The sequence below is a fragment of the Cricetulus griseus genome (assembly GCF_003668045.3).
Source record: "Cricetulus griseus strain 17A/GY chromosome 1 unlocalized genomic scaffold, alternate assembly CriGri-PICRH-1.0 chr1_1, whole genome shotgun sequence".
NCBI classification, from domain to species: domain Eukaryota; kingdom Metazoa; phylum Chordata; class Mammalia; order Rodentia; family Cricetidae; genus Cricetulus; species Cricetulus griseus.
In genome coordinates, this window is record NW_023276807.1 from 75163695 (window position 1) to 75283760 (window position 120066).

Below are 120066 nucleotides of genomic sequence, written 5' to 3' on the forward strand. Positions count from 1 at the left end.
TAATGTGGGTCCCTGGGCACTCCAGGCCTACGCAAGAGCAGCAAGTACTCTTAACTGCTGAGCCATCTCTACAGCCCCATCAATTGATTTTTTAAAATGTTGTTAATAATGTGACATAAAACCAGTTGATTAATTAGCTTTTGAGGTGGTATAAAATAACAAATTTCTCAAGTAAAAAATATTTTGATTATATATTGAACTTCTAATACACATATTATTCTACTATTTTTTTTCCAAGACAGTGTTTCTCTATGTAACAGTCCTGGCTATCCTAGCACTCTCTCTGTAGACCAGGCTGGCCTCGAATTCATTGAGATCTGCTTGCCTCTACCTCCCAAGTGCTGTGATCAAAGGTATGTGCCACCCCCATCCCACCCCCGCTTATATTTACATTTTTATTACATTTATTTATTCTCTCTCTCTCTCTCTCTCTCTCTCTCTCTCTCTGTGTGTGTGTGTGTGTGTGTGTGTGTGTGTGTGTGTGTGTGTGTGTGTTTGGACAGGAGTGTGTGTCATGTAGAGAGCAGAAGACAATTTGTAGGAGTTTTATCTTTCTTTCTATCATGTGGGTCCCAGGGATGAACCAGGTCATCAGGTTTGACAGCAAGACCCTTTACACACTGAGTCATCTTGCCAATCCTGAGCTCAGGGATTACTGGCCTGTACCACCACACCCAATCTTATTTCAATACTTTGGTTTTTTTTAAGATTTATTTTTATTTTATGTGTATGGATTTTCTGACTGTGTCTGTGCACATGCATGCAGTGCCTTTGCAGACCAAAAGAGGGCATTGGGGACCTTGGAACTAGAGTTGCAGACCAAGGTGTGCTGTCTTGTGGGTGCTAGGAATGGAACCCTGGTCCTCTGCAAGAGCAGGCAGTACTCATAATAACTGAGACTCCATTACTGCATTGTCCCTCCACCCTCCAGTAGAGCAAGCGGTGAGTGTCGGGGCACCATCAGACACTTCCTGCCACCGAATCCTGCAGAGGGACCTGGAGGCAGTCCAAAGCAGCCAGCAGCTGCCGCCATTACTGTTTGCCCCTCCATCCTCAAGTAGAGCGAGCAAGAGTTGGGGAAGACCTAAAGGCAGAAAAAAACATCCAACATCAGCCGCCATTCCTGTCTTGCCCATACACCATCGGGTAAGAGGAGAGGATAGACCCTTGAACCCATACCCACCAGGAGAGGGAGAGACCCCCCACTTATACCCACTGGAAGAAGAGATGGGGAAATGACAGTATAAGAAAACATCCAACAACAGAAAGACTTACATGACACCACCAGAGTCTAGAGACTCTACACCACCAAGACCTGAACATCCCAACAGAGATGAAACAGAAGAGAATGACCTTAAAAACAACTTCATGAAATGACAGAGGCCCTCAAAGAGGATATGAGAAAATCCCGTAAAGAAATGGAAGAAAAAACAAACAAAAAATGCAAGAAATCAACAAATCTCTTAAAGAAAGCCAAGAATAAACAATCAAACAAATGGAGGAAACAATTCAAACAGTTCAAGACCTGAAAACTGAAATAGAAATAATAAAAAAAAAAACACAAACTGAGGGAATGCTGGAAATAGAAAAGCTGGGTAAGAGATCAGGAACTACAGATGCAAGCATAACCAACAGAATACAAGAGATGGAAGAGAGAATCTCAGGGGCTGAAGATAAACTCGAGGAAATAGATTCATCAACCAAAGAAAATCTTAAATCCAACAGATCCTTAACACAAAACATCCAGGAAATATGGAACACCATGAAAAGACCAAACCTAAGAATAATAGGGACAGAAGAAGGCGAAGAAGCCCAGCTCAAAGGTGCATAAAACATACTCAACAAAATCATAGAAGAAAACTTTCCCAACCTGAAGAAGGACATGCCTATGAAAGTGCAAGAAGCTTACTGAACACCAAATAGACTGGACCAAAAAATAAAGTTCCCTGGCCACATATTAATCAGAACACCAAACATACATAATAAAGAAAGAATATTAACAGCAGTGAAGGGAAAAGGACAAGTAGCATATAAAGGCAAACCTATCAGAATTGCACCCAACTTCTCCATGGAAACCCTGAAAGCCAGAAGGCCCTGGATAGATATTCTACAAACACTAAGAAACCGCCCCAGACTACTATAGCCAGCAAACTCTCAATCACTATAGATAGAGAACACAAGATATTCCATGACAAAACCAGATTTACACAATACATATCCACAAATCCTGCCCTACAGAAAGTTTTGGAAGGAAAACTCCAAAGCAAGGAAGTCACCTACACTCACAAAAACATAGGCAATACAAAATCTCACTTTATCAAAAGCCAAAAATAGAGGAAAAACTCACACACAATACCACCAACAAAAACAAATCCAAAATAAACAAGAATCAGCAATTAATGGTCATTAATATTCCTCAATATAAATGGTCTTAACTCATCTATAAGAAGACAGGCTAACAGAAGGGATAGGAAGACAGAATCCATTCTCCTGCTGCATAGAAGAAACACACCTCACCCTCAATGACAGACAGACATTACCTCAGAGTCAAGGGTTGGGAAAAGATTTTCCAATCAAATGGCTTTAAGAAGCAAGCTGGTGTAGCTATCCTACTATCTAACAAATTAGACTTCAAACTAACTTAATCAAAAGAGATGAAGAAGGTCATTTTATATTCATCAAGATGAAGTCTCAGTTCTGAACATCAATGCACACACATTTTTAAAGGAAATATTACTAAAACTCAAATCACACATTTAACACCCCACTCTCACCACTAGACAGGACCACCAGACAGAAACTTAACAAAGAAACAAAGGATCTAACAGAAGTTATGACTCAATTGGGATTAACAGACAACTATAGAAGTTCCATCCAAACACAACAGAACATACCTTCTTCTCAGCACCACATGGAACAGTCCCTAAAATCAACCACATATTTGGCAACATAGCAAACTCTACAAACACAAAAATATTGGAATAACCCCCTGTATCCTATCAGATCACCATGGTTTAAAGTTATAGTTCAACAACAACACAAATTGCAGAAACCCCACAAACTAATGGAAATTGAACAATGAGCAATTGCACCATTCCATGTCAAGGAAGAAATAAAAAAGAATTCAATGAGAATGAAGACACAACATACGCAAACTTATGGGACACTTTGAAATCAGTGCTAAGAGAAAAGTTCATAGCACTAAGTGCCCACATGAAGAAACTGAAGACTAGTCACACTAGAGAATTGACAGCAAACTGAAAGCTCTAGAACAAATAGAAGCAAACTCACCATGGAGGAGTAGACACCAAGAAATAATCAAACTGAGGACAGAAATCAATAAACTCTGAAAAAGAAAACAATATAAAGAATCAATGTAACAAAGAGTTGGTTTTTCGAGAAAGTCAACAAGATAGACAAACCTTTATACAAACTAAACAAAAGGCAGAGAGAGAACATGCAAATTAACAAAATCAGAAATGAAAGGGGGACATAACAACAAACGCTGAGGAAATCTATAGACTCTTTAGGTCATACTTCGAAAACCTTACTCCACAAACTTCAAAAATTTAAAGGAAATGGACAGATATCACTTACCAAAATTGAATTAGGAAGAGATACGCAACTTAAACAGACTTGTAACCCCTAATGAAATAAAAGCAGTCATCAAAAGTCTCCCAACCAAAGAAAGCCCAGGGCCAGATGGCTTCAGTGCAGAATTCTACCAGAAATTCAAAGAAGAGCTAATACCAATACTCCTCAAATTGTTCTACACAATAGAAGCAGAAGGTTCATTACCAAACTCTCTTTATGAGGCTACAATTACCTTGGTACCCAAGCCACACAAAGACACAACTAAGAAAGAAAACTACAGACCAATATCTCTCATGAACATTGATGCAAAAATTCTCAATAAAATACTGGCAAATCGAATCCAAGAACACATCAGAAAAATCACCACCATGATCAAGTAGGCTTCATCCCAGGGATTCAGGAATGGTTTAACATATGAAAATCTATCAATGTAATCCACCATATAAACAAACTGAAAAAGAAAAACCATATGATCATCTCACTAGATGCTGAAAAAGCCTTTGACAAAATCCAACACCCCTTCATGATAAAGGTCTTGGAGAGATCAGGAATAACAGGAACATACCTAAACATAATAAAGGCAGTATACAGTTAAACAAACAGCCAACATCAAACAAACCAAATGGAGAGAGATTCAGTGTGATTCCTCTAAAACCAGGAACAAGACAAGGCTGTCCACTCTCTCCATATCTCTTCAATATTGTACTTGAAGTTCAAGCTAGAGCAATAAGACAACAAAAGGAGATCAAGGGGATACAAATTGGAAAGGAAGAAGTCTAACTTTCACTATTTTCAGATGATATGATAGTTTACATAAGTGACCTGCAAAACTCTACCAGGGAACTCCTGCAGCTAATAAACACCTTCAGCAAAGTGGCAGGATACAAGATTAACTAAAAAAAAAAATCAGTAGCCCTACTATATACAGACGATAAATGGGCTGAGAAAGAAATCAGAGAAACATCATCCTTTACAATAGCCACAAACAACATAAAATATCTTGGGGTAATGCTAACCAAACAAGTGAAAGACCTGTATAGCAAGAACTTCGAGTCTTTAAAGAAAGAAATTAAAGAAGATGCCAGAAAATGGAAAGATTTCTCCTGCTCTTGGATAGGTAGGATCAACACAGTAAAAACGGTTATGTTGCCAAAAGCAATCTACAAATTCAATGCAATCCCCATCAAAATATCAGCACAATTCTTCACAGACCTTAAAAGAACAGTGCTCAACTTTATATGGAAAAACAAAAGAACCAGGATAGCCAAAACAACCCAGTACAATAAAGGAACTTCCAGAGGCATCACTATCCCTGACTTCAAGCTCTATTATAGAGCTATAGTCCTGAATACAGCTTGGTATTGGTACAAAAATAGACAGGTAGACCAATGGAATAGAGTTGAAAACCCTGATATTAACCCACACACCTATGAACACCTGATTTTTGACAAAGAAGCTAAAACTATACAATGGAAAAAAGAAAGCATCTTCAACAAATGGTGCTGGCATAACTGGATGCTGGCATGTAGAAGACTGCAGATAGATCCATGTCTATTGCCATGCACAAAACTTAAGTCCAAATGGATCAAAGACCTCAACAGAAATCCAGCCACACTGAACCTATTAGAAGAGAAAGTGGGAAGTACCATTGAACGAATTGGTATAGGAGACCACTGCCTGAACATAACACCATTAGCACAGACACTGAGATTGATAATTAATAAATGGGACCTCCTAAAACTGAGAAACTTCTGTAAGGCAAAGGACACAGTCAACAAGACAAAACAGCAGCCCAAAGAATGGGAAAAGATCTTCACCAACCCCACATCTGACAGAGGGCTGATCTCCAAAATTTACAAAGAACTTAAGAAGCTAGTCTCGAAAACACCAAATAATCCAATTAAAAAGTGGGGTACAGAACTAAATAGAGAATTCTCAACAGAGAAATCTAAAATGGCTGATAGACATTTAAGAAAGTGCTCAATATCCTTAGCCATCAGGGAAATGCAAATCAAAACAATTCTGAGATACCATCTTACTCTTGTCAGAATGGCTAAAATAAAAAACACCAACGACAGTTTATGCTGGAGAGGATGTGGAGAAAGTAGAACACTCCTCCACTGCTGGTGGGAGTGCCAACTTGTTAGACCACTTTGGAAATCAGTATGGAGATTTTCAGGAAAATGGGAGTCTACCACAAGATCCAGCAATTCTACTCTTAGGCATATACCCAAAAGATGCACATTCATACAACAAGGACATCTGTTCAATGATGTTCATCACAGGATTATTTGTAATAGCCAGAATCTGGAAGCAGCCTAGATGCCCCTCAACTGAAGAATGGATAGAGAAAATGTGGTGCATTTACAAAATGCACTCAGAGGGGGTGGGGGGTGGGGGTGGGAGGGAAGGAATCTTGAAATTCTCAGGCAAATGGAAGACACTACAAGAAACTATCCTGAGTGAGGTAACCCAGTCACAAAAATGACAAACATGGGATGTACTCATTTATATATGGATTTTAGACATAGAACAGGAGATTGCCAGCCTACAATCCAAACCGCCAGAGAGGCTGGGAAACAAGGAGTACCCTAAGAGAGACATGCATGGTCCCTCTGGAGAAGGGGAATGGGACAGGATCCCCTGAGCATATTGGGGACAGGGGCGGGGTGGAGCTGGGAGAAAGAGAGGGGGAGAAGAAGAGGGGAAAGGAGGAAATGGGGGAGCAGGAAAGTTGAGTGGAGAGAAGAATAGAGGAGACCAGGATGAGAGATACATAACAGAGGAAGCCATTATAGGTTTGAGGAGAGATCTGGCTCTAGGGAGATTTTCAGAGATCTCCAAGGATGATACCAACTGGAAATCTAAGCAATATTGGAGAGGCTTCCTTCAATGCCATCCTAGAGCCTTCATCCAGTAGCTGGTGGAAGCAGAAGCAGACACCCACAGCTAAACACTGAGAAGAACTCCTGGAATCCAGTTGCAGAGAGGGAGGAGTTAAGAGCAAAGGGGTCAAGACCAGGCTGGTGAAACCCACAGAAACAGCTGACCTGAACAAGGGGGAACTCATGGACCCCAGACTGATGGCTAGGAAACCAGCACAGGACTGTTCCAGTCCCCCTGAACGTGGGTGTCGTGAGGAGGCCTCAGCAATCTATGGGGCCTCTGGTAGTAGATCAGTATTTATCCCTGGCATAAGAATGGATTTTGGGAGCCCATTCCACGTGGAGGGACTCTCTCAGCCTGGACACATGGAGGAGGGTCTAGTCCCTGCCATGGATGATATGACAGACTTTTGGGGATTCCCCATGGAGAGCCTCACCCTCCTTGGGGAGCAGAAGGGGTATTGGTTGGAGATTTGGTGGGGTGTGGGGGAGGAGGGGAGGGTGAGGGAGTTGGGATTAACATGTGAAGCAGGCTTGTTTCTAATTTTAATAAAAATAACTTAAAAAAATAACTGACACTACAACCTCTTTGTTTATTTCTTATGCTTTATTAATAAAAGAAATAAGGTAGTATTTTATGTTTTTATCTAATTAGGTTAAGACCTCTCAGAAGTGGCCAAATGGTGAGACCCCCATCTCAATTCAACCTCCCAAACAGAACAGAACAAAACCCATCATTAGAACCTAGGTTTAGGTTTTCAGAAGTTTTTGAAGCTAGCTCCCTCTTCTCTCATAAGTTGTTTAGAGCTCACTGTTGATAACTTTTTGAAGTGGTAAAACTCATTTTCCTGAAAAACTGGTCTGCTTCACACTTCCAAGTCAAAAAAATAGATACCAATGTCCCCAGATGACATCACAAAATAACTAACAAACACCGAACCAGCATCTCCTGACCCAGAGAGCCTTGCCTGTTCTCTCCCGCCACTCAAAACATAACTGCAGTTAGGGTTCTGCAGAGATGGCTCCGTGGTTAAGAGCACGCACTGCTCTTGCAGAGGACCTGAGTTTGGTTCCCATAACTTATGTCTGGCAGTTCACACTGCCTGTAACCGATCTCTGAGAGCAATTGCATCCACATGCACCCCACCACCTACCCCAGTGTTGTAGAATATTATTTTAAGGTGTGTTACTTTTGTTTATGCTTTGGAACATTTGTTTAATGATGCAAAGATGTTTGATTAAATAGAATTCACCTGCTGTGAGGAGGCTGCATCAGCAACTAGCTGACAGGAAGTTGTAGGGAGGAGCCTGTTGGAGAAGGGTTTATAAGGAGGACTGAGGAGAAGCATGAGGCCTCTTGAGAGGGAGAGAAGGTGAGCTACATGCTATTCAGCCCCTCTGAGGAACAGAGTTCCATCTTAGCCTTTGAATCTTGAGTTCTTTAAAGGGACAGGGATTTAGATAAGTTCCCTTTGCAGCTGTGAAAGAGTTGGTGCCTGAGGGAGTTGCAGCTGCTGATTCATTCGGCTGCTGTGGCTTAAAAGACAGCAACAATTTAAAAAGAGGACAACACTCCATCTCATGAGAGATGGCTCAGTGGTTAAGAGCACTGGCTGTTCTTCTAGAGGACTTAAGTTCCATTCCCAGCACCCACATGGCAGTTCACATTGTCTGTAACTCCAGTTTCAGGGGATCTGACACCCCCACACAGACATACATGCAGGCAAACACCAATGTACATGAAGAAAAAAAAAGAATTAAATATAACTATAGTCAAGGAATTCAGGACAATAACAGGTGTAATCTGAATTCATATATTCTATTCAAGTGTTGATTCGGTACCCTGCAAGTGTAGGGAAGTATAAGTATGTGATCTCTCTGAACGTCATTCTTTCTTCTGTAAAACAAGGGGGAATGGAGTGCTAGTTTTCACAAAGACATTGGTAAGTAAGTAGTATTGATTTTCATCAGCCTAGCTGCTGGTTACACTTTATTTATTCATTCATTTGAGACATGGTCTAGGCTGGCCTCAAACTCCCTATGTAGCCAAGGATGACTAAATTTCAGATCCACTTGCCTCTACTTGTGTGCTAGGTTTATACAGTGTTGGGGATAGGACCTAAGGCGTTGTGCGTGTTATGCAAGCATTCTACCTACTGAGCTGCATTGTCATCCCTTACTTCTTAAGTGTGTGTGTGTGTGTGTAGGCCAGAAATTGTTGTAAGGTGTCTCAGGGCTACCAAGTCCCAGGGATCCTCCTGTCTTCACTCCCATCCCTGGGATTAGAAGTGTACTCTGTGCACCTGCTCTTTTAATGTGTGTTCTGGGACTCAGATTTAGGTTTCATTCTTGAGCTGTGAATGCTGTACCAATTGAGCCCCATAGCTAGCCCTGACCCTATATTTTTAATACTTCCATGTTTGGTCACTATGATTAGTCTCCAGGTTTGTAGAGATCAATGTTCCAAATAGCTTTATCCAAAATATTTTGGCCTCTCTTGTTCCTGTCCATACAAACATACAGGACTGACACAGGTGTACACACACACACACACACACACACACACACACACACACACACACAGAGTGTCTGCTGTCCCCTTTTATATTCAAATCATGCACATAAATGCAAACAGCACAGAACCCACTAGCTGGAGTCCACACTCTTTTACAAAGAACCATCGTCTACAAATACACTCTTGGCTCACCAGTCACACTTGGAACCTACCAGCCATCTGACAGATCCCAAGCTACTCACATTGCTAGATCCATTCATGCAAAGCTGTTTACCGGCTCCTTTATGGGAAGGTACATTATTCTTGCTTTCTTTGGGGATTATTTTATCTCAGTTCTTTTTGTTTTTGTTGTTCTAGAGAGTTTATCATCTGTCCCTCTTTCTCCCTACCCAGCCCCCAAACCTCCCCCCTCCAGCTTCCATTGCGCATGTGTTATGAATCCCTCCCCCATTCTGGGTACCAGTTGGGCGCTTTCGGGAGCAGGCGGTTGAAGAGATGGAGCAGCTTCCTCTGGAGCTCCCGACCCCTTAGAAACGCTGCTGACCAGAGCTGCCTTCCTCCCTGCAGCTTCAGCAGGGATGGAGTGAAAGGGGACACCTCGACCTGCCCGCGGGGATCAGCAATGGAGTTAAAGCAATCTCTGTCTGTCCATCTGGAAGCCGAGAAGCCTCTGAGGCGCTATGGGGCGGTGGAGGAGACAGCATGGAAAGCGGAGGGACTGGGAAGTAAGTGTTCGGGCAGGGAACGGATGGGAACAGTTGGGGATCTGTGAGCTAGAATTGGTGGCCTCTAGTGTGCGAGAAACGTGGGTGGGCAGACAGGGGAAGCGCCCCCGCAGCCCGGCTTCCAATGTTGCACAGCAGCGGTGTTCTCCCTACAAACAAAAGATGGGACCCTCCAGGGCTGGGCTGCACCAGGAGGCTCCTCAGGAAATCACAAGGCAGCTAAGCCAGGAGGAGCCTGGGCCCGGACTAGGGAGTCCCAGATGCGGGAGCCAGGCGCTGCTCTTGCGAAGGACAGTCTTTCCTGCAGCCTAGGAAGGAGGGTACTAAGGCGTTGGGATGCTTGAGGGCGGCGCAGGAGCTAAGGGCCAGCTTCGGAAGCGCCCACGTACTGGAGATGGGGGAGTGTCTGCTTGCTCTTCCTGCCTTGAGGTTCAGGGCATACTGAAATCCCATCTTCTCCTGGGTCAGAGGGAGAGGCAAGAGAGCAAACAAGGGCAAGGTCAGCCCTGTACACACACCTGTACTCTTCTAGCCCTTGACTTGATGACTAGCAGGCGGTTTTGAAACAGTCCTCTGCACCCACGGATTCTCTATATGGTGTTTTGGTATTGACAGATATCGGTAAATAAATCCAAGACTTTTGCTTTCAATTTGTTGGACTTGATACTTAAAACTGCAAAATGTGGGGGCTGTTTGGAAAGTCTAGGATTACTGATTTTCCTGCAACTCTCAGGGCTTCCCAGTGTCCTCCACCCCACCTCCTGTTCTGGTATGGCTTGCTCAGCAGCCCTAGTGCATGTGGCCTGCCAGGCTGGAAAAAGCCCTCTTGTCTTCTGAGGGGCCCTGCAGCTCCCTGCTTTGACTCTGGCTCTCTGAGCTCAGGGCTCTTTCCCAGTACCAGTTCCTGAATTACAAGTACTTAAAGTATTGTAAATATGCTGCTTTCCCATCTTCACTTCTGAGAAATTTGCGTGTGTGTGTGTGTGTGTGTGTGTGTGTGTGTGTGTGTGTGTGTGTGTGTGTGTTGTTTTCTTCATACTTATTACTATGGACTCAACAGCTTGGCTATATTGTGTTTGGATTTCAAGTTCAAATGTCTTCATTCCTGCTATGATGAGTGTCCTAATCCTTCCAACCTTTTTCCTTCTTTCATTTTCTTTCTCCTTTTAAGACCTGGCTTCATTCTTCTGCTTCATCCTTTCTAACTCTTTGGCTTTATCATTTGAGGTAAACTCAAGGCTGAAGGTCTGTTTTACAAGCTCAAAATAATACCACCAATGGGTGACTTTTAGATTGTTATATTGCCATATCCTGAAAACTTCAGATACACCATCTGATTTAATCATTGTTACCACCTCTAGTGGCCTTGTGACATCCTTTGCATGGATGAGAAGATTGGGGCTTACTAGGTGATATAAACGGAAATGCTAAGACCAGTGTTCAGACCCAGGTTAGCTGAACTCCACACATTTTTTTTTAAATGAAAGTTTACTGCTTTCATAGTTTTAGGAACCTTCCTGTGTCTGTGTCAAAGATCGTCAGTGATTTTATAAGCAGACAGCGGCCCTGTTGGTCCTGAAGCCCCAGTTAAGTAGAAGCTGAGCACAATCGAGGAATCTCAGATTTGACTAGGGCTTTTTGGCTGACTGACAATGTAACAATGTGGCAAGGTGTGTTTCCTTCCTCACTCTACCTCTGTTCTTTGAAAGTGGGGATAATGTCATGCACCATATGGCTTTATTGTGAATATTAAACACGATGGTTCTTAGGTGATTACTCAGGACACAGCTGTGTATTGAAACATACATTCATTATTTCCAAACATCTGTGGAGCAGACACCTTTCATCTTTCCATGAAACCTCATCAAGTGAAACTGGGTTAAAACTGCAATACCGGGAAGACCTCTGTGAGTTCTAGGCCAGCCAGCGCTACAAAGTAAGACCCTGTCTCAGAACAAAAAAACAAAGCAAACTGAAAATATCGAGCAAGTTCCCTAATAGCATGTCCCCACCCTGACGGTCTCATGTAGCCCAGATTGGCCTCAAACTCTCTGTAGCCAAGGATCACCTTGAATTCCCCGCCTCTCCTCCCAAGTGTTGGCATTCAGGTGTGTGCCAGTATGCCCAGCTCCTTCCTAGCACTTCTCTTATAGCTTTTCATGTCTTGCTTTTTACTGGGGAAAACCAAATTCAAGCAAGGGAAAGGTAAGATAAGAATTCAGTTTCTGACATGTAAGTACCTGGCAATTTTATATCTCTTAGTCCTGGCTGTAGACTCCCTAATCAATGGCAGACCAGTTTCTTGTGTGCTTGGGCCCAGATCCCCAAACCTATCTACCCCTTAGCTCTTTAAGCCATTCACTTTTGAAATCTTCTCCAAGCAGGACTCCAGAGGCCCACTCTGGGAACTTGAATCTAGCATGTTGGGGTATTTTGGTTCCTGTCTACAATAAGGAATTTGGAGATTTTTGTTTGTGTGTAAACTTCTTCTCAACTCCCAAGTGATCTACAGAACCACCCTATAGGTGCTTCATAGCCGTCTTTTCCTCCAGCTCTAGCAGATCTGTCACTGTCTTCTGAACTATCCAAACACCCACATGTGCACACACACAAGTAAAATGAAAACTTAAAAATGGGAATAGCCTCCCAGGGAGCCTCTGGTGGTGGATTAGCATTCTTCCCTGGTGCAAGAAGGGACTTTGAGAGCCCATCCCACTTGAAGGGTTACACTCTGGCCCTGGACACATGGGGAAGGGCCCAGGACCAGCATAGGAAGACTTGGTGGACTTGGCAGAGCCCCCGTTGAGGGCCCTACCCTGCCTGGGGAGTGGTGGGTGGATGGGGTGGGGGTGGGGGGTTGGGGAGGAGGGTTGGGGGTGAGGGGAGGGAGAGGGAGAAGGGACTTGAAATAAGCTTGTTCCCTAACTAGAACTAATAAAATAAAATAAATTATAAAAAAATGGGAATAACCAAAGTAATGGATGCTCGGGGCCCTTAGGGGACAGAATGAGGTAATTTAACACACAGCCTGGTCTGTTGCAAGCTCCAGGTCAATGCTAAATGGTTGTCATAGCAGGAGCCAGTAGAAAAGAGCGATTACTGAAAAGTTGCAAAGAGTGGATGGTGGCTGTGTCTGTGCTGCCTACTTAACAAAGTGTACAGAGAGACACTTTTTAGTGCCTCACTCTGTGCCCTTTTTCAGTTCTAGGGATAGAATTAGGGGACCCAGAAACTGATATTGGGGTTCAAGCTTCAAGCTGAAGATCAGAGAAGCAAAGCAGCCAACCCAGTAGATCTTACCTCTATATCAGGCGGAAAGGGCTGATCCTGTCTCCACAGGCTCTCACCAAGCTTCAGACAGTGTGGCTCTCCTCAGCGTGGCTGGGGAATCCTGAGACTGACTACTGAAGACCCTGCTTCTATCTTTTATATCTCCCTAGTGCTGGGATTAAAGACATGAGCTCTGTTACTCTTTTAGACTGATACAATCCCCTCTATCCCTGGGTGGCCTTGAACTCAGAGAGATCCGTCTTCCTTTGTCTCCTGCGTCCTGGGATTAACGGTGTGTGCCTGGCTTCTATGGTTAACTAGTATGGCTGCTTTGCTATTTTGATCTCCAGTGTCTTTAATAAATCATAATACATCAGCACACTAGGGAATCATGAATGCTAGAAACTGTCTAGTATTTTCTCACTTAAAACAGATTCTAAGAAATTGCTTCTATTAACCCTTTTCCTTCTCAACCTTACCAGATAGCTCAGGCTATCCTCAAAGTTGAGCTCCTTCTGTCTCTATCTCCCATCTACCTTTGACAGCATTTTTCCATAAGCAGTGAGGTTTTTTTTTTTTTAATAACTCAGTTGGAAAATGTATAGTGACATTTCACTGTGGTGAGATCTATAAAAATATGGCTTTCAACTGACTGTAATTAATTAAGGGAGACATGAAGACATGGTGCCTTTGAGAAAGCTTGGGGCTCTTGAAGAGCACAGTGGTCTGTTGTCAGGGCCACATCTTAGCAGATCTTAATGTGCCTTAAAAGATGATCAAGGACTTGGGGGAGAGGATGGAGGGAGGATGGTTCTCTCTCTCTCTCTCTCTCTCTCTCTCTCTCTCTCTCTCTCTCTCTCTGTGTGTGTGTGTGTGTGTGTGTGTGTGTGTGTGTGTGTGTGTGTGTGTGTGAGGCGGGTGTGTGCCAAGGGTATCAGGGTAGAAGAGGCTGCAATAAAGCAGCTATCCCAGGCAGCTACCTTCCCAGAAGCCCCTGGAAGATGACTGTTATTTACAAGTCCACGGATGTGAAGTGGATCATTAACTGACCAGTATCTCTGTTAATAAACATTACAGAGCTTGAAGCAATGTGACTTGCTGCCTATCTGTGTAACATACTGTTGGGGAAAGGTTTTTGCACCATTTCCCTTGGTTTGACTCATTTCCCCTGACTTTCTAAATAGGGAACATAATTGCATTATTTCTCTTTTTTTTAGCATTATTTTACTTCTTACAAAAATAATAAGTTCACATTTTGTTGTTGTTTAGAGACAGGATCCCATGTATCCCAGACTAGCTTCCATTCACCATATAGCCAAGGATATCTTTGCCTCCACCATGGAAATGCTGGAGTGACAGGAACATGCCACACTCCTGGAGGTGTTCCAGGAGAGGGGCACCAGCACTGACCAAGGCAAAGGCCCTCCCATGTGCACAGTTTATTTAGGGGACATCAGGGTATCAGATAATATCTAAACAGCGTTCTGGTCATGATAAACGTTTCCTTGGAATTCTCAGGGAGGAATACTGCTCATCTGGTCATCAGGAAATGACTGGCCGAAGAATGTAACATTTGGCATGCAAATAGCAAGGGATCCAAGCTCTGGATGCAAAGAATTGGCCTATTCAAGGAAGAGAGACAGATGACTAAGGCAGTTGGGACCCAGTGAGTCAGGGCAAGGTGGTTCTTAGTCAGAAAGGAGGCAGGCCAGATATGACCTGTGGCTATGATTTTAAGAAAAGTCTGAAGCTGACTCCCGTGGTAAGATATGTTGCTGGGTCACACTTTTCCATATATTAATATACTTATTTATTTTACGTGTGGGGAGGGCATGTGGAGGTTGAGGGACAGGTGTCCATTCCCTCCTTCCACTGTGGTGGAAGTCCTGGGGTGGTCAGTCTTGGTAGAAAGCTCCTTCACCCACTGCAGGGCCATTTTCAGCAAGGAACAAACACAGGGTGGCTTTTGTTCTAAAAAGGCCACACTAGCTATTGGGGGAGAGTAGGACCACAGAGGGGCAAGCTGTGGTTCACATAGTAGCGCTTGAACAGCACTGAAGCACCCCTTCTTCCTTCCTGATGGCATCCATTTTGAGCAAATGGGGAATGTCCTTGTGTGTGAAGGGTTGACAAGGGACAGAGACAGCATGGCTGGTCTCTGGAGGCTGCCAACTGAGTGAAAAAGTCGATGTGCTTGTCTTGGTACCCTCAGCTAATAGGCAGCAAGATTGAGTTGTGGAAACTATAAAAGCAGAGACTGGAATTATGAAGATGCTGATATTAAAGAATTTGTTTTCTTTTTTCTGGCTGGCCTCGAACTCTTGGTGATCATCCTGCCTCAGTGTCGTGACTGTCAAAATCACAGGCATGAGCCGTCACCCTTGCATCTGATAGGGTGACGTTTTATGCTTTCTTTCTATGTGTTAAATGAAGGTGGAAATGTCAAGAGTGTTTATTCTTGGTATTTCCCCTAACCCCGAAACAGTTTCTCTGTGTAGCTCTGGCTGCCCTGAAACTCTCTCTGTTGACCGGGCTGGCCTTGAAGTCAGAGATCCAACTGCCTCTGCCTCTGCCTCTGCCTCTGCCTCCAGAGTTCTGGGTTAAAGGTGTGCACCACCATGCCTGACCCTGGATACCTGGATGGTTATTCAATGCTTGTTAATAATACAGTCACTGAGAGTCAGCTGTGAACTCAAGTTCATTCACTTCTCATGGCAATTCTGTGTTCAACATAAGCAGAGTTGTAATTCCCACTTTATGCTTGGGGAAACTGAGGTATAGGGAGATTAAAGAAGTTGCTGAAGATCCTTTTTTAAAATTTATTTAAGACTATGTAGCTCTGGCTGTCCTGGAACTCGCTCTGTAGACCAGGCTGGCCCTGAACTCACAGAGATCTGCCTGCCTCTGCCTCCCAAGTGCTGGGATCAAGGGTGTGTGTCACTGTGTTTAGCCAGCAGAAAGTCTTAAAGTCAGTAATTGGCAGAGTTTAATCTGACTCTAGGCCTCTCCAACTCCAAGTGTCTCTTTCCAGAGAGGTCTGGTATTCCTAGCCCAGGGAAGAGGCAGCAGAGATTGGAAGTAAAGCAAGGCATGGCTTGGAGCCTCAAAAAGCATACAGATATGGGCATGGGGGATGCAGTTACAAAGAGCAGTGTCAGTGGAATGAGACTAGCAGGAGTTAGAGATTTGCTCTCACAAAGGGACTTCAGGCTGACAGCAAATAAGAACGTTTGCATTAGGCATGTGAACTAAGCAGTTTCTAGAAATGGAGAGAGGTGAGGAGGGTACTTCAGGTTAACTGCCAGTTTGAAGAGAGGGCATCTCAGGTAAGCCACCTGCTCAAGGCAAGGAGGAAGTGATTTCAAAGGCCGGAGTCCATACACTGGCTTTGGGTTTTGATTTGATTTTTATCCCTGGCTTCTTTCCCCTGGCTTAATGAACTATGCTTCCATTGGCTTATGTGCTATTCCATTGCTCCCTTAGGCCAATTATGTGTTTCCTCCATACACATGTGATTTGGAAGCCAGCACAGGCAGATGCTCTTCTGGAGTAGCCTTTCAGAACACTGTTTATGAGCGCGTCTGAAGAGGCTAATGCATGGCTCATTCCTTCACCATTCGCTTGCTGCACAGGTTGAATGCCTACTGTGTGCTAACTTCAGAGACACAGAGTAGAGAAGGCCCAGGCTCCCCCGTAGAAGAATTCCCTGTCTGTGTTTCCCTTTTCACTCAGCTGCTTCCTAGCAACTGGAATCTTAGGCAATGTACCTTAAACTTCATTTTCCTACTCTGTAAAGTAGGAATAGTCAGTCCCCTGAGGATTAGACAGGGCACTGTCAGTAAGCATGGTGTTTGACATATCCATTTCTGATGTTACTGAAGTCACAGTATCAGGTTCAGTCAGCTTAGTTTATTAAGAAGCATCAGAGGTAGGAGGAATGCTCAGTGGATCAAGCCTGAAGACCTGAGTTTGGTCCCTAGAATTCACAAGAGAACCGGCTCCTATAGGCTGTTCTCTGACCCCTGCATGTGTCCCACAATACTCACTTTTTTGGTTACAAGGGTGTGTGTGTGCCAAGAAGAAGAGATGACTCAGTCAGGAAAATGCTTGCTGTCAACCATGAGGGCCTGAGTTCAATCCCCAGAACACACATAAAAATGACGCCTTTTTGGCATGCACTTTTATTCTCAGTGCTGGGGAGTGGACCCAGGAAGCTCTCTGAGACTCCATGGGCAGCTAGCTTAGCCTACTTGGTAAGCCACAGGCCAGTGAATACCCTGTCTCCAAAGACAAGGTGCACAGTGCTTAGGGGACTGCTGGCACACATACACACACCCACAGGCTTGCTCACACACACATGCACACACCCACAGGCTTGCTCACACACACATGCACACACCCACAGGCTTGCTCACACACACATGCACACACCCACAGGCTTGCTCACACACACATGCACACACCCACAGGCTTGCTCACACACACATGCACACACCCACAGGCTTGCTCACACACACATGCACACACCCACAGGCTTGCTCACACACACATGCACACACCCACAGGCTTGCTCACACACACGTGCTCATATACACATGCTTGCTTACACACACATGTATACATTCACAGGCTTGCTCACACACACACACATACACACAACCACAGGCTTGCTCACACACACATGCACACACCCACAGGCTTTCTCTCTCTCTCTCTCTCTCTCTCTCTCTCTCTCTCTCTCTCTCTCTCTCTCTCTCTCTCTCAACACACACACACACACACACACCACAGGCTCTCTCTCTCTCTCTCTCTCTCTCTCTCTCTCTCTCTCTCTCTCTCTCTCACACATGCACACACCCACAGGCTTGCTCTCACACACACACACACACATCCACAGGCTTGTTTACACACACACCCACAACAGGCTTGTTTACACACACACACACACACACACACACACACACAGGCTTACTCACACACACACATGTACACATCCACAAGCTTGCTCACACACACACATCCACAGGCTTGCTCTCACATACATGCACACATCCAAAGGCTTGTTCACACACACAATGAACATATCCACAGGCTTGCTCACACACACACACACACACACACACACACACACACACACACACACACACACAGGCTTGCTCACACACACACTTCTACAGGCTTTCTCTCTAACACACACACCTACAGGCTTGCTCACACACACATGCACACATCCACAGGTTTGCTCACACACATACATTTATTTAAAAAAGGCCTGCTAGGTGGGTAGAGCTGATTGCCCATGCTCATCACATATCCAGCACCTAAACCCTTCTTATTCACTCAATAGTCACTGAATTGGGAGGTTGTCAATCCATGAGTGTTGGGTGCAAATGTGTTTTGTAAACCTTCAACATCATGAACCTGAAAGAAAGTTGGACTCTTGATTAGTCTGCGTTGGCTGTCCATATACTTGACATTTGTTTGTTCCTGAGTCTGTGCTTAGATCAACATTGTTTCTTTCTGCAAGAAGCAAGATTTTAAGATAACTTATATAGTATCTGGAATGGCACTGTTGTTGGGAACCAATAACCCTGATGACTATGGGTAGAGGCTGGGGTAGGCTCCCCACAGATACCAAGATCCCCAGTTCTCAGATACATCCACAGGTGGGGTACTGCTCATAGATATTTTTTAGAGTACACACACACACACACACACACACACACACACACACAAATCCAAAACCTCATTTAGCTTGCTGGTCCACTGCTTCTTGGCCTTTTGGCTAGCCTTTATTAAATATTGAAACATTTATACATCCTGAAGAGAAATCATAAAAGTCTGTCAACTAGAAATAGAAACACTAGTGCACAAAGACCCTGAGATTGTCACAAAGTAAAGACATGTAGAAGTTATGGCTTATCCACCATGAAATGCTATGCAGCTGGGCTAGGTGTCAGCAACTGGGGAGCCCGGTTCTCTAGGGATCAGTTCTACCTTAGTTATTTCCTAGAGGCTCGTGGGAGGGGCAACTAGGCTAGTTTATTCATCTCTGCTGAGATAGATCTTCTAATAAATGGAAGCATGATTCACGAGGTTAACTATGACCTGTGTCCCAGTTACTTTTCCTGTTGTTATGATAAAATACCTGACAAAGGCAACTTAAGGAAGGAAGGAATTACTTTGGCTGACAGTTTGAGGTACAATCCATCATGGTGAGGACATCAAGGCAGCAGGCACTTGAGGTGGAAGCTAGTCAAAGAGCTGTATCCAGGCAGAAAGCAGAGAGTGATGGATGCCACACTCACCATACTTTCTTCTTTTTATCAGTCCAGAGCTCCAGCTCTTGGGATGTTGCTGCCCATAGCTGAGACAGATCTTCCCACTTGGATTAACCTCATGTAGGTAATGCTTCACAGGCATGCCCAGGGGCTTGTTTCCTAGGTGACTCTATTCTAGGTCAAGTTGACAATATTAACCAGCACAACCGGTTTTCAAAGTTTGCTTCTCTCTCTCTCTCTCTCTCTCTCTCTCTCTCTCTCTCTCTCTCTCTCTCGTCTTTTGAGGCAGGGTCTCAGGCTAACTTGGAACTTTCTAGGTAGCTGAAGATGATCTTGAACACCTAATCCTGCCTCTACTTTGAAGTGCTGAGATTACAGTGTGCATTAACACACATGGTTTTTATGGTGCTGGAAACACCCCCCGATCTTAAAGTTTATAATGTATTGCCATTCAGTGCAGTCAGAGTGGGGCAAACATTAGCTATCTCATTCTAATACATTTGCCTTCGGTTCCTCCCCTCAAGTCTACAGGGCAGGAAAAGATTTCTTCTCTATTCTATTGCTAAGTTCATGACTAAGTCTCCAATAACAAACGATGATCAACAAGAGAAAAGGTTAAGAATTTACCCATACAGTTGAATGTCCCTTATGTGAAACATCTGTTACCAGAAGTGTTTTTAATTGCTGATTCTGGAATGTTTGCATAAATTTGCATATGCATAATGAGATGACCTGGTGATGGGGCCCAAGCCTAAACACTAAATTCATTTATCTTTCTTATATATCATATATACACACAGCCAGGTCATTTTATACAGTATTTATACAAGTACTTCTGTCTTGATTGTGACTTGTTACTCCACATTGGCTTTGAAATTTTCAGCTCCAATTGTGACCTTGGTGCTCAGCAGTAGAGTGCTGGCCTCAAATGCATAATGCCAACTTTTTGTAAGCTGGGCCTGTAATTTTAGCACTTTGAAGGCTGAGACAGGAGGATTAATGTAAGTTTGAGTGACACCATAGCCCCCTAAAATAAAATATTCCAGGTGTTTGAGCTTTTAAGACTTTTGAGGTTGTGTAACTTTTACGCTATCATGTGGAGGTCAGAGGTCAACCCCAGCTGTTGTTCCTCAAACACTGTCCACCTTGTTCTTGTGTGTGTGTGTGTGTGTGTGTGTGTGTGTGTGTGTGTGTGTGTGTGTGTGTGACAGGATCTCTCACTGACCTAGACTGGCTGACTAAGTAGCCAACCCCAGGGATTCTCCTGTCTCTGCCATTCAACACTAGTATTACATGCAGCTGGCGTTTTTTTCATGGGTCCTGGGGATCAAATAAGGCCCTTATGCTTATGCAGTAAGCGTTTTGTTGACAGCCTCTCCAGTTCCTTGTGTGACATCTTCCCTTTGGGTATAGGACAGGGCATCTACTTGCCAGTTGAAGATCTTCAGGGAATAATAGCATGAGGAGGTCTGAGTGACTTCCCTATTCTTGCTGTTTCCTTGAATGGCAAGGTGCCATATTTTGGAGTAACATGTGCTGAACCCCATCTTGGCCCCTTTCCAGGTCCTAAGCACACACTGGGCTCTCTTTCTCTCTCTACTTGGGATTTTTTTTATAGAAATAGACTTCATTCAACATGTGGTTTTTGTTGTTATGCCCAGTCCACAAGACCCCCAGAGCAAACTCACCGAATGCAAGTATAATATTTCTTTATTCAGTTCAAGCCTAGGCAGGGACCTCCTTCCACAGACTGACAAAGCATCAGTGGGAGAAGCTCCTGAGCTTCACAAGCAAGGGGTTTATAAAGACAAAAACCACAGGATACAGTGAGAGGTATAGGTTTAAAGCTGACTGGCTGGGATGTCTAGAGGAACTTGGGGAGTTTGGGGGGTTTCCATAGATTTATCTCTGGTGCCATGTGTGCTCTCTGGCACCACCCGTGCCCATAAAGGCTGTTTTTGCAACTCTGTTAATTGGCTAACCCGGGGTCAGGACCATTTGTGGTTATGTGTTCTTCCTTACTGCCTGCTTTTCCTGGAGCTAGCTGCAGGTTCCCATAGTCTGTTTCCAGTCCTCTTTTCTAAAATGGCCCTGGTTTGGTCTCTCATTCCCCCCTTCTTGAAGCACCGATGACAGGATCCAATCATGGGTCCTACCTGATAGGGGCTCAAGGGGGTGGTAACAGGTCCTAAGAGCCATGAGCCGACTGACGTTTCTAGGGCAACAACATTTGCATCTATTGCTATTTTGTCCCCTATGTAAGGGGGTGTAGGAGACAGTAAGCCATGCCTGTTAGGGCTGAGACAGCCTGGGCCACGACAAAAAGGGGGTTTCCTTTTGACTTAGCATTTCAACCAGGGAGCAAGGGACAATGTATTCTTTTCTGTAACTACTACTGGCTGACATTGGGGCATTGTTGTCAGGGGCCCGAGAAGGCTGAAATGCTAGTCAAAAGCAAAGAGGGAATTCAGGAAATGGGATATTTATCAGAAGCATCTGGTTCGCAGACTCTGTTGAAGAGACAGGGAGTGTTCACATCAGCCAATTGGCCCACATCAGCAGCAAGTTCAGGGCTCGCTGTCTTTAGGAGCAGGCTGTAGTCAGCAACTGATGCTTGGGTGTGTCTGCCAGAAGAGGAAACCTGTTGAGACAACTATAAACCAGGAACAGAAGTTAAAATTTATGTGCTTAATGGAAACTTTTAGGCCCATAGTTTTAGCAATTGGGAAGGGCAGGAGTCAGTCCCAAGACCAGGAGAGAGAAAATCCCATCCTCAGAAATGGACAGGTAGAGAAAACATAGGCAGTACTTATCTGGAGTCCTTTTGACCTGTGAGAAGTGGATCCATGTTTTATGACTTTTTGATCCTCTGAAGGCTATAGGAACTTTATTTATTAGTTTTACCAATCTGTACTGAAATCCGTACTGTAGAAAAAGCAGGTATTGGGTATGTGTAAAACACCAGGAACAGACTCATACCTTTGAGTCCTAGCAAAAGATACAGATTTGGGTTAGAAGTATGTACATATTTCTTCTGTCCAGAGATCCAGGTAAAGATTGGACAGAGATACCCTTGGCCTGATGAAAAGCCCTTTAAGTTTATACTTAGATGACAACCAAAATAAACCCAAAACCCTGAGCTTGTGACTGAACAGCAGGTAGTCACTGTTCTACCAGCTTATCATAACTCTATGAAATGTTAAGCTCTGAACTTTTATATTATGGAAGGGGAAAACACTCTGAAACCTTTTTTATATCTTTATTTATTTATCTTAAATCACTTTTATACCCTTAAAACTTGTATACTTTTACATCCTCAGACCCCCTTTTTAGGAGCCGTAGTAAGGCTTGATTTTTGAGCTACCAAGCTGGCTGTAGTCTTGAGGAAGGATCTGACTGCCTGATGCTGCCAAGGAGACAAAGCTATAGCTAGCCTAACCATCAATACTATCAAAGAAGGATAAATTCCAAGCAGCTTTTGAATCTATTAAAAATGAGAGGGACCAGTCCATACACAGTTAGCCATACCCAAGTCTCCATACTGTTAGAGGCAGAAGTATCAGGAGAACAGCATCAATCTTTGCCAGGCCTATAAGGTGAGAGATTTTTTTCCTCTATGGAAGGGGACATGGAAAAGACTGACCTTATTTTGTCTAGGCAAAAGTGGTGCAATCAATTCTCCAGTGTCCTGCTGCTTGTTCAAAGTCTGTTCCTGGTCTTGGCAGCAGGTGTTGCATTGGAGCATCTCACCCATTGGTCAGTGTTGCCATAATCCAGGTTCATACATTGTGGTGCACCATAATCTTCTTTGGAGACCTTGGGTCACTGTCAGGATCTTGGAGCCTCTGTCTGATATTATAAGCTTTTTAATCAACATTTTAAATGGCATATTCTGCAACTCTCTGAAGTATTAGAGGACTGCCTAAGTAAATCTGAATAGACAACTTTGTTTCTAGATAATTCTTGTTTTAAGCTTAACTTTTGAAAACATATACAGGGGACTAAGTAAGGTTTATCCTTATAATTAATTATATCAGTACTTAGCATGACTACAATTAAAAAACTTGATCATTTATAAGGATGGCTATTAACTTGTATTTCTTAACATTTTACAATAGGTTAGCAGCTTTTGTAAGAATAAGACTTGGACTTTACATTACAACTTCTATTAGGTTTAGCTTTAAAAATAATAATTTTGAGTTGAAGCACACATGAGTCCTGGCTGCTGCCCAGAGTCTGCTCAACAATAACTTAAAGTTATCTCTGGAACAGAATCAATTCCCAGGGATGAACCATGTCTTCTGTATTGCCACCTCCCAAAGTGCACAGGAAACAACAAAAGAATGAAAAGTACCCTGGGTACTTTGACAAATGACATATTACCTTTGTGTGTGTGTGTGTGTGTGTGTGTGTGTGTGTGTGTGTGTGTGTGTGTGTGTGTGTGTGTAAGTATGCCACAGCTCATTTGTGAAGGTCAGAGGACAATTTACAGAGATAGTTCTCTCCTTCGGCCATATGGGTTCCAGGCATTAAAATCAGGTTGTCAGGCTAGCCATCTCATAGGCCTGTGCCCAGCAATTTTATGTGAGCTCTGGAGAAAGAACTCAGGTCTCAATGCAAATATTTTACTAATCTGGGCCATCCTCCTGCTCATTTCTTTTATTTTTTTCAAATTGAAATTAGCATTTATTTGATGAGGTGGTGGTGTTGGAGCAAGAGGAAGAGGAGGAGGAGGAGGAAGAAGAGGTGGCCAGTCCCACTAATATTTTGATATATCAGATGCTCCTAAACATTGAGATGTCCTTTATCACCTCAGGGTTCCACCATGTACATTCTCTATGTTAACTCTCAGTTGCTTCAATTGCTGCTACCAGGCACAGAACAAAAATGGACAATGCTGAGGTACATCTGGCCCTGAGGAGCCATCTCTGGCTGCACATTAGAGTCCACAGAGTCACATTTACTACAATCAGCCCATTCCTCCACCTTCCTTTTATAGAGGACTAGAGTCCTGGAGCTCAGAGCGAAGATGACATCTCCAAGGTGGCGGGGCAGGCAACAGAAGTCAATCCAACCCACTTGTCTTATATATTTATTTTTAAAAAGGAAAGAAACAGAAAGCAAGGTTGGCATTGTAGCTTACTATGTTTGCCTAGCATACACAGGGCCCTGTGTTCAATCCTTAGTACTGTATAAACCAGGCATGATGGTGTGTAGTTCCTGTAATCCAAGCACTTGCTAGGCAGAGGCAGGAGGATCAGAATTCAAAGGCATCATCCATTACACATAAATTTGAGGCTAGCCTGAGCTATGTAAGACTAGGTCTTTAAAGGAAAAAAACAAGACAACTTGAAAAAAACAGTCCATTTCTTGACTTAATCATGGCGGTCAAACCTGAATCCTCTCAGTAAAACATCTGATCCAAATGTCCACCTGCTGTGGTTCCTGGGTGAAAGAAAGCAGATGTCCTAGACTAGACATCCCTAACTGATTACAAAAGACACTAATGCTTTCATTACTATTTGTAAACTTTCAAAACCTTGCCACAGACAGAGGGATGCAGAATTCATGTTTTGTGGGTCAACCCCTCCATTACTTTACTCCCTTTCTAAAGAAGGAGGAGGAGGAAGGATGGAGGAGGAAGGAAGAGGAAGAAGGAGAAGAAGAAGAAGAAGAAGAAGAAGAAGAAGAAGAAGAAGAAGAAGAAGAAGAAGAAGAAGAAGAAGAAGAAGAAGAAGAAAGGCTACAAAGCACATTCAGAAATGACTCAGTTGGCTACAGACAGATGCAGTTATTGTAGAAATGTACCTGTATTGAACAACCAGGGCAAAGTGTGTTTCAGGTGACACAGCTTGTTAGAGGCTCTGTGTTGCTGTGATGACCAGATTAAATTAAGTTTATTTTGTTCATGATTTGCAAGATTTTGGTCCACAGTAGACAGGCTCTGTGAAGAGCAGAGTTGTGTAGTTAAGTCAGAGCCGATCTCTTCAGGGTATACTGGGAAGCAGAGTCTCTGTATCCCCTTCAGGGGCATATACCCAGTGACATGACTTCCTCCCACTTAAGAGGTTCCCAGGCCCTTCCAAGTCAGTTTATAAGGCTAACCATCTCATAGGCCTATAGGCTGACTGGCCACCAAGCCTTTTCTGGTTCTCTCTCTCCCTCCCTCTCCCTCTCCATCTCCCTCCATCCATAGTCTTATGGATGTAGCCCAGGTTTTCTTGACCCTCTGATACTTCTGCGTCAGCTGGGACTACAGGCATGTACTACCATGCCTGGCTGTGTCTAGACCTTTGAAGGACACAAAAGCCTTTGGGGGACATTTGAGATTCAAACTATAGCATATTGTCAAAACAAAAACAAAACCTTCTTATATTATTATAAAAAGGTAATTTTCAGGAAAAGATAAAATCTTGTTACAAAGATAAAAAACAAACAGAAATTAGAAATTGTTATCTAGGCCTGAAGCTAAAGCTCAGTTGGGAGAGTGCTTTCCCAGCTTCATTCTACCCCATACCACATAAAGCTGCTGTGGTCTTGAACATCCATACTCTCTCCCAGATCTTGGGAAGTGTCGGCAGGAGGATCAGAAGCTCAAGGTCATACCATAAATTTTGAGGTCAGCCTGGGCTATATTGGAACCTGTAAATAAATAAACAATTATGTACTGCATTCATCTGAATCAAAGTGAGATCCAGGCAGGTGTGATAACAGGCTTAAAAGGGCCATGTAGTTGAGGGATATAGGGATGAATGTTCCCCGAGGGACTGATGCCCTATAAGAGAGGGCAGAATCTGCATGTGGACCAGAATAATTTGTATATTGTTACCTCCCTGCCATTTGTATTGCAGAGACGATGAAAGAGCATTGTCAGGTCACCTGCAGAGGTGACCTGTAGATGGTGTTTTCCACAGAAGCACAGCTCTAAGGAAGCACACACCTTCCCTGTATAATTTGCATGCACTTCTAAGGAGGTCGTGAGCATCACTTACATGATAGCTCTCAGGTGGGCTTCAACTAGCCACACAGCAGAGGGTGACCTTGAACTTCTGATCTTCCTGCTTCCACCTCCCAAGTTCTGGGATTTACAGGTGTGTGAGGCTGGGTCTTGAACCCAGAGCTAAGTAAGCCATATCTCCAAACCCACAAAATGATTTCCTATGAAATCTGGTCCAGTGAGTGTCAATGATCTACAGGGGCTGTAGAAAAGTAACTGAAAAATTTGGCCAATCATTTATCCAGGTATTCTCACTCAATGCCTAGGGCTCATGCTTTACTCACTTTGTAGAAACTTCAAATAGATGTGAACTTGGAGTTCAGCCAGTCTTGCTGTTACCAATTTAGCTGACCCACAAACTGAAATATCCACTACATATACATATTTTCAGCTCAGGGTCACAGTGTGTCACCTGTGTGTAACAATGACCAGCCTGCTTGGCTGGCAGATTGGATCATCATTTTAGGGAACAGCAGGGGTTGGCACACAGCAGGAATTCTACACATACCTGATGACTTCATGGAGATATTTGATTCCTAAGCAACCAAGGAAACCCATGTGCCAGTTCCTAAAGAGGCAGGGTTACTGGGCATTAACAAGTTTCTAAAAATGTCCTAGGAAGACATTACTTTGGCCTCTGGGGGTTGGAACCAGGCACCCAGATTTCAAGCATTTACTCAGCTGCTGTTTCTGTTATCTAAAAATACATCGAGGGCTGCTGAGAGCTGGCTTATGGGCCTAACCCTTCTGCTTGCCAACCTGGCACAAGGCATGCTGAAAATGCCACAGAGAAACCCATCAGAGGCAGAGCTTAAACAGAATTTCTCTGTAGTAATGTGCCTTTCTCTAAGGCAGTGTTTTGTAAATCCTATTCTGAGGAATCACAGCTGTTAATAGGTTTTCTAGGAAAAAGAGGTGGGAGTGTGGTCAATAAATTTGCAAATGGCTGTGTGAAAATGCAGGGAGTGGGGTTTCCTGGCTGTAGAATCTCTCGGTTCTGCTGCATTGGGCCTTACATGTGCTCGGCAAGTGTTCCATCCCTGAGCTGAAGCTACACCTGGTGCAGATTGGAACTCTTTGAGGGTGCATGGAACCCACCCGTGGGAGTGAGGCCGAGCTCCTGTCCTCCATTCTGCCATATCTACTGTTGACTTTGCATTAGTTGTATGGTTGAGCATGACCTTGAACTTGTAACCCTCTTGGTGTTTTGAGGGATAGTTTAAATTTTCCATGAGCCTGAACTTCTGGCCTTCCTGCTTTATTCCCGAGTGCTAGGATTATCAAATCCATGTCCATTTTTGTTATCAGTATTGAGGGCAGAATCCAAGGTTTTATGTATACATTCACCAATTGAGCTATCTATACCCAGCTCTGGGACCAATATTGGAAAAATAAAATAGAGAAGAATAGAAAATCCAAGGTTACATTTGAGGTACTAAAGAGCGTCTTTTATTTGCCTTATGTTTATATGGCATGTAGATACTGGGTCACTGTATATTTCTTTTTTTAAAAAAACATTTTATTGTGTGGGAGGGCACATGTGTGACACCACATAGGTGCGAAGGTCAGAGGACAACCTGTGGGGTTGTTAGACCCCCGGAAAACTCAGGTATCCGGGGTCTCAGCCCAGGACCGAGGTCACCCCAATCATCAGTCAGATTTGGGAGCTTGCTGCAAACTGCATGAGGCTTTATTGTTGCTTAACAAGCAAACCCCATGTTAGCTCGGGTCTTTCACCCACCCGCCATGGCGGATGGCTAGGAAAGAGAGCTCAAAACGTCTGCATAGAGATCTTGTAGGGCAGCGTAAGGGGAGTGTCTAGGGGTACGAATAGGCTCAGGATTGGTGTGGCTCCAGGCTTGGAGGGCTTGCCCTGTGTTGATTGGCCAACTGGTTGTTATGGCCCATAGGCCCTCCCAGGGTGGTTGCTATGTTCTGCGCTGTCATTGCTGTGAGCTTGTCCGTAAAGCACACCCAGAGCCGTAAAGCATACCACCGCCAGCTAACTTATGATCGGTTCCTTGTCACAAGGCAGGCGTCTGACCTTCTAGTGACTAAGGCAAGGTCATGGCAAGCACGTGTTACTGTCATGGCTGCCGAAATGGGGAGCTGGTCCCTTCAGGGTCACTTCTCCCTTTCTGCTACATTGGTCACTGGGTGTCTTTGGTCACTGACTGCAGGTGCCTCTACCCACTGAGCAATCTCACCTGCCCACACTGTATTTTTATTAATGTGGATCACAGTATACAAATTTATCTAAATAATTTTGCAAAGCCAAGGACCTTAAGGACCTTAAGGAGATATATATCTATATATCTAGATATCTATCTATATATAGATAGATATCTAGATATATAAATATATAGATATATAGACATATAGATATATATATGAAGCAGGTGGAAATTTCTCCAGAATAAAATAAAAGGCAAACAGCTAGGACTCAGAAGAGAGGCTGTGCTGAGATGAGGAAGTCAAAGCCTCATCACCAAGCTGCCTGTGTGCCACTGCAGATGTCCATGACACACTGCGTTCTCTATTCAGATGGGGTGGGGGGGTCAACAGTCACTCTCTGTGACTACAGTCTCATCTCCTGTGTGTGAAAGCCCCTAACATAAGCACTTCTAAAAGATCACTGAATCGTGCACATTCTTGCTGGGTCTTAGAGCTTCCTGTCAGCTGTTGAGCAGTAAGTAGTATCGCAGAACTTTCTTGGAGGAACATGAACAGATATCTGATCACCCCAGATTCACATCAAGGCACTGATGACAAACCAAAGAAAACATTTCACCCAAGACCAGCTTGGTGAATCAGTGGGCTTAAACTCAAGGGGTCGCATCTTTGGAAAACCTACCTCCCTACCTCTGCCTCGTGAACACTGCATCTCTGGAGCTCCCCCAGCCCACCCCCATTTCCGTTTACTACTTACAAAGCTTTGGGGAAGGGTTTGCTGAGCCTTGAAACTTTCTTCAGAGTTCTTTAAAATTGCTTGTGAATTTCATGAGTCTCTCCTTTCCCCTGTTGGTGGAAAAGCTTCAATATGGAGGAAATAGTTACTCAACAGCATTGGATCAACCCAGTCCCTTCCACCTAGTTCCCTCTTCCCCTTTCATGCTGTGTTCCAGGTGTGTGTGTGTGTGTGTGTGTGTGTGTGTGTGTGTGTGTGTGTGTGTGTAGGGAGGGGGAGGGTGGTGTGTGTGTGTGTGTGTGTGTGTGTGTGTAGGGAGGGTGTGTGTGTAGGGAGGGAGTTGAATTGAATTCTGTGCCATTACCATCTCCTGCTCCTCCCTCTCTATAGGCCCCTCCCCAGATAGCCATACTTGCATATTTATTATATACACATCACATAAATGGTTCTGAGTAAGAGAGAAAACACAAATGCTTGTCTGAGTCTATGATGATGGGTGCCAGTTCCATCCTTTTATTCTTCTTTGTGACTGAAGACTCCTTTGTGTCTGTATACTGTATTTGCTTTGTCCACTCACCTGTTGATAGGTATCCAAGCTATAACAGTACAGTAATAGACATAGCTGCCCCAATGCCTCTTTGGTGTCCTGACTCAGAGTTCTTCTGGTATGTACTTGGGAAGGGCACAGCTGGGTCATGTGTAGTTTTGGGAGGACTCTCCACACTGAATTCCACAGTGGCTGCCTTGGTTTATGTTTCTACCTGAAGTTGATAAAGGAGGGCAGGGTGACTTAATTCCTGGCCCTCAAGATGCCGCATTCCACAGGTGAGGTGTGTGTCCCAATGGAACAACAATGGAGACAATGGGGATGTCAAGACAAGAGCACACTAATCGCTGGCTATGGAGCAAGAGTCACAAGGAACCTCTATATAAGGATATTGCTTCCTCTGCTTAATAAAATAATAGCTTGATGTTACTTTGATAATAAAAGGTTAATGCTGGGCTGGAAAGATGGCTCCAAGGGTAAGAGTACTGGCTAGTCTTCCAAAGGTCCTGAGTTAATTCCCAGCAACCACAAAGTGGCTCACAACCACCTGTTATGAGATCTGGTGCCCTCTCCTTGTGTGCTGGCAGAACAGTGTATACATATTAAATAAATAAATCTTCAAAAAGGGTTAATGCCACAATGCTGTCAGTCAGACAACCAAGGAAAACATCTTCCAAAGAAACCCCTGCTTCCCTCCTCTCTCTTCTCTTTCTCCTCCTCCTTTTCTAAGTGAGATAACTGAATATAGTCTGTTTTCAGGGCACCTATCCCCATGTAGCTAGCAAGGGAAATTCCTTTCCTTCCAGAGTTTTCGTGAAGGAGGATCTAGGCAGAGCCAAGGGACAGCTGTATGCACTAAATAGATGCTCCTGTATAATATGGAGCTACAAGTGTACAGTGGAACTCTAATCCAACCTTACGCTCTTTTGATGGGGGAAGTCATCTGTACATATGTTTCTCTTATTGGTTGATGAATAAAACAGTTGACCAATAGGGAAGCAAGATAGGCAGGACTAGGAGGCAAGGAGGATTCTGGGAAGTGTAGTGAGAGAGGTTGCCATGTGATCCCAGGAGGAGAGGACACGTGAGTGTAGCGTTCTGGGTAAGATAAGACCTTGTAGAAATACATATATTAGTATTTATCGGTTAATACTTGAGACAGAGCTAGCCAATAAGAAGCCCTGGACACTGGCCAACAGCATTGTAACTAATAGAGTCTCTGTGCATTATTTGGCACTGACGCAGCATTGGGACCAGGTTGGTGAGAAGAGTTATCATAACTCTTTGTAATTCTTTAGCCCAAATATCTCTGCTAAGTGCTGGGGGAAAGAAGAAAACCAAAACACATAGGGCATAGTCTATCCAACCCCCACCCCCAACCGCACCCCAACCTGAGTTGTATGGTGAGCAAGCACATCACAAGCCTGGCAACTGCATAGACCAAGCATGCTGGGACCCATTGGAAAATGCAATTAAAGTCCTATTCTCAATGAGTTTGGCTTGCTTGCAAGCACGCTTCTACCTGAAGGCATCTCAGCTGCCTTCCACTCCAGATGCCTGGGCCCTCACCTACCTGCATGCTGGAGATGGAGCCCTGGGGCCTGAGCACACTAGGCAAACACTCTACCACCAAACTCCATCCCCAGCTTGCTCTTGGTTCTTAGAACAAGGAACCTTTTCCTTGGGGGCTGTTCTGCTTTGATTTCTTTCTTTCTCACCGAGTAAATTTCTTTGTGCTGTTAGGTCTCAAACTAACCCTCTTCCCAGTTTCAGTAGACCTCTCATCAAACAGTATCTTCTTTTGATTCACCTCCCCATCTTAGGAGAAGTTGTTATGTCAGTTGCTGTTTCATTCTGTGCAGGTGGGAATCACACCGGCTGTATTTGCCTAGTGTTTGTGTGTATTCAGCTAATACCCATTAAATACATGAAAAGGCAATGGCTGTATTAATGAAACAATACACTCTTAAAGAGAAAGGGGAGCTGAAGCTAGTGGTTCAGATTAAGACAGATAGATGCTGGCAGAGATGTTGGGAGCAGTGTGGGATGTTGTGTTGGGACTTTGAAGAGGAAGGGGGCCATGAATGGGAAAATTGGTAACTTTGAGGCACCAGATGATATCCTTAGTTTTGACAGATGCCACCTTCTGTACAGTGTTCATGTTAGTGGCAAAGGGAAGGCTCCCTCTATCACCACTACAGGTGCTTGGTGAGTCTGAGTAAAAACTCAGCCACCTGGTTCATGAAGAAGTCCTCCAGTGTAACATCCTTTCCCACCTTCCCTTAGAGTTCCCTTCTGAATGCTGGTACCACCTACAACTCTCTTTTCCCGTGTATGTGTTCATGTGTGTACAAATGCACTTATGTGTGTGCACGTGGGCTCAACCCTGGATGTGATTTCTCAGGAGTCAGCCACCCTGGTTTGTTTTTTGTTTGTTTGTTTGTTTGTTTGTTTGTTTGTTTTTCGTTTTTTGAGACAGTGACTCTCACTGGCCTAGAGCTTGCTCAGCAACCCCTAGGGATCACCTGCCTCCACCTTCCTAGCTCTGTGACTACAGGTACATGACACTGTGTCTGGCTTTTTAGATCCTAGGGATCGAACACAGGTCCTGATGCTTTACCATCTGAGCCATCTTCTCAGCCCTCTTTTTCTTTTGAAGTGAACAAGCAACTGAGTTTTGGGGTCCCTGCAAGCTTCTACTGCAGGCAGAGAAATGAAACTTGAGAGGCAAGGACAACTTAGTCTGGTTGGTTCAAACTTCATGAGTCTAATCCAGAGCAGTTTATATTTAAGCATATTTAAGCACAGTACAATTTGGAAAAAAGTTTCCTGGTGTAATACAATCCCAGGTTCAAATGGAGGCATAATTACATAGAAATTCAACTGAAAGTTCGTGTCATTTCTTCCAAGAAGCTGGGTTCTAGAGACAGGCTACCTGTACCAGCTTAAGGGCCTAGGGAAGGAGCTGGCCTGGCCTCTGTCATACAGATAGCACAGAGGGCATTTGGGCTTCTAGCCACCTCCAGCCCTGGTTATGGGAGCTTAGGGGAGTCTCTGGCCATATAGATAATGCAAAGGTCACCTAGACCCTGATTGTGGGAGCTTGATATGGCCTGGCCCTTTGGATAAGCAAACTATTTATTCATCACCTCCAATTCCCAGCCTTCTGGGTGGGCAAACAGGTTATACATCTTTCTCACTGAAAAAACAACCCTGCGAGCTTAACATTCCTGGTTTCTGTGGTGGTCCGTAGGCAAAAAGACCTTCGTGCTCCCACAAAAATACGAGAGGAAAAATATGGAAAGGTTTTTTTTCTCTTTGTATGCTGAGTTCTACTATTTCTTTTTGCTTGGGTTTGACCAAAACATAGTTTGTATTTTTCAAGAAAAATATCAAGGCCCCTCCCATCATTTATCACAATTTGAAAAGAGAAAAACGGGGGTCTGGGGGTGTGGCTCAGTGACAGGGTATTTCCCTCAAATGTGTAGGAGACTTGATTGTCAGCAGCACCTCATACATACACACACACACACACACACACACACACACACACACACACACACACACGATCTTGCTTATCCAGCTCTGAAAACTTGACTTCATATTAATTGAACAACGACAAACTGTTTTCCTAACATTTCAAGTGTCTTCAGTTCAGTCTAAAACATTTATGAAAGATCTACTCCAATGACAGTGAAAACTGGTTCAAATGTCTCTGCAATCAAAGGATTCTCTGTTTCATAGGAGAAGACCTTTGTGATTTCAAGCATTCTTAGGCTTGAAAATGTAGTTCCATTGGTGGAGTGCCTGCCTAGCACACACAAGGCCCTGGTTTTGAGTCACATAGCTGGGTGTAGTGGTGCACACCTGTAATCCCAGCATGTAGGAGGTGGAGGCATGAGGATCAAGAGTTCAAGGTCATCTTCAACTACAATAATAAGGCCAGCCTGGGCTATATGAGACTCTGCCAAAAGCAAAACAAAACCAAAAAGCTCCCCTCAAAGGACTGGAGAAATGGCTGGGTAAGTAAAAGCACTTGCTGTACAAGCCTGACAGTTTTGATTTTGGACTCCAGAACCCACTGAAAAACTGGATGCAGCAGTGCAAATGCCCATAATGTGCTCTGTGAATGTTCTCTCTCTCTCTCTCTCTCTCTCTCTCTCTCTCTCTCTCTCTCTCTCTCTCTCACACACACACACACACACACACACACACACACACACAAACACACACACTTTAAAAGAAAAAGAAAACAATCTGCTTTCAAAATTTAATTTCTGTTCAGGCAAATGCACGTGACTAATATTTGAACATACTCTGTAAAGTCAACTTATACAGAAACAAGACCACAGTACCCAACTCATTCTGCTGATTCCTAACCGATTTCCTCACTTCTGTTCCCTAACTTGTAATCACAGTAAGACGACCTACGGACTGTGATTAAATTTTAACTACTTAGGTACAGATCTATGAAGGCACACTCTCTTGTGACCTTCTCAAGCCATCCATTGGAAGCAACCAAGAGGAACAGTTACATCTCATTCCCTCTCTGTGTAACCCTGTCACAGGGTTAGTTTTTCTTCCCTGGTGCCTGCTCAAACTTCCTGTGCCTGGATCATTACTAATGGCTGGCAGTAAGCATTTATGACCATAAATAACTTTTCCAGAAGCCGGGGAGTTAAGAGAGTCCACTTGTTAAAATTTGCCTTAACAAACACAAGGACCTGAGTTCAATTCCCAGAACCCACCTGAGAAAGCCAGGCAAGTCATGGTGGTGCTCTCTTGTAATCCCAGAGCTGAGGAGACTGAAAGGAGGATCCTTGGAGCTTGTTAGCCAGCCAGTCTTCGTAGCCTACTTGATGGATTCTTGGTTCCATTGAGAGACCTTGTCTCAAAAAATCCAAATGGGTAGCACCTGAGGAATGATAGCTGGTGTTGGCCTATGGCCTCCATCTATAGGTTCTCATCAAAGCACACACACCTGCGCTGGGCACACACACAAATGCACACATGCGTGAACTTACACTCAAGCATCAAGATGAATACTCTCCAATATGAACAGGCTGACAGACTGAAGAAGAACAATGGAGAGTGACGCCAGAAAACTCCATGCATTGTCGCCTTTGAGCACAGCAGGTACAACTGGGCTCTAGTGGATATGGGAGGAAAGGTACTTGTGAGTCGGAAAGGAGGAAAAGAAACAGAGGAGACAACAGAAAAGGACATCTGAAAAAAAACAAAAAAAAAACACCCAATGATGGCCTCTGCTGGTGTCGTCAGCCATTTCTGGCTTGCCCTGAGACTCTACTGGTTTCAGCACGGGAAAGTGCTGTCTCCCAGAAGCCACCAGGGCAGCTCTGGTGACAAGCTCTGGTGAAAAGCACTCCAGCACTGACCTGTTTAGTGGAAAAGGGTCGAGATTTGTGATGGGTTGGGGATCAAACCCAGGCTTTGTGCATGCTGGGTAAGCCCTTTACCAGCTGAGCCATATCCTTAGCTCCATTCTAAAGGTCTTCACTGTCAAGGAATTTACCTTGCATACTGTGGCCTGACCTTCACTGTGTTCTCTGAAAGGACTATAGTTAATGGCTGACTATTCTTAACAGCAGTTTCTGGCTCATCAAGTTGACATCTTCCTTTCTAAACGTATCTACTGAATTAATTAATTGTCAGGACAATTTTATGAAATCATTTTGAAGTAACTATTCCTCAGTATAAAAATTTAAACCATCCCCAAAGGGCAAGAAGTAAAAGTTATTCCCTCCTTCGTGTTTCTGTCACCATACAAGTCTAGTATACAAACTCCTAAGTTCTTATTGGATAGTTATGTATGTGTTTATTATTTGAGACAGAATCCCACTGGCCATGTAGTTGAGGACGACCCTGATCCTCCTGCCTTTACCTTCTGAGTGTTGAAATTATTGGTGTTGCACCACCACCACATCCAATTCATTGAGTGTTGAGGATCAATTCCAGGGCTTTGTGTATGCTGGACAAGCCCTTTACCAATTGAGCTATAGCCCCAGGCCAGACATTTATTGGTTTGTGTATTTTAATTTTTAAAATTACATTTACCTATCTATTTATGTATATGCGTGTGAGCACAAGTGCCATGAAGCACATAAGGAGACCAAGGATAACTTACAAGAATGGGTTCTCTCCTTCCACCATGTGGATCACAGAGGTCTAACTCAGACTCGCTGGTACATGCCTTTATCCACTGAGCCATCTTGCTGGCCCTTCCTCCTCACGGATCCTTCATGTGGACTTGCTGAGTAAAGATTCTCAGTAAGCCTGTGAGTGACAAATAAATAAAAAGGAAAGGAAAGGACATGACTGCTTCTAGGTATGGTGAAGAAGAAAGTATTATAGATAAAAGTGAGAGTGTAGACAGAGACAGGGCCACTGGGAGAGTACAGAGTGAACATGACCCTGAGCCAGGTCATGCGAGGATGGGGAGGAGAAGGGAGAGGGGAAGGGAACTAGGGGCAGGAGCCAGGGGGGAAAAGTACAAAAGAACCAGGTAACCAAATGGTTGGATTCCATAGGAAAGGCAGCCCAGCCCCTGGGCTGAAGAAGTTTAGCATAGGGAGGCAGAATGTACCAGCCAGGAGGGCTTGTAACAGGTAGGGACTAAGGGATGCTGGGAAAACCTGGTTGGCCAGGTCTGTTTTGATAGTAAAATAGGCACCTGGACCTTTTTCCCTGGGTTTGAAACTTAACTGTCTGACACGTTGGAGACATGCATGTTTGACTTCATTCCATGAGGGCTCTCTCTCTCTCTCTCTCTCTCTCTCTCTCTCTCTCTTTGACTAGATTAAAACTTCTTGAGCAAAAAATGAAATGTAACTCCAGTGGCACAGTGGATGAGTCTGGGAATTGGGAAACCCTGGATGAAGGTGGTTTTCCCAGCTGGCCAAACCCCCAATGCTTTTCGGGCATTTGACTCTTGTCTCGTGGAGCTTACAAATAATTGACAAAGTCATTTTTTAATTAAAAAGTTTGTGTTCACCTGTGTTCATGTGTCCATGGATGCTCACATGGAGGTCAGAAGATAATTGGGGGTGGCAGGTCCTTGCTTTCCAGCCTATTTGAGGCTGGTGTCTTAGCTTTTGCCCTTGCACACAGCAGAGTCTGCTGTCCCTGCTGTTCCTTGGCAGATTCAATGGCAGGCAAGCAGGACCGAGGTGGAGGGACGAACATGCCAGACAGACAGAGCTTAAGTGAGGAGTTTTATTAGAAAGGAAGGGAGGGTGAAAGAGAGGAAAGAGGTAAAGAGACACAGAGACAGAGAGAGGACAGAAGAGGGAGACAGGAAAAGTCCTGTCTGCCCCGGGGGAATCACAGGAAAGAGAGACGCGGGTACGGGTGAGGATCTTTCTTTTAAAGGGGTCGTTTGCACCTGCGTGCAGACTACTCAATCATGGAACCCTGGGCTGACCAGGGTACTGCCTGAGTGCATTCTGCCAGGCGACAGGTGCGCAGGCCAGCATAATGCCTGAATCCTTACCCCTGCCTCCCATCTTGCCATAGGAGATCCAGGGTCACAATCACCATATTGGGTTTTAACATGATTCCTTGGGGCCTGAACTCAGGTCAGTAAGTTCTTTGTCAACTGAGCCATCTCCCGGTCCTGACAAAGTCATCTGCAATGCAAATATGACCCTCTTTCAACCTGTCTGCCTTCCCAAGCAGCAGCCCTCTGTCTCCCTTCCCAAGCCCAGCCTTTGATCCCACTATCGGACCTCTTCTTCCCAGGTGGCTGCACCTACAGGTGTAGGTTCAGATTGTTCCCATTTCTCTCACCAACCGTGTCCTGTTCATCTGTCAATAAGTAACTCAGGCATCTTGCCTTCTTTGGTAGCATTTCCGGACTCCTGTGACTTAAGTTGAAGTGCATTACATTCTTGGTGGCTTTACTAACATTGCGTCTAAGTTTCCTATCTGAATTTATTTACTCATTTATTTCTTTTTGAGTCAGGCTCTAGTTTTGAATTCACTAGCCTCAAACTCAATACCAGCTAACGATGACCTTTAATTTTTGATTCTCCTCCCTCTTCACCTGGTGCTGGATAGAACCCAGGGCTTCATGTATGCCACGTGAGCAGTCCCCAACATTTAACATGAAATGAGGCAGAGAGGGAGGGATAGAGAAACATGAGCACAAGCAAAAAGGACACAACGCATGCAGAAAAGCAGCAAGACAGTGGGTGTAAATCAACCATATCACTAACTGCATTAAATGTCAATGGGCCAAAGCTAGGCGTGGTGGTTCATTCCTGCAAGCCCAGTCCTTAGGTAGAAGCTGAAGAAATGGGAATTCAAGGCCAGCCTCAGTTACATAATCAGTGGAGGCCAGCTTAAGGTACAGGATATCCTGGCAGGAGAAAAGAAAAGTGGGCTTGGGATGTAGTTCAGTAGTAGAGAGCTTGCTTAGCATGCAAATTTCATATTTAAAGACACAGATAAAAAGAAGATGACAGAAGCCAGGCATTGGTGGCACACGCCTTTAATTCCAGCACTTGGGAGGCAGAGGCAGGCAGATCTCTGTGAGTTCGAGACCAGCCTGGTCTACAAGAGCTAGTTCTAGGATAGCCTCCAAAGCTACAGAGAAACCCTGTCTCAAAAAACCAAAAACAAAAAAAGAAGATGACGGGAAAAGATAGTTGCAGTGTAAATGTAAAACCATGGAGGTGCTGCACATCTGTTGGAGAAAAGATTGTAAGCGCCCTTAAAAAACAAAACACCAAAACCAAAGCAAAAAGCAAGCAAACAAACAAAACACCAATCCATGTTATTACAGCAAGGAGGGACACTTCATGGTGATGCAGAAGTCAAGGGGCAGGAGAGCCAGCACAGTGGTTAGGAGCATTTGTTGTTCAACCACAAGGACCTGATTTCAGATGCAGGTACCCATGTAACAAGCCTGGCCTAGCTGGTATGTGCTTGTAACCCTAGTGCTGTACGAGATGGAGATAAGAGGGTTACTGGCTTGTTGGCTGCCAGCCTAGTTGAAAACAAAAACAAAAACACCCCCCACCCTGCCCCAATAACTCCAAGTTCAGGAAGAGACTGTGCCTTAAAGGAACCAGGCAGAACATGACAAAGATACCGGACTCCCTCTTCTGGCCTCCATAAGGACTTGCACACATGTTATAAGATGACAATTACATCATTCATGCACTAACCACAAAAATAGAAAGGAACTCTAGGATGAGTTGTGTGTCTCCAGATACATTCCTTACAGAGTCCCCAGTGTTTTACCTAAGAACCCACTCTCCACTCTAATCTAAGGGGTCGTCATGTTTACCTTACAGAGTCCCCAGTGTTTTACCTAAGTACCCACTCTCCACTCTAATCTAAGGGGTCATCATGTTCAAGTGCAGCCTTAATGGAGAAAGGAAATGCCCCTGTAGTAAGGAATCAGTCCAAGAAAGGGCATGCTGTTAGTCTTGGGTGGAGGGGTAAAAGCTCATTTTAATCATCTGATCCTTTGGTGCTAGGAGTATTGTCCATTCTGACTTAGTTCCTTCCCATCCTTCTCTCTTTGTTGTTTTACTTAAAAATTTTTTTAATTATCTTTTTACATACTAATCCCAGTTCCCCCCTCTCCTCTCCTCCCACTTCCCCTACCTTCCCCTCACATACTCCCCACCCCCTGCTTTTGCTCCTCAGAGAGGGTAAGGTCTATCCCATAACCATGTTGAGGCAGAAGCAAGGCCCTCCCACCCTGAGCAAGATGTTTCTGCATAGGAAATGGGCTCTAAAAAGCCATTCATGCATTAGGGATAGATCTTGGTCCCACTGCCAACGGCACCACAAGCTGCCCAAGCCACCCACTGTCATCTGCATTCAGGGGTCTAGTTCAGTCATATGCAGGTTCCCCAACTGTCCAGAGTCAGTGAGCTCGCACTAGCTCGGGTCAGCTGTTTCTGTGGGTATCCCCAACCAGGTCTGGACCCCTTTGCTTTGACTGGACTCTGGGAGCTTAGCCCAGTGGTTAGCTGCAGATCTCTGCATCTGCTTCCATCAGTTGCTAGATAAGGTGCTATGATGACAATTATGGTAGTCCTCAATCTGATTACAGGGGAAGGCCAATTCAGGCACCCTCTCTACTATTGCTTAGAGTTTTATCTGGGGTCATCCTTGTGTATTCCTGGGCATTTCCCTAGGGCCAGGTTTCTTGATAATTACATAATGGCTCCCTCTATCAAGATAATTCTTTCCTTGCTTTCCCTCCCTGTCCTTCCCCCAACTCAACCATTCCTTTCCCTCATGTTCACTTCCCCACTCCCCTTCTTTCCTCTCCTCTCCTCTTCCATCCTCCCCCTCACTCTCATGCTCCCCATTTACTCAGGAGATCATGTCTATTTCCCCTTTTGGTGGATCCATGTATGTCTCTCTTAGGGTCCTCTTTGTTACATAGCATCTGGGGTTTTGGACTGTAGTCTGGTTATTCTTTGCTTTATGCCTAATATTCACTTATGAGTGAGTAAATACCATATTTGTCTTTCTGAATCTGGGTTACCTCACTCAGGATCTTTTTTTCTAGTTCCATCCATTTGCCTGAAAATTTTAAGATGTTATTTTTTTTAACTGTTGATTAGCACTCAATTGTGTAAATGTACCACATTTTCCTTATCCATTCTTTGGTTGAGGGGCATCTATATTGTTTCTAGGTTCTGGCTCTTATGAATAATGTTGCTATGAACATAGTTGAGCAAATGTCTTTGTGGTATGAGTGTGTATCCTTTAGGTATATGCCCAAAAGTAGTATTGCTAGGTTTTGAAGTAGTTTTATTCCTAATTTTCTGAGAAACCACCATACTGCTTTCCAAAATGGTTGTACAAGTTTGTGCTTCCACTAGCAATAGAGGAATGTTCCCCATACACCATATCCTTTCCAGCATAAGCTGTCATCAGTGTTTTGAATCTTAGCCATTCTGACAGTGTTGAGATGGTATCTCAGAGTTGTTTTGATTTCCCTGATGACTATGGATGTTGAGCAACTCCTTAAATGTCTTTCAGCCATTTGAGTTTCTTCTGTTGAGAATTCTCTATTTAGATCAGTACCCCATTTTTTTTTAGTTGGATTATTTGATATTTTGGTGTTTAGTTTCTTGAGTTCTTTGTATATTTTAGAGATCAGTTCTTTATCAGATGTGGGGTTGGTAAGATCTTTTACCATTCTGCAGGTTGCCATTTTGTCTTGTTGACCATGTCCTTTGCTTCACAGAAGCTTCTAAGTTTCAGGAGGTCCCATTTATTCATTGTTTCTCTCAGTGAAAGTGATCTCCTGTGTCAATGCCTTCAAAGCTACTTCCCACTTCCTCTTCTATGAGGTTCACTGTGTTTGGTTTTGTGCTGAGGTCTTTGATCTATTTGGACTTGAGTTTTGTGCATGGTGATAGATATGGATCTATCTGCATTCTTCTACATGTTGATCTTCAGTTATACCAACACCATTTGCTGAAGTTGCTTTCTTTTTTCTATTGTGTAATTTAGCTTCTTTGTTAAAAAAAAATGAGGTGTTCATAGGTGTGTGGGTTAATATCAGGGTCTTCGATTTGATTCCATTGGTTCACCTGTCTGTTTTTATGCCGATACCAAGCTGTTTTCATTACTATAGCTCTATAATAGAAGTTGAAGTCAGTGATGATAATACCTCCAGAAGTTCCTTTATTGTTTTGTAAGTTCCAGAATTGTTTTGGCTATCCTGGATTTTTTTGTTTTTCCATATGAAGGTTAGTATTGTTCTTTCAAGGTCTGTGAAGGATTTTGCTGGGGATTACATTGAATTTGTAGATTGATTTTGGTAAGATTACCATTTTTACCATGTTAATCCTAAATATCCAAGAGCGTGGAAGATCTTTTCATTTTCTGATACCCTCTTCAATTTTACTCTTCAAAGACTTAAAGTTCTTATCATACAGGTCTTTCACTTGTTTGGTTAGAATTACCCCAAGATATTTTATGTTGTTCATGACTATTGTGAAGAGTAATATTTCTCTGATTTCTTTCTCAGCCTATTTATCATCTGTACATGGGAAGGCTACTGATTTTTTTTTTTTTAGTTAATCTTGTATCCTGCCACATGAAGGTGTTTTATCAGTTGTAAGAATTCACTGGTAGAATTTTTGGGGTCACTTGTTTATACTATTATATCATCAGCAAATGGCAAAAAGTTTGACTTCTTCCTTTCCAATTTGCATCCCCTTGATCTTTTGTTGTCTTATTGCTTTAGCTAGAACTTGGAGTACTATATTAAATAGATATGGAGAGAGTGGACAGACATGCCTTGTTCCTGATTTTAATGGAATTGCTTTGAGTTTCTCTCCATTTAGTTTGGTGTTGGCTGTTGGCTTGCTGTATATTGACCTTATTATGTTCAGGTATGTTCCTTGTATCTCTAATTTCTCCAAGACCTATATTATGAATCAGTGATGAATTTTATCAAAGGCCTTTTCAGCATCTAATGAGATGATCATGTTGTTTTTTTCTTTCAGTTTGATTATATGGGTGGGTTACATTGATGGATTTTCATATGTTGAAATATGCATCTCTGGGAAGAAATCTACTTGGTCATGGTGGATGATTTTTCTGATGTGTTCTTGGATTTGGTTTGCCAGTATTTTATTGGGTATTTTTGTATCAATGTTCATGAGGGATATTGGTCTGTAATTCTCTATCTTAGTTGTGTCTTTGTGTGGTTTGGGTATCAGGGTAACTGTAGCCTTGTAGCAAGAGTTTGACAATGTCCCTTGTGTTTCTATTGTGTAGAACGATTTGAGGAATATTGGTATTCTTCTTTGAACATCTGGTAGAATTCTGTGCTGATATCAACTGGGCCTAAGCTTTTTTTGGTTAGGAGACTTTTGATGACTGTTTCTATTTCAATAGGGGTCATAGGTCTATTTAATTTGTTTATCTGGTCTTGATTTAATTTTGGTATGTTGTGCTTATCCAGAAAATTGTCCATTTCATTTGAATTTTCCAATATTGTGGAGCACAGGTTTTTGAAGTATGACTTGATGGTTCTCTAGATTTCCTCAGTGTCTGTTGTTATGTCGCCCTTTTCACTTCTTATTTTGTTAATTTGGATATTCTCTCTCTGCCTTTTGGTTAGTATGGATAAAGTCTTGTCTATCTTGTTGATTTTCTTGAAGAACCAAGTCTTTGTCTCATTGATTCTTTGTATTGTTTTCTTTGCTTCCATTTTATTGATTTCAGCCCTCAATTTATTTCTAGCTGTCTACTCCTGCTGGGTGAGTTTGCTTCTTTTGTTCTAAATCTTTCAGTAGTTGTGTTAATCCTCTAGTGTAGGATTTCTCAACTTTCTTCATGTAGGCATTTAGTGCTATGAACTTTCCCCTTGGCACTGCTTTCATTGTGTCCCATAACTTTGGGTATACTGTGTTGTCATTTTCATGGAAGTTTAGGAAGTCTAATTTCTTTGTTTATTTCTTCCTTCACCTAGTGGTGATTCAGTTGAGCATTGTTCAATTTCCAGGAGTTTGTGGGATTTCTGCAATTAGTGTTGTTGAATTCTAACTTTAAGCCATAGTGATCTGATAAGATACATGGGTTTATTCCAATTTTTTGTATCTGTTGAGGTTTGCTTTGTTACTGAGTATGTGGTCAGTATTAGAGAAGGTACCATGGGGTACTGAGAAGAAGGTATATTCTTTCATATGTGGGTGGAATAGTCTATAGATGTCTGTTAGGCCCATTTGAGTCATAACATCTGCTAGTTCCTTTATTTTATGTTGTTTCTGTCTGGGAGACCTGTCCAGTGGAGTTTTGAAGTCCCCCACTATTAGTGTGTGGGGCTTGATGTGTGATTTAAGCTTTAGTAATGTTTCTTTTACAAATGTGGTACCCTTGTATTTGGGACACAGATGTTCAGAATTGAGACTTTATCTTGATTGATTTTTCCTGAGATGAATATGAAATGTCCTTCTTCATCTCTTTCGACTAATTTTAGTTTGAATTCTATTTTGTTAGATATTAGGATAGCAACACCAGCTTGTTTCTTAGGTCCATTTGATTGGAAAATCTTTTCCCAATCCTTTACTCTGAGGTATTATCTGTCTTTAAAGTTGAGGTATGTTTCTTGTATGTAGCAGAAGAGTGGATTCTGTCTTTGTATCCATTCTGTTAGCCTGTGTCTTTTTATAGGTGAATTCAGTCCATTAATATTAAGGGATAATAATGACCAGTGGTTGCTAGTTCCTGTTATTTTTGTTGTTGATGATGATGGTGGTATTGTGTGCACATTCCATTATTTGGGATTTACTATTGTGGGATTATCTTTTGCCTGTGTTTTGTGGGTGTAGTTAACTTCCTTGAGTTGGAGTTTTCCTTCTAGTACTTTCTTTAAGGCTGGATTTGTGGATAGGTATTGTTTAAACCTGGTTTTGTCATGGAATATCGTTTTCCATCTATGGTGATTGGGCTGGCATCCATGGTCTCTTAGTACATAATGCCTTTCCAGGACCTTCTGCCTTTCATTGTTTCCACCAAGAAGTTGGGTGTAATTTGATAGGTCTATCTTTATACATTATTTGGCCTTTTCCCTTTGCAGCTCTTAATATTCTTTATTTATTCTGTATGTTTAGTGTTTTGGTTATTATGTGGCAAGGGAACTTTTTTTTTGGTCCAATCTATTTGGTGTTCTGTAAGCTTCGTAAGTTTTCTTGCACGATTTTGTTGAATATATTTCTGTGTCTTTGAGCTGGGCTTCTCCTTTTTCCATCCCTATTATTCCTAGGTTTTCATGGCGTTCCAGATTTCCTGGATATTTTGTGTTAAGAATTTGTTGGATTTAACATTTTCTTTGACCAATGAATCATATCTTCAATGCCTGAAATTCTGTCTTCCATCTCGTGTATTCTGTTGTTTATATTTACATCTGTAGTTCTGATCATTGACCCAGATTTTCCATTTCCAGAATTCCCTCAGTTAGTGTTTTTTTTTTTTTTTATTGCCTCTATTTCAGTGTTCAAGTCTTGAACCATTTCCTTCACCTGTTTTATTGCTTTTTCTGGGCTGTCTATAAAGAATTTGTTGATCTCTTCCAATTTTTTGTTTGTCTTTTCCTCCATTTCTTTAAGGGAATTTTTTAAATTCTTTAATTACTACTCATATTTACATATCCATCCCCCCATTCCCTCCACCTCCCATCCTCCCATGTTCCCCACCAACCTCACCAACCCATCCCCCAACTCCTCCCCAGGGATAGTGAGGCCCTCCACAAGGGACCTTCAAAGTCTGTCATATCATTTGGGGAAGGGCCTAGGTCCTCCTTGCTGTATCTGAACTGTAATAGTATCCCTCCATAGGGAATGGGCTCCCAAAGTTCATTTGTGCTCTAGGGCTAAAGACTGGCTCCACTGTCAGAGGTCTTTAAGAGAATTTTTCATTTCCCTTTTAAGGGCCTCAAAATCTGTGTTGTAATATTCAGGTCTTACATTGCAGAACATTTCTGGTGGTGCTGTATTGCTCTTTGTGTTGCTGAGTGTATTCTTACACTTCTGTCTACCCATTTCTTCCTCCAGTGGTACAGTTAGAGCCTGTGCTTCAGGGGTTCTCTCTTCCTCTAGTTGGTGTAGTTGGGTGCTGTGGCTCCATTAAATTCTCCTCCAAGTGAAGTCAGGGGAGAGCCTCTGATGATCACTCCTCCAGATTTGGGTGGGGGGTGGGGATAAGGTTCAGGTGGTCATTCCTCCAAGTGCAGGCCAGGACAGTGCTCTGGTGATGGATCCTCTATGTGTATATGGGTCTAAGGCTCTAGTGGTCATTGTTGCAGCTGGGTATCATACTGAAAATGGCACTGGAAACTGGCTGGAACACAGGTGCTCTTTCCCAGAGGCACTTTTTGTTTTGTTTTTGTTTTTGAGACAGGGTTTCTCTGTGTAACAGCCTTGGCTGTCCTGGAACTCTGTAGACCAGGCTGGCCTTGAATTTACAGAGATCGGCCTGCCTCTGCCTTCCAAGTGCTGGGGTTGAGGGTGTGCGATACTACTGCTCAGCTCCCAGAAGCACTTCTTAAAATAGCTTCTAGAGGAGCTGCTGCTGTTGCTGCTTCCAGACCACTCAATTTCTTTCCCAGCTTCTGGGCTGCTTGCTTGGCTGCTGATGGTGTCTGTCTGTCTGTCTGTCTGTCTCTCTCTCTCTCTCTCTCTCTCTCTCTCTCTCTCTCTCTCTCTCTCCTGGCTTCTGGGCTATTGGACTGGCCACTGACCCCCATCCTTCTCTTTCAAAAAATTTTTACATATGTTATATGAGATGTGTGCATATGCATGCCCCAAGGTATACAGGTGTACTGTGTGTGCATGCTTCCCTGTATATGGGTATACTATGTGTGCGTGTTCCCATATGTAGTGTATGAGCATGTTACCATGTGTGTGGGTGTTGTACTGTGTATGGAGGCCAGAGGTTGACATCCACACTGTCCTCAGTGCTCTCTGAAAGGAAAAGTATCAGCTCAGAGCCTCAAAGACCAAGTTCTCAGCACAAAAGATTAATTCACCTCAGAGGGTCAGAGGGCAGAGAATAAGAGACAAAGCCAGGAGATAGAGGATGAGGGAGAAGAGGCAGGAGTATTTTCCCTGGAGGGCAACAAAGGACTGCTCTGGATAGAGAGGAGACAAGTGCGGCCTATAGGAAAATGGTGGTATATAAAGGGGAAAGGAGAAAGCCTGTGTTAGCTGAGGAGTCAGAAGCAAAATAGGGAGAGAAACTTGACTCATGCAGTCTTTGTAGAATGAATCACACAAATAGAAAACTAATTTTAAGTTGTGGTAAGTACACTGAAGGAAAGCCCAGACAGGGTTTCCAGGTAAAATACAGACTGCGCTATTAACTTTGGTTTTCAGTTGAATAACATATAGTTTGGAAAGTTAAGTATATCCCATGCAATATTTGAGATATATGTTACAGCGATGCTTATCTAAAACCAAAGGGGACTGAGCAAGCTTTATTTTCATGTGTTCAGTCTGGCAGCCTCAAGTCCAAGATGTCATGAGCGGTTTGACAAAAGAACCCCAGCACAGTGAGGGGAGGGTGTGGCAGAAATGGTGAGATGCTGGACTGGGCTAAGGGGAGGGCAGGGGAGGAAGAGAAGATGTCAGGGTCTGGGAAGCCTCCCTTTAACTCCCTGGATAATAGAGATGAAGAAAGAAGCAATTAGAAAACGAATAGATAGAGTTCATATTTCAGGAGGGATGCTGCACAACAGTCAGTAAGGTTATTAATTCTAAGAGATGCGTCAGTGGAGCCAGGTCCAGGATACACTAAGCCCCTCTGTGGCCAGGTGACAGGAAATGCAGAGCCCAGAGCATGGCCAGCATGCCACTCCAGGCAATCATTACCCAAGGGCATCTGACTTTGCCCATTAATGTGCAATACAGTTTCAAAGCCTGGGAAAGCTTGGGAAGTTTGCTTTTTGTTGTGGGGCTGGAGATAATAGCCTGCTGGGTAGGCACAGGTGAGCACTGTACAGTGAGCTGCATCGCCAGCTCATTCTAGCTCATTCCAGCTTCAATATGAAGTATAGCAGAGGAGCTGGTGAGATGGCTGGGTGGGTAAAGGGCTTGCTGCATAAAGATGCCTTGGAAAGGCAGAGAGAGGCAGGAGGATCCCTGAGCTTGCTGGCTAGCCAGTTTGGGGGAGACATATTAGGCAAGCTCCAGTGAGAGACAGGTTCTGTGAGACTGTCTCAAAAAAAAGGGGGGGGAAGGAAGGAAGGAGGGAGGGAGGGAGGGAAGAGGATGGAAAGAAAGATAGATAGATAGATAGATAGATAGATAGATAGATAGATCAATAGATAGATAGATAGATCAATAGATAGATAAGGTGGAGATTGATAGAGCAAAATACTTAACATTGAACTCCAACTTAAACATGCTCTTGTATGGGCACTCAAACACATATGCACACACACACACACACACACACACACACACACAAATAAAAATAATAGTGTAATTGCTCTGCCAGCAAAACTTTTGAGAGAAACCTTTCAGCACACTACTAGGGAGGATGGACGAATGAGCATCTTGTACATGGTGGGCTGGACCACAAGCCCTGCCACTAGGCATTTAACCAACCACCTGCAGCAGTGCTTCTCAACAGCGGTGAGGCCCACACTACCCTGCAATGTTTGGACGTACATAAGGGATGCTCCTGTCATCTCATTGGTAGAGGCCACAGATGCTGCTAAACCTTCTCCAGTACACAGAATGCCCCTTTGTCCCTGACAAAGACTCACCTGGCCCCAAAGGTCAGTGTTTCAGAGGGTGAGAAGCCCTGGCATGGTGACACTGAAATTGAGGAGGAAGCATGATGTTGTGAATCTAAAGACAGAAAGAAACCTCAGTGTTAAAATAGCCACATGGGCTTAGAAATGCCTTTCAAGACACTCTTTGAGCCCCTGTGCCATCATGTCCTGCCAGATGCAGCCAGATTCTAACAGGAAGCCTGGTAGGAGGAAGTGCCAAGTCAGGAGAAAGTTATATGAAAAAAATGTTCCCTAGGGCTGGGAATTGGCTAAGTGGATAAAGTTCTTGCCTTGCAAACATGAAGACATGAGTTCAGTCCCTGAAACTCATGTAGAGTAGGGTGTGGTGGTGCACATTTGTAACCCCCAGCACTGGGGAGGCAGGTAGTTGCATCCCTGGGTCTCACTATCCAGTCAATTGGTTGAGTCCCAGAACAGTGAGAGGCCCTGTCTCAAAAAGCAAGGTGGAAGGACCTGAGGAACAACACTCAAGCTTGACCTCTGGCCTCCACACACACATACACATACATGTGCACACAGATGAGAAAGGATGCCTCTACTCTAGTGCCTTCTTTTGCACCATCACTTGCCCACTGAAGTCATAGAGACTCACTGAATAGCCAGGCCTTGGCTTTCATGACTTCATGTCACATATTTTCATCATACCTTTAATTACGAAAGCAGACATTTCTCATCGTAAATATTTCTCCAAAGACCTGATTTTGGGAGATCACATACAGATAAAGATGGGATGTCTCTCTATTCCTCCAACCGACCCACCCACTCTAGGCCCAGTCCTAGTATCGACTGCTGGGATGCAAGTTCTTAGCAGTGAAGCCTACCCCCATCCCCTGCTTCCTAATACTAGAATCTCCAAATGTGAGTGCCAGTGCCATAAACTCAAAAGGGGTTCTTTATGTATGTGTGCTATCTTATTAATAATTTGATTAAACCCAGGTCTTTAATCCTAGAACTCAGGAGACATAGACAGGAGGATCTCTGTGAATTCCACCTGCCTATTCTATGGCCAGCCAGGCTACATAGAGAGTACTGACTCAAAGAGTCAAACAAACAAACTAAAAACAAGGTGGATGGCTCCAGAGGAAGACACCTGAGGTAGATCTCTTACCAACACACACACATACACACACACACACACACACACACACACACACACACACACACACACAAGAAACTAAACATATAAAGAGAAAGAAAGATAGGAAGGAAGGAAGGAAGGAAGGAAGGAAGGAAGGAAGGAAGGAAGGAAGAAAGAAAGGAAGGAAGGAAGGAAGAGGAAATTAGCTTAGGGAAACTTGGAGCATTTGCGCATGAAAGGTCTGTGTGACAGAATAATTAGAATTCAGTATTCACACATTCAAACCAAAACCAAAACATCTGGAGTAGACGCATGCATTCGAGTCATAGCAAGAGCTGTGACTTTGGGCTAGAAAGCATGAACATTCTTTTCTCTCCAGAGGGCTGAATGCATAGATTGGACAGAGATGTTTTTAGCACAATGGGAAGCACCTTTAAGTCTATATTTAGAAGACAACCAGAAGGAATATTAAATCTGGAGTTTGTGACTGATAATAGCAGCAGTATTTTTATCAGGGCTAGATTAATAACTTATCAGAGCTCTATTGATTAATGTTAAAACTCTGAACTTCTGAAATCTTAGCATAACAATAGCAGAGAGTAACTTTTGCTTGTATATTTTAAATCATTTTCTTAGATTCTCATAATTTTAGATTTTTGTGTTTTTAGATACTTATAATCTGTATAAACCTTAAACTTTTTATCCAGTTATTTACCATTATACATACATAAGTGGTTGATTACTGAGGGCAGCCTTTGCAAAGCAAATTCTTCTAAATAGTAAAAGTTACAACTGAAACCTCTTTGTCCTCTAATATGAAACCTTTAGTCAGGCAAACCTGTCTGTGTCTTTGCCTTTTTCATCAGGTGACCTCATAGCTCTAGAAAAGCAAGGCCTGGTTTTCATATATGAAATGCATTGACCAGACAGCTGCTGCTAAATTGATGAAGCTACAGTTAGCTGTCACCACCGTTAGAGGTGTGAGAAAGATAAATCATTGCAGGAAGTACAGTCCATATGGCCTATGGTATCAATGAAAATGACAGACTTACTGCTGCTACCTGGGTACTTACCCTACTTACTGCTTCTGTGGTCTTGGTGGCTTTGTTGGGGGCAGGGGTAGTTTGGTCTTCAGCTGTACTGTCACACAGGACAGGAGTACATCTTCAACTGCTGCACAGGACAGCATAGGCCTTTGACTGCCAGACCCAGAAGGTCCAGGAGACTATCCTGTGGAAGAGGAACTTGGAAGAGCTGACCCACTGTGATGAGGCAGAGCAGGGTAGTCAACCACACTGTGTCCACAGTGTGGGAAGAAGCCTGGTGGCAGTAGCAGTTTTTCCCAGTGGTTAGTGTTACCATAACTCAGGTGGAGTTGTCTGTGCCCCATCATCTTTTTTGGAGATCTTAGGGTTGCTTCCAGGAGCTGGCATTTCTGTATGTCATGGGAAGCTTTTTTCCAGTAAACATTTTAAATGCCATATTTTGTAGATCTCTGAAGAGTTTTGAGGGCCATCTATTAAGTATACTTGATTTTAAATAAACTTTACTTATTTTTTAGTTACTTGTTTTATGTTTAACGTTGAAAACATGTATACATGAGGCTAAATAAAGTTTGTCTCTGCAAATGAATTATATTTGTAAAGAATTTAATCATTTATAAAGTGACTATTAATCAGCATGCCTTAATCTTTAACTGTTTACAATAAGTTAGTAGCTTTTATAAGATTAGGATTCTACAGTTTTATCTCTGTTAAGTTTAGCCTTAAAAAAATACAATTCTTGAAATGAAGTTCTTTCAGTATAAATCATAAATATAGCCCATAGAGAGACTGGCAATGTTTCCTGGTCCTTTCACCATTGCAGAATATCACAGTTTCTTGTATGACTCAGTTTATCAAAATAGCTAAAGCTTAACGAAGTTAGCAAAGACAAGGAGGTTAGACATACATTCTCTGTTAGCCTGAATAGACTCGACATCAGGAGACACATTCTATAGGCCTTTTGCCAGACTGCTTAGGTCATTGTCTTGCTGCATCATAAGATAGGAATATCCCAGTTTCTGGTGTTCATAGTTGTGGCTCTAACTTCAGTTGGCCAGCTATGCAGGATGTTTGGGATTCCAGTGTAGCCTTGAGCCTTTCTCAAGGTGAGCCCTTAGGCATTTAAACCATGTGTGTAAGAATAGCTATCCAGAAGGGGAATTGCAAGAGTTAAAAAAGCAAGGCTAATAAATTTGGAAACTTGTCCAGAACTATAGGCATTGAGGGACTAAGTCTTTGTTTTAATATTACCTGTGCAGCTTTTTAATTATTAATCCTGTGTTATAATTTTTAAGTCAAATTTGTTCCAGATTGCCCATTAGTGGTACAGGCCTTTAATCCACCCTGGGAGGCAGGGGCAGGTAAATCTCAATGAGTTCTAGGCTAGCCTGGTCTACAAAACAAGGTCCAGGACAGCTAGGACTGTTACACAGAGAAACCCTGTCTCAAAATTTTTTTAAATGTTCCAGACTTTACAGATTTTTAACTATATTTAGTAAATTTATAAATCCCAAGGTATAGTAAATTTATAGAATAGTCTTAGAAATCTTGAGATAAGGTTATATCTTAGCAAAAATTTTAGACAACTAAATGAAACCAATATTCTTTTTTTTTTTCATTAACCACATGGAGTTTATTAAAGAGAGAAAGAAGCAGAGAAGAGGGGTGGAGAAGGGAGAGCGAGGGGGGGCAAAGAGAGAGAGACGAAGGGAGAGAGCAAAACAAATATTCTATTTTTTTCTTGCTACAAAGCCAGGTGACTCACCTGACATAGAACTGTAGGGGAAGCTGTAGCCACGCCTTCTTAGGGACTGGCTACAGGGGTACCTGACCAGGCTTGTGAGGGTGTGGTCAGAGTGAGTAGGGGGTCTGCGTTTCGGTTTCGGTTTCTCTCTTTGCTTCTTGCTATAGAGACTACCACCGGCTGGCTGGTTCTCTCTGTAAGTAAGGCTTTTCCCTATTAAATACCCTTATATTTCTACCTGACTCCATATTGGTAATTACCTACTATATAGAACAGAAACTTTCCAAGTCTAGATCTAGCCTTCCAATACAGCAGAAAAGCATAAAACAATATTTCAACATTACCCATACCCAGAAGACATTTGAATCCTGCTAAACTCAATCCAGAGACCAGAAAGAAATTTTGAGCCTTGCTTATCAAAGTAACCACAGCAAGCAGCTGTAAGAGCTTGGTCTGGCTCTCAAGTCTGTAACTAGAGAAGATTCATTGGGGCAGAAAAAACGCATACAAGGAATGGAGACAGCAAAAATGAAACCAATACAACAACAGGATAATGACAACAACAATTTGGGTCGTTCAGAGATTTTTCAGTACTATCAAACAATTTTTTAATAAAAGGGAGGCTTTTTCTCAATTGCCTCCTTTCTCAGTTCAGTTTCACCGGGCCTCTCTGATTGCTGTCTCAGTTCCTGGTGATGGCTGACATCCCTCGTTGGGCCTATCCAATCTCTTGGCTTCCAGTGTCATGGAATGTCTTCAGGGTTTCTGGGCTCTGTTGTGCAGCCTGGGTATTGAAACCCTGCCAATAGGTGCTTAGGTACCAGGCCTCTCTGATTTCTTGGCTCCCAGTCTCACCAGGGTGTCCCCAGAGTCCCAAGGTGGGTCAGAAAAAGAACTAGTACCTCTGGGCAAACTCTCAAGTGACCAGATAGGCACATGACATCTTGCTTGTTTCCCTTGATGGGGGAATGTTGGATCTTGTAGACAAACACACTCACATTTCTCCAGATCAGGATCCCATGGAACCACATGCCACAGAGAGTATCTGTGACTTACCAGAGGAGGCATCCAGAAACGGGTGCTTGCTGCTTTCTCTTTTAATTGCAGCTGTTCACACAGACCTGAAGATATGCCCGGGGCCTTGGAATGTATCCTGAGGGAAGTGCCTAACTTCTAAATTTGGTTTGAGGTCTTATTCTCATTTGGGAACTCCAAATGTTAATCCCAAAGATGTAAGGAGAAAGATCACCAACCCAAATCATCATGGCCAAATTAACTAAAGCAAGGGTTTTTTGTTTTTTTTATTATTATTCATGTACAAAGTCTACCTCCCCCTAAGGCAGGGCTCTAGAGTTCAGCACTGGATATGAGGAAGACAGGTTTTTTTTTTACAGAGCCCAGGAGTAAGGGTTTCCAAATGGGGGATTTGTCAGAGAAAATAGGTAGGGTTATAGGAGCAGAGCATGGTCATAACAAGTTAGTCACAAGGACCTCCTGAAACAAAGACATGAACGCAAGATGGCTATAACAAGGTAATTACAACAGTCTTTTGAAAGAAAGGTAGGTTGCAAGTTGGTTGTAACAACTTGAAGGCGGGGCAATAATGAGTTCACTAGACCCAAGATGAATGATAAATGGGTATTTTATTTGGGAACAACTTACACAGAACCACCGAGGCTTTCTTGCTCCAGAAGATGCAGTCTCTGATCTTCTGATGCTCTCTGTCCCCAAGAGAACTTGCAACCCCAGCCTCTCTACCTTAAAGCAGTTATATCCGTACCTGAAACCATGCCCAAAGGGGTTGGCCACTAACACAAATTCACTGGCAAGAGGAGATGCTACTACTGCCCATCCCCTTGTAGCCTGATGCAAAAGCTATATACTTAACAAATGTTAAGTATAACCTAGGAAAAAGGAAAGGTAAAAACATATACAAATTAAAATCTACAACCAGCAAGAGCAACATTGAGCAATAGACACATCCAGTTTCATGGTAATGGCATATAATAGAGATTCTTCTGATACCAGTACTAATCTAGAAAGTCTAAGTCTTTTATCTAGCATTTTCTGTCTAAGGGAGGATATAGCTGTGACTGTCTAGTCTTCAACCTCATCAAAGACCTGAGAAGGAAAATAACATTACTAGGGTAGGCAGGAAGTATGAGCATGTGACTTCCTGGAGGTGCAAGTGAAGACAGAAAAAGCAGGCTACCTGGACAGTCACCCAAGGTCTCACAGCAGCATCAGGATAACCAACTTTGGCTGAGTCCTAGAGTATCAGACAGACCATCTCAGAAGCAGGGAAACTGAAAGACTGTTTTACCCTGACTTGGAAAGGTTCAGAGGTCTTTTGAGTTTATCTCCTGCTAGCCCAGTTAGGACAGTGTGTACAAAGTCAGCAGTCAAGGTGGGGGCAGTTCTATGCCCAAAAGACCATTAGCCGAGGAGAGAACAGACTCCAAATGGAGTGCCATTGGTGCTCATCATACTTTTGGGAATAGCTGAGTGCTGTCAAGAGCAATCATGTCTCATGTCAACATTGTTCTACATTATTAAACATTTAAATGCCATATTCTGTAGGTCTTTGAAGTGTCTATAGATCAAATGTCTATGTTGGGTACATCTCTAGGCACATAAAGAACCTGGCTAACCTCATTAGGTATAAGAAGCATGGGTAACTATAATTTGTAATTCACAGAAACATAATTGCTCAACAGCTGAAGCTTCCTAAATTAATTTAAACGTTCTTAAAACTCATGTGTAACAAGGACAATGACCTCAAAATTGTAACTATATACAAATACATGTAAATCTCTAAAGCAGAGGTAGAACTGAAATGTCTTGACCAGAGGTAGAACTGTATAGTGCAACATGATAAAAATATCCTAAATTGTATCAATATGCAAAATATCTTAAGCATATGTAGAAGTATACATACATATAATATGATAAAGATGGTTTTATATTTGTGTGCAAAACATCGTAAACAGAAAGACTCTATACAGTATGACAACATATAATATACAAACTATCCAAGACAGGAATACAAAGTTAGTTTTACATAAGTTTCAACATACAAGAATCTATAACAATGTAAGTTGTCTATAGCTAATAGTTGCTAAAAATAGTTCACAAGAAGATATGTTAACCCACCTATATCCCATCCCTTCCATACCCTTTAAACTTTTATAAAAGAGACTCCTGAGTCTGACCATCATCTTCCATTCCCAGCCCTACACAACTTAAAACCAACCCTAAGCAGGTGATAATTATCCATTTTTTGGGGGAGGGGGCAACAGAATACCATCTAAGCCAACTGTAAGGAAAGGGAGCATTGTTTTCTTAAAATTGCTTCCTGCTGTCATGGGCAGTGGTGACTCTATGGGATCCTGTAGAAAAGACAAACTAAAGCAATGATTAGGTCTCAAGAGGCCTAGATATAGCATTTATAGCTAGTCTCTGAGTGGCAGGTGATGCTTGTCTGAAGTTCTTTTCTGAAGCTCTGGCCAGACTGTTATAAGAAGGTGCACCATCTCAGCGAGCAAATCTGGAATTGTCTAGAGCAGTATTAGTTCCAAACCGATCCTAGAGTGGTGTACTCTAGTTCAAAGATGTCAAGTTGAATCAAGTGGAATCGATGTTGTGGAGCCCCATCTTCTTTCTGGAGACTTCAGAGATTGCTGCTAGGAAATTTTATTGTTCTCTGTGGAAGACTTAAACGTTAATATCAACACAGAAAGTTTTAACTTATATACGCATACTGGGAAAGGTAACAATAAGGACAAAAATAAGTATGAAGGAAATTAGGATTTTTGAGAGATAACAGAGTTTTGACAATAATGGTCACTAGATTTTTGTCCTATTTCACACCAGTTGGCTCTATGATATAAGACAGAAACTCTGATTTTTTTCTTTTAACAACATTCTTGAATTTAGAGGAGAGCCAAATCCAGCTCCAAAGCCAGCATCGATTTTTACATAAATTGGGACTATGAGTGTACTGAGAAGTAAGGAGATATAGGTGTTTAGGTAGAGAGATTTTACCTGAATAGATATTGGTACCATAAGTCAGATTCTTCTTTGTTTGATGGTTCTTTTAGGATAGCTATCCTTTCTTCTTTAGGCATCTACACATCTGATGTCTTTTGACCTTGATAGATGACCTATCATTTCTCCTCATCACCTCATCAAGAGGTTTCTCCTGTTCAAATCAGATCTTGATTAACTTTGATGGTATCTTTGTCCTTCTGGCCCTATACATTCAACTCATCCTGTGCTTTTTTTTTTTAACCTGAGTAGGGTTCCAATCCCTAAGAATTGAATGTTTACCACCTGCAGAGGCCAAGTTGGATGCCAAGATTGAGTTATAACTGTGACATCCACCCCAGTGTCCAGCAATCCTTCAAGTATAACATTATTTATTTGTACTCTTAGTCTTGGTCTTTGGTCATTTATAGAAATTTGTCAAAATATATGTTTTTTTGTTTCCTCCATGAATGTTTGATACATCCTGCAAAGCTAATCTACCATCCAGAGCAGTATTATTTTTTACAATAGACACTGGATTTTCTAATCATTCTGGGGAGGACTGTCCACGGTGACACGGTGACTGGAGACATTAGACATGGGGCCTTCTAGAGGCTCCCCAAGGAGTTTCCCAATGGTAAAGGGTTTCCTTGAGTGTTTCTTGTTGATCTGTATTCATTGGTCCAGTGTTGGCCTTTACTGCATCTTCTACATAATCCAGAAGTTTGGGGTCTTCTGTTTGAGTTATTCCTATAAGAAGCATTATTTCTAGGAATGCCTTGCCTACAATTTCTTCTCAGATGTCCTATTCTACCACAATTAAAATATTTGGAATTTTGATGTCCTTTCATACATTTGGAGATTGCTTCTCCTACCCAAGCCTCACCATTATAGTCAAAAGACTCAATATTTGCTGTGTGCTGGACCCATTCATCCATTGGTAGTGATCTCATCTTTAAGGGTCCAAGCACCCTTTGCATTCTAGATTAGCATCTTCAAAAGCTAGAGATTCAATGAGTACTCGTCTGGCTTCTGGATCTGCTACTCCTATTTGTACCACTTTAGTCAATCTTTGCAAAAATTCAGTAAAAAGTTCTTTTGGGCCTTGTATAACCTTAGTTTATGACTCAGTTCTTTTCCCTGGTTCTTGAATCTTATTCCAAGCATTCAAGGCTGCTGTATGGCAAAGGGGCAAGATGTGTTCATTGTACGTAGCTTGAGTCTCTGCATCAGCATAACGGCCCTCGCCAAGAATTTTATCTTGTTGAGCCTTATAACCTTTTTATTTTTGCCTTGATGTGTAGGGAGATACTGTAGCCCTGCCTCCTAGTAGCCCCTACAGGTATGTCTGGCCACGCTCACGAGGGCGTGGTCAGGGAAGGTCAAAGATGATCCGTAGTCCGTAAGGCTAAGATTTCTTTATTCAGATAAACACCAGCCCAAACTTAAGCCAGAGGGTGCCCAGAGGCCACAAGCTAGCATGGCCAGAGAGAGGGGCTATCCCTTAAGAATTGTCCCAACATCATCTTTGACCTCCCCTGACCACGCCCTCATGGGCGTGGCCAGGCACACCTGTAGGGGCTACTAGGAGGTGGGGCTACAGTGTCTCCCTACAATTCCCCTTTTAGTCTAAAAGAGGATTAAGACTTAATAGTGTAAAACATCCAAATTTAACAATTATAAAGGTGAAATACAAGAAGATACAATAATCTGCTATTACACATCCTAACTATGTCTATTCTGTCTAAGCCCTAAAGTCATGTGGAAAGGGTATCTAACTTGAACATCCATAGGTTGAATTACCTTATTTATGCCTTCCCTCCATAATGATCGCCACTGCATCTGTGGACCAATTTCTAGGACGTCTGAGACTAATTGACTCCAGTCATTTGGGGTTATTTTATATCTTGTAGCCCATGACTCTATGAAGTGCCTCACATATCATGAATGCATGCCATAAGAAACTACTGATTCTTAATACCTTTTAAATCTTTCATACGTATTGGCTGCCAATGACATTCCATGAATCCCTCTGGATGTTGCTTATTTGCTGGCTTTTCAGTAACAGTAACAAGATAAACTATAACAGGTGAGGATGTTACGACCTTTGGTAAGTGATCTCTGATTCTGAAAGGTACTGGTGATGTTAAATCCCTTTCATTCTCTTTTGTTTGTACCTCCACTTCTGGAGTATCAGCTTTAAGGTTTTCTATGGCCTGTAATCTATTCACCATTGTTTATCGGAGTGTTTGAATTTCCTGGACAGTATAAACTTCCAACAATTTCATTAAATTAGTCAGTTTCCTGTTCTCTTCATTCATATATGATTCTAGAGATTTAATATTCTCATTCTTAGAGATTATCTGGGTGGCGTGTAGATTGCCTTCCAAAAACAATGCTCTATCTACTAGCTTGTCATTAATCTCTACATGGAACAATTTTTTTTCTTAAACTTCCAGCCTCTGAACAACCCAGTACCTCCAAAAAATTATAATGAGGCTACATGCATTTATTGCAGAAATGCATGCAGCTGGCTGAAAGGTGTTTACAGGGATGACTGAAATCGTAAGTGAGAGACCAGTGACCCTTTCCCCTCTTTCCATAAGGGAACATCCACAGGAACATTTTTTAATTTATTTTTTACATTCCAACCCCAGTTCCCCCTCCCTCTTCTCCTCCCACCTCCCCCCATCCCCCCCCACCTTTCATCTGCTCCCTGGAGAGGGTAAGGCCTCCCCTAGGAAGTCTACTAAGTCTGTCCCATCATCTAGTTGAGGCAGGACCAAGGCACCTCCACGCCCCCACACCCCTGCATCTAGGCTAGGCAAGGTATCTCTCCATATAGAATGGGCCCCACTAAGTCAGTTTGTGCCTTAGTGTTAGATCTTGGACCCACTGCCAGTGGCCTCTTATATTGTCCCAGTCACACCATTGTCACCTGTAATCAAGGAATCAAGTTCAGTCTTACACAGGTTCCCCGAGTTGTCAGACTTGGGTCAGTGATCTCTCACTAGCTCAGGTCAGCTGATTCTGTGGGTTTCCCCATCATGGTGTTGACTCCTTTGTTTATAATATTGCTCCCCCCTTACTTCGATTGTACTCCAGGAGGTTGTCCCATTGGTTAGTTGTGAATTTCTGAATCTGCCTCCATCTGTTTCTGGAAGTGGGTTCAAGCTTCTCTGGGGTTATGGATTGTAGGCTGGGTATCTTTTGCTTTATGTCTGGTATCCACTCATGAGTGAGTACATGCTATATTTGTCTTTCTGGGTCTGGGTTACCTCACTCAGGATGGTTTTTTCTAGTTCTATCAGAGGGCCAATTTTGAGGATCTTTTACAAGTAGTTATAGCTGTTCTGATGATTTTATACTTGGAGATAACACTCTACAGCACGGAGTGAAAGAGGAGGGTTGCTGATTTCACTATAAGTCCCAACTTTGCCTCTTATCTTACACTTGGCTAATCTTTCCACTCTGCACCAGTTACTAAGATAGAGAACACAGAAGCAGCTGGTAATGGAAGGTTCCGATTGGTCAGATTCGGGGTCACCTCTCATTCTTAAAGGAACTGGGTACATGGAGGGGTCAAAGAACAGATAGGTCTCTGGGCTGAGGAGCTGCCCTTAGAGTATTCCCCTCTGTTCAGCGCCCCCCCCCCCCAAGCCAAGCCTCTTTTCCCCATCCACTTTCCTAATTCCATCAGAGAAAGAACTACCTCTGCTTTGAGAGATGTGGCCTAAGAAACTCTCCATCAGTGCCTGTGTCCACTCTGGTCATTTCTGTGATTGGCTGTGAGACACCATCTCCCCAAGCTCCTTCCTGAGTGGAAGATAACACTTGCAGCTAAGTCATTGGAAGGAAACAGGAGAGGCATTTGTTTCTTTTCAGAAAGAAAATAAAGGAAGTGAACAAGAATAAGAGAAACCAAAGTAAAACCCAGAGCTGGTTTGTAGCCCCAGCTTGTGCTGAGCACCATTCTAGGGATTTTAACTAGTCCATCCATCTGCAAGCCATGGGAGCTGGCCTAGTTCATGTCCAGCCAAGGAAATAAGCCCAGCAAAGCCATCACATGAGAGGCCCACATGGATGATTCAGGGAATATGAAAATGGCTGGGTTGTTTTGCTTTTCACTGGACAATGTGTGTGCCCAAGTATTTCAGTGTGAAAGGCTCAATTGGCGTTCAGGCACCTTGGAAGTGGGAGGGAGAAACACACTCACACGAATACCAAGAGGTTTGTCTCTTAGGTGAATCTAGATCCTCTCAAGTTGACAATCATCCCACCAGGCACACACAGAGCCCAGTTTCAATGCTGAGTACTGCCCAAACCAAAAGGAACAGAAAAATGCAAAAGGATATGTGGTATTGTGCTACAAATTACATTTTAGATTAGAGAAACCCCCAAAGTTGAGATTATCTACTCCATAGTATAGTCTAGTTTCTAGGTCACAATGCATTGTGGTGCCAGCATTTGCCAGCTCTGAGACCTAGTTTTGTCTTCTACAAAATGGGTCTAATAATAGGAACTGCCTAAGAAAAATAGGTTTTTCAATGTACTGATAAACAGAAAGTGCTGATGCTACTTTCTGGCACATGGCAAAGGCTGAAAAAATCCTACCAGCAATTACAGGGCTGGTAGGATGGCTCAGAGGGTAAAAGAACCTGTCTTTCAAACCTATTGACCCACATTCAATTCCCTAAACCCACATAAAAGTAGAAGGAAAAAAACCACCCTACAAAAGTTATCTTCATGGGTTTGTATGGATATGTGTCCCTATGGCGTGTATGGCCCCTCATTATGTGCACAAACATATACATAAACACATAACAAAAATTTAATTAAAAGTAGTGATTGTTATTTCTGTCACATTCATTTCAGTTATGGCTTACAATGTAAGATTATACAAAATACAGATGATGTAGTTTGTGACACCATAAGAATGGGGCTAAGTGACCATTATGAAATTTAATATGCCTTTGTCATTGTCCTGAGGATTACTATTTAAATTCTAGATGGCACTTCTGCTTTATAACTTTAAAAGCCTCAACAAGCAGGCTTATATAAAATATTAGTAATTCTCCCCACCTGGCAAGAAATATCAACTGTTTCATTAAGTTTGTCAGCACAGCATGAGTGGATTTTAAAAACCTTGAATGTTTTGGCTCATAAGAAACAAGTTAGAGATGTATGTGCCTCTGTGTGTGTGTGTGTGTGTGTGTGTGTTTATGTATGTTGTGTGTATGTACATTGTGTCTGTACATTTGGAAGCCAGAGGTCAACCTCAGGCATCTTCCTCTGTTGCTACCCTTTCTGATATTATGAGACAGGGTCTTTCTCTGGCCTGAAGCTCACTTGCTCGGTTAGGCTGGTTGGCCAGTGAATACTAGCATCTGTCTCTGTCTTCCCAGTGCTGGCAATGAACTGCTGTCACACCTGGCTTTTTCAGTTGGGTTTGGGGCTTGAATTTAGGTTGTTTTATTGACTGAACTATCACCTCTTCAGTCTTTGCTGAATGTCTTCAAACACAGAATACAGTCACTGACTCACTTAGGAGTGGGACCTTTTCCTCAAGGGTTGATAGTAAATATTTCTGCCTGAATATTTACTATCAGGCAGGAATATGGTTCCCCGCCCCCCAGATACTCTGCTCTGTTGTAGCACAGAACAGCCATTGAGATAATACATGACAACTGTGCATGGCCTCATTCCAATGATATTTTCTTTATGAGCACCAAAGTCAGAATTTTGTGCCATCATGATCTGTTTTTCCCCCTCAAGCATTTGGGAATGTAAAAAACATTTGTGACCCATAGACTGAACAAAGAGAGGCAGGTGGTGAGTTGAACTATCCACCAGACCATAGTTTCCAGACCTGGCCTTAGCGGAAACTGTCTTCCCTTCTCCCCTCTTCTCTTCTGTTTCTGAGATGGCGACTAATGTAGTCCAGGCTGGCTTCAAACTTGCTATGTAGTCAAAGATAACTTGAACTTCTGATTCTCCTCCTCCATTTCCAGAGTGCTGAGATTCCAGGCATGTAACTCCGTGCCTGGTTTATGCACAGATGGGAGCGAACTTTCCAGCTGCACTCAAAATAGTTGTTTCTGACGTGGGCTCTCCATGATGCATACTGGAGTTTTCTAGACTTGGGGTATTTGTGGGTAGCATATTCTATTCACTCCCACACCAGAGTCTAGGCTTTTCCACCTCTCCCCAAATGTTACTGACCACCTTCAGTTTAGCCCAGGTTCCTGTCATTCTAGCCCTAATGTTTTTAAGGTGTGGTGGTGCTTTGTTTTGGTGTGTGTGTGCCACGTTCACAGGTGCACATGAAGGTCAGAAGTCAAGGTCAAGCATCCTTCCTTTGTGTTTTGAGAACAGGGTCCAGGACTCATGACCTCAATAGACTGGTGGCTGCCTCCACCTGAGAACACAAACAATTGTGCATTACCATACCCAGCATCTCTTAAGGAGTTTCTGGGGCTCAAAGTCATATCCTCATGTTTGTGTAGCAAACACTTTACTGACTAAGCCATCTCCTTGCCCTCTTGACCCTATTTTTACTGGAAGTGACCTCATCATCCAGATCCAGTATCTTTCTATCTCTGTTAAATTGAGACAGTGACCCCAGTGGCAGATGCTCACTTCATGAACTACCAAGCAAGACACTCAACATAGTCTTCACTCAGACCCAGGACCAGGGCTCCAGACCCAGTTTTAACAGCCAGCTGTGGTGCTAGGCTTTGTGTCCAGAGGTGCTCTGACTCTCTGGGGCTCAGCCCCCATTCAGTCACCTATCCAGTGGCAATGTGTGTGAGAATTCTACCTGTGGCAGCACCTCACTTTGCACAGAACCAAAGGAAGCAGAAGCTACAATGTCATCCATGCCTAAAATGAAAGACATTGCTAATCTCTCTTTCAGAGCCTTGGCCCACTTCCTACACTATCCCCATGGTCTAGAACTTTCTGAATGAAAACCCTGTCATCCACATGGTTTATCACCCTGTCAGGTTTCCAGGCTGTGAGAATTCGACCAGCCTTCCAGGATGAGCAATTTTTAAAACCTGAAGTCTGATTTTCGATAGTCCTAATCGCCTTCTCCCCAGATCCCTGTTGTAGCCCCCAATGAGCATGGTTTTCACTCCAGATCTCTGTTGTAGCCCCCACTGAGCACAGTTTTCTGAGGCATCATTTGGTTTTCTAACCAGGGCCCCCTGCTAATTCTTGTCAAATTGGAAGTTGGGCAGTCATGGTGAAGACTCATGGTTCACAGCTCAGGATGGATTTATAATTGTTTGGATTTATGAAGGAAATTAAAAAACCATAAATAAAAAAAACCATAAGCATCATACTGCAAAGTGTTAGTTGTTTATGCAATCCTAATCAGCCAATTATCCCATTGTTATCGGGTTATTTGTTCCACAGTTTTAACTCAACAGTCAGAATAAACATGCTCTCTCCTTTTATTTTACTTGTTTTGTTTTTTTGAGCTGGAATCTCAGATATTCCAGGCTTGCCTCAAACTTGTTACGTAGCCAAGATGACCTTGAACATCTGATCCTTCAGCCTTAGGTTGCAGTCACCCACCACCATGTCTGGTTTATGTTGAGAATCAAACCCAGGACTTTGTGCATGGTAGATGAACACTCTACCAACTGAGCCATACCCTCAGTCCCAAAACACCTGCATTTCTTGGAAGCAATGTGAGCCCTCACTACTTGGACTTAGGACAACTGTACCACAGAGGCCCCGTGACTCACTGAAGGTCATCTGGAAGTGTGGGGGAGAAGACATGGAGTAATGCAAAATGACATTACATATGGCCAGTAACCCACCAGGACTCAAACATCATCTCATTTGGAGAGCCAGCTCTGTGGTAACACATAAATTATTGACGGAAAACCTTTTTGGAAATTCCACTTGGGAGCTGCAGCTTTTGTCTGCCACAAAGTCTCAAGATCATTCTACATGGTGATAAATCTTTGCCCTGTAGATAATGTTCAGAACAAGCTGGACCTCATGTAATAAATGGCCCAAAGGTGTCACCAAGCAAAGAAAAAAAGGTAAACAGATAGATATGGTACCACACAGTGTCAGCAAGGACACTGAGTCTTAGCAAGCAGGTCCTGTTGTCTGTTCAAGGTTGGCAGTTAGAATCAGAGCCAAGACTGGGGTCCAAGCCAGTCCCCTAAAGCCCCAGTGTCTGAGTCATGATGCTGCCTATGCCCAGTCAGTATTCTGTTACTGTAATGAATGTATGAGGCAAAGAAACATATAAAGAGAAAAAAATGGGGACTGAGGAAATGGCTCAGCTAGTAAAGTATTTGTTGTGCAAGCATGAGGGTCTGGGTTTGGATCCTCAGCACAAACAAAAAAGGTTTATAAGGCTATATTGTAGGATTATAATAGTATTCAAGCATCTGTACTGGCCTGCCCCTAGGGTTCTGACAGGATGCACCCTCAGCTGCAGCCACTAAGAGCACCACCTGTGGATATTCACTATGTTCCCTTTTAAAAGGGACCTGCCCACCTTCCATCCTTCTCTTTCTTTCTCTCCTTCTCTCTGCCTGTCCCCCCCCTCTCTCTCTCCCTCTCTCTCTCCCTCCCTCCCTCTTTCCTTTCTCCTCTCTCCTGCTGCCCCTGTCTCCAGAGGCCAGTCTCCCCACTTCCCTTTCCCCTTTTCATGATCCCTTTCCCTAGTAAAATACCCTTCTGCACGAACCATGTCAAATGGCTTCTTTCTGTTGCATGATGCTTTTCTTAAATTACAACAATAATCCCAGCACTGGGGAAGTGGAGACAGAACAGTCACTAGGGCTCTCTGGCTAGCCAGCCTAGCCTAGTCAGTGAGTTCCAGGTCCATCAGAGACCCTGTCTCAAAAAACAAAGTGGATGGCTTCCGAGGGACAATACCTGAGATTGTTCTCAGGCTTTCATGTGCATATGTTCATGTATGCACACACACACACACACACACACACACACACACACACACACACACACGTACACACACACATGTACACACACACGTGTACACACATATACTCACAAACATACACTAAAAATTTTATTTTAGCTCAGTTGTGGAGATTCAGTATTTGGTCATTGCTTTGGCCTTGTGGCCCAGCTCATGGGTAGGAATGGAGGCCTGGAAGAGGAAGGACGGGTATTTTACTGTCCCATCCACAGACCCCACATCTGAGCCCCACCTTTTAAGTTTCTACCAACTCCAGATAGCACCTTCTGGTAGTCTTTAACACTTAGGACTTCAGGGGACACTATGCAAACCATAGCATCTTAAATTATCTTGATGTCCTTGGAGAGGTCAGATGAGGCTGAGAAACTAGAAACTCAGAGAAGATGAAAACTGTGCTTGGGGCTGAAATGGAGAATAACACTTCTGGGAGGGTCTGACGGCATGGTGGCAGCTGCAATGCTCTCCTTACAGGTAACTGGGTCAAAAGACAAATTGTGGATGTTGCACCATACAGAGTATGCTTTCTCTTGGGCCCCAACTTCATCCTCCTTCTCAAGTCAGGCCTCAGGGATAAAGCAGCCAGAAGTTTCAAAATTAAAACCAGTTACTTCACTTCCTTGGGAAAGAATGATTCATTAAAAAGCAACTCGTTCCTTGCTTCTCATTCTGCTAACATTAGAGAGGAGCCTCTGAGCCCACCATGCAACAGGACACTTGGGGACTGAAATGAGCTCCTTCCTCACACAGATGTCTGACAACAACCAACAGTAGGCTGCCACCAGGGCTTTTGTGATTGGACTTAGATCTCTGTTCTCTGGTATATAAGACTCTTTCTTGGGTCAAGGTCAGGAAGGTGTTCCTGTGGAGATGTGAGTTTAGGGACTGACGTTTAATTGGGTTGCTGCATTTATTCCTAGAGAAGATGATGGGCTTGGGCTGGAGAGGTGGTTGCTGCTCTTGCTGAGGATGGGAGTTCAGTTCCAGCATCCATGTTGAGTGGCTCACAATTACCTGTAACTCCAGCCACAGGGAATTCACTGCCCTTTTATGGCCTTCATGGGCATCCACACATATGTGTACATACTCACACATGTACAGCTTTAAATTTTTTAAATGTTTTTAAAAACATTTTATTTAAATGTGGTAAAACAATTGTCTAGCATATGTGAGTCCGTGTGCTCCCCACTCCCTAGCACCAAAACAAATACTAGCTACAAACATTTCCAAACACACACACACACACACACACACACACACACACACACACACACACAAGACAACAACAAACAGAATCCATGTTAAAAAAAATATTAAGTAAGTGTGTGGAGGTTGCAGCTTGACCAGCTGGCCCTGTTGCTTTGGGCCTGTGTTGCAGTGACATGTCCTGGTTTTAAAGAAAAAAAAATTAATGTGATTTCTATGCAGGGTTGTGGTAGCTCTTTGGTCTAGCATGAAGGCTTTCTAATCAAGTCTAGATTGGAGTTCCAGCCCTGGCACTCACTGGCAAATCACTTGTGACCTCTATAGTTCTTTTAGATTAAACTAGAAAGAGATGATTCTGATGAAGGCACCAACTTCCCAGAGTATTGAGGAAAGCAAAGAGCCTTCATCCCACACACCAGGTATGGAATGTGAAAGTGGCAGCAAGGTGCAAGAGATGCCTGGCCACCTGTGCCTACAGCATACATTAAGGGACATTTCTTTTGTCACTAGCTATTTTATTCTCCTATCCCGTATTCATGGACGTTTCAAACTGGGAGTGATGCATATTTGTCATCTCACCTCCAGGGAGGCTGAGACTGGAGGACCAAGAGTTTGAGGCCAGCCTAGACAAATAGCAGTTTCTAGATTGCTAGTTCTCACCCACTGCCACCTCGTTGCTGGGTGGGCATGGATTCCTGAGCATCTGCATTCTCAAGATAAAAGGCTGGACCTGTTGGCCCAGCCCAGTCATGCCTGGCACTCAGCTCTTGTTTGCTGCTGCTGCTGCTCATGCGGCCTGCGTGTTCCTGGGGTGGCATTCGGGGATTTAAAAAGATGGATTTAGCTGCTTCTTCCCCCAGAAGTGACTCAGCTCCTGGAAGTACTTTGACAGCAATGGCAATTGGAGCCCTGGGGATTTCTGTGTCTTAATGCTTTGTGCTCATCCCCCAGCAAGCAGGCTCAGCTGGGAAACACAGCCATCTTCACCAGCCAGGCTGGAAGCTTCCTCTGTATCCTCTCGTGATTTGCTTTCTTTGCAAGTCCAGTTGTTGGCAGCTGACAGAGAAATATCAGAAGGGAGTGTTATGTTTTTGAAGAAAAAGAGAAAGGCGGCTCAAGATGAGAAATATTAACCAGTTTATTATAAGGGCCCAATAGAGTATGGAGACTAAAGGGAGAAGAGGAACAGGGGTAATGGCTGACCGCCATGGCTGGTCACCATAGAGAGACAGAGAGAGCACATAGGGGGAGAAGAGAGAGCAAAGCAGAGAGAGAGTAAAGAGAGCGAGCATCAGGAAAGTTGGGACTTTTAAAGGGAAGATTGCGCATGCGCACTGAGGTTCCACGCATGCCCAGAGTCCTCAGCAGACCGTAATGTGTGGCGGGTGACGTAGTACATTTTCCTGTGCATGCCCTGACTGTTGTCATGGGGCAGGGTCTGTCTCTTAAAGAGATATTGCCGAGCAGTATTAAAGCCTGAACCTTTCAGGGAGTGTAGAAACCATCATGTGAGACTCTCATTTATCTACTTCCTCTGTCTGCCTTGCTGAGGTTTGAAGTCTACCTCATACAACTGGACATGGCCTTTAACCCAGTTTATCCTAATCCTTGGGGGTGTCCTTTTAACAACCTTTCCATGCAATTGATGTCTTGCACCCTAAGAATGGCAGAGCTTATTTGGGCTCACAGTGATGGGGAGAGCGCGGAGGCAGGAGTGGGAAACAAATTGTGGGAAACATTGCATCTACAATTAGGAAGAAGGAGATAAATGCTAGTGCTCATGTCCTCCTTTTAATTCAGTCTGGGACCACAGCCCACAGTGACAGCCACATTTGTGATGGATCTTCTTACCTCTGTTAACCTCTAGATTGTCCCGCACATGCATGCCCAAAGGCTTGTTTCCTGGGTGGTTGCAGAGCCAGGCAAGCTGACAATAACCATCTAACCATCACAGTCACCATCCCCACTAGCCTGGGGATGGCCATTTTGCATTTTCCAGAGGCAATACATGAATATACAAATGGGTTGTCTCCTCCAGTTTAGAACATTGGCATAGATTTTATGCTCAAATCATCCCTAGTCCAAAAGCCCAGAATCCAGAAAGTTCTGGAAGGTCTTCCGATCTTCTGGGATCTTTGCAGATGATTATGGATTACGAATGCTCGGTCTGTGCTGTTTTCTTTATTGATATAATGATTGTGGGAACCTGTCTTTGGGCCTTCAGTTGGAACCAGACGACTTGCCTGGTTTGTACCTGAGGGAAGGGGTGTGGATTGAGGAAAGGCAGATACAGACATAAAGAAGAAGACAGAGACACAGGATAGAGTCAGGAGGGCAATCTAGTGAATACTGAACACCCCAAGTTTATTCTTCAACATTCTTTTTTTTTCTTCCATTCATTTATTTAGCTCATAAATAAAGTCATGCACAATTATGATACACAATACAGTATGTTCACAATGTCATGGCTAAATTAAACCAATTAACATATTATATCACACATATTCATCATTTTTGTTTTGAGAACACTTAAAGTATACTATCTCACAACTTTTAAAATATAGCATATTGTTATCAACCATATCCCAACTGAAAGGAGGGGCAGGCCGTTGGCAGAAGACTTCTATTATCATGTATAAGGAGCAAACAGACTTTCTTCCCTTAATCCTCCAAGCATTTAGTAACCACACCTGTTATCTGGCCTTGAAGGTCACGAGTAAACACACCTGAGCCCAAGTCTGTTGTTATATAGATAAGACCAAAGCTGAAACATCCTTTAGTAGCCAAGCCTTAGACCTTTAGGTCTTTTGACTTATTGAGGACAGTTTTGAACTCTCTGACCTTGAGGCAAGATGAAGGGGAGCCATTTTATGGGCCCCTACAAATGAAGGTGGTTCTTTCCAAGTAGGAATGTGGTTCTTAAATGAATAGAATTGATCCCAAGGGTTTTGGAGTAGGACACATCTGTCTGTCTGTCTGTCTGTCTGTCTGTCTGTCTGTCTATCACTGGGGATCAAATCAAAGGCCCTATGCATGCAGGATAAGTGCTCTACCACTGAGCTACATCCCCAGCCCATAGACCTCAGCCTCATCTCCTCTTTTTCTGAGCCTCAACTTCTCTGTAAAATGGGATAACAGTTCTGACATCCCAGGGCTATTTGAAAATCAAGTAAGGTCACAAGGATCCTGGTATGTGATATCAAACGGTCCATCTGAAGGGACCAGACCCTCACCCAGCCCCCTGCCTTGGCAGCCATGACAGGCTACAGACAAGACCCAGCAAGATGGAGGCTCAGCAACATGTGCTGAGCTTCAACCTTGTCCCAGTCACTAGGAAGCCAGATATCCTCCATGTGGCAAGGAACCAATCAGAAGTTAGCTGGTGGGCTCTGGGTGTGCTTTATGAGAACGATGGAATGCAGAGCATAGCAAGAGCCCTGGGAGGGCTTTTAGGCCATAGCAACCATTCCTTCAGGTGCCGTTGACCAACCAATACAGGACAGGACGACCAAGCCCGGAAGTGCACCAATCCTGAGACTTTAGCGGACCCCCAGACACTCCCCTTTTCTACCCCAATAAATTCCCTGCCCCATGGTCCCTCTGGGTCCTTCTCCTTCCACCCTCTGTGTTGGATGGATGAAGGACCTGAATTAATACAGTTAACTCGTTAATTAACTACTCTTTGCTTTTGCATCGGATAGGGTCTCTTGGTGATTTGGGGGTTCAGAATTTGGGCACAACATATCAATTTTAGTTGTTGATGTTGTTGTTGAATATGACAGTTCATCTTCTGTGTCAAACTCAGTGGATTTGGAATCACCTAAGAGACACACTTGTGGATGTGTCTGTGAGTGAGTTTCTCGAGACGTTTAACTGAAGAGGGAAGAGCCACCCTGAACACTGGCAGAACCATTCATGGGTTGGGATCCCAAACCCGTGTATCTGAGCATCCACATTCACCAGTCTCTGCTTTCTGACTGTAGAATGGTATATCCAGCGTCCTCATCCCCCACCATGCTTTTTCCACGATGGACTGTATCTACTTCTTTTTTTAAAAAAATACATAATTTATTTTGTGTGCATTGGTGCAATAGTGTCAGATCCCCTGGAACTGGAGTTACAGACAGTTGTGAGCTGCCATGTGGGAGCTGGGAATTGAATCTGGATCCTCTGGAAGAGCAACCGGTGCTCTTAACCACTGAGCCATCTCTCCAGCCCCCATGTATCCCTTTTCAAACCTCAAGCCCCAAACCTTCTCCCCTTAGGTTGTTTTTGTCAGTTATTTTGTCACAGTGGCAAGAAAATGCTAATACATGGAATAAACCTGGTTTTTAAAACTATTTATTTATTGTGAGGGTGGTGATGCCCACATGCCACAGCACATGTTTCTCCACATCAGAGGACAGCTTGCAGGAGTCAGTTCTCTCTTTTCATCATCAGGCTTGGTGGCAAGCACCTTTACCCACTGAGCAATCTTGCCAGAGCCCAAGTTTCTAGTGGGGTCACTATAATGTTCTTGGTTTAAAGTTTAAGAACTGCCTGGTATGTTGCAATTCTCGGCATTCGTGCTCTAAAAAGCAGGTTGGCTAACTCAATAGTGCCATAAAACACAGGAGGGTTCTATTGTGCCATGATTCAAAGGACACGCTCACAAGCACAGACATATGTGACCTGCACCAAGAAATTGTCTAGTGTGAGTAAGATATGACTCATGGTTTGGGGAGAAAGGGCCCCAGGAGCTGAGTCTGTTTGAATTCCATCTTCCCAATGTTTTGGTGCTGTAATATATGAGATGCTGGGCAAGCTACTTTTACCTCATTGTGTAGCGACAAATGTGTTTGAACTTCTGACCCTCCTATTTCTGCCTGCTCACTTCTAGGATTAGAGGCATACATCACCAACCCAGTGTATGCTGTGTTGGGGCTGGAACACAGGGCTTTGTGCATGCTAAGAAAGCACACTCTACTAACGGAGCCACATGCTCAGCCCATCACTTGTCTTTTCTAATTCCAGAGTCGTCGTTAGGGATTAGATGAGATAAGACATAGAACCTGCAGCACGGCATCCCTGTTTTGCAAAGGATGAAAATTATTCATCAGGGAAAGGACGTTTGACATCATGTAGTTGATGATTTAGAGCAAATTTACTAACATGGGCCCCTAGTTGGCTCTTGGAAGGCTCCATTTCCCCCTACCCCCACCTCCAGTCTCTTGGATGCTTTCTGAGACACCTGCTGCCTCCCGGCCTCGCTACTGATGGTTTCTGAGTGAGTGGTATCCCGACCCTCCTAGCATGGGGTGAGGGCAAAAGGTGGCACGTCTAGCAAATACAGTGATCATTCAAAGCATCCTAAGACCACATGTGGGGCACAGCATACCTGTGCAAAGTCATTCCTCATGACTGCCAGTGTGGAGGACTCCATAACTATCTGGTCACAGAGCTGCTGAGGCAAAGTGATTGACAGACTGCCCAAAGTCCTACAGGAAGTGGAATGCAGACCTGGAGCTCCAGCCCATGCCATCAGATTCCAGAGAGTCCCATTCATGCCACATCCCATCACCCTTCAAACACTGGGTATCCAGAGTCAGCAAAGTTGCATACAGTAATGGTCAGCCAATATGAATGGTATATGTGTATGTTGCATGTTAGTACATGCATACACATGGAACCCAGAGGTTGACATTAGGTGTCTTCATCTTTTGCTCTCTATCTTTCTTTTTTGTTTTGAGACTGGGTCTTTGCCTGAACATGGAAATTATTGATTCAGTTGGGCTGGTGGGCAAGCTCCAGGAATTTGCCTGTTTTCCCATGCCTCTCATTCCCAGTGCTGGTGTTCAGGATGTCAGTTATCATGAGCCACTATGGCAGAAACATAGGTGAACGTGTTTGTGCCTTTCCACAATGTCACAATTTATCAAATAACAATAAATTCACACAGTTTATAAGTTTCAACAGCAGCAATTTATCATATGATCCACCTGTCTTGGTAGCCTGGCTGAGGTAAATGCAGGTTCTTCTATTCCAATATTAATTATTGATATTAATTCTCAGATAACACAGAACACAAGTAAATATATCTATGTATCTATATGCACACGCGCTGCAAAATGAGTACACGTTAAAGAGGCTGCAGCAGAGTTCAAGAGGTTTCAGAAATGGGCTAAGAAGGAGTCTGTGTGTGTATCAATAAGACAATGAACTGGGTGGGGCTGCTGCTGGAGCTACTGATGACATTAGAGAGCCAAGCTACCGAGTTCAGCTACGAGGTAAAAGACCAAACCAGATATGGAGCGGGAAACAGGTCCAGGTCCAGATGGGCAAATAGGTGGGCTGGCAGGCAGCTGGTGAGGCTTCATCAACAGTGGGAGCAATTGAGGAGTTCTTGCCCTTGACCCACACACCAAGTATGAGATGACAGGTTGCTGTGGCACCATGCCATCCCTTGTTGTGTGTATTACTCTATGTGACCCATGCAAGGGAGCTATGCCTTTTCTTGGTCCAACGTGTCTCCTAAGTTCTTGAGCCCTGTTTCCTGATAGGATTTTAATATAGCCTCGTGCTTCTACAGCCTCATTTCAGCCCTATAAAATGACAGGGATAAGTCATTCATCAGTCTGTGCTAGGCAGATGCTGTCATTTCTGGATCCACCCAAAGGCAGTCATCTTTTCCCCTCCAAATGGAGACAAAAGCTGTTTGTAAAATGGAGCATCCCAGGGCAAGGCATGGCCTGGAAGACCACTGCTTGATCCAGCATGGAGTAAGTTAGAGCAGGGCACAGCTGGGTCTTAGCGCTTGACACACCCACATGGTGCATGGCAGGTACATTGCCAACGGATCCATGTCCCGCCCAGCTCATCCTTTCTCCTCTCTTGAGCAGAGCCTTATTACACCAGGGGCATCTTGGTGTGATACCTGGGTCAATGGGACCCAGACTACAACCGTGGGGTGTCTGCGTGGGGGACTGAAGCACAACTATGTGGCCCTGAGCAGACCTTTGTCCAGCCCATAATGCTGGAAAGTGTCCTACAGATTCTTATACACAACATCACTCCACCCCAGCCTCAGGCAGTGGTGTGCAAGAAATCAGCACTTACATCTTAAAATAAGCTGCCAGCACCACCCATGAAGGCCTTAGCGTATTGCACCTTCACCCCATTTCCTCTGGAAATGTCGCCAGAAGGGCCCTTCGTGTGCAGAGGGTTGGCTTTGGGGGTGGTCACTGGGGGTGTGGGGGTACGTAAATTCCTTTAAACTGGGAAACAACTTTGTAATACAGTCACAAATGGAAGTGACTCAGGCTTTCACACCACTGCAGAGGAACAGCTGAGGACAGGAAGTACACATGATATGGGCTAAGTGAGAAGAGAGAGATCAAGTTATTGGGACACATCAAATCAGCTCTACAGAGCAGTGAATGTATGGATGTGTGTTTAATGGTTTAAACACACACACACACACACACACACACACACACACACACACACACACATATATATATATAGTAACATTTCTAGCTACTAACATTTTGGTAGCTCTTTATTTGTCTTTTTAAGTGTGATTGAGGCTGGAAGGTTGGCTCAAAACCAATTAAGAGTATGCACTGTTCTTGCAGAGGACCAGAGTTCGGTTCACATCAGGTGGCTCACAGACTGTGGCTCCAGCTGCAGAATTTGGTACCCCTCTGGCCACATGTAGGTAATTTTATACCGAGGTCAGATGTGGAATTTCCCCCTTGGGTGTGGTGCTCAGAAAGTTTGGATTTTAGATTTCAGATTTCTGACTTTGAATTAGAGATTCTTAACCTTTGTCACCCTAATATGACATTACATGAACTACCATAGGGAGTGATGAATATGGTGGCACAGGCCTGTCACCCAGCATGTGGAAGGTAGATGAAGGATGATGGGAGTTCAAGGTCATCCTCAGCTACATAGGGGATTCAAGGTCAACCTAGGGTACATGAATCCTGATCTCCAAAAGAAACAAACCCAAATCTTGTGTCTTTGTCAATCTTTTTCTGAATGTGATAAATAATACAGTTAATTTATGTGTGTGGGTGTTTCACTTGCGTATGTATCTGTGCACCGTGTGTGCCAGTGCCAGTGGAGACTGAAAGAGGGCATCAGATCCCCTGGGACTGGAGTGATAGAGAATTGTGAGTGCTGGGAATCAAGCCTGGGTCCTCTGGAAAAGCAGCTAGTGCTTTCAACTGCTGAGCCATCTCCCTATCCCCAATATAGTTACTTATATACTATATTGTTCTTACATATGGTAATGTGTATAACTCTGACCCTAGTGGACTGGAAGAGGGCTAGGGCAGAATTCAGTAGCCCAGTGCTCACCCACAAGGTCCCAGTACTCACCCACAAGGCCCCAGTGCTCACCACAAGATCCTATATTTGATTCTTAGCACTGAAAGTTTAGAGAGCGAGAGAGAGAGAGAGAGAGAGAGAGAGAGAGAGAGAGAGAGAGAATGATAAAGAAAAAGCCTGGAGGGATGTCCATTAAAAGGTGATGGGCAGTGTGGTTATGGATAGTATTTTATTATGTCTTTATTTATTTATTCAGAGTGGGGATAGGGCACATGTGTGCCACAGTGTATGTGGAGGTCAGAGGACACCTTGGAGGGAGTTGGTTCTTTTCTTCCATCTTGTATGTTTTGAGGCTTCAATTCAGGCTATCAGTCTTGGCAGCAAGAGCCTTTACTCCCTCACTGGCCCTAGATTTTTTTCGTGTGTGTGTGTGTGTGTATGTGTGTGTGTGTGTGTGTGTGTGTGTGTGTGTGTGTGTGTGTGTGTGTGTGTGTGTTTCTACCAGCATTCTTTAAATTTCCCACAACAAAGCACTCTTACTTTGTATTAGTACTACTGGAATTACTTATTGACACCCTAAAATAATTAAAGCAGAGTTTTCTTCTGTCTAGAATCATCCTTTGTCTTTGAGGCTTGGGCAAGCAAAATGGCCATGGTCAAAGGCAAAATAAGGGGCCGAGAACAGGCAGATACAGACGATGCCTTGGGCAAGCTTACATGAGCCTACTGAGCTCTGCAGACATCCTACCGGGCTCCACACACGTCTTAGCTCACTTTCTGCTAATATGGTAGAATACCCAGGTTGATTCTGGTGAAGGCCAGGAAGTTGAGGTGTGGGTGACGTCTCCTGGTGCAGCATAATGCAGATAGCATCAGAGCAGCGGGTGCATGCAGGAGTGAGCTAGGAAAATGGACACGCCTTATTGCAAGGTACTTTCAGCCCTGTGAGAGAAGGAGTACCTGGACCATCTCAAATCATGTACCACAGGCCCCACTGTCTCTCCACCCATTATGCTGGGGACCAAGCCTCAGCACAAGTCACTTTTATCATAGTGTTTGGGTTTCCTGGATTTGGAAGATTCCTTCTCTCACACGCACTGTCAGCCCAGTTCACGTCTCTGCCCCTGTGGTGTGTTATGGCTGCTGGGGCATGGCTGCTCCCTAGAGCAGTAGCACAGTTTCCCCTGTAGGAATTCTTGTTTTTCAGAGAGACAGGATCTCACTGTGTGTCCCAGATGGAACTCAAACTCATAACCCTCCTGCCTCTGTCTCCCTGGTAGTTGGGAGGAGGAAACACCCTCTCTTATGCCTGGTGGGAATTTTTGAAAGCCCTCGTGGCATTAGAGTCCTGACACCAGTTTCCTGTTCACACAGGCCAGCTGGACATCATCTCTATGGCTGAGACCAGCATGATGCCAGAGGAGATCGAGCTGGAGATGGCGAAAATCCAGCGTCTCCGTGAAGTCCTGGTCCGTCGAGAGTCAGAACTCAGGTTCATGTGAGTCGGGAAGCAAGGCGGGGGTGTGGAGGATAGAGACAGTCTGGAAGACGTGGGGTGACTGAGCATCATGTCCTGGCTTCAAGTCCTTACTGGCACCAAGAAAACCCCTCATGGATGCCATATGCTCAAAGAATTAAACTCAGTTTTCTTCCTTCCTTCCTCCCTCCCTCCCTCCTTTCTTTCTTTTCCTTTCTTGGTTATGGTTGTGGTGTTTGTTTGTTTGTTTGTTTGTTTGTTTTGATGGTTTTCTGTGTAGCCCTGGCTGTCCTGGAACTTACTATGTAGACCAGGCTGGACTCAAACTTAGAGATCTGCCTGCCTCTCCCTCCTGAGTACTGGGATCAAAGGTGTTGCCACCATGCCTTGCTTAAACTCAGTTTTCTTAATTAAAAAAGATTTTAAGGAAAGAAAATAGAAAACCAACAAATTATAAAAATACATCCTGGTTTCTTTGGTGAGGGGAGATAGGATTGGGTCACCATGGAAGATAGTCAAGGTACAGGTGGCATCTACAGTCTTCTCTTTCTGGAAATCACAGGGTTCCTGGGAGCCTTAAGAAATTTGTCTTTAGGGCTGGGCAGTGATGACACACACCTCTAATCCCAGCACTCAGGAGGCAGAGATAGGTGGATTTCTGAGTTTGAAGCTAGCCTAGTCTACAGAGCAAGTTCCAGGACAGTCAGAGCTACACAGAGAAACTCTGTCTCAAAAACAGAAAGAAAAAAAAAGAAGGAAAAGAAAGAACATTTTCTTTATGCTATTTTAAGTGGGAAATACCAGAAACTGGTTATTTATGGCATTTCTCAAAAGCTCTGCTCTCTGGCCTGTCATGTGATTGGTGCATTTTGTTGTATTGAGAAAAGCTTTTAGCTTCCCATCTCCTTGGAGCTAAGCTGGGCTCGCTTACCAACTCACAAGTGTACATTAGAGTGTTAACAATATGGGGGGAGGGTTCTATGAAAGCTACAACCCTGATAAAACTATGAAGGTTTGTGTACACACAAGTGTACATATACAATCAGTGTGTGTGTGTGTGTGTGTGTGTGTGTGTGTGTGTGTGTGTGTGTGTGTAAAGGCAGGTTCTTATTTTGAGCCAGGAGAAATAGAAAGCTGGTTTGCTGAGGGAACCAGCCACAGCATTCCAGGGAAATTGCACTATTGAGGTGACTAGTCTGTGAATGTACAGCCTCTTGCTCATTCTAAGGAGATGTGGTATGATGTTTGGAGTAATTTTTTAATTATGTAAAACACATATAAAGTATATGCTTTGTACAAATATTAATTTTATATGCAAAAATGAATCTTAGGTTCTCACTATAATTTTGAAACATGGGTATTGTCATTTACTATTTCTTATTTTGTTTTGTTGTGTGATAGTGTCTCCCTGTGTATCCCAGGCTGGCCTCTCAAGTGCTGCGTACTGACATGCAGCAAGCACCATGTTAGACAAGGTACTGGGTTGAGTTCAGGCTAGCCTGCTTCCCAAGCCACAGCTGCCGCCCTCATGTGAGCTGAAGAGGCAAAGCTGGACCATCCAGGCAGGTGACTCTGTGGGCTTTGGTGCCCTAAGTGCACCAAAACAGCACTTCCAAACACCAGGGTCTGCAAGCAGAAGGTGCCGCCAACTTTCCTGGCTTTGTGAGGGGTCTCTATAACCAATGGGAGCATACAGTGGCTCCTAAACTTGAAGATGCTTATACCCAAATGAACTCAGTTCCATCAAGCAAGAGCTGTGCTTGTGTGTGCACTGCAGAGTTCCCTGGTCCATACAAGCAGTGGGCTAGTACTAGTCAGATTCCTAAGCAAGCATCCTGCTCAGGCTACTGGACATGGAATGCATGGGAACTCTAAAAAGACAGTAAGTGCAGTTAGATCCATGTCCTTCTGAAATAGAAAACAAAACAAAACAGAGGTATCCGGGCTAGACGGACATCTCAGCTGTCTGTCAGCTCAGTCCCACACTTTCCCTGAAGTAGAATTGGGGAACATCACCCTCCAGACAGGCCACACCATCATTCCTTCCTTTGGTGATTTTTTTTTCCCAGCCCTGCCTGGTCAGCCTGGTGTGTGATTATCCCATTTGACAAGAAGAGACCAAGGTTCAGGAGGTAAAGGAGCTGCCCTAGGCCTCCCAGCTGGGAAACAGGGAGTTAGATTCCGTGCCCAGTTCCCCCTTCAAGCCTATGCTCTCAATGTAACATTCTGTATCATCTCCCACTCCGTAAAATGGAGAGCACCCTGACTGCAGCCACTCATTCTATTCTGCATGTGCTGGAGTGTGGCTTAAACAGAGCGATGGGTGCTTCGTGGGCATGACTCTGCTGATGTGACCTTTGGAGACAGGAAGGTTTCAGAGCATTCCCAGTTTACAGATAAGAAACGAAACTTAAGGGTTCAGAAACAAGACCCCACGCCACCTAAGCATTAAAAATAAGACAAAGAGCACAAAGCTGCTTTGGAGGATTGATGACCTCTCTCTCTCTCTCTCTCTCTCTCTCTCTCTCTCTCTCTCTCTCTCTCTCCAAGTCGGGGTTTCTTTCTTTGTATACCTTTTGATCCTGTCCCGGAAATCATTCTGTAGACCAGGCTGGCCTCAAACTCAGACTCACAGAGATCCAGCTGCCTCTGCCTCCTGAGTACTGGGATTAAAGGCGTGTGCCACCACCACCCAGCCTCACCCATCTCTCTTAATGTAGCATCTCCAGCATCCTGAGCAGTGCTGGTTACTTAGGCCAATTAATATTTCTCAAATATTCAATAAATTACCTTTCTCAATCTTAGCCATTATATCCCCCGGAGCCTTCTTATTCTCTGTGTGCTTCTCTCTCTCTCTCTCTCTCTCTCTCTCTCTCTCTCTCTCTCTCTCTCTCTCTCTCTCTCTCTCTCTCTCTCTACTCCCTCTCTCTCATTCATGCGCACAAGATCTCTTGGTCTAGAGAAAGAGGAAGAGGAAGAGGAAGACAGTGTTACACTCTGTACCCTGTTGAGCATTTTCAGGCTCATGGCAAAAGCCCTGCCTGATTTGAACCTAGCAGCCTTTGGCAGAGCCAGTGGCAGTCATGGCCACAAGGAGACTGGTTCTGTCACACCTGCTCTGAGACAATCATGTAAGCCCACAGCCACTGTGGGGCCACCCCTCCCTCAGTTTCTTTCTTAGTGTATTGCTTCTCTGCCTTCTGGGATGCACAGCTTATCCCTGTCTTTCTCCTGCCTGAATGCTGAATAGTATGAGAGGGAAATTTACTCATTCCCTGAGCTCTGGTGAGAACTCACGAGCTTCTCCTAGTACTTGAGCCCAAGAGAAGGCAGCTACCAGCTACTGTTTCCTATGCTAGGCGGCTTTCTGTTACGAGCACAAACACCTGAGATAATGGATTCATAAACAGAGAGGGTTCTCTGGGATCATTGTTTCAGGTCTGTGATCAGTTGGCCTCATTTCTGTGAGCCTCGAAGAAGCAGAATTCCCTGGAAAGGAAGGAAGAAGAGATGAAATCCCAAAACCTTCTGTAAAAGAATACTGCCCCCCATGGCTTAACTTCCTCTCACTGCCTTCTAGCAGCACCATTCTGAGAGTAGGCCTTTAACATGTCCAGGATACAGATTGATGGTTTGGCACTTGCAGATTCTAAGCCCCAAGTTAGTTTAGCCAGCCCACTACAAACTGCCATGGGGACCTCTGTAATGGTTCATTTTGATTGATTGATTGATTGATTGCCAACTTGACTAGATTTAGAATTGGCCCAGGGGCACAGCTCTCAGAGTGTCTGAGGGAGTTTCTACAGGGGTTTAACTGAGGAGGGAGACCTGTGCTCAATGTGGGTGGCACCACCTGTTGGGCTGGGAACATGAACTAAATGAAAAAGGAGATAGGAGAAGCCACCTGGGCGGCAACTCATCTCTCTGCTTCCTGACGGTAGATGTGATGTGACTAGCTGTCTCATGTTCCTGCTGCCAAGCCTCCTCCTCTACAATGGGCTGCTCCCACAAACAGTGAGCCCAAGTAAGCCCCTCCACTTTTCTACTGCTTTTTGCCAGCTATTTTCTCCTAACAGGAAAAGTAACTATGACACTCACAATATTGGTATCCTTTTAGTTCCCCTGAGCTCTGGTACATACTAAGTGCTTCCTAACAGGATGTATCAAGATGCCCAGGCCCACACAGTCAAGATATACACCACAGTCAGCCATGGTCAGACACATAGCCTGGTCATCAAGGAATCTCCAGAGGTGTGTGTTTCCCAATCTGAATACCCAGTATGTCTTCTCTGTATCTTTCTTTTGGCTTGCCCTCTAGCTTTGAACCTACAAAATGCCATTTTGAGATCTCTTTGCTGATGTTTGTTGATCTATATGAACTTTTTCTTGAAGAAGTTGGGGAGCTCCTGGGTCTCAGAGAAACACCCCCATAGCAGCCAGAAGGTAGCTGGGGGCTAATGGCTTGGGCTGCCTTCCTCTAGGGTGTTCTTGTCTCTCCCATCCTGTCTGCTGCTACAACCTCAGGCATATTCGCTTTCCCTTCATCCCAGTCAGGGATCGCATCATTAGCTTCTAATAACTCACACAGCCTTTGGCTGCCTGGCTCAGCTCTCTGTCTCGTGTCCCTCCCTGTTCTGCTGCTTATCTGGGTTCCAGAAAATTAAGTACCCTCAGCCTCCAGTGGGGTGGGCCAGTTATCTCTGCTCTCCACCTGCTGGTTAGATTTTCATAAAAGGGATGTGTGGCCCGCTTCTCAGCTTGCTACAGACAGTGGCAGCTTTTAATCAGCCTGGGTCAGAATGGCATCAGGCAAGGAAAATGATCACGTGCAGGGCGTATTTCAGGAGTGGGGTCCGGGGTTCAAATATTTCCCTAGAGCCATTTAGAAGCATAATGTTTGAGGAAGAGCTCAAGTCCTAAGAACCTGGCAGAGATCCCAGGAGGTGCAGCAGATGCAGACACCGTACGTAACAGCCATGCCTGAGGAAGATTCTCTGTGTATTGGTGTGTTGATCTTCATCACAGCTCTTGTGGTGGTTTGAAAGAAAATGGCCCCCAAAGAGAATGATGCTATTAGGAGGTGTGGCTTTGTTGGAGTAGGTGTGGCCTTGTTGGAGGAAGTGTGGGGTCGGGCTTTGAGGTATCTTTTCTCAAGTGTTGCTCAGTGTGACAGTCAGTCAACTTCCTGCTGCCTTCTGGTCAAGATGTAGTCCTCTTAGCTCCAGGACGCCATCTGCCTGCATGCCTCCATGCTTCCTGTCAGGATGATAATGAACTGAAACTCTGAAACTGTAAGCGAACCATCCCAATTAAATGTTTTATTTAGGCATTGCCATGGACATGGTGTCTTTTCACAGCAATAAAAACCCTAAGACAGCTTTGGAGGAAGATGACGTCACATAAGCATTTTATAGATGAGAAACTGAGGCACAGAGAGATCAAGTCATTTACCCAGCCTGGATGGGTTCTGATAAATAGATAATAATATCTATTTATATCTAATATCTAATAATAGATAATAACCTGGGCACTCTGGGGAGTGAGGGTAGGTGGCAGATCAATGTTCTCAATCCTTGAGCTTCTCAAATGGTTTTAGGTCCAGTTTCTATTACCAACTGTGTGGCCTAGAACAAATATTTGCCCTGTTGAAGCCTCAGTTTCTTCATAAGTACAGTGGGACAATGATGTCTCCCTGGGAGTTGCAAGGGAAAAAATGGGCATGACACATGAAAGTAGGCAGCTTTCTCCTTTAATCCTTGTCACTGTGCTCTGGGGGAGGTGGAGTGTGGTGATATTTTGTTTGTAATCTAACAAACAAACTTCAGCTTGCCTGAAGATCAGAGTGCAAAACTAGCCACACTAGCTAGCCATAGAGGCCAGACAGTGGTGGCCACACCTTTAATTCCAGCACTCCGGAGACAGAGCAGATGAATCTATAATAATTCAAGGCCACCCTGAGCTACAGGAAATTGATCCAGTCTAAAAGAGAAACAGAGCTCATACAAAGGGGATCCCAATGGAATAAAGAAGGCATCTTTAACAAATGGTGCTAGCATAACTGGATGTTGGCATGTAGAAGACTGCAGATAGATCCATGTCTATCGCCATGCACAAAACTTAAGTCCAAATGGATCAAATACCGCAACATAAATCCAGCCACCCCGAACTTATTAGAAGAGAAAGTAGGAAATACCCTTGAACGAATTGGTACAGGAGACCGCTTCCTGAAAATTACACCAGTAGCACAGACACTGAGATCCACAATTAATAAATGGGACCTCCTGAAACTGAGAAGTTTCTGTAAGGCAAAGGACACAGTCAACAAGACAAAATGACAATCCACGGATTGGGAAATGATATTCACCAACCCCACATCTGACAGAAGGCTGATTTCCAAAATTTACAAAGAACTCAAGAAGCTAGTCTACAAAATACCAAATAATCCAATTAAAAAGTGGGGTACAGAACTAAATAGACAATTCTCAATAGAGGAATCTAAAATAGCTGAAAGACACATGAGAAAGTGTTCAGCATCCTTAGCCATCAGGGAAATGCAAATCAAAACAACTCTGAGATACCATCTTACACCTGTCAGAATGGCTAAAATAAAAAACACCAATGACAGTTTATGCTGGAGAAGTTGTGGAGAAAGGGGAACACTCCTCCACTGCTGGTGGGAGTGCCAACTCGTACAGCCACTTTGGAAATCTGTATGTCGATTCCTCAGGAAAATGGGAATCAGTCTACCACAAGATCCAGCAATTCCACTCTTAGGCATATACCCAAAAGAAGCACATTCATACAAGGACATCTGTTCAATGATGTTCATAGCAGCATTATTTGTAATAACCAGAACCTGAAAACAACCTAGATGCCCCTCAACTGAAGAATGGATAGAAAAAATGTGGTACATTTATACAATGGAGTACTACTCAGCGGGAAAAGGGGCAATGGAATCTTGAAATTTGCAGGCAAATGGATGGAACTAGAAGAAACCATTCTGAGCAAGGTAATCCAGTTACAAAAAGACAGGCATTGTATGTACTCACTCATATGTGGATTTTAGACATAGAGTAAAGGATTGCCAGCCTACAGCCCAGGCTGCCGGAGAGGCTGGTAAACAAGGAGGACCCTAAGAGAGATATACATGGTCCCCCGGAGAAGGGGAAAGGGACAAGATCTCATGAGCAAATTGGGAGCATGGGGGGAGGAGGGAAAGAACTAGGAGAATGAGACGGGGAGAGGAGGAGGGGTGATGAAGACATGATGAGACAGGGAGGTTGAGTTGGGGGAAGAACAGAAGAGAGCAAGATAAGAGATACTATAATAGAGGGAGACATTATAGGTTCAAAGAGGAATCAGGCACTAGGGAAATGTCTGGAGAGCTACAAAGATGACACCAGCTAACAATCTAAGCAACAGAGGAGAGGCTACCTTAAATGCCCTCCCCTGATGAGATTGATGACTAATTCACTTGCCATTGTATAGCCCTCATCCAGCAGCTGGTGGAAAAAGAAGCAGACACCCACAGCTAAACCTTGAACTGAACTGAAATCCAGATGCAGAGGAGGAGGACTGATGAGCAAATGAGTCCAGACCAGGCTGGTAAAACCCACAGAAACAGTTGACCTGAACAAGGGAAAGCTCTTGGTCCCCAAACTGATAGCTGGGAAACCAGCATGGGACTGATCCAGACCCCCTGAATGTGGGTGTCAATGAGGAGACCTTGGAAATCTATGGGGCCTCTTGTAGTGGATCAGTACTTATCCCTAGTATAGGAATGGACTTTAGGAGCCCATCCCACATGGAGGGATACTCCCTGAGCCTAGACACAAGGGGGTTGGCCTAGGCCCTATCCCAAAGAATATAACAGACTTTGAAGGCCCCCCTATGGAAGGCCTCACCCTTCCTGGGGAGCAGAAAGGGTATGGGATGGGTAGGGAATTAGTGGGGGGCGGGCAGGGGATGGGGAAGGAAAGGGACATGGGATTGACATGTAAAATAATTTTCTTTCTAATAAAAAAGAAAGAAAAAGAAAAATGTGATCCCAGCACTTGGGATCTCACACTTTTAATCCCAGCACCATAGAGGAATATAAAGTGGGAGGAGACAGAGCTCAGGGAGTCTGAGGTTTGGTGGAGACAGATGCAGTCTAAGGTTGGTGGATCACCCCTTTGGTCTGAGCATTGGTAGAGGTGAGAACTTTCTAAGTGGATGGCCACTTTGCTTCTCTGATCTTCAGGCAAGCTTTATTTGTTATATCACAAGCAAAATATCACCACAGTGGTGCATCATAATGGCTTCCTCTCCTTCAGATTCCCCTGGGAGAAGCTGGGGCTGAGGGACTGCCCCAAGAGCTCTAATGGGCTGGCTCCAGATGTAGCTCTAACAAACAAATCATGGGGTTGGAGATCTAGCAGAGATGGTAGAGTGCTTGCCTAGTAGTAAAGGAAGCCCTGGGTTCATCCCCTATACCACAGGACAGTAATCCTATCACTCAAGGATCAAAAGTTCAAGGCCAACCTGGGCTACAGGAGACTCTGTTTCAAAACTGAACAAATCCAACTGTATCACTTGGCCTGAATTTTATTATTCTTGGAATTAACGATCTGTATTTTTGTCTTCCTGTTAACCTATTAGGAAGAGCTTCAAGCTAAGAGCAAACTAAAATACAATATGTTTCTGTGACTTGGCGTGTCTCAGCTACACTCTGTTGCACTCTAATTTTAAATAGCATCTCTCAGAATGGGTCATTTTCCCAGAACAAGGTGGGAAAAGACACCTTTAATTGTAGAAGATATAAAAGGCATCTCTCCTGGACAAAATATGTAAGAATTGGAGGAGCAATAAGGAAACTGAGGGAACAGGAATGGGACATAGGAGCAAGAGAAGTGGAGAGAAGACAGGCACGCCACAAAATGGCTAGATTTTTTTTTTTCATTTTGTACTTTTGAGACGGGCTCCTGCTATATAGCCCAGGATGGCCTCAAACTCACAACCCTCCTGCTCCAACGTCCTGAGTGCTAGGATCACAGGAGCATACTACTGCCCCCATGCTTGACTCCCCTGAGGGGTTTTTGTGAATGTTTTTGGGGTTGTAGTCAGACTTTCCTTTGGGACACCAGCCCCAAATAATGACACAGAGATTTAATTATTAATTATGAAATATTTGCCTTAGCTTAGGCTTTTCCCCAAGTAGCTCTTATAACTTAAAATAACCTGACTTTATTAATCTATGTTCTGTCATGTGGCTCGGTTACTTCTCCTCTGTACCGTATGCATGACTTCTTCAGTGTTTCACTGGCATCTCTCGCATGCCTAGATTCATCGCCCCAGTTCCTTTCTTTGACCACAGTCCCACCTGTTCTCTCCTGCCTAGTTTTTGGCCATTCAGCTCTTTATCAAACCAATCACAGTAACACATCTTCACACAATGTAAACAAATATTCTGCAACAGAGATTGTGGGGTGGGTTTGGGTGGGATGAAGAGAGAAATGCCCCCTACCTAACAAGCTCTTGGTGTTCTAGCCTCATGGGCAGAACACCATGGGCTGGTAGTTCCATGTTACCATAAACCTGTTTCTGATCTGGAGCTGTGATCCAGGGTAGGATGCTTGCCTAAGTGCGCAGGTTGAAGGGCCATTCACTGGATCACAAAAAAAAAAAAAAAATGTCTAGGAGTTGGGTATGTTAATGCACACCTGTTATTCCAGCACCTGGGACACAGAGGCAAGAGGATGGTGAGTTGGAGGCCAGCTAGATCTACTTAGTAAGACCCCCTTTCCATTAGTAAACCCACTAAACCATCTCTCCCGTCTTCAAACTAGGATCTTGAACATGCTAGGTAAAGTGCTCTATTACTGAGCTGCATCCCAAACCCAATACTTTGATTTAGTTGTTGCTTTGAAACAGGTCTTGCTATATCACATTAAGAAATAAAGGGAGAGAAGTACATGGGGAGAGAATTACCCTACAGAAATTCTTACAGATGAGGAGCTGACAGAAGATTCCACAATGTTCACAAGAGCCTTGTTCACATTAGAAAACTCAAAACCAAACCAGAAGCGTGGGTCTCCCTCACCCCACTTGGCCATCAGCTCACTTATTGCACTGCTGGCACTGCTGCCGTCTCCCAAGCAGCCGCAGCCACAGCCTCGGGACCACTTGGTCTCCCTGCAGCGCCTGGAAACTACTAGAAGCAGCAGCAGCGCCTCCTGGCTTGCTTTTCCCTCCACCCTCACCCCCCCCCACCTTTTTTAAAAATCCTATTTCTATATCCCCCCTTTTCTTTCCAGAGTAAACCCAATAATCTACCTTTATATCCTATCATATCTGTATCCCCCTTTTTTCTTTTCAAAACAAGGACCCTGAATCTAATCTCCTTTGTTCCTGACCATTACAAATAACAGCTAGTAAACAACTACCCTATCCATAACCCAATGAAAGACCAAAAAACCACCCTCCCCACTTTTTGAGAATGTGGGTGTTGTATTCTTAAATTTACTTCCTGCTGTCTGGTGGTGATGTCATCTTAAGGGAATCCTGAAAAGAAAAATTTAGGTAAATTGTCAAGTGCTGGGAGAGGCAGCTGTATCATTTGTTGTCCAGTCTCTGTGTAATGGGAAAGTGCAGATCTTGTCTCAAGTCCTGGCTAGAGTAGTCTGTGAGGCTGGATCATCTCAGCTAGCCACTTCAAAATTGTCCTGATCAGTTTGCATTCCAAAGCTGATCTTTATGTGGTGTTTTTCAGCTTAGTGATGTTATCATAGTCCTGGTGGAATTGTTGTGGGCCCCATCATCCTCTGGGAGACTTCAAAGGTCATGATCTTGGTCCACTGCAGAAAACTTAACATTTTAAATGTCATATGCAGAAGATCTCAAAGAGGTTAAAGGACCATATTTCATTATGTACACCCAGCATACAAAAACTTAGTTTCTAGTTACCTGTTAGAAACTGAAACCTGAAATCATGAACAGGAAGCTAGATGAAGCCTTTTTATAGAATTAATTAGTATACTATATGACCATTAATAGCATGAAAAAAGTTTAATATATAAATCTTATAAATTTTGAGACAATATTTATACCTTAAGAAAATTTTAAAGACTCAAAATAAAACTGAAGGATTATGAGATTAGTGGCAATAATTAATTTTTGTTTTTCTTCTGTCCCATATCAGGTGGCTCTTCTGACATGAGACAGAGAATTTGGATTTTACTTTAACAAGCATGCTTGGGTTTAGAGAAGGAGAGAGCCACACTCCAACTCCAGAGCCAGCTTTCATTTTTAACTGGACTGGAACTACAAAAAGACCATTTGTATTATATGCCTGTAGAGAAAAGCAAAAACAAACATTTATGAAATTCTATCCTGTTAGAGATGTGATATGTTAATAGGCCAAATTACTGTTTTCTTGTGACATTTTTTTCTGGATGATTTGTCCATTTTCTTCACATGTCTCATTTGTCCAATGGTCTTCAGAGTCCTTAGCTGGATGCCTTCTTTTCTCCTGAAAAGACAAAAACAAAGCCCTGCCCCAACCCTAACTTTGGGGACATTCCCTTATGGTGAGTTATAACTGATCAAATGGAAAACCTTATGTTAGTTTTAAAGTTAGTTTAGATTGAATGGCCATACTGCTTGATGAACCATCACCTCTTCTAATAAAGAGGCATCTCTTGTTCAAATCTAATCTTTATCAATTTTGATGGTATCCATAGCTTTTCTTCTCCTGTGGAAGCAAAAGCAAAACCTCTTCCCCAAAATAACACCTGTCCTGCTTTCCATTCTGAGGTCAGCACATCTTTAAAGTATAGTAGCTGATTTAATTCCATAGTTTTTTTTCTATTATCCAATGTCTCTTCACAGTTGTCATTCTTTTTTCATTAGCATTTAGAAAATTCCAAGTTAATAAAGCATTATGTAGTCTATTTCTGGGGGTCTTTATTACCCCTTCCTGTTTATTTAGCATTTACTTTAGAGTTTACTTTGATCTTTCTAGAACTGCTTGCCCTGTAAGATAGTGTTTATACCTGTAATATGCTTTATGTTGTAATAAGCAAAAAAACTGTTTCATTTTACTGTAGACATATGCTGGAGCATTGTCAATTTTAATTTGTACAGGTATCCCCCCATGATGGCCATAACTTCTATCAAATGTGTGATTACCAAATCAGCCTTTTCTAAACCCAAAGCAGTTGCCCATTGAAAACCTGAATAGGTATCAATGGTGTGGTATGCATATTTTAATTTTCCAAATTCTACCAAATGGAACACATCTATCTGCCAAATTTCATTCCTTTGAGTACCCTTTGGGTTACTTCCTGAAAGTAGTGGAGTTTGGTTGTATAAAGAACAAGTAGGGCCGGGCGTTGGTGCCACACATGCCTTTAATCCCAGCACTTGGGAGGCAGAGGCAGGCAGATATCTGAGAGTTTGAGGCCAGCCTGGTCTATAGAGCAAGTGCCAGGACAGGCTCCAAAGAAACCCTGTCTTGAAAAAAAAAAAAAAAAAGAAAGAAAGAAAGAAAAAAAAAAAGAACAAGTAGGACATTTCCTTGGTTTCTTGCAAGTGATGGAAAAATCTTTTTTTCAAATCTTTGCTATTGATACAACATTTTTATGAAATTCTGAAGTCTCCAGCAAATTTCTTATCAGTAATTGATCAATTTCTTCATTACCTTGTGCTAGAGGACCTGACAAACCCCCATGGGATCAGATTGTGTTATACATATGGGATGATTCCTATTCCTGATTTTTTTAACTGAATAAATAATAAAGTCAATTCTGTGTCATCTGGTATAAATTGAGCAGTTTCAATATGCAAAACAACTCTGCATATTGTAAATCAGTAGCTATGTTGAGAGGTTCTGTAAAATCCATTAAGAATAGCAATAAGAGTAGTATATAATTCTGACTTTTGGACAGAGTCATAAGGGCTTTGAGCTACTCTACTTTAATTTTCTTATTTGCATCCTGCCTTTCCTGATTTGCATCAGTATAGAACAGAGGGGCTCCAGATATTGGTGTTTCCAATACAATGCAAGGAAGGATCCAGTTTTTCTCTTTATAAATTGGGTTCTTTCGCTTTGGGGATATTTGTTGCTAGTCTGTGATTCTGGGCCACTGCTAGGGTCCTGCGTGAGCTGGTTTCAGATCCTGAGACGGGGAAGGGGCCTTGGTACAAAGGGTCTGACCACCAGATGTGTTTCACACATGTGGTAGCCCCTAGTAGCCTGAGCTGTCTTTATTTATACTTCAAAAACAAACATTTTTCCCCATGCTCCCAGCATTAACCACAAGCAAAAACAATCATGGGTTTCCCAACTTTTAAATCAGAATAACTTTTAAACCAAAAACAATACTCAGTATTTTGCTTGCTTAAACGTAGATCCAGGCACATCCTATCCTTAAAAAGCTAAAAGGTCATGGACATAGGCACACATTCTCAGGAACAACAATATTGTTCATAACTTAACAAAGCATATTTAAAGAAATAGGGGTGATTTGCCATAAGCTGCCTGCATACAGTTAGCTTGTATTTCTCCAACTGTCCCCTTGTCCTACAAAAGGATCCTGCATGCTTAAGCCTGTCTATTAAAGGTGAACTTTGATATCATGCTGTTTTCCATCTTAATTGGGAGATGTAGTTAATGCCCCCGGTGTTGCTTTTTCATATGTGCCCATTGACTTTTATTGCCCCCAATCCTGTCAGCACTGAATCAGAAACGTTCCCAGGGTCTGGGGTGACAGTTGGTATTTCCAGATAAGAAACTCGAGAAGCATCAGTTCCCAAAGGATTTTAGGGGACAATATTTGAGAAAAAGAATGGGGTTTCCAGGAATGACCACATCTGTCCCATGCATGACTGACAAAGTGAAACTATAACCCACCAGGAAAATCACCAACATCATGAGAGAGAAGAGAACATGCAGGCCTCATGGTCCCAGCAGTCTTCTGTGTTGTTCCTAAGGTCTGCTTGTCCTTGCCTAGTGAGAGACTGTCTCCACAAGTCTTGCCTCTCAGAGAGTCATTGGCCCAGCATCCATATGCTGATCTGAGGCTCTGTGGCTCCCAACAGGCCCCTCCCTTCTTCATCTGGAAGAGAAATGACACAGTCCCTACTTGCAGGCATTGGGCAAGAATAAATTGTTAACATTTGTATAAAGTACCAGTGAATACACAGAGGCGTGTGTGTGAGTGTGTGTGTGTGTGTGTGTGTGTGTGTGTGTGTGTGTGTGTGTGTGTGTGTGTGTGTGCGTCACAGTCAGTTCTGAGAGGAACTGAAACTATTATTCTCATCACAGCTGTGGATTCTGTCCAGACACAGTGCTCAGCTTCTCTTCTCATCAAATGCTGGAGAGAGATTTAAAGCGTGTTGAAGAGACGACCCCTACATTGTTTTTTATTGATTCTAGCCAGTGAAATTACATTTCTAAGAATCTGTCACTCTCTTGGGCTTTCTGAAAAGTTTCATGTAGCCCAGGCTGGCTTTGAACTCCTATTCCTCTGCTTCAGCTTAGAGTGCTGGGATTATAGGTGTGCACCACCACGCTTAGCTTGTGATAAAGAACATGTCTATCAACCACTGTTTCTTCTGTACCTTTAGCAACTCCTAATCTGCTGACACCATAATGACCTTCTCCAGACCCCCCTGTCAATGAAATAATACAGCACATGGCCTTTAGGAACCAGCTTCCCTTGTTTAATGCCATTCTTTAAAGTGCATTATTTCAATACATTTTTTTCCTTTTTCATGAATAGTATCTCGTTTATACATGTTAAGAATTTTTTGTTTGCTTTCTTTGGTTTGGAATTTTGAGATGACTCACTGCATAGCCCAGGATGGTCTCAAACGCACAGGTGTCTGCCACGGGACCCAGGTTAAACAGGGAACAACTTGAGAGCTACAGAAACTGACAAGTGACTTGAACCTACAGTACTCCCCACCCCAAACCAGATAACACCCCAGCTTTGGAACACCAGCAGAGTGTACTTGCTGTGCCTTCCTGGTTCAGCAAGCCCCAAGATCCCTCTTCCCTACAAAAAAAAAAAAAGGCCCCCAATAGATGGTGCTGAGTAAGCATGGGTCTGTTTAACATTAACTATCATTAGAAGCAGTTCTACACCTGCTGGCGCAGCAGCTCTACCCTAATGAGACTTGCAGGAGGTGGCTAGAGACAGCCAGGGGCTTCAGAGAGGGACCCCTCTGTGCTTTGGCAGGGGCAGGCTATTGACCTTTTGGGTAGAATGGCCCAATTCACCAGTTTTGCAAGAGGAGGTGGGAGGGGGCAAGAGGTCTGCAATTCTGCATCTGAGACAACTTCCCTCCATCCTTTGACCATGCCCAGCCCAAGTCCACCGAGTAATTTAACTTGTGATTTGTGTGACACAAATCAATAAAAATAGCATGACAGTCTACCATATGTTTTATTCACATGTTATACAAGACAGAATTGAGCCTGGGTACCCTCCCAGGAGTTTCTCCACTTGAGAGATAGAGGCAGGAGGACCAGGAGTTCAAGGCCAGCCTCAGCTACATAGAGAGTTGGAGGCCAGCCTGGGCTACATGAATCCCCCCACCATAAAAAAAATTATGCAAAATTAGGGAAAATATTTTATTGCCTATGTCAAAAATATTTTTCAAATATTGAAGAGGTTTTGAGTGATAGTAGAAAATATGGAATGGAACTAAAGTATCTTCAAACCCTGCCAAGAAAACCTACCTCTTAAATTTACCCCTGGGGCATTTATTTATTTACTCACTTATTTACTTATTTATTTAAGTTTTTCTGAGTCTCTCTTTGTAGTCCTTGCTGGAATACACTATGTAGACCAGACTAGCCTCAAACTCCCAGAGATCTGCCACCACACCTGGCCTGATCCTGGGCCTTCTAAAAGGCTCATGACACAAAAAAAAAAAAAAAAAGGAACAAAGACAAGGAGAAGATATCTGGGTGCCATATGCACACAGTGTTATAGTGGCAATTGTCCCAGATTGTCTTCTCTAGAATCTTGCCAGCTGTATGATCTTGGTTGACTGACTTAACCTCTTTAAGACTGCTAGAGAGAATGAGAATGTGTGCCCTATAGGCAGTGAGTGTTGCACCAGACAGTGCCGAGACCAGATACAGGCTGGTAGGACATTGTCAACTATATGTTAGCTTTTGTGGGTGTCAGTGTGAGAGACCGGTGGAGTGGGAGTGAAGACGGGGCATTGGCAGGAAGTCTTGGCAGGTGATTGACCATGGAAGGCATGGCGGAGAGGCAACAACTTCAAGATCCCATTGACAGAGTGCAAAGCTGCATTACCTGAACTACCAGTGTTTAATTGGGTTTCTCCAGAATGACTCACTGCCTTTGATTGATGTGATTACCCTCCTAGTGTCTCTCTCATAGGATTTGAAATTTTCCAGTTATATTGGAAGCTCTAAGCCTTGTTTCGATGGAATCCAGGACTGTGTGTTCTTCTCTCTGCCCACCTGCCAGCTTGCCTGCTTTCTTAAAAAAAAAAAAAAAAATCACATATTAATTCAGACATGCCGTGCAGGAAACAGAAGTCAAGTCCCTTTAAGGAGGGCACAGTCTGTCTGGGATATTGTGAAAGGAGAGGAACTAACCAGCCTGGAAGCATAAAGAAGGTTCCAGAAGGAGGCACTGGGCTGTTTGGAAGGATGCACAGGAATTACTTTGAATGGCAAAGGTGCTATGACTTAGGAAAGGTTTGGTCAAACACTAGGAAGAAGATGTGGAGCCATAGCTCGAGGGCTTGTTGAGCAGCTGCTGGGCCATAACTCAAGCACTCTGGCTAAAGATGAGGCAAAAGATGCCAGGGAATACAGGAGCTTCTGCTAAGGCAACTGTGATTACATTGGTCCAAAAAAAGGAGTGGTCCGTGCAATTAAAAATGTACAAACCTTTCAAAGTTATCCAGATAGGAGCCAGGTGAGTCAGGTAGCTCAAAGGGAGAGCATTTATCTAGCTTGAGAAAGGCCCTGGATTCCATCTCTAGCACCATACATGTGTGTCTTGAGCACACACACATACAGGACACATTTATTATTGTTTTTGTTAATAGTAATGATACAAACTGAAAAACTAAAATATACAAGCTTATTGTAAAAATGAGAATAAATAACTACAGAGAAGAGGCTGAGGAATGGCTTGCCATGTAACCATAAAGACCTGTGTTTCGTCACCAACAACCATGTGAAAAAGCCAGCTGCAGCATGGCAGGCCAGTGTAGGGAAGGCGCAGACTCAATGACCAGCCAATCCAACCCCATCAGTGAGCTCCAGGTTCAATGAGAGATCCTTTCTCAAAAACTAAGGTAGCCACTCCTCTCCCCGGCCCAGGGAACATTTCAGAAGAGGGGTTGAAAGAACTGAGACAGAGAGATGTCCATAAGGGATGGAGGATGGGGAGGGATGCTGTGAGATGCTGGCTTCTGGACATGGCCCGGCTGTTACACCCGTAAACTCACTACAGCTCTGTTAAGTTCTAATCTACACAAGAGCAAGTCAACCAGATCAGTCAGTATTCCAGCAGACAGCACTAAATAGACTTACTAGGGTGTGTGTGTGTGTGTGTGTGTGTGTGTGTGTGAGAGAGAGAGAGAGAGAGAGAGAGAGAGAGAGAGAGAGAGAGAGAGAACATGAAGGTGAGGGACAGATGTATTAGAGTAGCATTGGAATGGGAGAGAAGAGTGGGGGTGGATATGATCAATTGAAAAATAAGGCGGCTGGAGAGATGGCTCAGCAGTTAAGAGCACTGACTGTTCTTCCAGAGGTCCTGGGTTCAATTCCCAGCAACCACATGGTGATTCAAAACCACCCTGAATGAGATCTGATGCCCTCTGCTGGCATGCAGGCAGAAGACTGTATACATAATAAATAAATAAAATCTAGAAGAAGAAGAAGAAGAAGAAGAAGAAGAAGAAGAAGAAGAAGAAGAAGAAGAAGAAGAAGAAGAAGAAGAAGAAGAAGAAGGAACCACCATGACGGCATCTGTGCAAACAGAATTTAAAAAAAAAAAATAGAAAAAGAAAAAGAAAAAGTTGGTGGGCTGCTGGGGTGGTGGCTTGGTAAATAAAAACACCTGCCAAGCAAGCATGAGGACCTGGATTTGTATCCTCGGCATCTATGTAAAAGGCCAAGTGTGGTGGCACACATCTGTAACCCCAGCCCCAGAGGAGGCAGAGACAGGAAGATCTGTGAAGCTCATTGGCCAGCCTGCCTAACCAGACTGAGGATTGACAGGTTCAGTGAGAAACCCTGCCTCAAAAAATAAGGGGAAGAGTAGTCAAGGAAGATATCCAACCTTGACCTCTGGCACATCTACATGCTTGTGCGGACACACACACACACACACACACACACACACACACACACACACACACGCACGCACGCACGCACGCACGCACGCACGCACGCACGCACACACACATACACACACTCACGCTAGGAAGCTAATGGAGGGAATACGTGTTCCCTCACAATACAGCAACATTGCTAGTGGAGCCCCCATCTGTTTCTATGCAGATGCACTTTGCTGATCAGGACAGTGATGTTTCCTGTGAATTGCTTTCATGGGCTTACTCTCCCGTGCTGCTAATGTCTTCAGGGAACTATATATAGTTCATGCCTCTGCACGGTAATTTGCTTTAGCCATGCTTTGCTATTGGACAGTCACTACCAGTTTCTTCCTATTATAAACAGGCTATAGCAGTCATAAGCTCCTTAGGATAAAAATTCATGAACAGAATAGAAAGACTAAAGGATTTAACTGTCTTCAAAGTGTTGACATGGATTGCCAGTGTTTGGATTTTAAGTCCCACCAGTTCACTGGACAGCTCCTCAGTTCCTGTGTATACTCGACTGTGCATGCGTGGAGGCCAGGTGACAACTTGCCAGAGTAGTTCTTCTCCTTCAACTCTGTGCATCCCAGGTATCAAATGCAAGTGATCAGATTAGTGGCAAAGCCCCTTTACCCACTGAGCCATTTCACAGGCCCATCTGGCTTTTCACTGACGTCCTCCTCCCAAATTTCACACAACTGGGAATTCCTCCACAGGGCACTCTTCATGAGGAATGAGACAGTACGGAGTTTGGGATAGCCCACCATTATCAGAAAAGCCTGGTAGGCTAACCACAAGTTACAAAATGAAGCTGGAGTACAAAGTCTGACTAAGCTCCTGTCTTCATAGGTATTGTTCTGCCATAACAAGATACAGGATAGAGAGTTTAGAAAGAAAACAATTAAAGCAGACATAGTGGCATATACCTATAATCTCAGCACTCAGGCGGCCGAGGGAGGAGGCCCCAAAGCCATTCTCAATACAGAGTGAGGTCCCCTATTCATAAAAAAATAAAAAATAAATAAAAACAAGAAATTAGATTCACACCCAAGCCACATTCTTCCATATTATACATAACACTGATTAGACTGCATTTAAAAAAATATTTATATTCTTGAAGTTATGGAAGCTGGAAAACCTCTGGAGAGGCAATTGAGCATGGCCAAGGTTGACAGGCAGAAATCACTGGAAATAAGGTTTAGTTAGGAGTGTCCAGGCTGATGGCTGGAAAGTATTCAAAAGGGCCACACCCTCCTGACTGAATTCTCCTCTCTCATAAGATAAATACATTTTAGTGACTGTTGAAATTTTTTTTTTTTGGTTTTTTTGAGGCAGGGTTTCTCTGTGTAGCTTTGGAGGCTGTCCTGGAACTTGCTTTGTAGACCAGGCTGGCCTCTAACTCACAGAGATCTGCCTGCTTCTGCCTCCCAAGTGCTAAGATTAAAAGTGTACACCACCATTGCCCAGGTAGAATATCCTTGAAAGAAAGAGTAAGCTGTTGCTGTTCTCGAGGGGATATGATGTTCTTTTGGGGAGTGGGTATCTCATTCAGGGAAGAAGATCTGGTTACAACCCAGGAGACATCAATAGAGATTAAGATAGAGATCATTTTTTAAAGTCCTAGGAGGAAACTGACAGCCAGGCTTTCAAGGATGTACCCAGGAGCTTCTCTTTCCTCTCGGTACTTTGGTCCCCAGCATGTTGCTGGGAATGGCTAGGACAGGGCTCCCTGGAGACTGACTCATCAGCACACCAGCACTCCAGGGATAACACTCTGGTGTGCTGGCTAGTTTTTATGTCGATTTGACACAAGGTATGGTTAACTAGAGAAGAAACCTCAGTCAGGAAATGTCTCCATAGGATTGGCATGTGGGCAAGTCTATGGGGCATTTTCCTGATTGGTGATTGATGTGGGAGGGCCCAGGCCACTGTAGTCAATACCCAGGACACACTTCTTCCAGGTTGAACCCAGGTTGTCAGTTTAGCTCAAGGTATGCCCAGAGTTTTGTGTCCTAGTGATTCTAGATCAAGTTGACAGTATTAACTGTCACAGATCCTAAATGACATTCTGCCCTCTGAGCATGCATCTCACCTTCTCAGGCTGCTCCACTTCCTGATGTATGAATGTGGGCATTTGTTTAGCCTTTGCCAGATGTGTTCATTAGGGTTTCTATTGCTGATTGATAAACATTGATCAAAAGCAGCTTGCATGCCTTTTGGTGTCCAAGCTCTAGCTTCTCTCTGTCTCTCTGTTTCTATCTCTGTCTCATTTTCAATAAACTATCTGAGTTTTGAGTCTTAACTGGGTATTGCTGACCTACAACTTGACTGACAGTTCAGATGAGACCATTCTCTGTTGTAGAGCACTGTTTATACACTGGCAGGTATTTAGCAACACTTGGGGCCTCATTCAACAGCAACACTGTCACCTCTAGGAGTTGGAAGTATGTCTCCAGACACATCAGTTTCCTCGGAGATCATGTCACCCCATTTAGGACCACAATTTAGCTGGATTTCTGTGTTAGTTGGTGATTCCAGAGACCTCTAGCTGAACAGTTGCTGGAAGAAAACTATGGTGGGGTATTCACCAGAGAAGACTGCTCAGATATGGGTTTCAGCCAATAGAAGGTCTTTATTAACCCACCAGCAATTACACTGGGTGTTTGAGATTTCAGTGTAGATCCAAATCATTCTCAGGGTGAGCTTTTAAACACACACACACACACACACACACACACACACACACGAAATGTTCTGGGTTGACATGTTCTGTTAACAAGAACAGTTAGCCAAAAACAGAACTACAGAAGCCAAAAAGCAAGGTTGGTACATTTAGAGACTTTCCCAGAACTTTGGACTTTGATGGGTTAGATCCTTGTTCACATTTGGCAGATGGTGCAGTGTAGATGATAGATTTATGGCCTGAGTGGTACTGCCATCATGGAGTCAGTTATGCTAAGGTCTAGAAGTCTACTAAGGTCTGGGGCCCTGCTACAAACCAGCAGACAGTCTGTGCCCTTCTGGCAAGCCCTGGCTCATTCAAGGTAGCCTGCTAGGATGTTTTAAGCCAAGTCTTGAAAAATGCCTGGCATGCCTCTGACTGCAAGAGATATAGACTGAAGTCCTGCGTCCCTACCTTGGACCTGGACATCTCAGATGCTAGGAGTAGAGTGAAAACTGTGGGCCTTTGTGATCAACAATGGTGGACCTACACTGGTCTGTGGTCTCACTTCAGGAAGGAGCCATAGACTGAGGCTTTTGGTAAAGGTGTGGTGATGATGAGTAGTCAGGTGAGCAGTCATTCTCCAGAGAGTTGAGCTTTTGTCCTGGCCCTGTCCTGACTAACCTGTGGTCCAACTGAGTCCCTTGACCTAGGCTTATATTGGTAGCTTCTCTCCACCTCTTCCCAGGACGGTTGTCAAGACCAACACAGAGTGCTGTTTCCAAAAAGACCCATCCCCCCTTCATCTGCTGTAATGTTCTTCAGAGCACCAGAACCAAACCCAGGGCTTTGTTCATGCTAGGTGACCACTCTACACACTGAGCTACAGAGTTGGGCCAGAGTTAATTTTTTTTTAATAACACACACCCTAACTATGATACAAGCAGAATTGTAGGGAAACCTAGTTACTTAAACAGAGCTCCTGAAAGGAATCTGTAAATTTATATTGAAATGTAAGTGTTCAAATTGCTTGGCCAGCAGCTTGCATTTCCAGGGTTTAATCACTAGATGCGAGCAGTGGATCAATCATTGTACATCAATATAAGGGATACCATGCATCAACAACAACAACAACAAAAAGACAGTTGACCTGCATGTACTGACAGGGAACCATGCCCAAGATGTGCTGTTAAATAGAATTACATATCATTGTGAAGTAAAAAGGCATTTATTAAGAAAAAAAGAGCAAATTGCCAAAATATTCTGTATAGTGACAATGTCAAGTGATGTTTATAACCTGCATTTTTTCCCATTTTTTAAATTTGAATTGGAAACAAGATTGTTTTACATGTCAGTCCCAGTTCCCTCTCCCTCTCCTCCTCACCTGCCACCCGCCCCCAACTAAAACCCTACCTATTACACACCCTTTCTGCTCCCCAGGGAGGGTGAGGCCTTCCATAGGGGGTCATCAGAGTCTGTAATATCCTTTGGGATAGGGCCTAGGCCCACCCCCCCGTGTGTCTTGACTCAGGGAGTATTCCTCTATGTAGAATGGGCTCCCAAAGTCCACACCTATGCTAGGGATAAGTACTGATCTACTACTAGAGCCCCATGGATTTCCGAGGTCTCCTCACTGACACCCATGTTCCTGGGGTCTGGATCGGTCCCATGCTGATTTCCCAGCTACCAGTCTGGGGACCAAGAGCTCCCCATTGTTCAGGTCAGCTGTTTCTGAGGGTTTCACCAGCCTGGTCTGGACCCTTTGCTCATCCCTCCTCCTTCTCTGCAACTGGATTCCAGTTCAGTTCAGTGTTTAGCTGTGGGTATCTGCTTCTACTTCCACCAGCTACTGGATGAAGGCTATATGATGGCATATAAGCCAGTCATCAATCTCATTATCAAGAGAGGACATTTAAGGTAGCCTCTCCTCTGTTGTTTAGATTGTTAGTTGGTGTCATCTTTGTAGCTCTCTAGACATTTCCCTAGTGCCTGATTTCTCTTTAAACCTATAATGTCTCCCTCTAATGTCTCTTTAAACCTATAATGTCTCCCTATAATGTCATCCCTTATCTTGTTCTCCTCTATTCTTCCCCTGACTCAACCTTCCTGCTCCCTCATGTTCTCCTCACCCTTCCTCTTCTCCCCTTCTCATTCTCCTAGCTCCCTCTCCCCTCCCCACCATGCTCCCAATTTGCTCAGGAGATCTTGTCCCTTTTCCTTTCTCCAGGGGACCATATATGTCTCTTTTAGGGTCCTCCTTGTTTACTAGCTTCTCTGGCAGTGTGGATTGTGATCTGGTAATCCTTTGCTCTATGTCTAAAATCTATATATGAGTGAGTACATACCCTGTTTGTCTTTTTGTGACTGGGTTACCTCCCTCAGAATGGTTTCTTCTAGTTCCATCAATTTTGCCTGCATATTTTTAACCCTACAGGAATCTAACACTAAACTAGAGGTGTTAGTGTTATGACTCAGTTTGTGTCTGGAATCTTCAGAACCTGGAAGTGGACAATTATGTCCACAAGTCTAAGTCCCCCAGTTTCAATGATACAAAACCCAAAATCCAAGAGGTGAAGTTTTCCAGTTATAGCTAAGGGCTGTGAGAGGGAGACAAAGAAACGGAGAGACAGACTGAGAGAAAGACAGAGACAGATGGTGACAGAGAGATGCACAACCTCCTACTTCCTCCTTTCATTCTCTTCCCCTAGCCTCACCTCCAGCTGACTGGATGCTGCCTATGTGAGGGCTGGACTTCCTTAAACGTTCAGTGACTCACAAGCCAACCTCTGGGAACATCCGCACAGACTGTTGTGGTTTAAATGTAAACTATCCCTAATGTCAGACTTCTATGTTTGACCCCAGCTGGGGGCACCTTTGTGGAAAGTTGTGTGATTTGGGGGTATGGGGTCTAGCTAGCTGTGGGGGCAGGTCTAGAGGATTCTACCTGCCAGGTTCCTGCCCAAGTGCTCTGTTTCCTGGTCAGGACTGTGTAAAAGCAGCTTCCAGACTCACGTGGCTACAGAGCTGCCTGGTGCCCTGCCTCCCTTCAAATGGCCGACTGTGGTCCCTAGAACTATGATCCTACACAACCACACCTCCCACTAAGTTACTTCTCTTAGACACTCTGTCACGGCAAGGAGAGAAGTGATGACTACCCAGACTTATCCAGAAACAGGCAGGTCACTGATCACCCAGGCCTCCTTCAATCAAGTTAAGCAGTCACCATAGCCCTTGGAAGTGGTACTCACTCTCACGGCCCCCCTACACTTAAACCAGGCTGATGCTGGGGTGTGTTCTGCTGCAGTAACTTATTCTGTGGTTCTGTGGTGTCCCCTCTCCTGCAGGATGGATGACATTCAGCTCTGCAAGGACATCATGGACCTGAAGCAGGAGCTGCAGAACTTGGTCGCCATCCCAGGTAATGTGAGTGATCCCACCCTCTCTTAACACTGCCCAGAGCTTCTATCTGCCCTCTGTACCCATGAGATTGGGAGGAGTGGGGTTGCCTCTTTTCCCAGCGAGGATTCAGTCTTGCAATGGAGCCTCCATGATTCAAACACAAGCTCACGCAGGGTATGGTGACGCACACCTATAATCTAAGCACTTGGAAGGCAAGAGGCATGAAGACGGCCCACACGTTTGAAACCAGCCTGGGCTACTGACTGAGATGGTATCTCAGACAAACAAGGTAAGCACAAGTTTATGTCAGTCAGGGCCACCTTTGACCTTCGGCGAGCCACTTTATTTTTCCAAGACTCAATTTTTCTTTCCTTGAAAATGGAATGGTAATATACCTAACATCAGTCTCACGAGGGGCTGAGACAAATGGTTCAGTGGAAGAATACTGTCCTAGTATGTGCAGGGGCCTGAACCCCAGCACTGCAAAAGTATAATAAAGCTGCCCAAGTCTAATTATCCCTGAAGTAACTGTACACGTCAGGCCAAGCATTACTTTGGCTCAGATCCATTATTGCCATTTGTATCATGTGTGGAAACAGGGAGAGTAAAGAAGTCATATGCTTAGCCAGGCATTGGTGGCGCATGCCTTTAGCCCCAGCACTCGGGAGGCAGAGGCAGGCAGATCTCTAAGTTCAAGACCAGCCTGGTCTATAAGAGCTAGTTCGAGGACAGGCTCCAAAACAATACAGAGAAACCCTGTCTCGGAAAAAAACAAACAAACAAACAAAACAAAACAAAAAAGGAAGTCATAGACTTAATACTGGGGTTAAACCTAATCTACCAGTTGTCAATGGTTCAGATTATCTGATCTTTTTCCCTCTAAATGACTTACCTCCCCAAACTCTCTGGGTTAAGTGCCCCATGGAACTTCTGCTTATCAAAAGACTAACGAGTCAAGTTCCTGTTTATTAGTGGGGTTTCTCTGGGGCAGCCAAACCCATAGGATGAATAGATGTTTAGGGGATTTATTAGGTTGACTAACATGAAGTTCTCTGACCTCTGCACACTGGAGAGGCTGAAAACCCAGCAGTTGCCCAGTCTGCAGCTGGATGCCTCAGTAGTCCCAATCTGTCCCTGAGGGCCTGGCAGAGTCCTGTAGAGCCACTGGGTGTCAGTTAACATTGGACGGCCAAAGAAAAGAAACAGTCACAGCATTAGCAAGAGGCAGATGATTTCATAAATGGTAATAAGTAATATGCAAAAACCAAAGCTTTCTTTCTTGCATCTTTTATCTGTACTGTAACCAGAAAGTGCCAACCACATTTGATGCCAGGCTTCCCACTGCAAATAACCCGATTAAGAAAATCCCTCGTTGATGGGGAATGGTCTTCTGTATATGTTTGTCTTATTGGTTGATGAATAAAACATTGTTGGCCAATAGGAAAGCAAGATAGTTGAGGCTAGGAAGCAAGGAGGATGCTGGGAAGTGTATCCAAGTTACACACACACCCACACCCACACCCACACACACACACACACACACACACATATTTGTAGATCTAATTATTAAGAGTTGAATCACATGTAGCAAATGAAGACTACCTATGCTTAAAATTTTAACTATCAACCTTTTGTTACAAGTTTTAAGCTTTTTGTTACAGATCTTACAAATTTTTAACCATGCCCATAACTTACAAATTCTAGGATAGTTTACAGAATAGTCATGAGAGATGTTTTTGCGAGTGGAGAGCAAAGAAATTATAGAGATAAATTATTTTTAGGAGTAGAAAGTAGAAAAACCTTAGAGATAAGGGACTTTTGGAAGTGTAGAGCAGAGAAAGTTTATAAATAAGAGATTTGGTGATCATTTATTTGTGCAGTAAGTGAAGTTGCTACCACATGAGAGAATCTGAAAATCAACTATGCCAAATTTTGCCCAATGATTGAGGCCAAGTTGTTTGCAGTAAGACAGGAAGGGGGCTTTAATAAAATCTCGGAGCCCAAGGAGGAAATTGAGTCTGAGGAGAAAAGGAGAAAGAGTTGCCAAATAGAACTCCACCAAGAGGGAGCGTTTCCATAAACTCCAAGAGGGAGCTGAGAGAGAAAGCAGGACTGTAGATAGGAATTCCACCCAAGAGAGGGTTCCAGTATTGTAGAAGCCTTGAAGAGCATAAAGAAGCTTCTTAATTGTGGCTCTTAGGGGGAGGTAAGGGAACTCCAGGAAGGAGCCATGAGGGAACAGATGAAAGGTAAGTGTAGTGACAAGAATATAACCCAGGACATCCCCAGTCAGACTGAGACTTGTCAGAGAGAAATGTCCCAAATTACAGAAGTGTCCTTTCCATGATAGGTCAAAAGGAGCTTTCTGGCACACCAGTGTGGTTTTTGTAGTAGTCAAAGCAGGCATCTCTGGGGTGACATTTACCCATAGAGAAAGAGATAAGTGGATGAAGCAGGTAGAGGAGAAAACAGCTGAAGAGGTGGACTAGGAGGGGTTTTGGGAAAAGACAGGGAGAGGAGAGAGTGTCCCCTGGAGCAGGCCTGAAAATTGGAGAGATGCCCCAATGGGTACCCCAGGAGGTTGTAGCAGGCTCCAGGAGGCAGAGAGACACCTAGGGAGTAGGTAAGAAGGAACAAATGGTTAGAGAAGGGGAGGGGAGAAGCAACTGAGGAGGTGAACTCTAGAATTTGGAGTCAAATTTGGTTGTAGCAGAACCTTCAGAAACAAATGATCTGCACACACATTAGGAGTCAAATCAGTAGCTTGATTCCTAGAGTCCATTGGAAGGAGTCCATTGGAAGGAGCTCATACACGCCTCTTTCTGGGTTTCAAGCACAAGATTAATGAAAACGAGGCCATGACCACTCCAACGTAAGGTTGAGGAGAAGGTGTTCACTGTAGATATGAGAGAATAGCCGGAGGCATCTGCAAGAGTCCAGACTGAACGTGGCCAGCAGAATAGACTGAGTCATGAGAGGAGGGAGATGAAGGAAGAGAAGAGAGAGGAGAGGGGCCAAGAGGACCAAGAGAGCAGGCATGGACAAAATGGCCAAGTTATATAGAAAAGGAGAAGCTGGGGGAAGGGGAGCAAAGCCCAGCCCATGGCTGGAGAGGTTTGAGGGTAGAGGGTGGGGTGAGAAGTGCTAGGAGGAGCCAGGACTCTGTAACAGGCACTTGTGGTTCTGAGAACCTGGCAGCCAGTGTCTGCTTTGGTGTTAACAGACACCTCAGTTAGCCTTTTGTCCTGAGCATCTTTGGGGCACAGCAGTGAGCAGGCACATGGTGCCAGGACATGGGTGGGAAGTGATGATAAGAAGGGTGTGATGGGTGGGTGAGAAGCACTGGCCACAGCTGGGAGACTTGGGTCAGTGCTGGTTGGTGAGCTACATAGAGTAAGTCTGAGGAGGTGGCTCTCCCTTGGTTGGCTGGAAGGGCTGTGTCTGAGCATCCAGGAGAGGCTGGGGAGTGCTCAGCTAAAGGAGAACTAGAAAATGTAGGTGAGCAACCCTGGGCCCAGTGTCTGTCAGAAGCCCAGCACACCAGGAAGTCATCAGGTGGGTCTAGCTAAGCTGTGAAACTATCAGAGTGCTGGGGATAGGAAAGACACTGTTTCCAGACTCCTTGTGAGAGGCCATGGGTGCTGCACTCGGAGAATAAGGCAGAGAGGGCTGTGTCATACAATGCATGGTCTAGAGAATCACACCTGAGCCCTATTGAATAGGAGCCATACACCTTGATCCAATGGATGGTAGTTGGTAACTGCCCATGCTTGCTGCATGGAGGTTGGGCATGGCTTTTAGGTCACCAAGAAAGCTTTACCTCACCTTCCCTTTCCAGGTGGCTCAGTGTGCCTTGTGTGTTCTACATCCACAGATCCAGCCATGTGTGGACTGAAAGTACCCCTGGAAAAATAATATCCTACTGAAAGTTGCACAGACCTTTTCTTGTCAGAATCCACAGAGGATACACATAACAACTGTTTACTGAATGCTTATGTTATGTTTCATGCTACAGGCAACCTGGAAATGATTTGACATTTACAAGTATTCAGGGTCATATATAAATACTGTGCATGTGTGTGCACATCTGTGTGTCAGTTCTCCAGAAACATTGTCCCTCTCCCTTGAGACAGGGTCTCTCAGTTGCCTATTAATTATACTAGTCTGGATGGCCATCAAAACCCAAGAATATGTTTATTTCTACTTTCCCCGCACTAAGACCATAAGTGGATGCCACTATGCCTGGCTTTTTCTGCAGGTCCTAGGAATTGAACTCAGGTCCTTGGGCTTGAAAGGCAAACATCTTACCAACTGAGCCATCTCCTTGGTCCCATATCATGATCTTTCCAAACCTCTGTTTCTCCACCTATAAAATACAACAAGAAGGCTCACAGTGCAGTCATATTAGCAAAACAAAACACAAACAGAACTGAATACATGTCCACAAGTCAACCTAGATTATAGCTTAACCTCAAGGCCCACAAAGCATGACACCAGCTTCTGTTGGCACAGGAAGTGGGAGGGACATGGCATGTACTGAATACCCACTCTATACCCCCGTCTCTGTGGCAACCCTTGGAGCTTGGCCTTGGAGGGAACACAGAAAACAGTGATGATCCTGCAGTGGGTTTCTAAGCTAGGAGGTAGCCAGGGTCTCAAGTTGGAGGAGACAGTGGGGTGCTGCTCTGTGTTGAGGGTTAATGGGTTCACCTGCTAATGACAGCATTGTTGTAGATATGAGGGTCCCCCCACCAAAAAAAATAGAAAGAAAGAGGGCTGCAGATGAGACTAGAAAAACTATGAGGTAAAATCTTAAAGCCACTGTGGGCTCCCTCAGTCCAGATCTCTAAGAATTGCCCATCTGCCTGTCCAGGGATGGACATTGACAAGTTCTTTGAGATCTAAAAACAAGACTAGAGGTGAGAACACAACATACTGTCTCTCAGTGCCCATGGAGGACTGACTGCAGGAGGCTCTGAATGCATATACCCTAAAGTTGTATTTTGTATGTTTGGTTGCCTTTTTTTTTTTTTTTTTTGTAACAGGCTGACCTCAAGCTCATGATCCTCCTGCCTCAGCTTTCCAAGTGCTGGCATTACAGGTGTGCGCATCATCACACCTAACAGACCATCTTATATAAATTCCTCCCAAAATATGGTATTAGGGCTGGGGAAATGGCCCAGTAAAATGCTTGCCTTTCAAGCATGAAGACCTGCATTTAATCTCCAGAACACACACACACACACACACACACACACACACACACACGCGAACAGGCATTGCTAACCATACCCAGTGCTAAGGTGGCAGACACAAGAGGAAACCCTGTCTAAAAATAAAAGTAGAGGCTGGAGAGATGTCTCAGTGGTTAAGATCACTTGCTATTTTTCCAGAGGACCTGGATTCAGTTTCCCAAGCCCACATAGAACAACTCACAACTGCCTATAACTCCAGCTCTGGGCATCAGGGGCTTTCTTCTGGCCTTCACATGTCCTGCAGGCACATGGTGCATACACATATACTCAGGCACATACACATACACACTAAAAAACCAAACAAACAAAAGTCCACAAACAAAGCCAGACATGGTTGTGCAAACCTTTAATCCCAGCTCTCGGGAGGCAGAGGCAGGTGGATCTCTGTGAGTTCGAGGCCAGCTTGGTCTACAGAGTGAGTTCCAGAACAACCAGGACCATGTAGAGAGAACCTGTCTCTAAAAATAACACCACCCCCAAAAAGCAAACAAAGCAAAAATGTTAGACAGAACCTGAGGAACAATGCCTGTCCCATTGGGATTACTAACACTATGATGAAAAAATGGGGAGCAAAGGAGTAAAGAGTTTATTTAGCTTACTCTTTCATATCATTGCTCATCCTCAAAAGGGAGCCAGAACAGGAACTCACACAGGACAGGATCCTGGAGGCTAGAGCTGATGCAGAGGCCGCAGAAGGTGCTGCTTACTGGCTGTTCCTCCTGGCTTGCTCAAGTTTCTTGTAGAACCCAGGACCACCAACCCAGGGATAGCTCCTCCCCCATTGATCGCTAATTAAGAAAATGCCCCTTAGGCTTGCCTACAGCCTGATCTTATAGAGGCATTTTCTGAACTGAGGTTCTGTTAGATGACTTTAGTTTTTGTCAAGTTGACATAAAACTGCCCAGCACAACACCCAATGTTAACCATTAGCCTCCACCTGCACTCACTCACATGAGTGAACACAGACACATATGCGTGCCCATTCATACACATAAACAAACACACAAGAGGTCATGCTTCCTCTTCAAGTTCACCCAGTAACGAAGTAGTGGAGCCACATGTCCAATACTGTCCCCTCAGACTCAGATTCTCCACTACTTACACTCATTGCCTGCTTTGTTCTGTCTTGAGACAGGGCCTCACATGTTGTCCCAGGCTAGCTTCAAACTCACCACTCTCCTGCTTCAACCTCCTGGGTGCTGGGATAGCAGACACGCACCATCACAGATGCCCCAATGTTTTTTTCCTCCCAGAGAAAGAAAAAACCAAGCTACAGAAGCAGAGAGAAGATGAGCTAATCCAGAAGATCCACAGACTGGTGCAGAAGAGGGACTTCCTGGTGGATGACGCTGAGGTGGAACGGTTAAGGTGGGCCCTAGGCCATCAGATCCCAAGCCCCTACTCCGTGCACCACCCCACAAACCAGTGTCTGCTCCTGAAACCCGTGTCCTTGCCTAACAGGCAATGCCTCTGCTGTTGATCCCCAGATGGCAAACCCTTCTGAGCTCAGGACCTATTTCATATTCAGGAGAGCACCATTTCATCCTCAAAGTCTTGCAGAGTCCTGTGTATCTTGGCTGATTGCAATATAGGCAGGTGGGCGGAAAGGAATTCCATCATGTGACAGAGGACAACGTGCCCTACACACAGTCTGGACGCATCAAAAACTTCTATCAATGCATACAGACATCCTGCCCATGGCAGTGTCTCCCAAGTTCCCAACTTTGTGCTTTGCTGTCCTTTTCTTCCCCTCAGGCTGTTTTCTATCATTTGTACCTGCCAATCTTGGCCTGGAGCCCTCCCCCACCCCTCCCTCTCTGGAGCTGTATAACTAACTAGAAGCCCCTAAGGATGCTGGCTCTGGGTGCAGCTGTGTGTCTTGTCATCCCAGGACAAAGCCTTTGGCATCTCTCGCCATGCAGGGGGCAATTTCCTCTTCATCATCTGTGTCCTCTGAGAACTTTGCCAGGGTCACCTGGGCTGCACAAAACCCATTTTATTCTTGAAGGCAAAGGTGACTTTCTCTCTGAGGTGGACCCTGAACCTTGTGGGAGTCCAGGTGTCTGGACTAGTCTGACAGCACAGAAATGCTTCCCAGTTCACTGCATCCCAGCAAGGTGCCTGGGTTCTAAAGTGTCCTTATTTATGCCTTGAGGTCTCACTCTAGCCCCGGTCCAGCATTTATACAGTGGTGTGTGTCTTCATTAGAGATCAGGTTCACTTAACAGAATCACAGGCCATTTTGGACACATTACACACTAACATCCACACCACTTACAAAGCTCAACAGGTCTCCTCACACTTAGCCTCTTTCTGGTTATCACTGGCATTTTCCTCACTGACTTTATTTCCCTCTTCCTTTTTCCACATCCATCTTCCCAGGGAACAGGAAGAAGACAAGGAAATGGCTGATTTCCTGAGGATCAAGTTAAAACCTCTAGACAAAGCAACCAAATCTTCAGCCAGTGAGTCCCTGCATGAGAGAAGATTTCAAGCAAGTGGGGGGAGTGGGCATAAGACACACTATTAAATACAGCTTGAGCGTGAGATGGCAGCAGGCAGGGCCAGGTCCACAGGCCTTCCAGGCCCATGCCCTAATATACCCCATGCTTGGCTTAATGTTTCGCTACAATTGTCTTGAAACTCCTAGTCATTTTGGCTCCAGGAGCCTTCTGCTGTCATTTTCCCCAAGTGTAAGCAGCTGGTCTGCAGCAGCTGTCCTTCCATAGTCCCAATTTGATGTGTTTCATTCGAAGAATAGGATGACTACCATGGCCTTCAGGAGCTCCAGCTGCTATTAGGGCTGGGATCTGGAAGAGCTAGAAACACAATTCTCAAAATAATTATTAGATACCAGAAATAAAGCAAAAGATACCCAGCCTACAATCCACAACCCCACAGAAGCTAGAACCCTCTTCCAGAAGCAGATGGAAGCCGATGCAGAAATCCACAACTAACCAATGAGACAAGCTCCTGGAGTACAATCAAAGTGGGGGAGGAGCGGTAATAAGAACAAAGGAGCCAAAACCATGATGGGGAAACCCACAGAATCAGCTGACCTGAGCTAGTGAGAGATCACTGACTCACGTCTGACAAATGGGGAACCTGCATAAGACCAAACTAGACTCCCTTAATATAGATGACAATGGTGTGACTGGGGCAATATATATGAGGCCACTGGCAGTGGGTTCAAGATCTAACACTAATGCACAAACTGACTTAGTGGAGCCCATTCTATATGGAGCGATACCTTAGCCAATCTAGACACAGGGGAATGGGGCTGGAGAGGTGACTTGGTCCTGCCTCAACAAGATGATGGGACAGACTTAGTAGACTTCCTAGGGGAGGCCTTACCCTCTCTGTGGAGCAGATGCAAGGAGTGGGGAGTGGAAGGAAAGGAGGGAGGGGGAACTGAGATTAGAATGTAAAAAAATTTTTTAAATTATTATTAGCCTTATGAGATACCCCACACAGAAAGAGTTCTGCATGAGACAAGTTTGGGAACACCTCATGTCCACCAGTTGTTAAAGTGATCAGAGCTCCTGTTGCCAATGTCTTCTCTTTGTTGATGTAATGTTTGGCAGATATTTCTAACTGCTGTATCAGGGAGGTCTCTTTCAGTTGTAAGAAGTGGATATACTTCCCGGCAAAGTTGGTGCATGCTTTTAATCCCAGCACTCGAGAGGCAGAGGCAGGTGGATCTCTGTGAGTTTGAGGCCAGCCTGGTCTACAGAATGAGTTCCAGGACAGCCAGAGCTGTTATACAGTGCAACCCTGTCTCAAAAAACCAAAAACCCAAACCAAAAACAAAGAAGTGGATATCCTCGGATATTGGTTGTGTACATTTTAATCCCAGTACTCGGGAGTCAGAGACAAGTGAATCCATGTGAGCTCGAGGCCAGAGAGTTCTAGGCCAGCTAGGGCTGCATAGTGAAACCCTATTTCAAAAAAGAAAAAGAAAAAAAAAAGGGCATACCTTATTAAATTTAGACTAAGCAGAAAGGAAATGGGAGGAGTTGTTTGAGAAAGAACAAGAAACTGGCCTCAGGGACATAACACTGTTAGACCTGCCTTTCTTCCCACAGCTCATGTGCATGTAACCTTGCTCCATTGCTCCTCTGTACTGGACCTGCAAGAACAACTTGAAGGAGTAAAGGTTCATTTGAGCTCTTGGTTTCAGAGGTGTCAGTCCACCATGACTGAGGGAGCATGATGGAGAACAGTTGGCATGGTGTCTAGGAATCAGAGAAAAAGGATCATAGGAAGGAGCCAGAACAAAATATATCCCCCAAAGGCATGCCCCAGTAACTCAGTTCCTCCAAGTGCGCCCTGCTCTACCTTCTTCTACTTTCAGGGATGCTATCATACTAAGAATCTTTCAGGGCTGGAGAGATGGCTCAGAGGTTAAGATCTCTGGCTGCTCTTCCAGAGGTCCTGAGTTCAATTTCCAGCAACCACAACAGATGGTGGCTCACAACCATCTGTAATGAGATCTGGTGCCCTCTTCTGACCTGCAGGCAGACATGCAGGCAGAGCACTACATACATAATAAATAAATAAATCTTCAAAATAAATAAATAAAGGTTAAAAAAAAAAAAGAATCTTTCAAGGGATGACTCCATTGACCAGGCCAGAGCCTACCATTCTAACCTCTGGAATACCACCACAGACACACCCAGAGGTAGGCTTTACTAAATAGATAATTCTCAATCCAATCAATTTGAAAATTCATATGAACCATCATACTCTAATAAACAGGCTTTCTCCATGGGCCAGAACCCTAGAACCATGGCTTAGCAACTCCAAGGCAATGCCAGACTCTTTCTTGTACATTAGTTAGGGTTCTCTAGAGGAACAGAGCTTATAGAATGAATTCTCTCTCTCTCTCTCTCTCTCTCTCTCTCTCTCTCTCTCTCTCTCTCTCTCTCTCTCTCTCTCTCAGTCATACACACACATACATACATATACCGTACATACACACATACATAATACTGCATTCTGTCATATGTACATACACACATACATAATACTGCATTCTGTCTATGCTCCTACATAGAAGGTGCATGCCTCCCCTCTCACCATGCTGTTAGGTGGAGTCTTTCTATTTGATATTTTACAGAAGAGATAGGCCTGTGAGGAAACTGACTTTAGGCAGAGCTGTGTGCCTTGTGGTTTTAGTGTCCAGTGACGGTCTTCTGTATCGCCCGCATTTGACAACTGTGTTTTCACAGGTCATTAATTGGTAACACAAAAGCTGGACTTGTAGAACTTCTCAAAGGGGGTGCACACATCTCATACACACAGCCTTCCATAGGTAAAACCTCCAGAAAGATTATCTCACAGTGAAATCTTAAAACCCATGAAAACTTGAGTCACCACGATAGGAGTCAGTGGATACAACAAATAAAGTGACTTCTCAAGAACCTGATAGAAGCCATCAAGATGTTTCAGTGAATAAAGACACTGGCTACACAAGCCTGGCAACTCGAGTTTGATCTTTAGCACCCATGTAAATGAGAAAGGAGAGAACCTTACACAGTTGTCCTCTGCCCTCCACACACAAGTGCCCCACACATAAATTATCACGTTTTTTAAAAAGATTTTAAAAGAGAACTATCTTGAAGAGACAGTGCACTAAGCATATTGAAATTATTAAAGAGACAAGAAACAAAACCCAAGATGAAATAGAACAGGGTTGCAAAACATTAGCCTCATTAGTAAAACTGCCACAAAAGAAAAAAGTTAAAAGGATTGAATAAGGAGACAGTTGAAAGCACGCTTCATAAAATGGAAGGCAGTCCTGGGGAAATTACTCAGGATATGGAACAAACAACAAACAGTAGAAAAGGCAGTAGCTTCTGCAGAGAGAAGTTAGAATGGCAAGGTCTAACTTACATTTAATTGGTGTTCTGAGGGGGATAAGACGGAGGATGACCAGTAGAGCGCACTGAAAAGATAACATGAACATTTTCCTAAGTTGAAAGGTTTGAACCCTCAGGTTCAAAGAGCCTTGAACAAAATTTCCCATTTATCCTGCACTAGGTCTGGAGGTTAACATGACGAGAGGAAATGACTAGGAGACAGGCTAAAGCTGCACTTGGAACCTGAGGAATGAATGACAAGAAGGTCCATGATGATGAACACTGCCAGGACAAGGCCTGGTCATGGGTTGGGTTTGGCTTGGACTGCCGGTGGTCAGGGCTTTCTTCTCCTGACCTTTCTCTCTCTGCCTCTGCTTTTCTACTGCTGCAGGCTCCCGGGCAGAGAAGAAGGCAGATCCCCCACCTAGCAAGCCAACTGTGGCCAAGACAGGCCTGGCACTCATCAAGGATTGCTGTGGGACCACCCAGTGCAACATCATGTAGCCCCTATGTGGGGTGCCCCAGAGCCATGGGGATCATCCCTCCTACCCTCTTGTCCTCATAGCCCCCATTTTACAGGGGTCTAAGAGATTTCCAAGGCAGAAGGGGTTGAAGGCAAGCCCATGACTGCTATCACGGGCCATGGGCATGGCAGATGGGCCCAGCCATTGCTGTGCAGAGTGTAGCAATAGAGAGCCCCTCACTGTCGCATGGCCCTCCCCAGAGCATGCCCAACCCAGGAGTCTGTCTCATTGTTTATCTAACCACCAAGAGAGCCCCTCCCTTAAAACAGTATGCCCTCACAAACCTACCATGTGAATGAACTGGGAAAGGGGCATGACCCCCAGGTGTGTATAGCTGTGAGTTTCAATAATCTAGCACTATGTTGGACCCACTCCCCTTCCACCCTCCCAGCTTTGCTGTCAGATACAAGTCCTGTTCCCTGTTTGTCCTCTTCCAGGGACTGTAGCCTGGAGGCTTCCACACAGCCCACACATCTCTTAGGCTCCATTATAATCACTTTCCTAGAGACGCTGGCCTGCCTGTGAAGGCTGAGCTTGTGTGTGGTGTTGGGTTTATGCCTCCTGCTCCCTCCCACCCTGTATCTGGGCATAGTTCACATCAGGTGTGTATCCGCCAGGCTCCAGGACCTTTCTGGATTTGCCATGTCCAGCCTACAGTGGAGCAGGGTAGGGATGGGTGGACAAGAACAGATCCAGTGCTTGGACCAGGTTGCAGAGAGCTGCAGGTGCCAATGTCAAAGTCAAGAGGATGAAAAAGGACCCAGAACAAATGCCAACCCACGCTCTCTTCAGCCACTGGGGCTGCTGCAGAGAATACCAGCAAGAGGTCACCCTGCTGGCCCAACAAACATCTCTGTGAAGAGCAATTGATAGGCAGGAGAGGAAGCCTGACCCAACTGTGTCTCGTCTGTCTGGTGGCGTGTTTGAACCAGCCCCACAACTCCTCCTGTGTAACTTGATGTACATTTGCCATGGTCAGCTCGGCACAGCCCATGTGACCTCTCTGTGCATATATGTGTGTTGTGATTGGCCTAAGTAGTTAGCACCAGTCAAGATTTGCTGATGTGCAAACTATCCATCAGAGAAAATAAAAATGAAAAATACACACACAGCATTTTATAAGTTCTCTTTCTTGATTATGGACACAACTCGTGTACATAGGAAATCACTTTAAAAGTACAGAAAGCATATTAAAAAATTAACCACTCACAACTTTCCCAATGACCTCTGATATTTTGACATATTTCCTTGAAGTCTTCTCAGACATTTCTTTTGTCATGATTGGCATCACATTGAAACATTTAATATCCAGCTTTCTTTTCAGTTATTTATTGTACCACATAGGCTTCTCCTACATCATTAAATGCTCTTTGTTAACATCAAACACTCTTCATAAATATTTATAATGACTGATTAGTACTCTGTCTCATGGACACGCTGTTATCTATCTTACCATTGCCTCACTACTGGACATCTAGACTGGCCCTACCTACATCTAGAATATTCCACATTATAATAAGGTTATGATCAACATCCTGAGGAGATATACACTCATCTGAATTTCTGTCTTTTTTTTGTCTAAGATAAACTAGAAGAAACATTATTGGGTCATTAATAGAAGCATTTTCAAACTACGTGTAAACTTGGCTTGGGATGTAACTTAGGTAACGTGCTTGCCTCGAATGCACAAAGCCCCCAGGTTCTATCTCAACTGGTATGTAAACTGGGTGTGGTAGGGCATGTTGGCCTCATAGCACTAGGGGGAAGGGAGGAAGTGGAGGTGGGAGGTTCAGAAGTTCAAGGACATCCTTGGCTAAATAAGACCTCCATCTCAAAAAATGTAAATTTGGAGTGGATCTGCAGTGCCATCACAATGGTTTTGAGATTGACTTCAGTTCCAACTGTGGGGCCTGGCATCTTGGTAGAGTGGATAGTGTGTCAGACCCTGCACTCTGTCTCAGATGAGTTTCTGCTTCGGCCCACATCCTAACGGTGAAGATGCTCACTAGGACATTTGTCAGAATACCAGCCTCAGGGGACACTGTGCCCTCTTTCAGTACCCTAGACGGTGTGTGAAGCTAAGTTTCATGTGTCCTAGAACAACCACAATAAGTGAGCACAAACTGGGGACTCGGCACCACAAAAACCCATCATGAAGTCAAGGGGACCCTAGGGCTTTCCCTGCCAAGGCTATATATGGGCAGTGTCCCTCTTTACTTTGTTCAGTTCCATGAAATCCTTGGTTGGTTTCAGTGCTCCCACCCCTGTCTCTGTCTCCAGGCATTCTCCTCTCTCATCATGTAAGACACCAGTGATAGAGTTTAGGGCCCCCTAACTCAATCTGACTTCATGATCTTACGCAAAGATCCTACTTCAGTGAAGGCCAAATTCTAAAGGTCTGTTGTGTGGCTCAGACTTCGTTGCTATGATTGGATACCTACTGCAAACAGCTTAAGGAGGAAGACCTTGGGTTCATGGTTTCAGAGGGATCTATCCATTGTCATGTAGCTCTGTGCACTTCAGCAAGACAGAATGGCAGTGAAGCATGTTGGAGAAGCCCTGTACCTCACAGTGCACAGCAATGTCCACCTTACCTTGCTTCCTACTTCTATTCCACTAGGGCTCCCGGCCTGTAAGATGAAGTTCTGCCACAATCAAGGTTGGTTTTTCCTTCTCTGGAAAAACCTTCAGATAAAAGACCCCTGGAGGCTCAGGCCTCCAGGATCTCAGCCTAGGACCTTGGCCACCCCAATCACCAGGCATAGTCGAAAGCTTGATGCAAACTGCACGAGGCTTTATTATGGTTGTTTAACGAGCTAAACCCATGTTAGCTCAGGCCTTTCACCCATCCACCATGGCAGATGGCTAGGAAAGACACTGCGAAGCCACTGCATAGAAATCTTATAGGACAGTGTAAGGGGAGTGTCTAGGGGTACGAACAGGCTCAGGATTGGTATGGCTCCAGGCTTGGAGGGTTTGCCCTGTGTTGATTGGTCAACTGGTTGTTATGGCCCATAGGCCCTCCCAGGGTGGTTGCTATGCTCTGCACATCATTGCTGTGCACTTGTCCGTAAAGCACACCCTGAGCTGTAAAGCATAGCACCACCAGCTAACTTCTTATTGGTTCCTTGCCATGAGGCAGGCATCTGACCTCCTAGTGACCAAGACAAAGGTCAGGCAAGTAGGAGTTCGGCTGTTATGGCTCCCGAAATGGGGAGCTGGTCCCTTCACAGAGACACACTTTAAGGTGTGCCTTGTTGATCCCCCAGGAGCCTCTTAATCAAGCTGGCAAGATGAACCATCACAGGTGGACATGAAATTGGGTCAGATGCTATCAAGTTCTTATAGACTCTCACACTCTTAACACAAAACTCTAAGGCAACCCAAAGAGCTCTCTGCTGTCCCTTCCCCCATGGAAAACACAGCAAGCCAAGAAGCCAAGAAGAACCAATCCCTCACAAATATCCTGCCTCCAGTTCTCACCCCAATAAGCTCCCAGCATCCAGTACCCCACTAAGCTCCCAGCATCTAGTACCACTACACTCCTTGCAGACCTATATTATTTCCTGCTATTCCATTATTGGTTTTAAAAATGAATATCCAAGGCCAGTAAGATGGTTCGGTGAGTAAAAATACTTTTCACACAAACTTGACAATCTAAGTTTCATCCCCAGAACCCACTGCATTAGTTACTTTTCTATTGCTGTAATAAAACCCCATAGTCAAGTCAACTAATTTTTTTAAAAAGCATTCAGTTGGGCTTATGGTTGTAGAGGATTAGAGTCCAGGCATGGTGACAGGAACAGTTGAGAGCAAACATCTTGATCCACAAGCAGAGAATTAAGAGTTCACTGGGAATGGCAGGAGTCTTTTGAAACCTCAAAACCCACCTCCAGTGGCATACTTCCTCCAGCAAGGGTTCACCTTCCAACCCCTCCCCACCAAACAGCCACCAAATGGGAACCAAGTTTTCAAATGCACAAGACATACAGGGGACACTTCATTCAAATCACCAGATGCAGTGGCAAGCCTCTACAATCCCAGCACTCCAGCATGAGGTGAGAGGCAGGAACAAGATACTCACTCACCCAGAAGCTCTTGGGTCAGTTAGCTTGAAATACACAGCAGGGCAGAAACAAGAGACCCTGCCTCAAAGGAGAGAACTGCCCCTTGAAAGTGTCCTCTGACCTCCACTGGGCACCTCCACATGTGTGTGCCCACACTCACAGATACTTCACACGCACACAATTATAACAGTTGTAAAACATGTGTATTTGTGATTTAGCAGGACAGGACCAGATGGGATTGAGAGATGGTGCTCTCAGATCACCAGGGCTACCACAAAGCTGGGAAACTTGATTGGGACCCTCCACACCCAGACTCCATCCCTGTGGAAAGCATCAGGGGGGTTAGCAATAGCAATCCCATTCTCTACACTGAGTAACACACACACATCTGCTTGTTTGCATCTCCTATTGGCTGACAAGGCAGCTTGTTACTACCACCATTGTACAGTTGAGGAAACGGTAGGACTCCATGGCTCAAGTCCCATGGCAGTTAATAGAGGAATCATCTTTCATTGTTCATGCTTCTATATCCCCCACAATCCATTTTCTTCTTGGTGCATTTAAGCACATCTCCCATTTAGGCAAATACCTCTCTCTCCCTCCCATTGCTGTCTTTCTCAGAATCTTCATAGCCTTACATTTTTGAGGTGGCTATAACCTTGCCACCTCCATCTTCCTAGTTACCTGAGTCTACTTGTTTGTCCTTCTGGGGCTGGGACTTGTACATGCTAGTGCCCTACCTCGGAGCCGCTGCCAAACCTCTTGAGTCTATTTAACCTGTATTTTTACACTCTCTTCTCACCGGGAATGCAGCCATAGGGTTACATCTGGCTGGAGGACATCAGCCAGCCCAGCCTGTGTGTGATACAGACACCTGCTTCACATCACTTGGGGTGCCTAAAACCTAGGATGCTTCCTACCTCCCAGGAGCACCTCTCTTTAGCCCCTTTTGTTTTACTTATTTGTTTTTGAACTTTTTATTTACAGGTGTGTGTGTGTGTGTGTGTGTGTGTGTGTGTGTGCCACATGTATGCAGATACCTCTGGAGGCCAAAAGAGGGTGTGGGAGGCCATGGAGCTGGAGTTGCATGAGGTTGTGAGCTGGGAACTGAACTATAGTCCTGTACAAAACAACCAACACTCTTAACTGCTGAGCCATCTTTCTGGCCTCTTATTACATGGTCTCCTGCCATGTAGCACTCTGGTCAGGTGAACTCGGTAGCCCAGCTTAGCTGCAGACTGTCTGGGACTTGCAGGCATCCTGTTCTTGCCTCTCAAATGCCAGGGTTATAGCCTAACTTCCTAGTCTCCTCTAAAGCTTCCTGGTCTTCCTTGAGGACCCTCAGCAGCCTTCTCTTTTCTCTCTCCCATTCCTCAAATATCTTGGATAGCCAACTACACACAGACAGTTGTTAGGCTTGTTCTTTAACCTAGATCTTGCTCTTAGACTCAGACTCATCCCGAATCTCCACTGGGACACAACATGCATGTTAAAGTAACGCGTCCTAAAGCAAGGATTGGCAAGCTGCCTTCTGAGGCTCACCTACCTTCTGTCTTTGTAAATAAAGTTTTTAAGTCTTTATCTTGATTTTATGTATATGGGTGTCTGGCCTACATGTATGTCTGTGCACTGCCTGCATGCAGTGCCTGCAGAAGCCAGAAGAGAGTATTAGATTTCCTGGGACTGAAATTGTCACTGCCATGTGGGTGTAAGGAATCAAGCGAGCCCAGGTCCTCTCTGGAAGAGCAGCCAGTGCTCTTAACCACTGAGCCTCCTCTCCTCTCTTCCCCTATAAATATATGTTTATGGTAAAAAAAAAAAAAAAAAAAAGTCACTCTCATTCATTCAAGGATCATGTTTGGGTGCTTCTGTGCTAAATGGGAGATCTGCGTATTGTAGAACACATGGCCCACAATTACTCTCTGAGCCTTAAGACTGTTAGACCCCCGAAAACTCAAGTATCCGGGGTCTCAGGCCAGGTTCGCGGTCACCCCAATCACCAGGCGGATTCGAGAGCTTGCTGCAAACTGCACGAGGCTTTATTGTAATTTAACGAACTAACCCCATGTTAGCTCGGGTCTTTCACCCACCCGCCATGGCAGACGGCTAGAAAAAGACGGCTCCTAAGGTCTCCCCAAAGATCTTATAGGGCAGCGTAAGGGGAGTGTCTAGGGGTACGCACAGGCTCAGGATTGGTGTGCTTCCAGGCTTGGAGGGCTTGCCCTGTGTTGATTGGTCAACTGGTTGTTATGGCTCATAGGCCCTCCCAGGGTGGTTGCTATGCTCTCTACATCATTGCTGTGCGCTTGTCCGTAAAGCACACCCAGAGCCATAAAGCATAGCGCCACCAGCTAACTTCTGATTGGTTCCTTGTCACAAGACAGGCATCTGACTTTCTGGTTTCTAGGACAAGGTCATAAAGGCACATGTTCAACCATTATGGCTGCCAAAAGGGAAGCCGGTTCCTTCATTCCCCCATTTTCTTTTCTGGAAATTCCAATCATGGAATTGCTGTCTCTCTAGCATCCCCATCAGGGAGTGATAGATATTGGCATCCCCATGTAAGGGAGTTCCTTTTGACTTAGCATTTTAACCAGGGAAAATGGACGCCGAAATTTTTTTCTAAACTGCTTCCTGCTGACTTTGGGACGAAGTTAGGGACCCCAGAAGGTTGAAATGCTAGTCAAAAGCAAAAAGGAATTTAGGCAATGGGGAATTCATCAGGGGCTTCTGGTTAGCAGACACTGTTGCAGAGACAGGGGGTGTCCACATCAGCTGACTGGTTCACATCTACAGCAAGTCCAGGGCTCGCAGTCTACTTAGAACAGCCTGTAGTCCGCAACTGATACTCAGATGTCTGCCAGAAGCAGAAACCTGTTTAAGACATATTTAAACTAGGAACAGAGGTTAAAGCTTATTTACTGAAGCCCACAGTGTAGAAAAAGCAGATATTTGGATATCTGTTTAAACAGCAGGAACATACTTAGCAAAAACTACAGATTTGGGCTATAAGTATGTACATTTTTCTTCTGTCCAGAGTGCCAGGTATGGATTGGACAGAGGTGCCTTTGGCCTGATGAAAAGCCCTTTAAGTTTGTACTTAGATGACAACCAAAATAAACTTAAAAACTTTGAACTTGTGCCTGAACAGTAGATAGTCACTATTTTATCAGCTAACACACTTACTAGTCTATAGTGGATCTGACTGCCTGATGCTGTCAAGCTGACAACCAGTAATATTTCAGAGATCTGAGAAGGGTATATTTTATCTGAATCTATTAAAAAGTGACAGACGCCAGTCAGAAACAAGTCCATATACAGTTAGCCAAACCCAAGTTTCTCCATTACCGCTGGAGGCAGGTGTCTCAAAGACCAGCAATCTTCGCCAGGCCTATACTGTGAGAGTTTTTTTCCTCTCTGTGGAAGAGGGACATGGAAAAGACTGACCTTGTTTTGTCTAGGCAAAGGGGTACAATCAATTTTCCAGTGCCCAGCAGCTTTGTCCACATTCTTGGCCAGGTTCTGGCAGGCGGCAGGTTTCACATCTGAGCATCTCGCTCACTGGTCCAGGTGCAGGAACTGAGGTGCCTCGTAATCTTCTTTGGAGACTTTGGGTCACTGTCCAGATCTGGCAGTCTGTCTGACATTATAAACTTTAAAGATAACAATTTAAATGCCATATTCTGAAGATCTCTGAAGCATTAGAGGTCTGTTTGTCTGTTTTAGTTACTTGCCTTAAGCACACATTAAGCATACAGGTGGCTAGGTAAGGTCTTATTTCTGTAAATGATTTAGTCTGACTGTAACTGGTTTTAACTTAGTAAAATGTTTGAAACAGCACAGCTGAACTTAAAACTGTATAGAGCTACCTTATATTCCTTAAACAGTAGCTTAACTTCTTTCTGAGGCAGGGTTTTTCTGTGACTTTGGAGCCTGTTCTGGAATTCGATCTGCCAGACCAGGCAGGCCTTGAACTCATAAAGATCCATCTACCTCTTATTCCCGAATGCTGGGATTAAAGGCGTATGCCACCAACGCCCTAAACTTAAAGGCGTGTGCCATCAAC

At 44.1% G+C, this 120066-nt stretch overlaps 1 protein-coding gene and 2 long non-coding RNA genes across 7 annotated transcripts; 2 read left to right on the forward strand and 1 right to left on the reverse strand.

Annotated features, from left to right (window-relative positions):
- Positions 1 to 419: 419 nt before the first annotated feature.
- LOC103163744 lies at positions 420 to 14428 on the reverse strand. Of its 4 annotated transcripts, none has more exons than XR_004772609.1 (4): positions 14298 to 14428; positions 13020 to 13161; positions 3292 to 3346; positions 420 to 1084 (listed from the first exon to the last, which is right to left on the reverse strand). It is a non-coding gene; the product is annotated as an uncharacterized LOC103163744 (long non-coding RNA). The 4 variants fall into 4 exon arrangements; XR_004772608.1 differs by having other exon boundaries at positions 14225 to 14418; XR_003479629.2 differs by lacking the exon at positions 14298 to 14428 and adding an exon at positions 13970 to 14166 and having other exon boundaries at positions 421 to 1084.
- On the forward strand, positions 7797 to 113047 carry Bmerb1 (bMERB domain containing 1). 2 transcript variants are annotated; one of them, XM_035453495.1, is made up of 7 exons: positions 7797 to 7852; positions 9388 to 9719; positions 75776 to 75899; positions 100239 to 100312; positions 106802 to 106916; positions 107931 to 108042; positions 111801 to 113047. In XM_035453495.1, exons 1-7 carry the CDS (start codon positions 7827 to 7829, stop codon positions 111972 to 111974), a joined length of 957 nt encoding a protein of 318 aa, XP_035309386.1. In that variant the 5' UTR covers positions 7797 to 7826; the 3' UTR covers positions 111975 to 113047. The 2 variants fall into 2 exon arrangements, with proteins under 2 accessions (XP_035309386.1, XP_027243715.1); XM_027387914.1 differs by lacking the exon at positions 7797 to 7852 and adding an exon at positions 9264 to 9286 and having other exon boundaries at positions 107931 to 108013.
- LOC107980006 lies at positions 18144 to 30151 on the forward strand. The gene is made up of 2 exons (XR_004772610.1): positions 18144 to 19390; positions 30001 to 30151. It is a non-coding gene; the product is annotated as an uncharacterized LOC107980006 (long non-coding RNA).
- Positions 113048 to 120066: the final 7019 nt, after the last annotated feature.

Excerpts from the sequence above, each read along its gene's own strand:
- Bmerb1 (XM_035453495.1), top strand. The coding sequence starts at position 7,827 with ATGAGGCCTCTTGAGAGGGAGAGAAG. Across the intron at positions 9,720-75,775 it reads GAAAGCGGAGGGACTGGGAA|GCCAGCTGGACATCATCTCT; the intron begins GTAAGTGTTCGG and ends CTGTTCACACAG. Across the intron at positions 75,900-100,238 it reads GAGTCAGAACTCAGGTTCAT|GATGGATGACATTCAGCTCT; the intron begins GTGAGTCGGGAA and ends CCTCTCCTGCAG.